The sequence below is a fragment of the Gordionus sp. m RMFG-2023 genome, chromosome 1 (assembly GCF_954871325.1).
Source record: "Gordionus sp. m RMFG-2023 chromosome 1, tfGorSpeb1-WG-v2, whole genome shotgun sequence".
NCBI lineage: Eukaryota > Metazoa > Nematomorpha > Gordioida > Chordodea > Parachordodidae > Gordionus > Gordionus sp. m RMFG-2023.
In genome coordinates this window covers 85,387,034-85,531,212 of record NC_088775.1, presented here as the reverse complement: position 1 = coordinate 85,531,212, position 144,179 = coordinate 85,387,034, and the positions used below count along the sequence as shown (strand labels likewise).

Genomic DNA, 144,179 nt, shown 5'->3' with positions numbered 1-144,179 from the left:
TGTCATCCTATTAAGTTATAATATTATCCTAATGTGTTAGCATGTTAGTTAAATTGATCTATAAAACAAAAATAGTTGAATTGATTTAAAATAAAAATAGTTAAATAATATAAAAACAATAATAAAATTTTAAAGTAACAAAATGTATCTTTTGAGCATAAAAAATTTTAAACGTAGTTTTCAGTTGTGTTATAAAATAAATGATAAAAATAAATTAAAGTTAGTTTAAGATTTGAAAAATTGAAACTGTTTAGGTTGATGAACAAAAAAAAATAAAAATTAGTTTTAAGGTATAAAATAAATAAAAAACGACCATATTAGCAACATAAATAAATCAATGATGAATAAATCAAATGAGTGAATAGCAGATAATTCATGTATAATAATTGAATGATTAATTTTTATTGCTTATTTGAAAATTTTAATTTATTAAATGCAAATTGTTCTGTCTGATTATAATGTATATTGTATACACATATGATATTTTATTTTCCTTTATTATTTTCAATATATATGAACATATAAATAATTTTTATGAATTAATGATTTGAAATAATTTGAAATTAATCTTTGAGTTACACACGCCTAAATAATTTTTCGACAATGAGCACTGCCTTCTTAATGATTCTTGGTCCTTCTAGTTTACATATACACACTGGATAAAGATGCCATCCATTGATTTTGTTAGATAAATAATTAGGTTCTGGTATCTCTTCTATAACATCATACATGTAAATCACTTTCTGCACTAATACCCTTCTAGAAAATAAGATAAAATTATTTATTCCAAGATTTGCATTCCATCTTTCATTGCAGATTGTGTGAAAATAATATTTTGTCTTTCCCTAAATTTTTGTAGTCACCTTGAATTTTAAAAATAGTAGATATTTATAAATATTTAAAACGATCTTCTTCAAATTATTTAGAACGCACAAGTGATTATTATGAACAAGAATTGAAGATCACCAATTAATTTATCAAAATAATATAGTTAATCAAAATCATTCTAAAATAACATAAATAAAACTAAAATATAAATATAAATATAAATCAAAATATAACGTAAAAATTATAAAACTTTTATTTTTCCTTAATTTTTACATTTTCGATCTCTCTCACTATTTATTCTACTAAAATTTACATACCATAAATAATTATTTCAAATAATTGTCATTTAATTTTCTTAAAATTTAAACCTTTCAATTACCTATACAATTTAAATATTTCAATTATTCTTACAAATTTTATATTCAAATTAATTGTTTATTTATAAATAACTTTTCTTTTTCAATTATTTGACAGTTTTATTGTAAATTCTTGCCTGTTATATGATATAATCAGTGTTGTTAAACGCTACTTTTAAAAGTAGCGCGCTATTAGCTACTTTTTACGCTATTTTGATTTTTTTTAAAAATATTTTTTACGCAGCTTAATTTCCACAAATATATTGGTAACAAAAACATGACTATAATTTGTTACATATATATATATATATATAATTTATTTATTATTGCCCTTTAATAATAATAACATTTCGGTACTGTCATCCCCAGTCTAGAGCGACGATCAGAAAGTATAAGCTTTGCCATACTAAATAATTGTTCAGCACTAGCGCAACGCAGTATTAAATTTAATAAATACACTTTTTATATGAAAAAATTATCAAAAATGAGTATTTTTAGATTTAAAAAAGCATCTAAAGGTTCAATAATATTATTATTTATTTAAAAAAATCGTCTATGGAAGGAAGCGGTTTCGATCTTGCTATAGTATTAGTATCGTGGTTAGGCATGGCATTTTTTAACGTTATCAGCCTATCAAGTTGCCCTTTAGATTCAGTTTTAGTTTTTTTGGATCAATCCAATGTGTGATCACTCCTAAATAAGCTCTAAAAATATGAATATCATATTATAAATCAGAAAATAAACATTTTTACCTTCTATTGTGCGCATAGCAATCTGATGTTGTACAGATGTAAGAGACATCTGATAGATTTAATATTAAAGATTCTTTCTTTCTATAAAGCTATCCAAAATTCTTACCATCAATGTCTGCCGGCAAAATATCTTGGTACGTGGAGAAAAAATGTTTATCATCTTTATAAAAGAACCATTATCCATCAAGGATAATGGTTGAACAGTATATATTATAAAGTTCATTGACTTTGTCAGCCAATTTTTGAGATACACCTGGTGTTGATGAATCCAAATTGCTTAATTTTATTTGAATTAAATTTGATTTGGAAGTGGATGTATCTCCTTCCATTACCCCAAAACTTTTAAGATATTTTTTAATCTCTTCATAATTTGAGGTGTGAACAGTCTAAAATTATAACAGTAATACTTAGAATAAAAAATATTTAGGAGATAATACATAAAAATGATTGAAATAACTATTTTTATTTAAATAATTTAGATAAAATTGAATATATAAAAAAATGATTGGTCTTTGATTTAAATTTATTTTAAAAATTAAGGATTAGCCTACACATTGATATTAAATTTGTTTAATATATTAGCTTTAAATGTTTTCTCAAATTAGGGCCTCTTGTATGATTTGAGGATAAAATTTTACACATCCTGCATCGAAACCGATATCCAGTAGTAATTTTTTCTTCAAGATTAAATTATTTTTTGAATTTTGGGAAAGGATAATCTATATTTTTCTCATTTTCCAAAGAAATTTCGCTATCTTCAACAATCTCACACATTTTTAATAATTAGATTTATAATGCTAACTAGATTTATAATTTTTATTTTTAAATATAAATTTAAATTTCAAAATTAAATTAAATAAAAGGATTATCATCTTTAGATTTAATAAAAAATATATTTTAATAATTTTTAAATGTATTTATTATGTAAAATTGAAAGTAGCGAAGTAGCGCTATTGCTATTTTCTAAAAAAAAGTAACCCGCTAAAGCTACCGCTACTGAAAAAAGTAGCGCGCTATTTTAACAACACTGGATATAATTAAATTTTTATTACTTGTTTAAAAATAAACAAGTCATTAAAATTAAATTATGGATATACTTAATTAATAATGAAGTAATATATATTAATGATTATATTTGATTTAATGATATTAAACAATTAGAATAAAATAAAGTAGAAAATTGATAATATTTATTTCGCAAACTAGCGTATATTTGATTTTTATTTAAAAAAAAACATTATTTATTAACTATAAAAAAAATCATTAAACGATGTTAATTTACTGAATTTCTTATAAGATTTCTTGATCTATGGTTATTTATAACCAATATCACCAATTTAGTATTAATATTTTTGTAATGTAAGAGCATATCTATCAATGATATTTTTTTCCCCATATAAACAATAATGGTGGTTATCTAACAATATTTTTCCCAAGTCTGCTAATTTTGCTAAAGCAAGGGTAACGATCTTGATTAGCAAATATTTCAATGCATTATTTTATTACATTATACCTAGAATAATTATAATTTTTCGAAATAATAGTGATATTCTCAATGATTTCTAGAAATACCATAGCAAAATTACCAAAAATGGTATCTAATATAATATTAAAGAATTAAAGTGGATATTAGCACCTGGCATAAAAATAATAATAAAATAAGCCATAAGAATTGTAGGCAAATGTAGCGCTTATCTATTTTTTTTTATTTTAAATATACAAAAAAAAATGTACGAGTAGCTGTAGATTCATATTTATAAATATACATATTTATTCCCACGTTTATCTATATTGTGATAATAGTTGTTTACGTTATCGTAAACGAGTTATGTTCATTACAGTTCAAATGGCCAGAAAAAAGGTATACTAGTGCTATGTCTCTAAAAAAGGTCTTATGGCAATAAATTGTTCTATGCTATGGGAATTCGTGTTCTCTAGACCCCCTTTCCCCCTATCTAAATGTTGAATCCCTGATCAAAATAATAAATGATTAATTGCATGCAAAATAGATACTTACTATGTTGTAAGTTGAGAGAGTAACCATCCTAAATTATCCTTTGAGACCTGCCCTGGGCATCATTGTGATGCTTCTATTTATCCAGTGTTAAGATACATTTTATTATACTGGATTAATTATTTACCTTTATCTATAATTTCTATTTACCTTGTAACTTGATTAAACGTTTTCGTAAAATTTTTTAATGAAATCATATCATTTACTTTTCCTAATTAAATATTTAAAAGGAAATTAAAAAAAATTATGATGATCTCTATTCACAACCACAAAATAGGAACATAGGAATATTTAATTTTATTTTAAAAAAAAAATAGTTTGCAGAGAATTTATATTGGTTATATTGACACAAATGCCTAATTTTTAAATTATAATGTGTGACAAATTATATTCTAATTACTATGGCATTCTTAAATTGATCTCGGATTAACTCCTATTCATGTGATATGTAGTAATTAAAATAATTTCATAATTAGATAACTAAATAAATATAAATAATATTCAAATATAAGAAAATTAATTAAATTTATAATTTGCAAAGCTAGGGTTAATTATGGAAGTGGTCAGGCCTCGTAGCTAGATATATTTATGGATACACTCAAAAAAGTTTTTTTTTCTTTTGAAACGGTAAAAAATGCTTTAAAACCTCTCACATTTTAAAAATTTCCTAAACAATAAATAAAATACTGGAAAAAATTATTATAAAATATATGGCATAATCAGCCAATAGTCAAAGGGTAGTATCTTAGAAATACATCTCCGAAAATAAAGGATTTTGATTAATAGCACAATCATTTGTTTTTAAGCGTTCTTTTACATTTTAATAATTCTGCCCCCCCTCCCCTCAAATAAAATTTTCTAATCCTATGTTTGAAGACAATTTGAACTAAAAACATTTAAACCATTTTTAATTTACATACTGGGAAATACGCAAATAGACCAAGATATAAGTCAGAATTTACAGAATTGGCTGATTACATGATTTGACTGTAATGTGTAAGTGTACTTTACTCATGCCGAAACACATTTCGGGTCAAGAATTGATTTTTCAAATATAAAAATCGCAGCTTAGTATATCTAAAACTGAGAGATCACAAAATATTTTTTAACCCTAAGTAGTAGTGATACTAGAGTGGTGGGTCCAGAGCGACTCAAGCCTCCTGAATAATTTGAAGAGCTTCCTGGATATATTGATAATTTTTTTTTAAATGGCTAAAAGATCATTTTCAGAAAATAGCAAAAAAAAATTCAGATATTTGAAAAAAGGATTTTACCCACTGAGATTGTAAAGGCTAGTGACGTCACTGACCAGTGCAAGTGCTTATATGCTATTTTGCTAATTTATTTTTATTGGTGTGCACATTTTGATTTATTATTGCTTCTGTGTGCACCGATCTTTTTTTTATTCATCCACAATATATTTTACATAGTATTTATCACAGTTTGTACAAGCAAATTATATCATCGCCATGATTCTCTCTTTATGCTTATGTTTAGAGTTTGCTCATTTTAATAGGATTCTTTTCCTTCATTTAAACATTTTTCGCAAATTTTTATCCTTACATTAATATATTTAGAAATTCAGTATTATATTTATTATTACGCCATTTTTTAAAAAAAACTGTTAGACATCAGACCATCCAGTTCCAGTAAAATTTTGACAAATATGGAATATTTAGAAAATTTTGTAATATTACCCCAAATTATAGTTTTTCCCCTTTTACGATCTTAATCATGTTATCTGAAAAAACTTTCTTAATAAAAAAAATATATACTCATTATCTTACAGGGTTTCCTATTCAAAAAAGAAAAAATGTCAATCAAAAAAGGAAAAGTGTCAATCAAAAAAGGAAAAGTGTCAATCAAAAAAGGAAAAGTGTCAATTAATAAATAAAATTCCCAAAAGGAAAGAAAAGAAAAATTCTCATTCAAAAAGGAAAATCGTTATTTTTTTAAAATATTTTATTTCTAACTTCCTTGCAATCTCTCTAAGTCATTTTTATTCTTTATTTTTCCTAATCTTTTCTCAATTTTTTTTCTCCTTAATCATTCTTTTTTGTCTTTATAAAAATAATTTATTGTAATTATAATTTTAAATCGTCATGATTTTTTCCCAAATTAGAAAGTTACTCAATATATTAAAACTAATAGTAGTTAATAGGAATTTGATTTGGAATAAAAATTTTAGTCAAATTATAACGTTTTCAGAATGATCATGAGCCTAAATTAGACTTTACGGTATCTTAAAAACTTGACCAAATAATGTAGCCTTTATATTAACGCTTCGAATAATACTTGAAATATTTTTTATTTATTTTAAAACAATATATCATGTAATAGATCCCCATAAATGTTATGATTTTAACTTAAATCCATAAATTTTAATTTAATTACAAACATTATAGAATCAAGAAATTGTTTGATCCGTATAAGAGTTGCTAATATTTAAATAAAACGAATATTCATTACATGGCCATTTTCAACATATAGCGGCAACAAGTGAGATTTGTTACCTAAATCAAAAGAGAGATTTTGTAATTCTAATTCTAGGGTATTAGTATTACAGTTGTAACCATCTTTAACTCCTATCACCGTATCTCCCAATTTGATCCTTAACGACTTAAGATAACACTGGTCTTCTCTTAGAATTCTGCTAGCATTTTTTATCATAGCTGTATTGCTTGTCAATAACGTTAGATCTTCCGTCACTAATATAAAATATAAAATAAATTCTTTAATACATAGATATTAGCAAAACAAATATGCCAAAGTTTTTCAGGGAGCATATTATGTAATTTTTAGATTTATTGTTATAATCTTAGTATGCCAAGGGTCCGATTATAGTAACCAAAGCTAACAGATGGCGATTAATTACACATCACTTAGACATTATCGAAGACTTGTGACTTGGCTCAAATTAAGGGCGGAAACTTATGTTATTACGCTTGGGTTAACAGGAGAAATCAAGTTAATCGCTTAGTTAAAGCAGTGACTCCTATAGCCTCTTAATCTTTGAAGCAAAATATCCAGCTCACTCTTGACTAGATCCGTTTTCAACCTCAGAATCGGTTATTATATTTTTGAAATGCGTTGCGAACCGGTTGTATAATTAGAAATGAACCGCTTCCCAAAGTTTAATAGAAAAAATATATTAAATCTGATATTAAAAAGTAATAAATATAAACAGCGGACAAGAACTGAGGCCTAGATAGGCCATTAATATATGATGACTAGTAAGATTAGCGGCCATTTTAATTACACTTTGCTTAATTTTAGAGAGAAGTTTTTACTTATTTCCACAAAATAAACTTCCATAAAGTTTATTAACATGGAATTAAAACAATTAACTTGCATTTATATTTTGTAAAAATCAAGATACAATTTCTCTATTGAATTATTATCTTAGTTATTAGGGTCATCATATTGATCGCTAATTGAAAATAACATGAAAGGAGGGGAAGAAAAATTGTAAATGTTTGCCAAATATATTAAAATTTGAAAATAACGCTAAATATATTCGAGATTATTTTGAATTTTTTTCTTCATAATCAATAGAAATCCCAGTCAACAGAACTACTCAAAGGGCCAAGAAAATTGAAAATACAATTTGTAGCAATGCAGAAGACGGGCGAGGCTACCAACTTCCGAGTGAAATTACAACCAGGGATAGACTATCTGGCGATCATATTTGGAACTTTCTGACAATTCTTAATTTCGTATCTGAGTGGGATGCCGTCCTCAAATTAAGGATGATTGATAATAGACTTGCGGAAATCGTAAATTTAATTGAAATTTAACTTCCTACAAATACGCGAATTTATGGAAACTTTTTATAATATAATTTATATTATTAAACAAATTGAAATCTTGGCAAATTCATTTTTTATTGGAAAATAACGGTAAAAATTTAATTTTATATTTAACGAGTTTAAAAAAAAAGAGTTTAGAAAAAAACAATTTGGGTGTTTGACAGTGCTTCCAAAGCGTTTCAAACGCAGATATTGCATTTCAAATGGTATCGTGTAAATTTACCTTGGGAACAATTATAAAAAAGAAAAATTAGTATGCTTTTTCAATATTTTCATTCATATTTCATGTTGGCCTACGACCAGTTCCTTTAAGTTCGCAAGAAAGCCGATAAAACTTTATTACCCAGATGAGAATAAAGGGTTGGACAATAAAATCCTTCTCTAATGGTTTGAGTTTATCTAAATTAAATTTAACAGGGGTTCGAACCGAACCCGAACCCGGAGAAGAAAACCCGGGGTTTGGTAAAAAATCTGACCCCGAACCGAACCTGAACCCCGTTTATAAAATTTTCAAAACCCCGAACCTAACCCGGGAATTTTATTTGAAACCGTGTTCAACCGAGTGTATTATTGTTTAAATTAATATATATTAATAATTTACTTGACATTTTATAATATTTTCAAATTTCCTATTAAGTGAAGTGTTAATAAATTTTAAACAACTTAATTCATTTACTCCATTTTTAAATTTTTTAAAATTTATTTTCAAAGATTTCTATAGGATTGTTAATAAAGTTTAAACAATTACAATCATTTACGCCATTTATTTTTAAAATTCAAAGATTATTAATTAGAGGAAAATGAAAGTGAACAAGTTAAAGTAAAATTTATTATATTGGATATTGTTAATTTAAAGAAATACGCTTAAATAAAATTTTTTAAATCTATACATGACTATGCTTTGTATTTTTAACTTTATTTTGCTTATAAATAAAATAAAATAATTATTTTTTATATCTAATTTATGTCTAGTTTTTTAATTATGATTTAAATATAGAATATTTATTTTATCAATTCAAAAATTATTAAACATAAGCTGAACCCGGAACCAAACCCGGGTTCTAAAATATTTTCCTGAACCGAACCCGAACCGAACTCACTTATTATTTTAACCTTAAACCGAACCCGAACCGAACTCACCTATTATTTTAACCTTAAACCGAACCCGAACCGAACCCAGGCAAAAATTTTGCCGGGTTCGCATCCTTGAAATTTATTATTATATAAAATGTAAAAAAAATAACTTAAAAATGGAATATTTAGAAATTAATAAAATAAAAAGGCTAATATAATTTACAAAAGCCAATTATTTTTTTTTATAACTTAGTTAAAACAACCTGCGATCAAATAAGGGATGCGTTGACCTTTCATTTTAAATCAAAAAGGCACGGAAAAACGCAAATGCTCAATTTCATAAGACGCAAGGCAATTGAATAATAACTCATATTAGCATAAATTTTAGCGAACCGGTTCATTAAAATTTTAACAGCCCAGCGCTGAAAATGTCCCCCTGGAAAATATAACCCGTCAAAATAGGAACAGCACTACTGATTTCCAAGATTATTTGGATTTTTTGCTTCTTGAACTGAATTAGTAGTAGAAAATAATGTTTTGCAACATTTAATTAAAATTGCTTTGGCGTTATTTTTGAATATGTAATTATAATAAAAAAAATCTCCAAATTAAAAGATGAATGATTTTTCCTTATCATGATAACTCCATTTATTATTCCTTATACTATGATAGAGGCATTGATTTATTAAATCACCTATATTTGCTTAGGCTCATGTTAGACGTTGTTTGAAATTCATTGATAAAATGTATAAAGTGAAAAACATATTGATACCCCCCCCCCCCTTAAATAATGAACGAATAAAGTTTAAAAAAAAGATATTTGAATATTTCCTTTTTAAATTTTGAAAAACGAAAATATTTTTTTATTTCATTTATATTTTGAATCATAATTTTTTTTTTAATAAATTTTCGTAACTTTATAAATTATGAAGCATGACTAAAATTTTCCATTTAAAATTTTCAATTATAATTTCTGAATTATTTATATATTTCCCATTTGTTTTAAATACTTCCCAATTTGATAAATATTTTTAATGCCAATTTCTTATTGGTTTGCAGGGTGCGGTCCCGTCCCTTCCGGTTACATTTTTTTCTAAAATAAGACTGGATCGCTAAAGGATAGGGATGAGACCAAACTGTTGGACCGTTCCAGTCCTGAAAGGTCCGTCCGGTCCTAAAAATATTATAAAAGTTTTGTTTGGTTTTAAATTTATTTAAAATGAAATGGGATAAATTATCAATATTTTGTATCATCAAATAATTTTAAATGCCAAATTTATTGAATATAATATAAATCAATTTGCATATTTAGTGAGTTTTTGATATATATAATATGTGATAGATATTTGGTTACAAAATAAAATTGATTTATATATAAATATTCTAATAATCTACAAATATCAAATGAATTCCATTTCTTTATCCATGATTCAAATTTCATTAGAGATTGAACCATCTTTGCATTCATTCTATTCCATTTCTTTGATATTTTATCTATCACTAGCCCCAGAAAAGATATGTTCTCATCTTACTGATGTAGACTGTTGTGGCAGATAGCCCATTGCTAATCTCACAAAATATTGGTTAAATAGCTTTGAATAATTTATATCATCTTTCTCAGATTCCTCTGATATCCCAGTCACCGTGAGCCTATCCCTGGCCCTTTTCTCCCTCACGGACATTTTATTGGATAAATATATTGATTAATAAAATAATTAAATATCATTATATAAATATATATTGATTCTTTATGCAAATGCAAAAGAATAGAAAAAGCAAACATTGAATGAGTATTATAAAGTGTTAGGTATTAAATAATCGTTTTAAGTGTTCATGTACATTATTTAAAAAGTAATTCAAACTTTTTTCTTTTTCAATTGGTCTTCGGTCAGACCGGACAACCGGACAGACCGAACCATCCCGTCGGACGTGACACCGGATTGGACCGGACCACTGCAAACACAACTTAATATAATTTGTAAAAAAAATTAACATGGTGGAATGGATTAATGGCAAACAAAAGAAATTCCGAGAGAGAGAGATGAATCTTAAAATTAAACACCTTCTCCTATGCCAAAAATTTTAAAAGATCAAGATGAATGTATTTCCTGATTGAGTTAAAATCTCTAGATAAATATGTTTATTTTTAAATATGGGAATAAATTATGAGGGCGTTTTAGTCTAAATTTGATCCCCCCTCCCTTTCCTCGTATTCCTGGTATGGAAACGTTCTTACCGCTAACTTTAAATGGGTGAAACAAGAGATAGCACCTAAAGTAAAAATAGGTGCTGATAGTTAAAGATTGAACTTAAATATTTAGTTTTCTATGAGGTAAAAAAAGAGAAGTATTACCTATGCGGTAAATTTTATTCAAAGAAATAAATACTAAATCAGAATGTTTAGTTGATGCAAAAAAAAATATTAAAAAAAACATATTTAAAAAAAACTATATTGAATGGGCCAAAGTAAATATTTTAAGTATTAATATTTTTTGAATGAACCACCAATAAGCATCGAATTTAAAATGTTCCCATTTATAAATTGGCAGGAACCAAAAATAAAATTTACCCAAGGTAATGATGAACCAGGCCTGGAATATTTTCTGCTTTTGCTTGACAACTATCAAACCATCGAATCCACCATTTGCCCGGACAGGGAGACTATTAATTAGACCTCCATTTTGAGTGAATATATTTGCGGTGGTGATCCATTTGCATTCTAAGCTTCTGCATTTTCGTTCTAAGAAAAGATTTGAACCCTGTTTGCTTGCTAGAATAACAGTATCTAAAACCATATATTTATACTTGTTAGTTTTTTTTATACATCGTCAAAATATCAACCTATTAATCTTGTGTCTACATGAATAGGAGTGGGAACGGCCGAGGGATTCATCTCCACATATCTTAAAGGGAGTTGAGATTAAAAATAACTATGGAGACGAGTAGATAGTAGTTTTGCTAAAAGGCCCTTTGGTCGATATTATAAAATGGTCCGATTAAGATTTTAGCCAAAATAATATTATGTAAGCCTCGAAATTTGTAAAATAGAGGTCCAAACCACTGCTACCTATTCAAAATCTATAGGTTTACATAATACTATTTTGGCTAAGATCATATCATGCCGTTTTTAAAAATCTACCTAAACAGGGTCGTTTAATTGCACTATTAGTTAGGATAAACCCCGGCCGGTTGCTTCCAAATTATTTTGTTTAACGCTGAATATCGATTTTATAAAGATTATCCTGGCACTAACATTAAAATGTGTACCGAGTTTATTCAAGATATATTATATTGCAAACGGGATAAAAAAAAAATTAATTTTAACTTACCTATAGGAGCTAGATGAACAGTCAAAATCCTGTGATAACCAATAAATTTGATTTCAATGGATATATATTCTCTAATAATTGATTTATTTAATTTCTAAAAATAAATATCCATTTTCATTTTTGATTTTGAAATCATTTTCATTTTCCATATTTTCGTTATTTACAGTTATCTGCGCTTTACTGGCATAAATCCCATTTGCTTTTATCAGAAAAATCTTTGGATCCATGATGTCGCGATCGTAATATCTATACAAAATTTCTAATTTTTTTAAACATAAACTCTTGTAAAATTTAGTTTTAACATTTAATTTTTAGAATTCAGAAACAAGCATAAATTAATCAATTTATTATAAATGGTCTTCTAAATCAGGTCCGGGGAAAAGTTACATTCTTTGATCAAAATGAACTCGATGGTTTTTTATTGGCTTTGTGATTTTTTTCTAATCATGCCCCATATTGAATTAGTTGTGACATATTTTAAATTTTATTATTTAAACTAATACCATTTTTTTATAACTTCAAGAAGTAAATAGGGCCGATACAATAGATATATATCTCATTGATTATATTAAGAGAGTAAATAATATTATTTTAATAAGTGAACAAATTATAAAAATTTCTTTGTGTTTCAACTAAGGCCATTTCCAAACACTATGTTTTTTCGAAAAAAAACTAATACCGCTTAATATAGTATTCTTCAAAACACGTTGTTTTTTTAATGAATGCGAACTTGCCTTGAAATTATGAGAACTGAATTATTAAATAACTATCTATGATCATTCATTATTATAGAAATGAATATTTATCAAATCAGTTATTACAGTTATCCAAGAATATCTTAGAACAATTCCAAACATTAGGTACTAATTAATGATATGTTGGTATTGAAATATTTTTTACAATTTACATAAATTTTTATAGAAATTTTATACAATTTAAACATATTCATTAAAGTATTATAAACAATTACATAATTACAAAAAAATCTTGCAACATATTTATTACACTTTAATGTGAAATGTCATTTAATATAATTTTAATTCTTCATATGTTATAATAGCATCAATAGATTTTATCTCTATTTCTTATTTTTTCCTTAAATTCATCTTTAAATTTATATTGTTGTTAGAAAACACATGATGGCTAGCTAAGATTAAGAAAACTATTATATTAAATTAAAATGAATAATTACATTGTTATTATATATAAAAAAATATCAAGTTAAATAATATTATTTTATATAAATTTGAATGATAAAATGAAATAAGTTAAAGTAGAAATCGCGATATATTTTATAAAATTTCATTCGATTATTATAAATTATTTTAATTAATATCATAATTTATTTAAATTAATTTTATATTATATTTTTATTATTATTATAATATTTTTAATTCATTTTAATTAATATTAAATAATTATTTTTAACATCTATAACAATTGTGAAACATGTATTATATCTAAGTCACTGCCTATATTTTTCTGTGTCATTACATTTATTTAATGCAAATTTTATTATAAAAATATATAAACTTATCTGGTGAGTAATATTTTAATGATAGTAATCTATTTAAGCACATTATGTCTTATCTCAAGTATATTTTGAAGTACCAATCAAAAATCATCTATATAAAGTAAACAGATTAAACAACCAATGAGAATCATGGTTCAAAAAGTGTCATCTCTTATTTTCTTAGATTAGTTCGAAATATATAAAACATAAAGTGATCAGAAATGTTTCATGTTATAATATTCTCCAATCAAATCCGTTTAACCCAATTTCATAACCCTAAATTTTTTTTAATATATAATTATTATTATTAATAATTATAACCCTAAATCATCCATTATTTTTTATTCTTTATATCAGTAAAAGATCTATGTCTAATGGGCAATCCAGGATAGGGGACTGAAAATAAATTTTAATATAACAGGCATTTAGTTTTAAACATGGAAGTTTATTCAGTATAACCAATGCTACAAATTTAAAAAAATGAACTAAAAAAATTAATGAGATTCCGATTTATATCTTCATATAATTATATACTCTTTTAAATATTATTTATGACATTTTTGAATATAAGGTTGCATATCCTATTTTAAAGTTTGTTTTAAATGATAATTGTGGGAAAATGTTTGTTAACATATACTATAAATATAATGCAAATATTTTTTTTGTAATTAAAGACTTACTGTGAACAGTAATTTCTAAATTGTGGTATTCAAAATTATAATAGATATATTTATCCAGGGTCTTCAAACTGTGCTGTTTCAACTTCTATTTTTTCCGTAACATCTTCGCCATTTCTAAATATAAAGGTATATTTGTATATTTTGCCATCTTCTACAATTAATTTCCTCGTTATTCCTATATCATATTTTTTTAATATATTTATTTAAATAGATCAGAATTTGAAATGCATTTTCATAATTAAAAAAATTTTCAAAGATTTATGATCTCCTTAGTATTTTCTAAATGAAAATTTTCTTTCGAGAATTGTCAAGCAGCCATTTTGATTCAATTTTACCTTAAAATTTCTATTCCTTTTTTTTAAAAAAAAATCTTTCAAAAAAATTCCCAAACTTTGTGATCTTTAAAATAAGAAATTGCCAAAATTTTGGGGCGTAAAAAATCTTAAAGGATTTTTTTTTAAACTCTGGATTTGAAGGAGATATTTTTAAAATTTCAATATTATTGAATTTAAAATAATATTTCGGATATCGAGAATTGGATAAAGCAAATCAGTTTGATTTTGATGTGGGTAATAGATGGAATTAAATAGTTTTTTTTTATAAAGTATAAAATAAATAATTAGATCGATATTTTATCTCTGGAATTTATCAAATATTCCTTAAGATTTATCTAGTGATGTTAAGTAACCTAACTTTGACCAACTCAAATCTGGCGTGGTCGGATTCAAGATTATCCTTTAAAAAATTGACTTATACGTCTATGTTTAGCCCCAAAATGATAGAGATTATTTTTTTAGAATAAAAACTTGGCTAAGCCGTTTAGAGCTTGTCAAAGTTAGATGGTTTAACACTAGATTTATCTCGAAGATCTAATTTTGTTAGGTGAGATGAATAGATGTTAATAATAAAGGAATAGAAAAAAAAGAAAATAGGGAAATTTGAATAGATTTGTATAATTATACCTGTCATGTGGTACAAATAAATGGTACGTTTATAATTTACAAGTGATGTTTGGTATATTCCTTTCATTTTAGAGGTAAAAGTGAAATCTATAATTATCATATTAGTTGTGTCTTCTCTAGGTTTTAATATATATCTTGGGTCCACTTTAAGATTTTTACCATCAATCTTGACTGGATATGTTAGATAAAATTCATGATATTGTCCTTCTTTCAAGTATGCATTTACTAAATTTAAATAAAAGTAAAAATATTTTGAGGTTTAAAATCAATAAAAAAAATTGTCATAATAAGGCTGTTACAGCAGAGAATTTTATAATTAAAGAAATCTTATGAAATAATATCTCAATATTCCTAATTTAGAATTTCAAACAAAAATAAGCTAGAAAAAGAATAGTTACAAAAAAATATATATATGAAACGATTCGTTTAGGATTTCAATAACAATAAATACTAATTGTAAATTATCTGATTCAAATAAATTGAACAATTTCTTGTTTAAACATCAATAAGAAGATGTATTAATTTTTATTATATAAAAATAGAAATGTTAAATTGAAGCCTAAAATAGGTGAATGACGTATAGCTTAAAACTTTATAGATATTTGATGTTTTTTTAAGGAAGTAAATTATATAATGTTGTTAAACGACTCGATAAAAACGGCTAGATAAATATTTTATCCATAAGAATATTATGCAAGTCTGAAGATTTTCATAGGTGCAACAAAGGTTTGAATATCGATTAGCAAAACTTATCTCGAGGCATTAGGATATTTTTCTGGATAAAATATTGTGTAACCCGTTTTTCAAAATCGGCTTGATGAACTAAAATTATCCTTATATATACAAAAATAAATTTGTTTTTGAATAGCGTCCGCGGCTAGATGTTGATTGAAAAAAGAATCAACCTATACGATCTTATTGTTTTGAATCCAGGAACGAGAGTTTTCTTTTTGAAACCTAGGTGGTTTTGTGAAACCGGGTAAGATTTATATTTAGAGTATTGGAAGCGAAGGTATGATTGCTTTAATATAGATTCCTTTAAATGGGCATACTGGTTTCTTCAGAGTGCAACTCTTTTCAAAAACATGGTCTCTTAGCGAGATTTGAGTAATATTGAAAATTGATACTATCTGCTAAAGGTCATTAAGTGTTCGAAAAAGATTTAATGAACTAAAAAAAGGGTATAATGTTATAATAAAAATGCGCATTCCTTATGGCATTTCATTAAAATGCAAGTAGCATTTGGCAAATTGCTATGTTATGAAGACTAATGGCATATATCACATTACACACGTAAATATTACTTTTTATGAAAAAAAAAACAGACTTATCTGAAATGAGCGAATAAGATCGTGATTAGTGAATAGGATTCGTTCTGGTGTGATCTTTTTATCTTATGAAGACGTGTCATGAAAGATAAACTTTATGACTTATTTCTTAACTAAAATTTTAACACAAGATAGGCGCCTCTGAACGCCAATGTTATGAGCGGAGGAGTGTAAAAGCATATTTTTAATATTTAAATAATAAACTAATATAATAAACCATAATAATTAAATATAAAATGCATATAAAATGCATATAAAATTTAATCTTTACTTCTCAATCAATTGTGAAGAATTTGATATTATAAAACTTTCCCTCATTAAATCATGGTTTTATTCTATGTGTTAGAATACATATTAAATAGTTGACTTATATAATTTACTTCGTAAAAAAGTTCCAACAAATATATAAATTTAAAATGGATTTCAATTTAAAAAAAATTTCTTCCCTGTGCCTGGATGAGATTTCACTGTGGTTTGATATCCCAGTAACAAGAGAGAATTTTTTGATATCATTGAGGTAGATTTACTAGCCTTTTAAACTATACCTGAGACTATAAGGAAAATATTTTGAATCTCCTTAAAACAATCAAAATTATGACGAAAATGGAAAGAGGCGAATATGATCATCTATGAATGGAATAGTAAAATATTAGTAGCTAGAGGGAACAATAATCCAGTGGTGATCGTTGTATAAACATAATTCAGAACCCTGACACCTCTTTATATGTTTTAAGATTCTCTCGTAAGATTCCTCAATTTTTTTTATTCAACCTTAGTCTGGAAAATTAGTATAATTTCCATAGAGTAGCCTTGATCTTTAGACATATACTCCTTAAAAAAGTATTAGCTATGTTAAACATTTTATTTAATAATAAATTTATATTCCACCTCTCATTTTTCAATATCCACAAACTATATGTGCTAATCGAAAGTTAAAATATCAAAACAGTATTTTACTAGATAGTTATGGCTAGCATACTCTATCCCAAACAATGGAGCTTATTGCAAGATATGTCTAGTTTGGCCCAAGATATGCGAAATTTAGTTAGCTTAACAGTCTTGATAAGATTTCATTCAGCAAGTACAAAGATGCTGGAGAAATTTTGACAATTATCAAAAACAAATCATCACACGCTGTGAATTATTATTTCTTCAAATTAATTCAAAGTGGAAATATGATTCCCATTTCATGACATATTGCCAAAATAGGATTAAAATAGCAAAAGAAAATAGATGTAAGATCAAACTAACTATTGAAGCCAGGGCCATTTGGATTCAGGAAGCTTGAATTTCAATAATAATGATGATGAAGGTAATTTTCGTGGTATTGCAAAATTTAAAGCATTAATGGAATACCCCAAGCGACAAAATATTTTAAACAGAATTATTTCTGAACCTTCTTGTCCAACAGGGAGAAAGAAAAAAAAAGCTTGTCCAACGATGGAGTCTTCGCTATCAATCAGTAACAGCTTTTATGGTGTTAGAAGAGTCGATTTAATGGCCTGAAACAGATATTTCTTCAGAAGCAAGCACATTATTGGATTCAATACACCAAATTTTTTTTTCTCATTAAAATGTATTAATAAATTAGTTAATTATACAACTATTTTATGTATTACTTTTCAAAAACATAACATTGACTTAATTGAGACGATGAGAATAGCGTTTATTAGAACTCAAGGAAATTAGGGGTTATGTTGATGAAGAATATCATATTTCATATGTTATTGTTGAGTCAAATATGCTAGTTTAATATTTGTCCCTCAACTTGCAGTAAGGCATATCGTGCAAACATTAATATAGGGCCAGTATAAGAGTATTAAAAAATAAATGTCTTTATCCCTTTCTTAGATTAATTTATAATCCAAATTAATTAACGGTTTTTAATTCATGAGGCAGCACTTAGCAATCTGCATATATTAGTTCCACCACTTCCCAACCTTTTTGAGATGGTGATGGAAAAAAAATAAAATATTTAGCAGATTTTTATCATGAAGATGTTAAAGTATTTCATGATGCTTTATTAGCTGAATGCCAACTATGGTATAAAAGATTAACTATGGTTGATATAGTACTAATGGATGCTTTGCAAAACATCTTTAATTTTCCCAATATATTAAAATTATTATATAGTATATATATTAGCAACTCTTCCCATTAGTTATATTCTTTAAGAAGAATAAAAACGTACCTAAGAACTACAACTTCTGAAAGTAGATTGAAAGATTTATTTCGAATATAAGCACGGATAAGATAATTGAAAAATTAGCTCAATCCCAACGAAGATTGGATTTTACATTTTAAATATATAATATTCTTCTTAATAATATTTTTTGTGCAATTTTATTTTTTAATTGTGTTGTATATTTTTTCGTATTAGAAATAGTTATTAATCCTAATAAATTTATGCTTGATATTTTTAAATAAATAATTTTATCTTAAAAAAATTTAATTACCCCCCCCCCCCCCACAGTAAATTCCTGTGTACCCGCCTGAATTCTTATAATAAGAGGTCATCATTAGATTTCATCGGGAGATAACAATGCCACTAATATATATTTTCTAATATATAAAAACAGGGCACTAGTACCATCTTTAGGCATTTCCTTAATAACTGAAACGTCTGGAAATGCTTGTGAGCATTATATACCAATGATTACTGATGGAAAAAGGAAATAGTATAAAGTTTCATTATCCAGGCAAGTTATATCACAGGTCTCAACCATGGTATTTGTTTAAATCACATAAAATATAAAAATGCCGAAATTGTATATTGGTAACTTTGGAAATTTTTGATATAATTTAAATTTTTCATATATATACAGTTTATCTTAAGTGTTGTTGGTTTCCGTTACAGATATGCTACGAATCTGATTTTCTATTTGGGGTGCTTTTTTGCGGGCCGATATTTTTAGGATTTTTTAGTTAAACTATAATAAAGTATATTTGAACTAATTAGGCACTTTCATAGACTGAAAAAATTCTGACCATTAATGGGTTAATTCATATTCTTATATTATATTTATATTTTGACAAATAATTTAGTTGACATTTTTCATATTAGGAAGAATCACCTCTTTTACATAAACAAAATAGTAATTAAATACAAAGAAAATTTGAAGATATGGGATCCTGAGATAGAGATAGGCAAAAATGATTTTCTAACTTTTAATCTAAGATATTTTTAAAGATTATCCGAGAAATAACATAGGAAATATGTTACTTATTATATTTTAAAGTATAGATATTTATTGATTAATTTATTACAATAATTAAAATTAAATATTCTTTTTTCAATTTATGTGATAATTTAATACAACTTTTAACAACAGATAGTTTGAGGGTTATATTTAGTCTTTTTAAAATTTTTTTATGAGTATACTTTTTACTTAGAAAATAAACGTAGATTTTAATTTTATTTTCAGAAATAAAGGCCACCATTTTTGAACATTGATGATTTGACTATTTTATATAGTAAGATATCTTTTAAAGTCCAATTTCTTATTTTCTTCTAGTTTTTTTTTTATCTGTTTTTCGATTTTCATATTCCTCAAAGGCAGTGATAAGTTCCTATCTTCAAAAATAAAGGAGACCAACATAATTGTCAAAGTTACAGGGGCATAAAGTCACACACTATCTAAAAATCTACGATAAAATATGAAAAAAAATTGAGACGGAATTGAATTAGGGGAGACTCCGTTTGGTTTCATGCCTGGAAGATCATCGACTGCGTAATTCATGCAATCAGACACATATGAGTGAAATAAACAGGGAAGGAAGCAAAATTAACAAAATTGTTATTTTCTATCTAGAGAAAGCTTACGATAGAATACCAAGAAAAATCTGGTGGTCACTACGTCACAAAAAGGACCTTAAAAATGTATGAGAATAATGCAAGACATTACTACACGACAATGATCCAAATTACAAAGGGCAGATCAACTGGATTCCAAATAAGTGTTAAAAATTATGGCATTAAGTGGAGATGAAACATATACAACATACATCGACATAAATGAATGACCAGTATCGGCTATTGAAAGCTGTAAATTTTTTAGTTCCACTTTACAAAGCAATGGGACAGTACAACCAACCATCCTATTTAAAATAATCGGGTTCGGGCCGGGCCTAATTTTTTTTTTAAAAATTGGGCCGGGTCGGGTCGTACTTTGGAATTTTTTTAAATATATCTAAATTTATCAATTTTATTTTGAATTTTATATGTAAAATAAAAATTTTTGATTTTATTTATTGAAACTAAACTCTAATAACATATATCTTTTATTTTGAGTAATTTAAAAATTAATTTCTATATTTAAATAAATTCGGGCCGGGCCGGTTAATTTTTTTAAAAAATTTTCGGGTTCAGGCCGGGCCGGCAAAACATTTTAAAAAAAATTTCTGCCGGGCCGGGCTTGAAAAATTAACCTCGATGCAGATCACTAGTACCCATTAAAACAGACATCTATGTGAACAGATATGGACATACGATGAGAAGGCCTAAATACTATATAGGAAATTAGGTTATGAGTTTTGAAATGATAGAAACGAAAAAGTGGAAGACCAAAACTTCAATAGACCCACAAAGTGAAAGCTAATATAACTATAAATTGAATAAATTAGATTGTATGAATAATATAAAATAGAAAGAGATATTGAAGGAGCTTACTACCCGAAAAGGTGAAAACTAAAATGAAAAAAAAATCATTTTTTAATTATACGAGATCAATATCAATAACAATAATTTTCTCCTTGTCTCTGTACCCATCAAAACTTTTTAAATATTGAGGAAATTACAAGAATATTAACTTGTAAATAACAGATGATAAAAAAAAGGATTTAATTTTTCATTTATAAACCGTAAAATTTACAATTATTGTTACATAAAAAAATTCGGCTTTTTTGGGAATTAGAACGGATGGGCTATTGGAACGCATTGCAAAGAACCGTTTTTAGGGCAAATTTTTTAAGGACGTACTGGGAGCTTACTGGATAGGTCCAACGTCCATGGACAGACTTTTCTCGTTCATGTGATAAGGACAAATTCTGAATAAACCGTTGGAAGATGATATTTATTTTTCAGATGATTTGTTGTATTAATAAAATATATTAAAGTAGTTACATAGAGATTCGCTTCTTTAACCTCGCGTTTCAGTGTTAATATTAAATAAAATAAATTGTCTAAATCAAGACAAATAAGAAGATGAAACTATATTATACAATTATCTAATAAATGTATCTAACATATTTCTGAATCTTTGTCCCAAATGTTCTTTTTGGACACATGTATCCTGTTTCAATTTTATTACATCCTTTATTTGTTTAAAAATTGTCAGTAAATTTCACTAATTTTTTATAATCCTTTTCAATTATGGCATTTTTATTAATAAAGTAGTTGCAATAATATATATATCATTTTCATATTTAGAAATAATCAATATTTTGCAGCTCAGATACGCCTCGTGAGAAAGTTTATCTTTCCCCTAGGTCTAGCTTATCCTTTCCCAAGCTTTGTTTTCCAAAAAAGTAATAATAGTAAAACATAAAGGTAACTATGAGATATTATTTATTTAATATTATCAAGTAGTTTTAATTTTAACGTTTGCCTTTTAGGGATTTCATGCTCCCCGAGCTCCCCTAGTAAATTCTGATATTATATACATAAATTTCATACTTATGTTAATAGAATGAATTCTGAAAATTGGTCCTAGTGTAAGAATATTGACCTCGTACACCCCGGCTTCCTGCTGTAAATTTTTAAGGCTTACTGTCAATTTGTTGCCATTTAAAACGATATTCGCTTCAACCTCTTGAAATAGCGAATAATCTTTCAAATAGTAAACTTTAACTGTATCAAGGGAAGTATTGATAATAAATTTGCCTACATCAAGCTTAATATCTTTTTCATCGTCAGGGGTCTCTATACTAACAATGTCACCTAAAATAATTATGTAAATTTAAATATTTAATTATATGACTAAAGATATCTTCTGTATGTATAGAAACTAACAATATTTGGATAAAGTTCTTACTATCCAAATTTTTATTTTATTTTTGGGCCAAGTCTGAGTAGGCCCTAAATTCTAATTGAAAAATATAACAGTACTAAATTTTAATAAAGTGAAATAATAATATAAATCTTCCAAATCCAGAGAAGAGAAACAAATCATTTTCTAGAAATTCGGAAGAATTTAATTAATATTATAAGAATTCCGCCTAAAGTAACCAAGGGGAGAAAAAATAAAGAAAATCATTTAAAATAAATTATTTTTTAACTTAAACCCTTCACTTCTAAGTTGATTTCGGCTATAAGGACTTCATCGATCATTACTCTATATAATCCGGTAGGAACACGTTTGTTTGTGCGGAAAATAAAATCATTACCATTGATTGTGAGATCTATTAATTTGTAATCAGAATCTGGGTATTTCACTTGAAGTATGGGGTCATAGTTATTAGGAGCTAAAAAATCGGATACGGCTGGCCATTTAAAAACTAGAGAATCGCCATAATTTATTTGTTTTTTGAATCTAATGACTATTAAATTAAACATAAAAACATATGTACAAGTGTTTGCATTAGGTTTATTCAGGTTAACAAATCATCAAAAATTAATAATAACTTTTCAAAATATAAATATGAATTTCATAAAATATGATCTAAAAATATTAAGTGCATATTAATAATAAAAAAAGAAAATTTAATTTCCGGCAGATGAATTTTAGACGTTTATTTGTAAAATTATAATATAATTTAAGTCAAATTTTTTGAATTTTCTTTACTGATTTTTTTTTTGTATTTATTTATTTGAATAATTTTATTTAAAAAACGGTTTCAATTTAAAAAATAAAATTATAATATAAACGATATCAAAAATATATATTGGAAGCAAATAAGAATATATAAAATTATATGAAAAAATAAATAATATATATACATAAATTTTAGATAAAGATTTTTAGTGGTACAGATCACCCTAGAGAGGAGTGAATGCTTAGAAAATTGGTCCGACAGGCAGATTTAAAGAAATCTTCTGAGAAGGTAGAATCATTCGTTGGGATTGCCTGTAATCTGTCGCCTCATTTTTTCTATACTTTTGATAAAATTAAGGTCCTAATTTCCAAACACGTTCAAGATTTTGATAATTAATGTTATGAATACTGTGTTTCTGATCCAACATATTTTTTTTTTGAAGTAATTCCGTCATTTCGATGGTTGAAAATTAGGGTTTGTCTTCGTTTTAAAATCCATACACGGGTAGTCCCAAGTCAATGGGGGATCTTTCGTCCAGAGGATAAGAGATATGCCATCATATCGTAAGATATTTTCATTTGAAGGCCCAATGATTCTAGAGTGGGTGCAGCTAGGAGAATGGTTAATGAATTTATGGCGGGGTTGCCATCGGCGAGAGAACTTGCAGTGCAAGGAATAGTAGGCATTCGATGGGCTGACCACAATCAAAGCAAATGGAGGGTGCAACCGCATTACAGCTAAGGCGAAGAGGTATGAACATGCATAAATGTTTCCCAGTCTTGAGGGTGTGAGATTGGAACTGGAGTATGCTTCCAACAATTCATAGCCAGAATTATTTAATATTTATTTGGGTTTTCCTCGATGCACCTGTTATGACATATAAAGAATCATAAAGTATTTTAATCCTTTTAAATTCTGGAGTCTGGACGGCGAGATGTGTGCAAGCTGTTGCTGTCATAAAAGGTAAGGGCCTGAAATAGTTCAGTATTTATAGAAGTGGATACATTATTGAGATAACTTGAGTGGGGTTGAAATAAAGGCTAAATGAGAAAGTTGTTGTAGAGATTGGATACAGATGTTGCTTGACTTTCTAGGGAATATGGCTTTAAGCCAGGGTGAGTATGAAAATTGTGTTCAATATATTTTCGAGGAGACTCTTGGTTTGGGTTTCACGAAAAACTAGCAAATCGCTGCATTTGTAGATCGGTGTAGATCTCAGGGCGTAAAGGATTTTGGGAATATTAAATATTTTAATTAAAAAAAGGATTGATGTGTAGGAAGATAATTAAATAATAGCTTAATTTAGACAAATTGCTGAGGGATAAAATGTTTCGAAAGCCCCCCCCCCCGCCACCCCATTCCAGTTGATACCACGGTAGATATTGTCTAATGGATTGGATGTAAGATTTAAGATAAATATCTCACACTTAAGGTGATTGAGTGAAAGACCTGTAATAAATGAGAATTTCCCAATTATGGGTGGGATTGACTTGTAAAAAGGTTGCCAGCAACGATAGCATCATTGAAGGAATTTAAGGTTAGCTGGTGTTAGATTTGATTTTCAGAATTATTTTTTGAATTTCAGTGCAAAAGAGGGCAGGTCCTAGGGAATCTTTGATGTATTCCCTCTTTAGATTTGATTATGTTATTTTTGTATTTTTAAAAAGTTAGATTTGAATAGCTCTGATAAATGTATGATGTTTATTCTACATTATAGAACAAAGAGACAAAATGTTGCCGTCTTATAGTATTGAAAGCATTATTGAAATAAAGTTTAAAAATTACATCATAAATGCTAATTTGCAATAGTCATAAGTTTTTAATTTATTTGGTCACTTTAAATATTTTTTAGGCTGTGTCTAAAACATCAAAAAATTAAATTCACAAACTTTCGAAACGTTAATTAAAATTGTTTATGTTTGTAATATTATACTTAAATGTTTATCTTTGTTAAATAATATCAGAATGTTATTTTTTTTAGTAAATTAAATTATTGATATATATATATATATGATTAGGCATCAATTTAATATGAGATGATATTATGTTCAATTATTTTAATAAGTATTGACAGTGTTATGTATACTAAAGAGATAATAAAATAGTTGAATCATCGTTTCGCAATCAATACTATATCAAAATCTTTCTCATATAAAATACACAATATACGATTTACCCCTTACTTATTGCAGCAAAAATAAATAAATAAGTTATTTTAGTTATTAAATAAAAACATGCCCAAAATATACTTCTAGAAAATTTTAAAAAATATATATACTTTTAGAAAATTTTATAAATTTCAAAAATTTTATAAATTTCAAAAATTTTATAAATTTCAAATATTTTATAGTATTCCCAATGAGGTATATTTTCTTTAAAAAAAGGAGTCTAATTCGGTTAGGTCTTAATCTGCCAAATATTATCAAGAAAAAGAGTATTGAGAAATTTTATGATTATTATTTTACATTTTGCCAATTGATATGATTTATCCTCTGGTTGCTTATTTATCAGCGAGTATATGCCAATAGATTGATTGCTGATATTTACATTTAGCATTGCCAAATCATTGACCCAATAGCCTTCAATTTCCTCATTTATTCCATTTTTTTTTGTGAATCCACACCGGAGATTTCATTTTGTTGCCATCTGCGACTAAAGTCGATATGTTTACTGTTTCACCCAGATGTCCTAATTTCAATTCTTATTTCGAATTTTTTTTTAAAAAAAAAGGTAATGGGTACGAACAAAATATAAATGATAAAAAAATGGCGAAAGATGGAACAAAACGAGTAAGAAAAAAAGTACACAATAAATAATTATTAAATCAAACCAAATTACAAAATAAACATGATAATAATGAACGCAAAATGAGGATATATCCGCAAATAATACATAAAAGTAGATGCACAGACACCATATTTTTAGCCAATTCCTCAACCTATACTAATACGCTATCGGCATATACCAACGATACCAAATGCCCATACTAAAAAATAATAATGTAGTATATATCTAAGAAATAAATCTTATTTGGAGTGAGTATAGCCGTCCCCCACCAACAGCATTGTTAAAGGTTTTTTATAGAATCAACCGTACTGATATCTAGGGTGAGTCATCCTTAGGGCAATGAAGACTCTTTTTCCAATTTTATTTGCAGAAACTTCAAAATATTTTACCTACATAGATGAATTCCTACTGTAACTCCCGGCATACCATGCCTTTTTCTGTTTAGCCTTATAACTAAAAAGATTCTTAAATCCCTACCATTGTAACGTATTTTTATATCATATCTTTGCAACTTCACGAGCATGAGGTAAATTTTTGATTCGATAAATATTATGGTTCAGACTACTCTATCTAAAAGGCAGATTGATTAGACACGCCCACCTACTCAACTAGCCCACAGTTCTTTCATATCTTTGCGTTTATTTTGTCACCCAATCATCAGCAAGTTTACTACCAACTCAACTACTACATCAGGTTATCGACCTTTAAATATCCTATATTACAAAGAGAATAGGAATTGCCATTGGTTGGTATCTCAGTCGCATGTCTTAAATCGAGAAGTCAACGGAACATTCACTGTTTCTCAACTTCTTCTGGAAACAGTTATGAATTACTTGAAGTCATCCCTTACAAACGATGAGTTTTTACGTTATGAGACTAAATCATAATTTATGGTCATACTATACTTATGTGCATTCTGTCAAATTCTTGATCTCAAAAGGTCTCCATTCACTGTATTTTAACTTGCATCGGGTTTAATTTTATTATTTAAAAATATTTCGGATTTATTTAATGTAAATAGAAAGGTTTAATTATTAAAAAATCGATTTATGCAAAAGAAAAGTCATTTTTGACAAAAAAGTCGGTATAAGAATAACCTAATTCTCAGGCGACGATATTAATAAAATTTATAAAAGAAAAGAAAATATTTTTTACCTTGAATAAAAATTCTTAAAAACAATAGAACTAACAAAAGATATTTCCAATCGTTTCATGTATTTTACTGAGCGTTTCAGTTTAATATTTGATCGACTATTAAAAAATTTTTATGGAAAATTTCCTTTTTTAATCTGGGGGAACTAAAAATATTCAGTATTTTTTTTATTCTTGCGCGTTTAAGGGTTTAGATTTCTTAGCTATAAGTTGTAATTTGGAGCGATTTAATAGGTATAACGTTATTTTTTTGAATTAAATAAGGCTTAATAACCACCTTGGAGTATCGGATACTGTGAGTACCAGTGCATCTCTGATTTTATTCAATGTGATTTACGAGTTACCGGTCAATATTTATAACCACTAGGAATGCATTTTTTAAAAAAAGCAACATAGATAAATAATAAAATAATAAATTTTATAAGATACGAATGATTATATAAATGCATGAATAAAAGAGGGAATCTATATATTTCAACCAATGGAACTAATCGCACCGTAGTATTTGAATAATCAAAATTGATTCCAAGCCGTATGCCTTTAGGGGAACGATAGCGTTTTTGAACCGAAACATAGATGAATGTGCCGTTCTCTCCGTTTTCCCATATTGTCTTTACAACTTCCCCAAAATGGTATATCCACAGGTTATTAGTATTTTGAGAAATTGTCAATTTTATTATCATATTACAATTTTCTAAGTGACTTACATGGCAATACCTCGATATTTTTCCTTGTATATAATTTTTTTAAAAATAATATTACAGGTGATTTTAAACTAACTGCTATACTTAGAAATATTGTAATAGAAAAACATGGGGAGAATTGGGATTCCTTTCACTATAATGTTTATTAGATATTTTAGACCACTCTTCTAAGAATTTTGGAATTATATTTTTATAAAAGTTGGAGATGGTAAATTTTTAGCTCAAAATTATATTTACAAACGTCCAAAATTGCGAAGGAATGGGATACCCCTTCCCCCTCATTGTTAGGCCAATGTTTATATTAAAGATTATTTTATTTTTCAATTAAATTTTGAGGTATATTTTTTAACATATAATACATGTATTTTTTTAATACTTTTGACAATGATTATGATTTTTTCCCACATGTAGCCATCACTTATTTCATATTCTCCTCCCATATCAATTTCGACGACGTTAAATGTTAATATTGCAGTTCCAAATTGAGATATATTAGCTGAAGAGCCCTTTATATTACTTTTTAGAGTAATTTCTCGATTTTCATAACTGTGTGGAATGTATCCTTGCCATACCACTTCTGCCTGCCTTTAATTCAACAATCGTTTTTTCGTTTAAAGATAATAAATCATATAAACTGGAGGGTTATTACGGTTGATTTATATTGATGAAAAAAAGACCAAATATGTAAAATAAAAGATATTTAATAAATGAGTCTACACATATCTTTAAAACGATGAAATGAAACACTTGTGGGCAATGGCGGACTGGCAATAATACCAATGGCTCGTTGAGAAAATTTATAGTTTCGAACAGAAGATAAAAGGGCCGATCAGGAATTAAAATAGAGTGTATATTTATTTTATTATATTAGTTATTCTTATGTTTCTCTTTATATTCGTTATTTTTAACTATATTTCTTTTTTTTAGCATTTAGAATATCAGTGCATTCCTTGAAGATTATCATTTAGATATTGCTATATTTTCATTTTTTTTTTAAAAAAAAAAATACATTTAAATGAAAGTCAAGTTTTGATATTTTTCATTATATTATTGTCCAAAGAGTTATAAATAATAAATGAAATAATTCGTCAGGTAGGAAATTAATGTCGATATAATTTGTATTAGTGCGGAGGTCTTTTAGTATTAATTAAATAACACAAGAAAATAATAAGAACTCTTTTAAAAACTGTAATAAGTTTTTAAAATATGTGTAAATGAGAATATTCGAAGCTATAACTATATACACAACTGCGTAAATAAATCACTTTTTTTTGCCTATATTTTAATATTATCACGAATTGTGAAAGATTAGTAAATTAAAAATGATAAAGAATAGTTTGAAGGAACGTATGGGACAATATAAATATAGGGGAATTTTTGTAGATGTTCGTGAAAGAGAATTGTTAATTTGAACTAAGAAAAAATTTATTTACGCCAAAGTTCAAAGTTTATGCGAGATTTATTAGCTTAAATAATATACTGAATATTTGTCTGATTCATTTATAGCTCCTTTAATCACATATAGTTTCAATCACATAGTCTCTTGTCCGAATCTAATTAATATTGAAAAATCATATTGTGAAATTCAAAATACCATAATGGTGAGTTATATATAGGTTAGGTGCCCCCCCCCCATAAATTTTTTTGGAGGTCTTTATTTCCACTTATTGTAGGCTTTTGGCTATGTTAGATTTTTATAAAGTTAATTGGTTTTCACTTTTTTTTCTAAAAATTTTGAGTCTTACGTATATTTAAAAGGATATTAACTTTTACTAATTTTTCTTCCAAATTCTTATTTATAATGATATATTGTATACATTTTTAGGGCATCAGAGGGTAAGGGGGGCAAGTTCAGTGAAAAATCTTTCAGTTTAAAATGATATTTAAGAGGGAAGACAAATTTTAGAAGGGCGAATTTCTCCTTGTCCCTTAACCCGGCCAAGCTCTTGTTCAAAGCAATAGCTATAATATAAAGCTTGATCTATCTTTTTGGAACATTTCTTTGATAAAGGTATATATACGGAATACTAAAAATAATAGGAATAAAACCTTTAAAAGGAACTTGGCTAAAGACCGGATAAATGAGGGTCGAGCTACAAAATAGTGGGTATGGAGGTGAAGCCCATCAACTAAAATTAGGTCGATAGAAAAGAATTATGAGCCCTAATTATTGCTAGTCCGACATTTATTTTAGATTCAATTTCTAACTTATCAGAAACATTGCTAAATATGTATTTTTAAAAGATAAAAATACCTGATATAAAAATTACTTGAACTTGATATATACTGATGTTTCCAATTTTGATCGCATATAATCCTGTGTTATCATAATTACAATCGTATATTCTAAATCCAATTTTATCGTCCGTATTAATTATCTTGACCTGCATACTTAGACTATCTCTAAAACTCTTCCATATTCCTTCTAATTGCTTTTGTACCAATGCTTTGCTCATCGATATCATTTTTTGATACTGAAAAATTGGTCCTGGCAGGCATTCCATAGCTATCATTTAATATTTAATATTAAAAAAAGATCATAAGTAACATTTGTATATAATAATTTTCGTACTAATTATATTCTCCTCTTGCTTCCATTTCCTCCTCTTCCTTCCTTCCTTCCTTCCTTCTTTTAAAATAATGATAACATTTTATATTTCGAAATATAAATTATTATATAATATAAATAGAGAATGGTCATTACTTTTAATATCGGTTATTTTCTTTGGATCTTTAGCTTGATTTTTGTAAATGATAATTAGTAATTATATGTAAAACTTTAATCAAAAATATATAATACAAGGTTTCCCATTTAAAAAGGTAAAGTTTCAATCATAAAAGGAAAAATCATAAAAGGAAAAGCTCGATAAAAAAGGAAAATTCCCAGTCAAAAAAGGAAAATCGTTATTTTTTAAAATATTTTTAATAAAAATTAGAAATTTTTCTTTTTCTTAAATTTTTATTTATTTTTATTATTCCTTCTTATTTTATCTCTATCTTCTTGCTATTTATTTACTTTATTTTTCTTACTATATCTTTTCTCAATTTATTTTTCTTCTCATTTTTGATAATTCACTTTTGTCTTTTTTAAAATAATTCATAGATTTTCCTTGTTATTTTTCTTCACTTCTCTAAACCATTTTTTTAAACATGTCTTCTCACGGTAAATTTAAAAAAGGGACATGCTAAGAAAAATATATTAACTCGGGTCTGTCAGACCAATTATTTACATTCTAACTGCCCATTGTTTTAAAAATATTTTTAACCCTAGATTTTTCATTCTTAAGATGTTTTTTCCGGAAGTTTTACTTTTGAGGTTAATACAGTAAACAATTTCAACTCACAATAAATAAGAAAATTAAAAAGGGGGGGGGGGGTAAACAAAAATAAATTATTGTGTATAGTTATAACTGTTGATAATATTTATTATTTTTTATTAAAAAAACATTTAATTTATATCTTTCATTCACTATACTCAAATTTTTAATTTCCTTTTTTGAAAAACGATTTGTGTAAACCAAAATTATTTCAAAAATTTTAAATTTAGAAATTAAAATAAATGATTGACTTTAAAATTTAAAATTGTAACCGGTATGGTGGACCTATGCAGGTTCTCTGATATTTATAGCACAGATTGTTAAAGTTTAAAAATAATATAAATAAAATTTACTACCTGAGCTAATAGTTTCTTATTAAAAAAAATAAAATAAGTGTACATCCGTTTCTATTCAATCATTCATTCATTTTTAATATTATAGTATAGTGACGTATCCATAATATATATACTTGATTGAACTATGACAGAAGACCAAACGCAAATTGATATAATTATTAATCTATATAGTTGACTCATATTCTTTGTGAATCGGGAACAATCTATAAATTTTTTTCAATTTTTTGTATTAATGTTTTAATCGGTAAACTATTAAAAATAAAATCTTTCAAAATATAAGAATGAGATTTTAATTTTCTGATTTTACGAAAAATAAAAGGCTAATAATAGTGTAAGTCGTTTAGACAACATTTTGGGACTTACTAAAATGGCGGTGAACCCTTTAATTTTACCCTCATCACGTGCAAGAGGATGAATCTTCTTCCAATGGGAATCGAATTTGGAGTATATTAAATAAAGAGAATTATAAATTTATAATTTTAGAAAGTTCGCATTCCATTGTAAGAGGGTGCGTGTAATTAATTCTTTTGAAATGCGTCTGACATTCATCGTGACTTTTCTAGAGAACGCTTTTGAGTTTTTGACAGTTTAAGCCAAAAAACATTTATATTAGTGTTGTTGAAAAAGCCCTATTTGGGTCAATTTTAAAAAAACGGCCCGGTTAAGATTTTAGCCAATAATATAATGTGAGCTATGAAATTTCGTTCATAGGTGGCAGAAAAGTTAGACCTCTATTTGCCAAAATCTGGAGGCTTACATAATAATAATAATAATTTGGCTAAAATCTTATTAGAGTCCTTTTCAAAAAACTAGTCACATCGGACTTTGAAACAGTACTAACTTATACTGCTCATCCTTGGTTGCTTTAGAATCATCTAGCATGATTCTCGTGCTAAATTTACCAAATCGGCAATGACAGAAATAAGAGTGATTAATTTGTTCATAAAATCTTTTACCAAAATTGAGATATTTTAAGATATATATTAAAGAAGAAATAAATAAAATAATTATTCCGATTTTTTAAAGTTTTTAAATACTTCGCAGTCTATATCAGAAGAAAAAAACAAACCTGTTTTTAATTTTTTTTAAGATATTGTTCAACTCAAATAATTTCCAACATTTTAAACCAGAACGGAGAAAAGATTGAAATGCACGAAAAAAGTGTTTGATAGAGGTTAGTATTTATGCTGAAAGTACATTTCCGGCAGGATCAGATATTTTTTTCAAATTTAAAAATAATTAAAGAAAAGAAAATTATACATTGCTGTTGAACAGTCAAACATGTTAATATATTATCTACATAAATTTTTACCTTTTTAAAGAATTTTTGGTCCTGTTCCAATTTTAAAAAAATCCTTTCTTTAGATTATAATTTTTAAATTTAAAAATTTTGTTTAAAATATAAGAAAATCCAAAAATTATGTTTTGTGATATAAAATTAAAGATTAGATATATACTTTTTTATGCCTTACTCCCTCTCCAGCCCATTATTGGGTACTTTAGCCTTTTATTTTTACGAAATTTTTATATTATTATTACAGGTATTTTGCTTGCATTGCTAATGTTTTCTGATAAAAATACAAAAAGTATAAAATATTTTTGGGAGATATGTTTTTTTATCTTAAACATATCTAGTATAAACTTCAAAATTTATGTTTTTTAGGAAATATCTTTTTAAATAAACATATTTAATATCACGTAATCTTTTTAATTTTGTTTTTTTTAAATGGCAGACTTGGCGCATTTATATTTCCAGGGTTTACTAAACCGGTTAACTTGGCAACATAAATACTATATTACGTGAATATAGGTGACTTATACGATTATTAGAAACCAAGTGAATAGCCACTTTACTTAGGTTGTTAACTATGTGCAGGTGATATCTATCACCGGTTACTTGTGTAGTTGTAATATTTTCAAATTTCAAAGTTTATGTATTATTAATTATTTTTTTTAAAACCTTTTGTTTTTCTTAAAATGACACTTATGACATCTGACATTTATATCTACAGGATTGAGTTTTCAGTTTTTCGAGAACCTGTTAATTTGACAAAATGAATACTGAATAATATATTCATATTGCCGCATTATTTATCTGATCAAGTCTAAGTATCGTTAAATCTTACTAAATAATTAAATTTACATAATCTTTAATCGAAAGAGAAACTGTGAAACTAATATTACGCGTAAATGGGTACGGTGAGCTGATAAATTAGATGATTATATTTAAATAATTAATGGTAAAATATTCAAGATAATTTATAATAAATTGTCACTTTATTGGTATAGTTATCTTTATTTTCATACGGTATATCAGTGTTGGTGAGCTACCGCACTTTTCGAACTGCCACTTTTAAATTTATTATTTCATTTACATCAGGCGGGTAACCAATGGGGGGGGGAAGAGGGAAATCCTCTCCCCCATCGCAAATTTGACTGTTTACATAAATATCATTTTAAGTTAATAAAAATTTTACCCTCCACCCCCCCCCCCTTAATCCAAATTTTACAAATATTTGAATATCAATTTTCCAACATAAAACTTATTTTTTTTTAAATAAATTTTATTAAAATTTCATTTCCTTGTGAGTACATTGACATTATTCAAAAATATAAATAAAATGGAAAAATTTTAAGTCAAAGAGATTGAAATCAAGTGGTAGTTTATTTTATTATTATATATAATTATTTTATTAAATTCAAAATTATTAGTAAGTTAGAATTAATAAGTATTTTTAATATTAATTATAAATAAATATCTATAATTTTTTAAATATTTTATTTTTACTTCGATTTTGTAGAACAAAATAAATAGAAATACAAAAGTTAAATAAGGCTGAGCATGAAAAAAAGTAATGTGTCGTAAGAAGCGATATCATCATTGGCGTATGCAGCGGGGGGGGGGGCAGGGGAAAAATTTCCCTCCCCAAAGCCAAAAAATACAGATGCCGGATATATTTTTCAAAAATATTATTGTTTATATTAATTTATATTTGTTAATATTTATTCGTATCTCATATTAAATATATATTTTATTATTATTATCACATTCATAAGTTATTTTATCAATTAATTTCGATTTCAAGTTTTCCGGTGTAATATTTACTTATTGTTTTCAAATTTTTAGTGGCGTAATATTTATCTACCATTTTCAAATTTCTAGTCAAATAATAATTATTTCTGAAACTTCTGGTCCAACAGGGAAAAAGAAATTGCAACCCTGTCCAACGAGATAGAGCCTCTTCCATCAAGCACTAACAACTATTAAGGAGTTAGAAGAGCCAATTATTTGCTATTACTGAAATATCACAATGGCCTGAAAGAAATTTTCGTCAGAAGCAAGAAAATTATTGGATTCAATGCTTATTCCAAATTTTATTTTTCATTAGAATGTATTATTTAATTATACAACTATTTTAAGTATTACTTTTCAAAAAAATGACATTGATTTGATTAAGAAGATGAGAATAGCGGAGAGCATTTTATCAGAACTCAAGAAAATTAGGGCTATTGTTGATGAAGAATTTCATATTTTATTGTTGAGTCAAAAGCAGAGCTATACGTGTTTAATATTTGTCACCCTCGACTAGTAGCAAGAAGCTCATCGTTAAAACATTAATATAGGATCAGTAAAAGAGTATATCTTTGATGCAGATTCATTTATAACCCAAATAAATAAATTTTTAATTCATCATGCAGCACTTACATCTGCAAATATTACTTCCACAAAAGCCTTCCCAACCTTTTTCAGATCGTGATAGAAAAAAAAATATTTGTTAGATTTTTATTATGAAGATGTTAAATTATCTAATGATGGCTTACTAGCTGAATACTATGTTTATAAGATTAACTATAGTTGATATAGTCCCAAAAAATGCTATGGATGCTCTGCATTATTTCAAACACATTTTAGATTAATTCCCAATGTATTAAAAGGGTTTATAAACTCTTCCCATTAGTAAACTAATGAGAGAACACTCTTTTTTAAGAAGAATAACAGAGGCCTGCTGAAGTACCATTTGCAGGGCACAGCTAGGATTTTTTTAAAAGTTTTTTACGGCCCGGCCTGGGTTTTTTTAAAAATTTTCAGGCCCTGCCCGGCTTTTTTTAAAAAAATTTTTAGGCTCGGCCCGGCTTTTTTTTAAATAAAATTTTCAGGCCCGCCCCGTATTTTTTTAAAATAAATTATATTTATTTTTGATTTTAATAGCTAATAATAACGATTTTAAATATAAGCTGATTTAAAAAATACAGCCCGGCCTTGGTTTTTTTTCAAAAAAATTCAGGACCAGCCCGGGTAAAAAAATTTCGTGCCAGGCCCGGGTATATTTAAAAAAATTAAAATACTGTCCGGCCCAGGGGCCGGGCCTGCAGGTCTCTGAAAAACATACCAAGAAGTATAATATGCGAAAATAGATTGAAAGGTTTGGATCTTTTGAATATTCATAGGCATTGACGACAAGCAAGGATGAGATAATTGAAAAATTAGCTCGATCCCAACGAAGACTGGATTTTACATTGTAAATATATAACATACAAAATACAATTATTCCTAAGAAACTTTTTGTGTAAGGCTCAAAAAATTCAAATTTCTATTTTGGGTCATTTAAGTGATTCTTTACATATAATTTTTTTATAATTCACATTAATTTAAAATTGTGTATTAGGAATAGTTATTAGTCCTAATAAATTTATGCTTGATATTTTAAAAAACAATAATATTTATTAAAAAATATTTATTATCCCCCCCCACCAGACCAAATTCCTGCGTACGCGCCTGGATATCATTATTGAATTCAATTGATCAATCAGAGTTTATCATTGCTGCTATTTGCATCAATAAATTATTTTCCTATAGCTCATTATTTTGTAGAAATTTACAAAAACCAAATTTAGATTTGGTTCAGGTTATTGATTTGGCGGAAAATATATATGAACAGGTAGATACAATAAGAATGAATGTAGATGATTATTTTCATAATATTTATATAGACGTTGAATCGAAGGCTAAGTTTTATGATATAACACTAATTAAACCTCGTCTAGCACCTGGGCAATTATTGAGATGTAAAATAAATATTGGCTCAACTGAAGAATATTATAAAATATCCACTTTCATCCCATTCTTAGATACTTTTTTATCGCAAATAAAAGTACAGTTTTTAGATAAAAAGCAAGTCTTTAGCAATCTTTAAGTTTTAATACCCAAAGATCCATCTTCGTTTTCTAATGCCACTATTGGTAAAATTAAATATTTAGCAAAATTTTATTCCTATGATATTGATACTGAAATAAATTTAATCAGTGAATTCGAATTGTGGTATAAATATTTACTACGTTTGGCTATTTTACCTGAGCATGCTATTGATGCGCTCAATCGGTGTAAAGAAACCTTGGCCTAATATTTTAAAGTTGTTTTATATTCTACTATGTTTTCCTATTATAAAATGTACGAATGAAAGGACTTTCCAACTTAAGAAAGTTGAAAACATATTTATGAAGTACTACTTCCGAATCTCGGCTAAATGGGTTAGTTCTGTTAAATATCCACAGAGATTTGGTTCCAACGACAAACAAAATTCTTGATGAATTGGCAACATTCCCACGATAATTAAAAACACATTATAATTTTAGTATTTAATAAAAAAATTATAATATTGTATTTGATAAGAAGTTTAAAAAAACTTGTTTTTTAAATTATTTTCTAGTCAATATTTTATAGTGTTGTTAAACACCTCGTTTTGAGCCGATTTTTAAAAACGGCTAACTCAGTTATTTATTCAGAAAAATATTATGCAAGCCTGAAAATTTTGCTCATAGAAGGAGAAAAGGTCTAGACATATAGTATCGAAATTTCGAGGCTTAGTTAATATTTCTGGCGAAAATATTGAGTTAGCCGTTTTTAAAAGTCGACTCAAAACGAGCCGTTTAACAACATTAATATTTTATACACACTACTATTAGTATTTTCAATTAGAAAATTATATTATACTTATATTGTATGAGAATTTAAGCTAAGGCTAGTTTTTAAAGCAAATTTTATAAAAAAAATGACATTAAACTTTATCAACTTTACATTTAAAAAACTTTATTAAATATAATATACCTAACTAAAAATAATAAAAAATAGGCTTGTAATATCCATTAGCACGAATTAGTAAATAATAGTTACAAATAGAAATATAATTATTATTAAATTATGAATAATTTAATAGAATAGCTAAAACATAAGACCGGGCCGAAGGCCGGGGAAAACTGGCCGAAGGCCAGAAAAAAATTCCCCCCCCCCCCCTATAAGAAAATCTTGGATACGCCACTTATTAGAATAAATTATATATATCTCATATAGCTTACTTCGCAACGCTTACATAGTAGACACAACAGCCAATCCTCTTTATTATGATATTTTAAATAATTTAAGAAACAAATCAAACAATTGAATTAAAATATAATAATACTATAAAAATAATTTAATTATTTTGTTTTCGTCCAACATGGTTTTCTCGAGTATATTTTCTGACCATAATTATTTGGTCGGCCTCAAACAATATGCCCTTATCCATTCATATTCATTAAAGCTTAAATTTATGGTATTTGTAAAAGATTATTTATAAAATGGAGAGATTTTAACCCTTTAGGTTCCCTCATAAAATTAATATGATGCAACACGATATTTACTAATTTTTTTATTGATTCTAATATAATATAATATAAAACACACAAAAAAAGTTTTTTAAATTCAAAATGGCGGCTCTCCCTGGTGGTTTTAAATTCATATCATTGACACCTTATGGAAACTTTCAAAACAATTTCTATTTTTATTTAGACAGAGTGGTACGTTGCATGATTTGCACGACCACCTTGTTCTTCTGGGATTTAACTTTGTACTACAGAAGGTACACCTTCGTGAGGTTCCTGCTTGAGGTTGATGAGCTGAATTATTTAGTCTAATTTCTGGAAGGATATAAGGTTTATTATTTTTTCTTTGCATTGATATATAATTATTATCATTATGAATATTATCATCCCTATTAACATTTTTACAGTATGCCAATTCGCTAGCAATTATTTGTCTTCGGAATTCTTTCGATGAGAGTTTATTATCTGTAAGAATATTGTATATTATGAATGAATTGATAATCGCCGCATCTATCAGCCAAAAGAATATTGGTAGCCACCATTTTCGCCACTTTCGCGAAATTTCATATAAAGACTTTAAATGGTCGAAATGGTCAACAGACCCCATATATTTATTATACATCTTTATCATTATTGGACATTTTACGTCAAAAACTTCCCCTTTTTTATTTTTTCTCTTCACAGTATCCACTGATCTCGGATCAATATAATTGGACATTATAAATACGTCACGATTATCTCGCCATTTAATTATACTTATATTATTTTTGTCACTTCTCCAGTCAAACTCACCTCTTTTTAATTTTGTTTCCATATTCTTTATGAGCAAGTATCTCCTATTTTTGTTTAGTGTTCCGCTAGTATATATACCTTTCTTTTTTAAATCGGCCATTAGAGTATAACTCGTAAAATAATTATCGAAAAATATTTTATGATTTTGAAGTCCTTCACAAAACTTTGTTACAACATTATAACCAAGATTACTTTCAACCTCTTTATTTTTCCCAACATAGATATTAAAATCATTCATATATCCTGAATTATCGCATCTCATCCAAACCTAAAAATATAGTTTAGCCGAAATAAATAATGACAAAATTTACACATTACCTAGAAACCGCGTTTCGTGGGTTTCTTAGGCATGTATTGCCTAAATCCTATATGGCCTTTGAACCTAATCATTCCTTCGTCAATTGCTTGATATTCCGAGGGAAGAAAATATTTCAAGCAAGAGGAACGGATATTATCAATGAATGGTCTTATTTTGTATAATTTATCATAATTTTCATCATTTCTCGATGGTTCTAAGATATTGTCATTTATATGGATGTGGGCCATAAGCCAAATAAAACATTTTACTTTCATTATGGATGAAACAAAATTGTCATGGAATTCTGGTTTAGAACTCCAATAATCTTTGTAATTTGCCATAGTTTTAATTCCAAAGAGTATATGAAGACATAAAAATTTTCTTATTTCTGTAGGATTAGTTGGTTGATATTTAATATTTTTTTGTTGGGCATATAAATTGGTATTGAATGTAATTGTATTTATTAGAGAATCATTAATAAATTTCTTATATATATCTGATGGATACAATGGGTCCGTTTTTAAAGATGATATTGGACCTGATATTTTATCAAATTCTAATGCTGGTTGTGAAGAATATTTCTTGGACCAGATAGGATTATTATGGTTTGTAGCAGATTGATCATACGCATCTTGTTCAGAATTGTCATCAATTTCAATTTGATAAGGTGTATCCGATTCATAATCATCACTATCAATTTGGTAACGTGTATCCGATTCATAATCATCTTCGGAATCAGTGGATGAGTTGTCTAACGAAGAACCTTCAGATGGAATGTCCAGATAATCATCCATATATATAACAAGCTAAAATTATTGCGAAATGAGTTGGCAAAATTTATCAATTATTTAAAAAAATAAATATTAAAAATATTGTTGTTAAGTGGCAGTAGTTAGTTTAATATACCACATTAAAAAGATCAAAATAATATATAAATATTATTTATTTGAGCAAAAATAAATATTAGAAAGATAGATAAAATAGTGAGGAATATATATATTTAAAAATATTTAATAAATATATTTACTTATAATTAAAATTGGAATTTTAAGAAAAATCACCGTAAAAAACGTATTTTGAAATAAAGGCGCGAAAAAAAAAATTAAAAAATAACTCCTCCACAAACATATGAAAAAGAATATCTTTTAATATATATTCGTGGTGGTTTCATTTTATATGATCAACTCCTTTAGAAGATATAAAGGTTAAAAGGTGGTTTTATATTTGCACTACCGCGACCGAAAGGGTTAAAATAGAAATGTTTTTACAATGTAAAACCACATAAATTTCATATTATTTAAAAAAAAATGCAACATTTTGAAAGTTACTTTTATGGGATGTATAGCATCACCTTTTGTAATTTTTATATAAATTCAAAAGTTAAAATCTTTTATTGTCCCACTGATATAAATCTTCAACCATATAAGATAAGTACTTAAAGTACGGAATGCCGACTCTTTACATGTTAATTGTTGTCAGACTCGATTTGAGCCGATTTGTAAAAATGACTAACAATATTAAATCCAGAAGAAAACACGCAAGTCTGAAAACTTAGCTGTAAGATGACATAAATGATCTATTAGCGAAACCTCGAAGCTTATGCAATATATTTATGGCTATCATTTAGAGATAGCCGATTTTTAAAAATCGACTAAAATTTAGCTGTTATAACAAAAGAAAAAAATACTTTTAAATAGGGATGCAAACCTGGCAAAAATTTGACAGATTTCGGTTCGGGTTAAGGTTATAAAAAAATCGGTGGGTTCGGGTTCGGATCTGAGAAATATTTTTGAACCCGGGTTTAGTTCCGGGTTCAGCTTGGGTTTAAGAATTTTTGAATTTATAAAAAAAAATTCTATATTTAAATTATAATTGAAAAACTAGATATAGATTTGGTATAAAAAAGAAATTTTTTATTTTATTTGTAGGCAAAGTATAGTTAAAAATACAAAGCATAGTCATGCATCTTTTAAAAATTTTATTTAGACGTATTTCTTTAAATTAACAATATTCAATATAATAATTTTTACTTTGACTTGTTCACATTCACTTTCATTTTCCTCTAATTAACAATTTGAGAATAAGTTAAAAATTAAAAATAAATGGCGTATATGAATTTTTGTTTAAAATTTATTAACACTCCAATAGGAATCTTTGAGAATAAATTTAAAAAAATTTAAAAATGGCGTAAATGAATTAAGTTGTTTAAAATTTATTAACACTTCACTTAATTAGAAATCTGAAAATATTATTGCCTAAATGTTTTCTAAATCTAAATATTAAATATATTTTAAAGGTTATTTTTTTTGAATGCCTTATTTTGTCATCTACCAAAAAATTTATATTTCTTTTCTTTGTCTCCTTTCTTTTTATAAATTCTTATTCTTCTAATAATAAGTTAAGGGACTTGAAAAATTTAGATTAAATCTGAAATTCGTTTAAGACGCTTGGGGAAAAGAATTGATTCATTCACTTAAAATCTAACTAATTTATCGAGTTAGGATGAGATTTGAAATAAAGAAGTAAACAAATGCCATTTCTAAAAATTATTAGGTACATTTAAAAATTGTAAAAATATTAATCTTGTTAAAAATCTTAAAAATTGCCGCAGATTTGAAATGCAGGAGTTTTGCGGTAGAGAGAGGTCTATGCGTGTTAAGGAAAAATTGTATGAGACTTGTTAAATATGGATTTATATATATCATTATTTTATTAATACTAAGGTGTTATATAGCATAAATTGTTTTTATTCATTCGTTGTATTTTATAAACTATCATACTGATCAGTAATCTTTATGACTTACACAGAATTTGAACTTAAAATCAGCCACCACCCACCCTTAAAGTAATTAAATTATACTGAAGTTCTCGGGTATAGGCTCTTTTTCTGCTCCACTCCTTTTTTTAATAAGCCTATAGAGGTTTAAGTAACATTTTTCGAAATATTGCGCCTACAAGTACGTGCGGCTTGCCCACAAACGTATTGAGGGCTCCTCATATTTTTACTTTTATACCCAAATTAAATTAGTTCCAATTAGATAGAAATGAGGAAAATCTAGCGTAGCTCTGCTGAACCTTCAACGCTAGAGGGCAAAAGCGCTATATATTACATATTAATATATTAAATAATTAACTCTTAATTTAAAAAAATATATATATAGATATTTTATTAGACCATAAAGAAAGATTGTAATTTTGTAATATTTTTAATAAAATTAAATTTCCATTTATACACAATTCCCAGCTTACCTCAACTCCTTTTAAAATTTTCTTTTAATTTTTTTCTTTAATAAATATAAATTAGATTATGGACACTGGAATTGTTATGCCAAATGGAAATGAATATGATCAAACTAGATGAATCAATTGTGGGAAATGGAATTGTTATAAATGGAAACGATTGATTCTAAAAGATTATATATGTAGTATTGGGATATGGATCACGTTTTATTCGGAAAAAATTATTTAAAAAATATTCCGAATTCCTCTTAAAAAAAAATTTTGAATCCTCATGAAAAAAAATAAATAATATAATTATTTTTTCTTTTTTTTGCGGTTGGCACCATATAATTAAAAGGCCAAAATAAGGGATCTAAAGGGAATTTTAAAAAAGAAAACAGTATAAAATTAAGGTATATAATGAATGAATAGGGATGAGGTTAAGACATTTTTGTATTAAAAAATATTAAAATATATATATAAAAAATCCGAATTGAAAAAAAAATTATTTATTGCAATAATTATTCAATGCAATATAACATTTCGTTGAACATTTAAGGTTGTTCTTGAAACACTCGCAACTTTTATTCATGCGACCCATTTTGCGATTGCATAACGATGTTTTACCATAGTTTGTGACATTCCGGGAAGCTCCAAAATATTTTTAGCATTTTAAATGAAAAATTAATATATTTTATGTACATAAATTAATTTTAGGAGTATAAGTGGTTACTATAAAAATTGCTTAAATTACCTATGATTGATATATTTTTGTTAGGAACTATAAATTAGACTAGAGGCAATAAATGGTGATGAATTCTTCCAGCACACGTTCTTACCTATATTTTATTTTGTTCAATTTTTAATACTTTTCTTTCTAAATTTTTAGGACAAATATTAGTTCTATCTGTCCTATGGATAGGTAAAAATATGTGATCATACAAGATAAAGTTATTTGGTTTTTTACTTATTTGTTTAAAAAAATTTAAAAAAGTTCAAAAATTTGCCTAAGTTTTTAGTTGTTTTTTTAGGTCATTTATATGGAATTCTTGAGCTGTTCTTTATTTTTAATGTGCAATGATGAAAATTAAATTAAAAAATTAATCAAAAATTCTAGAAGAGTCTAGTTCTAAATAATTTTAGCATTCTAAATAAAATATTTTGCAAAATTTAACTTATTAGTAAAAATTATAGTAATTAGAATTTATAGATTGATAAAAATATTAGCTTATGAAGAGTCTAGTATAAAAAAGAATTAGGATATAATCTATTCATCTAAGCTTTGAATTGTTTTTTAGATCGTCATATGGAAATCTTGTGCAGTTGCTCTCTTTATTTTTAGTGTTACTAAATTATAAATATATGATGAAAATATAAATTTCTGAAGGGTCATTTATTAAAGCAGGGTCTAATACCATATTTATCCTAAAACTGGGAAATTTAATAAGTAAAACAAAATATTTATCAAAGAGATATATATTTATTTAAGATTGATTTCCACCATTGGTATAAAAAAAAGAGTATTAATTTATAATTTATGAAAAAAAATTTTATTTATATAAATAAAAAATAATTTTTTAAAAATAAATAAATATTGTAATGGTGAAATAAAAAACAACATGCGTTCTTTAAAAAATGAAAATGTTACTTTTTTAAAACTTTTTTAAATGCAACCATAGTGGCAAGTAACAATAACCTTTACAAAACATATTTTTACTTATTTGCTTTAAAAAAATTTAAAAAAGTTCAAAAATAACGATTATGACAATGTCACTTTTCTATGGTAAATCTTCACTGAAATTTTAATTTAACATATTTACAAAACATATTTTTACTTATTTATTTTAAAAAAACTCAAAAAGTTCAAAAATAACGATTATGACAATTGTCACTTTTATAGTTTACAGTAATATTAATACATTTAAATTATGTCAAAAAATGTTTGTAATCATTTTTCTCAATTTTTAATTAACATATATGAAATAAGTATTATGACAATTGTCACCTTTATATGTTTTACAATCACTGAAACCATCTTGAAACATTCTCAACTAGCTTTTTTAATTAAAATTATTTTTAAAGGTTCTGAGATGAGTATATCACTTTTATAGTTTACATTAATTATAAAACATTTATTATGATAAAACACCAAATATTAAAAAATATGTAATCCTTAAATTCTCACATTTAAAACTTATTCAAAATAATATTTTTCCAAGATCAAAAAATAAAATATAAGAATATATCTCAAAAATTTTATTTATAAAGAAATCACAAAATATTTGTACAAAAAATTTTAGGATCAAAAATGTTTTATAATAAAAATTTTATCTATAATCTATAAAATATATAAAAGCCTTGTCACAAAAATACCGTTACGCTGACACTGTCACACTTTCAATCTATATATATTTAAAAAATCGTTAATTTTGAAAAGTGCTTGTGGCCCAATCGGCAAGAACGTCGCTTGGATTATTGGACTTAGGTTCGAATCCCGGCAAAGGTTTATTTTTCTTAATCTGGCAAAATGATTTTTTTTTCTTAATCTGACAAAATTAATCAAATAGAAGATACGATTCAAAGTTTATAGCTACTTTAAAATTCAAACTATTAAATAGGTATTCTGATATTTTTAAATTTTTTACATTCTTTTTAAAAATCACCACAGAATCCTATTAAACATTCATTCATCTTCCATTACCAACTAACTGATAAATCAAACAACTGAACTGATATAATAGATATTCTTGGTAAATTTTTTGATTTAATTACTATTTTATTATATATTTAGATTCCTGCACAAGATACCATTTAACAAAAAGATACTGAAAATCAACAATCAAATTGAATTACTGAAAATCAAGAGCAATGTATTATTGTTTCAAGATCCTTAACAGTAAATTTTTGTTTCAAATTTAATAACTGATACATTATATTATATTTGTAGATTCCTGCCATTCAACAAAAAGATACTGAAAATTAATATTAATTAGTATTATTAAAAATCAAGAGCAATGTATTATTGTTTCAAAATAACTGATACATTATATTATATTTGTAGATTCCTGCCATTCAACAAAAAGATACTGAAAATTAATATTAATTAGTATTATTAAAAATCAAGAGCAATGTATTATTGTTTCAAAATAACTGATACATTATATTATATTTGTAGATTCCTGCCATTCAACAAAAAGATACTGAAAATCAACAATCAAATTGAATTACTGAAAATCAAGAGCAATGTATTATTGTTTCAAATTTAGACATAACTGATACATTATATTATATTTGTAGATTCCTGCCATTCAACAAAAAGATACTGAAAATCAACAAATTGTAGTACTGAAAATCAAGAGCAATATATTATTGTTTCAAGATCCTTAACAGTATATTTTTGTTTCAAATTTAGACACAACCAGGGTTGCCAGGTCAAAATTTTCAAATTGCGGGAGAATTTTGGTATTTTATGGGAGAAATATGGAAATTGCGGTAGAAATATAAAAATTGCTAAAAAAAATTTTTGCGGGCCTTCGATCGGATATTGAATTGACTTAGTTATCCGCCTATTAATTTTGTTAATTACTTTATGTAAATACAAAGTCGGTAACTATTTTTCAAAATAGGTAACTATAGTACGAGACAATTTTTTTTTAAATACTATCTTTATCATTAAAATATATTAATTTTATAAAACAAACGATTTTAATTTTACAATGTAAAATATTAAAAAGATTTTATAAAATATAAAAAAAATATGGATAATTAAATATTATGATATTAATTATATTTTATTTGAGATTTAAATAATGGAACACGTTTACCGTCGTTTTTAAGATATTTATAAAATTGCTGGCATGGCATTTATAATTTTGTTTAACCATTAGCTCAGCCTCTAATGTCGTTAGAGCAATCCGATTTCTTTCCTTTCTCCTAGGCAGTCGAGGTAAGGAGAAAACATACTTGCATCTTTTTTCCAAGCATGGGGATTTATCGTTATTACGAAAAAATTCTACCCATTCCTCCTCTGTTTTTAAACCATCTAACTTTAAATACCCTGGCGCATCATAAAATATAGAGAGAATTACAATCTCCTAAAACAAGACATCAATATCTATCGGTATTTTTAATATATTTATTAAATTATAAAACCATCAATTGATGGTTTCTGTTCCAAGGTCATATTTATACATTTGTAAATAGAATTATTAAAATCAAATTTTGATCGCAAATATTCTAAATTGTCTTAATAAAAATTGTTTCTTTTAAAAATACATTAATTAGAGTACATTTTAATATAATATTTTTAGTGATAGTGACATAAAATTTATTATCAATTTTTAACTGTAAAGATGAACACAACTGAGCATAATTTTGTGAATCTTCATTAATAAAGATTCTTCTGATTGCAATTGAATATTAATAGCATTTAGTAGATTTCCTACATGTGAAAATTCCTAAATATGCTTCTGTCATTTCATCCTCGATAAAAATTTTTAAAATTTCAGGGAATCTTTATTTAAGAAGTAATTTTTAAAGGTTGGTAAAATTTTAAAATTATATCGATGATAAACACCTGATAGGGACATGTCGCAACAACTCACACCATTCCAAGTCAGACCACTCCACGAACTCCTCTTTTAGTTGATGAACTAAATTCGTTAAAACATTTCATCACAATTATTTCGATATGCACAGATAAAACATTCATTGCCTTCTAGCAAGAATTATGTAGTATATAGCATATGCAGCCAATTGGTATTAAGTCATTATTGTGCTGCTTCAATTCGGTAAATACACTTTGGTTTTTGACAAAATTCACAGAGGCATTATCAGCGCAGAAAGCTGACAAGCAACTCATTGATAACCCTGAGTCAGCTCTATTTACCATTATGTGGTTAGCTATATCGTTGGATTTTTTATTATCCGAGGAAAAATATTTTAACAGTTTTATTGAAATACCCTTATTCTTGTTGAAATAGTGAAGAATCAAGGGAAATGTTTTAGTATTTCCCTTATTAGATGCATCTGTTAAAATTGTATATGGATGTCTACCTTTCAAATCGTCTAGAATTGACCTCTTGGATTCAGGTCATAAAACATTTGTGATAGCCTTGTTCATTTTTGTTCTACCACAAGTAAAGTTTAAATTTATATTGGAGTCGTTAAATATTGTAGGGAAAATATTCGACCCATATTGTAATGATAGAATAGGTTTATATGATTTCCGCAACTGTAGTTGCATCTGTATTATTAATAATGTGATTGAATATAATAAATAAAATAATTATCAGTATCATTGAAATCAGTATAATATTATTTTATTATATATTTAATTTAACCTGAACGTGATAATTAAGCGCCAAGCCCTATATTGTTATATACAAACACACTGAAAATGATAAAATATGAATGAAATGAATAATGTTGATTTATTATTGGATAAAAATGACATGTTTTTCGAATAAATATTTAACATTTATTTTAAAAATATAAAAATAATCAATTACTGTCTCTCAAAATTATTATTTATATAATTAAAAACGTTAAAATGCTAAAAAGAAATTGTGCGGGAGATATTAAAAAATTGTAGTAGATTTTTGCGGGAGATTCCCAATTGCGGTAATTTTGCAGGAGTGAGTTGTCTGCGTGTAAACTAAAAAAATGCGGGAGTCTCCCGCTGAGGGGGGGGGCATGACAACCCTGGCTGGGAGGCGAGATAGTGTATCGCGCATAAGGGATATCTCTCGTAGAATATCGGCAAAGAACTTGATAAAGGACTCGTATTTACCTATTGGAGATCCGAGATGTGTTAAAGCGTTCAATGGTGTATGATTAAACATAGTATCGTGGTTAAGTCAATGATCCCAAGAGGACGATATTCGCATTTGTCTGATCGAAGTCCCAAATTTTTCTCTCTGGATTTTATTATTTGGATTGCCTTCAGAACTTCAGTCGGTGGGCCGGCTAGTATACCATCGTCGATATACCAGTTATGAAGATTTAACTTGCATTGGTCATTAATGTCTCGTATTAAAATATTAATGCCCAGACAGAACAAACAGGAACCTAGAGGGTGACCTTGTTGTATCCCATCGCTAGAAGGAATCAATCTATCTCCGAATTGAAGATGCGAGGGATTAGCATAACAATCGAAGATAAATTGTGAGAATTCTGGGTAGAGGGTGAGGATAGGATTTAGAAAGGCCCCACGTCTTAGAGAGTTAAAGGAGTTCGAGAAGTCTTTTGACTAGAATATCGTTGGTGGGGTCCGTTGGATACCTCACATCCACCTTATACGTTGACCCCTAATTGATTCGGGCGAAGGTGATTGGATATTGTGAACAATAATCTCCTAACTACTAGTTTGGCAGTTCGACGCCCAGTGGTTCCAATAGCGATTGGGTGAATATCTTATTGATTTATGGAGAGCGATGAGTTTAGCTCCGTATAGCAGTGGAATAATGGCTTGTGGTATGCCTCCAGTAAGCATACGGTTGATTAATTGGGTATTTATTTCTAGAACGTCACATTGTTGTGTTATGTGTAAAGTGCGGTTAGGTCTTGTAAAAATATTGGGCGAAACCCATCGAACCCAGGTGAGGAATCGCGTTTGAAGGAGAGAATAGCCTTTCTAACGTGACTTGCGGTATAAGTGGCCGCAATTAGAGGAGTTTCAGGGTAAGTCGGTATTTCATTTTTAATCGTGTGAGAGGTGTTTTAAGAGAAGGGCCTGATAAGTTACTAAATCGTAGGGAGCCAGCTTATTGTCGGAGGTTGACAGATGTAGGGCGGATTTAACATCCAGCTTATCCAATTTTTTAAATATTAGCCTGGTCTTATTTAATTTGGTTAAAATTTAAACCTTTCAATTACCTTTACAATTTAAACATTTTAATTATCCTTACAAATTTTATATTCAAATTAACTGTTTATTTATAAATAACTTTTCTTTTTCAATTATTTGACAGTTTTACTGGAAATTCTTGCCTGTTTTATGATATAATGAAATTTTTATTACTTGTCTTAAATATAAACAAGTCATTAAGATTAAATTATGGATATACTTAATTAATAATAACGCAATATTTGCTAAAGCAAGATTAACGATCTTGATTAGCAAATATTTCAATGCATTATTTTATTACATTATTCCTAGAATAATTATAATTTTTCGAAATAATAGTGATATTCTCAATGATTTCTAGAAATGCCATTACAAAATTACCAAAAATGGTATCTAATATAATATTTTCAAAGAATTAAAGTGGATATTAGCATCTGGCATAAAAATAATAATAAAATAAGCCATAAGAATTGTAGGCAAATGTAGCGCTTATCTATTTTTTTATTTTAAATATGCAAAAAAAAATGTACGTGTAGCTGTAGATTCATATTTATAAATATACATATTTATTCCCATGTTTATCTATATTGTGATAATAGTTGTGTTTGCGTTATCGTAAACGAGTTATGTTCATTACAGTTCAAATGGCCAGAAAAAAGGTATACTAGTGCTACGTCTCTAAAAAGGCCTTATGGCGATAAATTGTTCTATGCTATGGGAATTCGAGTTCTCTAGACCCCCTTTGCCCCGATCAAAATAATAAATGATTAAATTGCATGCAAAATAGATACTTACTATGTTGTAAGTTGAGAGAGTAACCATCCTAAATTATCCTTTGAAATTCGTATGAGACCTGCCCTGGGCATCATTGTGATGCTTCTATTTATCCAGTGTTAAGATACAATTTATTATGTTGGATTTATTATTTACCTTTATCTATAATTTCTATTTACCTTGTAGCTTGATTAAACGTTTTCGTAAAATTTTTTAATGAAATCATTTCATTTACTTTTCCTAATTAAAAATTTAAAAGGAAATTAAAAAAATAATTATGATGATCTCTATTCACAACCACAAAATAGGAACATAGGAATATTTAATTTTATTTAAAAAAAACAGTTTGCAGAGAATTTATATTGGTTATATTGACACAAACGCCTAATTTTCAAATTATAATGTGTGACAAATTATATTCTAATTACTATGGCATTCTTAAAATGATCTCGGATTAACTCCTATTCATGTGATATGTTGTAATTAAAATAATTTCATAATTAGATAATTAAATAAATATAAATAATATTCAAATATAAGAAAATTAATTAAATTTATAATTTGCAAAGATAGGGTTAATTAAACTTCACATATTTTAAAAATTTCCGAAGCATAATAAAATACTGGAAAAAATTATTATAAAATATATGGCATAATCAGCCAATAGTCAAATCGCTTAAGTATCTTAGAAATACATCTCCGAAAATAAAGGATTTTGATTAATAGCACAATCATTTGTCTTTAAGCGTTCTTTTACTTTAATAATTCTGATTCGCCCTTTATCTATTTTAAATTTTATCCAATATGATTTTTATCACAAATTTAAATTTTATTCTAAATATAAAATTAAATTTAAGATAACAATAAAAATAAATGGAATATAAAATTTAATTTAAGACATTCTTATTAAATTACAATAGAAATAAATGGCAAAATTTTATGAAAGTTGCATGGGACTTGGTTTTTTGATGCCTGGCTATGTCTGCAAAAAAAAATTTCAGGTCAATGTCCACCCCATATTTAAAATTAAAAATTTCGCAAGCATCTCTATTTTAAATTTTATTCAATATGATTTCGATCACAAATTTAAATTTTATTCTAAATATAAAATTAAATTTAAGACATTATTAATTGCGAAAGTTGCAGGGGACGTGGTTTTTTGATCAGGCCTGCTGTGTCTGCAAAACAAAATTTTGAGACCAATGTCTAGCCCATATGTAAAATTCAAAAATTTAGAAGCATCTCTATTTTTAATTTTACCCAATATGATTTCTATCACAAATTTAAATTTTGATATTTCTAATACCCTTAATGCTCACTGGTTACATTGCAACAATTTTATCTCTTTTTCTCCTAAATTTTACTATAAAGCATATTTAGTACCATATATACAAACTAACTAATTACCCATCAACCCTTTTATTCTTAACGGGTTATTAGCTAGTTATATTATAAAATTCCAAAAAATTTTCTCAATCACAGAATTTATAAAAATGTTTATAAAACCTCATTATAAAAGGAATGCTGGCAAATTACAACAGTTAATAGTCTCATTAACGATATAATAATAAAGAGTTAGAAATATATAAAAGTAAACACGAAAAGCGTTGGATTATTGTAGTAGGTTTGCACTATCTTCGAATTTGGTTCTGAAAATTCATGCAAAATTTTTAAATAATTGCTAGGATAGGTAATAAAAAAAAGAAGAAAAGTAAGGGAAAGAATAACTGAATTAAAGCCGTTAACAGTATTTTACTATTTCTTTTTTTTTGCATATATTATTAGAAACACTTGAATAATCAATCCAAATCTTTTATATAGAGACTATTTATTTGATACAATCCATTCTTCTCAATTTCATCTAAGTTAAAATTTCAATATTGTTTTTTTTCTCACCTCTTTTAATTTTGATTATTTAAAAATTGAACATTACTTGAGTTGTCTGGTTCCCTTATATAAGCTCATACCTTGTGTTGTTACGCGGCTCGATTTGAGCCGATTTTTGAAAACGACTAATTCAATATTTTATCCAGAATAATATTTCGCAAGCCTGAAGATTTTGCTCATAGATGGCACAAAGGTCTAGACAACAATTAGCGAAATTTCGAGGCTTAAGCAATATTTTTCTAGCTAAAATATTGAGCTAGCCGTTTTTAAGTTTAACAACACTACTCATAACTAACTATAAAATTTTGAATTATGTTTATCTATTCTATCTAAAAAAACAGTTAGAATTTCCAGATGCCCACGGTTCCTGGGCACCGACTATAGACGTTAAATTTTGTTTGCCTCTAAAAATTTTCAGGGTATCATAATTAAACCAGATCCTTCCTTGGCTGATAACGTCAAACGCAGAGATTATTGCACTATATATGGGGATTTCGCCGATTTTTGCGATGGTTTATATTATTTATTTATTAATTCCAAATATAAAGATGGAAGGATTATAATGAAGTCCCAATCTTTGATTTTAATCAAAGCCTAAAGACCTGGTTAAACCCTCTCCAATGTTTTTAAATAACAAAGTTCCACTAATTTAGTTCTGGTTTTATCAAGTTATTATATAATAACTCATACAATTACAATTAGTACAGTTTATAAATACGGATATTGTCATAGGAGATTAATAAAGACATCTTAATATAAATAATTATAATTATTAGGTCTGCTGGGCACGGGTATCTTACCTTTCATTTTTGTAAAGTAGGATTTAAATAAATTTAATATAATTTTTTTTTAGATGAACATATATACGAATACATAGCTCCTGCTCCATTAATAAAGCCTGGACACGCGTTTCACCCTATTTATAATACGCCAATTTTGGTCGTCGCAGGTTATCTCATTATTTTAGTGTGTTTTTTTTAAAACTTTTACTTAATAATTAACATTTATTTATTTAGAAAACGAATATCTTAAACAATTAACTCAACATAACATATTAATAATAAAAAATATATTACATTGAGATAACCGACAATCATTTTCGTTGTTAGGAGGTTATCAGTTTTTTTAATGATTCATTTGTTAATTGTTCTACAAAATGTCTCATTCAAAAGAAATTTAAGTAACTAGATGGCACAATGTTTTTATTTATTTGTCGCGCCAACAAAATTAACAATTAGAAATGTTAAGGGGGAGGAGGGTGGCTAAAGAAATATCTTTTTTTTTACAAATAGGGATATCTCATATCTCTCTAAGGATGACGTTAGAAACTTTGATTATGCAACCTGGAATCAAGCCTTCAATGATCATGGTATGCCACTTTTTAATTTATTCGTAACTACAATCTGAATTTAAATAGTGCTTACTAAACAAATACAAACTAAAATAGGGAAGGGTAAAAAAAAATATTATTTATATTAATAATGTAATTTTAATATTACATTTTTTAAATGTTGTTAGATAATATTATAAATTAGTTTTGTAATGATAATATTTAGGATGTTTTATAGACCATTATTTAGTTTACCCTTGATTATAAACTATCTATGCTAAAATTATGCACTTCTATAATAGGTGGCTTATGATGAATTGGTGCCAGTATTCAAAGATATAACCGAATTATTTGGAGCAAAGCCTCATCACATATCTTCCTCTTTTAATTATAATGGTAATTCTTTTTTATTTCCCCTATAATTGAAGTTTCCCTCTATAAATTCTGTTGTATTTCTGCAGAGTTTGAAAAAAGTAATTTAAAACAAAATTGAAGATATTTTCTTAAGAAAATTAAAATCATTTTTTAAAAATTTTTTACAAAAATAAATCCGAATTTTAAAATTTGATTAAAAAACTTGTCTGAGCATTCTCATAAACATCTAAATATTTTTCAAAGATCACAGATTTTTTAGTTTGAAAGAGCATTTCAAACTGCAATTTTGCGACATTTTTTAATAAAGGACATTCTTGTTCTAACAATTTATCTTTTTTTTACCGTCCGTAAGTTTCATAATTCCTATAAATTTTATTTCTCTATGCGTATATATTATTCAGAACTATTCCACAAGGCGTTACAGCAAGCTTGGGCTCATTATTCCAAAGTTAATATTAAAAAAAAAATTCTTAATGATTTTACTTTTGATAATGAGATTTTATTGAATTTTACTTAAAAATGGATAAAAACTATAACTAGTTGGATTTACTAGGTAAAACATGTTGAATATAGTAATTTTTGAATTAAAGTATATAATTAAAGTGGAGTGTGTAATAATATATGGATTTCGCAGAGTTCCAGCATGTGTAATTTTAGAAAATACAAATTAAAGACGCAAACATACATCTTCACACATCACATCTAATCCGACTTTTCCCATTCATAAGGAACTCAAAAAATTAAATAACTTGAACATTAAATTTGCTCTACATTTACCTGATTCTGAAGACTATCGCAAGCAGTGGCGTAGCTAGGAATTCTTCATAAGGGGTCGGGGGGAGGGGAGGTGTCCATTTTGTCTGGCCTTCGGCCGGGGTTATTTAAAAAAATCATATTTCTTTTTCTTAATGTAAAATCAATATAAATAGTGTTGTTAAATCACTCGATTTGAGTCGAATTTTAATAACGGCTAATTGGTGTGGGATTAAAGCCTATATATATTTAGATGAGCCAATCCATTCGTTTTGGTCTGACCATGGGCCCTCAAATAACTTTAAAGTCTAGTTAATATCGAAAATGATCGATCATTGGTTCAAGTAATGTTTGGGAGTGTAACTAATATTATTAAAAGTGTTTTGACATTAGTTCTTAAGCTTAAAGTTTGATAAAATAATCGCAATACGTCTACAGTGTTAATGGGCCCTCTGATATAATAATGGTGCTTAGATCATAATACCAAACTTCTTATTTGATTTTAGCTGTTCGAATTCTCCAATAATGTCAAGCATTATATTATTGGTGATGGCTAATTTTTGCAAGAATGTTGGTAATAGAAAATTAAAATATTTTAATATTTTGTATGCCCAGCTAATTTTAATTTAAATTGAGTTATGATTGTTTTTAATAATGTAAAAGATAGCGTTTTTATAAATCAAGTATTGATTCCATGATTTGGCAAGGTTTATCAATATTCTTAAAAAAATATTAAATATTAGTAGAAAAATGTTGGCGGCATTCATCTCAATATTCTTAAATAATTTAAGAAGCCTATTAACTTCATTATTGGCTAAACAATGTTATTCACATTTATAGTTTTAGTAAAAATATAATTCATACAAACAATTTATATAATAAAAAAAGTTTAAAAATATAATTCATACAAACAATTTATATAATAAAAGGAGTTTGGTAAATATTCACAAAAATATTTTTCAGTATTAGATGCATCTTTATCATTCCATATACTTTCTCATTTTCAACGTTTCAACTATGCCTTCCTATTCTACAAGAAAGCCAGTAATTGAATCTTGCCTTTGAAGAAATTTTGTGGGCGAATATTTTTTTAATTTTCGAACTTTTGATCCATCTATATGTTTTAAAACATCATAGAACACCTTTGACCTCTTCCTAAAACTTAAAAATTCGATTATTTTGATACGATATCTATGAAATAAAGATTATATAAATTATGTGAATAATTATTTACTTAAACTATTACTAATCTCATTAATTCCACAGGCTTTGGATATAACTAAATTAAGCGAATGACAGTGCACATAGATAGCTTTAGGGCACTTTTTTATATGGGCTTTGAGCCCATATATTTTTTTAACATTGCTGCAGCACTATCATATCATTGGCCACGGATTTTGGTTATATCTATATTATTTATTTTTTCTAAAAAACATGATTTGTTTTGCAATGCCTAAATAAGCGAAAATTTGTGAATTCTTCATCTAAAAAGTAGCATTGGCTTTGCTTTGGTGGCCACTACTTTGCTAGTATTGTATAGTTTAATATCTAAAATATTATAAAGGAAAATAAAAAAAATTAATATGCACGGTATGCAGCGTCTACATGAGCGGGAGAGGTAGGAATAATTCGCATCCTATTTTTTTGAGGTGGGTAGGGGGTAGGCTGCTTTAATGGGGGTAAGATAAATTTTTTGGTGGTTATCTATTAATTTTTGAGAGAAAATACAAAATTTATTGCTGTAAAAATTAATACTTTTATCATAGAATTATTATAATACAATTCATCGACCAAATCTATATATTGCAAACAATCATTCACATTGTTTTCCAAATAAAACTTTCTACTATTTTTTTAAATGTAATTTAAAAGTTTAGATATTATTTCAGCAAGCTCATAATGCCATAATAATTATGGAGGTTTTAATTGAATTTATTATCTAAAAAATAAATTCTTTATATTCACAAAATATCATAGTTGGTAGTAGAGATAGATTAATTTAAGTTATCCTTTATAAAGTCTCTGAAAAGAGTATCAATAAATTAGAAAGGTAAAAATAATAATAGGAAGACACCGCCGCCGAAGACGGCGAGATTTTTTTAGGGGGTAGGCAAAGGCTTTTGAAGGGGGTTTGCATCCAGTGAAAATCCTGTCATGTAGACGCTGACGGTATGAATTATCTATAAGATTATTATTTTTAATTTTTAATTATATCACTGGTATTCATCATTGGTGTGATATTTAATGTTGTTTCTATTGATAATTAGTAAAAATATTATATATTATAAAATACAGTGGCGTCGCTAGGGAGGGGGCGCGCAGGGGCTCAAGCCCCCTGAAAAATTTGATTAGCCCCCTGAAGCAAATTTTTTTTTTATGACTCTTTAATATCCCCTTGAACTAAAAACAAATTTTTTTAATTGCTCCATAAAATTTTCTTTTATAATTCCATTGAGTAATATATAGATTTAATTTTATTATTTAAAAATTAATAAGACTATCTAAATTTTTATTAAATGAATACTATTTTAATTATTAGATTATATTAATACATATAAATCAGTGGCGTCGCTAGGGGGGAGCGCGGGGGCTCGAGCCCCCTGTAAAATTTGTAGCCCCTTGAAGCAAAAAAATTCCTTTAATGGCTTCTTAATATCCCCTTGAACTAATAATAAATTTTTTTAATTGCCCACTGCACTGAATGATTTCTTTTATAATTTTATTGAGTAATATATAGATTTTTTTATAATTTAAAAATTAATAAGTCAATCTAAATTATTCTTAAATAAAAAATTTTTTAATTATCAGATTAGATTAATACTTATAAATTATATTTTCACTATGTCAGCTTGCAATCAAATTCTGTGTTTAAAATAGAATATTAATATCACTCACTAAATATTAATTTAGCATTAACAGTTGAAGCTTTATTGTTTTTTTTTATGTGGATTATTATATAACGCTAATTAAATAAATATTACTAATCAACTATATTATTGATATTTAAATTTAATTACCATGCCTCTTCTTCTTAAAATTATTTTCAAAATCCAAATCCAAATAAGTATAAGAAATTTATTTATAAAAAGTAAGTAAAAATATAGTTAATAATCCTATTAGATATAATTGATTATAAAATATTAGGTTAAATACCACTTTTACAGACGTATTTGACAGTTATATATTATATTACAGTTAATATTTTAATAAATTTTACTAATAAATGTTTTTGATAATAAATATTATAGGAAATTGTTCTCAAATATTTAACTCCATCTATTTATTTAGAAATATTTTTAAAAATTTAACATCTTATTATTTATCCTAGAATGGGTGTAATAAATTAGATAACTCTTCTTCTCTTTTTATATGTTTTTAGGAAAGCTATTTTTTTCTTATTTGAAAAACAGTTATGAGTTAAATTTTTAATACTAGTATATTTTTGATATTAATACAAACTACTACTATTTTAAGATAAAATATACCAACTAGAGGTAGTGTGACAATAATATATAAAATCTTAATAAATTTCTTTTATCATATCATATCACTCTGTTTCTTATTTTATAGTTACAAAATGTTTCATTTCTAATATGGCATCCCTGCCTTGTAAATGACTTAAGGCTTCAATACATTTGCATAATTTCTTCTAAAGATTTTTAGTGTTAATGTTTTATCAATTTATCTAGCATAATAAATTCTGATATAAGATTATATAGTGAGTGTCATGGCTATGACTGCAAATTAACAAGCATCTATTATTTGTGTGGCTATCGCTATGTAATTAAGAATATTATTACAACTGCTGAGAGTAAAGCAATAGTGATCAACTGTGTAGTTGTTTATATATCAATAAAAATGTAAGATAATCTTTTAGAAATTTAATATCTCACAATTTTTTTCTCAATTACTTATCTAGCTTTCATCATGTCATTTAAGAGGAAGCTCTAACCACCATATAGTTTTATGATTTAGATTGGTCGTTTATATTCTCTTTTTCAAGAAATGTTGATTTGGTTAGGCCTATAAATTTTTACTTATTAGTACATTCTATAAAACATTGTCTAAAAATGGTAACCGAGTGTTTAGTTTCTTGACCTTTTGTCAATGTAAGTTGCTAATTTCATAATATGTAGTTTTTAAAAACCATTATCAATTGAGGCATATGTATGAATTAATTAACCTTTTTTATCACTTGTAATTCCTTAGACGCAAATTTTTTATATCAGCAATCGAAAATATTTTATACTGTATTAAATAGATTTTGTAAGAAATGTCATATTATTTTTTTTAGTTGAGCCCCCTGAGATTGTAAAGGCTAGCGACGTCCCTGATATAATAATGTATTTATTAGCTATTTTGATTTGTTTTAATTTTTGAGCTACCTTAATTGAAACAATTTATCATTGAATTTTGTTTTATTTGATTATTTGAATGTATGAATAATCTATAAGGCTTGGAAACTGAAGGACGAAGAGGACGCAGGTTCGATCCTGGTAAGGAGCATAAAGTTTTCAGGTTTTTCTTCGATGACTGATGTGTAAAGACATATGGTAAGATGAATTTCGGAGCTTCGAGATGACACCCCGGTCACCGACAGGCCTGGACAGCCGGGTGCTTAGGATACTTGTCCAATATACAAAATGAAGGAAACAAATGAAAATATGAATATGAAAGCTAGGGCGTTCCCTCCAAGCGACGCGCAGGGTGTAGACCTTCATCCTGTGAAAAGTAGAATAAGGTCAAAGCAAAGAAGACAAGGTTAGTAAGTTTGAATATTGGTACACTTAAAGGTAAGACGAGAGAATTGGCATCAATGTTGAACAAGAGAAAAGTTGATATAGCGTGCATACAAGAAACGAAATGGAAAGGTCAGAAGACTTTAATGAGGAGATGGGTATAAATTGTACTATAATAGTATTTGTTAGCAATAGGAACGGTGTCGATCTAACCTCCTCAGTAGTAGAAGTTAACGGGATCTCTGATAGACTAATGAAGATAAAACTCTGGGTTGATCAATCAATACTACACATCCTTTCAGTATATGCTCCTCAAACAGGTTGCAAGGAAGAAGAGAAAGATGACTTTAGAGTTATCCTTGATGAAGCTGTAATGAAAATCCCTAAGGATGACTTAGTCATAATAGGTGTTGACTTAAATGCGCATGTGGGAAAAGCAAGAGATAGCTACAAAAGGCGTCATGGTGGTTTTGGATACGGAGAAAGAAATGATGAAGGATAGCATGTACTGAAATTGCGCAAATTCTACCTTGCCTTAATAAACATCTACTTTAGGAAAAAAGACAGTCATTTAATAACATATGAAAGTAGTACAATGAAAACACAGATAGATTACATGCTAATCTCTTGCAGAAAATTAAAAGATGTAATAGACTGCAAAGTCATCCCAGAAGATAATATCGCCACACGCAAAACAAGCTAGTCATGTATTTACACATCTCAAATAAATCTACTCAAAATAAGATAAAACTGGAACCATGCATCAAATGGGGTAAATTAAAAACAATGACAGATGCCTTTGCAATCAATGCAAACATTAAAACAATAGATTCCTGAAAAAATGTGTATAGACCTTTCATCCAGATTAATAGACACTGCCAAATCGACACGAGGCTTGACAAAGGGAGGTAACAAATCAAACAAAGAACTATGGTGGTGGAATAAAGAGGTACAAACCAAAGCCCTTAAAATATTGTACAAATCCAAAAACCCAGATGACAAGACAAGATACAAAAAATCAAGAGAATAGCTACAAAGGCGGTGGCTAGGGCCAAATCTATGGCATACCATGACATATATGAAGAACTACATACAAAAGAAGGGCAAAATAAAATATACAGATTAGCCAAACAGCGAGAAAAGAATTCTAGGGATATAAACGGAGCTCCGGAAGTAATCAAAAATAAAGATGGGAAATTGATAATAAAGGAAAAAGAAATAAAGTCTAGATGGAAAGAATATTTTCAGGAGCTTCTCAACTTTAATCCCTACATACTACATCTAGACGAACACTCCCCATGTCAAAACCTTATACAACCTATACCAGAACAAGAAATAATCACGTGTCTCAAGCATATGAAAAACAACAAAGCTAGGAGTCCAGGTGATATTCCAATAGAAAGCCTTAAAGCACTAGGAGATGATGGAATACATCTCACAAAACTGTACAATTAAATACTGGGAAATGAAGAGATCCCTCAAATGGAGGCAGAGCTATCTACTTCCTATCTTCAAAAATAAATGGATCCACACAATTGTCAAAATTACAGGGGCATAAAACTAATGTCACACTGTCTAAAACTATACGAAAAAATAATATAAAAAAGATTAAGAGACATAATCGAAATAGGAGAGACTCAGTTTGGCTTTATGCCTGGAAGATCAACAACTGATGCTACCCACGCAATTATGAAAATACAGGGAAAAGAACAAAAAGCTATACATGGTCTTTCTCGATCTAGAAAAGTCCTTTGATAGAATCCCAAGAAAATTTATCTGGTGGGCGCTACGCCACAAAAAGGTTCCCGAAAAATATATAAGATTAATACAGGATATGTATATGGGCCTTACAACAATGGTCCGTAGCACAACAGATACTTCAGCAGGCTTCACAATAGCCGAAGGAGTTCGTCAAGGGTCGGCTCTCAGCCCACTTCTCTTCATTACAGTAATAGATGTATTAGCACAGTCTATACCTCAAACAGTCCCGTGGAATATGATATTTGCAGATGATATTGTGATACTTGCCGAATTCAAGGATGAAATGAAAGAAAGATTGGTGAGTTGGATAAATATCCTAGAAAGCACGGACTAAAGGTAAATAGAGAAGACGGAGTATATAGTGATAGGAGGATATGATACAGAGAGTATTGATATAAATGAATGGCATATATCGGCAATTTAACGCTGCTATTTGGGCCCCACTATACAAACAAACGGCACAATAGAAAAAGAGACAGAGTAAAATTAATCAAGGGTGGTTAAAGTGGAGATTTTTATCTTGAGTGCTGTTTGACAAAAGAATCCCATACAAATTAAAGGGAAAAATTTACAGTTCCATAGTACAACGAACTATTCTATATAGTTCGGAAACATGGCTAACCAAGGAATCAGACGAGAGAAGTCTACAAACTATGGAGATGAGAATGCTGAGGATGATTGTTGGGGTAACAAGAAAGGATAAAGTGCCAGTACAAGAATACTAAGTAGTTTAAAGGTTGTGCCCATTAAGACTAAGTTAATGGTAAACAGACTTAGGTGGTATGGGCACTCAATCAGAAGGCCTATGAACTACATAGGAAATAAGGTTGAGAGTTTGGAAGTGATGGGCAAACGTAAAAGAGGAAGGCCAAAACTTCAATGAGGTCATAAAGTTAGAGCCAATGTAAAGAAGTATAAATTAGATGAAAGAGATTGTATGAATAAATAAAGTGGAGAGAGAGATATTGAAGGAGCTTACCACCAGAAAAGGTGAAAGCTAAAAAGAAAAAAAAATCCTTTGCGTATTTATTCCATGGCAGGAAAACTATAATTATATTATGCAGTAGATGCTATGAATGTTAAATAGTGTTAACTTTCACCCAACATTATATTAATCATAACTATATATAATCATTATAACCATATCTAATTGACGAATATAATTCATGATGTGTAAATTTAAAAAAAATTTTTAATCTTAGGCCCGTCCCGGGTATTTAAAAAAAGCCTGCAGGTCTCTATAATCAAGTTCATAATTAATATCTCCTTTTTTCATTATAGAAACTATGGGACTAGCCTAGCTTTAAGATTTTAAAGGCTTGTAATCCAAACGTTATAAGTGGGTGATGACTTCATATTATACCAAAAATTATAACTTAATTTATAATATAATTGTCTCGTCAATTTCTTATTATTTTTGTATTCTATTATTAATGTAAATGATATGATTTTATATCAGATAAACTCCATAATGGACATTTTAAGAGTCTTACTCTTAAACGAGTATATAGATCTGAAATTCCGGGGAATATTTCTACTCAGGTCTTTGATATACGCTTCTGATAAATTTGCTGAAAATTTTGTTTCCGATGATTTATATTACGCTCTGATCGTTATAGCACGACCTGATATAAGTTTTTAAAATTTTATAAAATATCGATCAGACTATATAACTTATATTGTTTTCTTGATAAAATTTCTATCAAGATAAAGACGATAGCAAAGTAGTTAACCCTCTGGTAAAAGAAGCGCGAGAAATTGCAGAGGAAACGTTAGAAAAATGTAAAGAGTATGGTTATGTCAAAGATAACCAAAAATGAATGAAACAAAACTTTCAACCTATAAACAAACAAATATATTATAAAACATTTTATTATATACACCGTGATTTCAAAAAAAGTGGGCAATTAATATTTAGTATATTTTTTACTTATTTATTTTTTTCCTTGCCAATGAGTTGTATTTACTTATAAAATTAGATTTTTTTTCCGTGCGCTATATTAAAATATCCCAATTTTTAAATTATATATTAATATTATTTTTTTTTAATAGAGAATTTTAAAGCCTAAAATATTTCTTAATTTTTTAATATAATATTTGAAATTAATATTCATCATTATATATTTGCATTTTAACATCCAAAGTTATATAAATATAATTGTTATGACAGCTTTTAATTTATATTTTTTTGATTCAATTACCTCAAACTAAGACCATTCCAGAGCGTTCTAGCATTTGAGAAATTGAGCGTTTGGTAACTATAAAAAAAATTAAAATCATAAATACACATATATATATTTAAAATTAATTATATAGGATAGTTAAATATATTTAATATATACACCTATTACTTTAAAATAAGGAAATTATTCGAAATAAATATTAGTAAACAGACAAAAATTTTAATTCCAAAACGCTTAAAATATTCAAATTTTTGAAGAGCTAATTCTCATGGCTCTATTTTGGGGTTGCTATCTTTTAATACAACGCTCTGGTATGGCTTTAGCCATAAAATATTACACGTAATATCTTCTTTAAACGAGGATCCTAGCCGAACTATAAAACCAAACCGTGAGAATAGTTTCGCCTATCATTTTTTTTAAAATGTAACCACTGCTCTCCAGTCCATTCAGCAAAAAATTTATCAAACCTTATCTCCCTCGCCTAATCTTTAGAAATTATTTGATTGGTAGGTTTGGCTATTTTAACTCACATAATATGCAATATTATCATATAAAACGCCTTCTTATTCTTTTAAGAAATATATTTACTAAAGAACCTGTCTATTGCAGACCTCTGCATTATGATATTATTAGTCAGTATTAAATAATATGCATACTCAGGCCCCCTTAAGTAGTTTCGAGAGCCCCCTCTCCTAATTTTTTGATATATGCTATTACTTTTTCCCTAATTTTGGTTTGGATTTCCTTTTTTTTCTAATTTAGGTTGGATTAAATTTCTTGCAGCTTTATTTCTAATTTTTTTGAAAAATATAAAAGTTGACGCCAATATTAGAATCTATAACGGCGCTAAGAAGATTGCTTATAAAATTGATTTGTAAGAATGTATTTTACTCTTAAGTCTTATTGATACGCAAATTACTTGATAGAATAATTTGGAGACCGCAAGTTGAGTTTTAATCTTTATGCCCACAAAAATATTTTTGCCTTCCAGCCCCCTGTAATTTATAGGTAGCCCCCTCTTGGATTTGATAGGTGGTTTTTACAATTTTGTTAAACTACTAGTCTACCCTAACCTTCTATACGACCACATTTTCCTAAGCCATCTTTGAAATTTATCAAGCCTACCCCGCACCCTACTACCAACTCTCTAATCCTCATGTTCTAATAGGTTGGATTCGTATTATAAAGGGCTTCTACAAAAAATCAAAACTATCAAATTTAATATTCATATTATAAGTATTATTTAATTTAACTTTTTGAACATAAGGGATTCTGGGGGTAGGAAAATTTATTCTTCTTATTATCGTCTGTAACTTCCGTACCCTATTGGGAATTCTTAAATATCAATAGATATCTTTTAGTAAGATATTTATGATCATTTTGTAAAAGAATTGATTGTGATTAGTCAAATTATCTTATGGGCATTCAAAAGCATAGATCTCTTGCCTTATAATGGAAATTTCCAAAATTGCCTATTTTTTTAAGTTTGATATTTATAGAATAATTTTAATATTTTATTGTTTAAATTATAACTATGAAATACAATAAAAATTAGCTTAAAAAAATTTATATATACAAATTAAAACATAATTTTAATAATTTTATAAACATTTAAGGATATATAAAATATTTGGAATATCTCGTGAAATTTAATATAGGTAATCCACAAAATAATCAAAAATAAAATATAAATTTAAAAGAAATAATGATACATTAGTGGTTCATATTAGGCTAGATTCCCACTAGCACCAGCTTTACTAATCACGATTAAAATAATATATAGACACCATAAATCTTCGCAATACTTTAACTACATTGTTACTAAATTTCCGTTCTAAATTTATTTTTATCAATTCGATAGCTTTTATTTTTCCACTAAACCAACTCATCTTTTTGGGATTAGAATTTCCAAGGGTGCTACAAGTCTATTTAAAATATAAAAGTAACTAAGCTATCTCAAAGATACATCTGTAAGTTTGCATATATATTGCCTATTAATTACTCAGAAAAATATGCAAAAGGAAAGAAAAAATTGAGAATTCCGATGATGACCAACAATATTTAAACACCATTTTAACTATAGAGTGCTCATAAAAATGATATTTTCATGAAATATCTCTGGGTATACAACTGCAAAATCTTCAATCAAAACTTCTAAAGTGAATCAGGCCGAAGGCCTTGCTAAAAAGAGTTTGAAAGGCGAAGCTTTTAAATGTATAATCACCCCCTTCCCCCAAATCCTGCTTACTCTAGTGGTCTAGAGACAAGTGGAATAAAAAATTTTCCCTGAAATTGAAATCCGCTTAAATAAAATATCATTATCAAATGATTATACAAAATAAAGAAAAACATTTTAATTTAAAATATTTATACCTTTTTTTTATTTTGATAATTTTTTTTAAGATTAATATATACTATAATTTTTAAGAATTTGATAAATCTTTTTTAAATTATGATTTTACAATAAAAATCTAGATTTGTCGATATTTTTTTTTTTTAAATTTATATATTTTTTTTGGATATATACCTTCAAGGTGTTATTGGGGAAGAATTTTTTTTTTTACATTCATTATTAATTTATTATCTTATACAATAATTTTATTTTTTTTAAAAAAATGCTGTTTGTAACTTGTATGATAAATAATTCGTAAAAAAAAATATAAAGAATTCAGATTTTGGGTTGGCAATAATAATTTGATATTTTCGTGAGAAACCATTTGAAATGTCAAGGTCAATTTTAAAATTTTACTTATTATTATTGGCTCAATTAGAATTCAAGGATATGTATTGGATCTCGTAATGACTGCTTGAGTTAGGGATTGTCTATAGTATATTTTTGAATCAGTTGATGAGAAAAATTTAAAACATGTAAAAAAAATAATAATTAAAAAAAAGTTGTTTAACCCCTCCCATTAAAATAATTAACCAGATGCATAAAAATAAAATAGCCAATTTATCCTGACTGCATTCAGAAAATAGAATCGAATAATGAGATATTCGTATTTGATTTAAACTTTAGTATATAGTTAGTTAAAGTTATAACTTATAAGTATTATTTAAACGCGCATCTAGCTATGTAGAGGAGGGTATGGGGAAATCCCCTTCCAAGGCTAAAGAGTTTTAGCTATTAAGCAGTCACTGATTTTATAGTTATAAAAGAGTATTATAAGCACTCTTAACAAAATAGCGGAATTGTCTGAAAAGAACATCTAAAAAATCCCAATTTTTTTGCATTAAAATGTATCAACAAATTATTTAATTGTAATTTTTTATAAGATCTTTTTTCAGCTTAAAGAAATTAGGGCAAATGTTGATGAGGAATTTCATAAATTAAGTAATTGTTGAACTTTATGAATTTGATATTCGCACACAAATCGTGCCAAGACTGTCATCAACCTTTTGAATAATTTTAAGTTTAATAAATGAAAGGTGTTTTGATCCAGCATTTACAATTATTTTGGGGGTATATGAGATTGCTGAGGGATCTGTTGCAACAAAATTGTAGTCAAAGTACCATGAATTGAGAGTTTAGACCTTTTTGTTTCCATGATTAAGCTTTAGATCCATACACAGGAAAGAACCAGTCTTAATGGGTACTGCTTGATAATTCCACTTGAGATAAAATGACACGACTATTATATTTTAAAAAAGAAATATTGTAGCTCTCGTAAATATAATTATCAAATTATGGGATGGGAATATTCACAAAAAGCAGGCACAAAATGATTCGTCTTTACAATACTAAATGCTTCGACAAAATCTCATTTAAAAAAAAAAAATTATCTGCCGAGTGATTGATTAAACATAGGCAGTGTGATATGAGGTTTTAGCGCTCCCAAGATTGCCAAATCATGAGTGCCAACTCCGGGTTATCGGGCTGAACAAATAGACTATCTCTGATTCTTGAGAAAATAATTTTTGAGATGATTATCCTGAGAGCCAATAACAATGGGTTTAATTCGGCCTTCTTTTTTCTTGAGGGCACTGCGGGTACTAGATAAATGTAATCAATATTCGATTTATTTTATTATAATTTTTCAAAGTTTTCAGAAAATATCCCTCTCTATAAAAACCTCCCTAAGCGCCTGGAAGGCTCGTGACATGAATTTAACATACAAAAATAAACAAATAATAAAATTATAAAGAGTTAATCCATGTCCTGGTTTTTCCTTTTTTCTAAAACCTATTTTGTTTAGACTATCTATTCAGAACATAAACTAGGGGATCCTATTTGTTTATTAAATGTGTACTTGCTGGTCTTATAAAAGAGAATCATCATTCATCGAACCTTTGAGTAGTTACTAATATTAAGAAAATATGTACGTCTACTTCATCTTATAATTGAGGGGTTAAAGTTAACTGATATATGATTTTTTTTTATAAATATCACATTTTTTGACACTTAGAAGATTGAATCTAAACCGGGATTTAAGCTTATTAATACATTAAAAATAAAAAGAGCCCTAAGTAATGTTAGAAAAATTTTGGATAATAATTTATCTTGACTCGATATTCAAAGTGCAGTGAATACTTTTACTTACAATATTATTATTGCTGAATATACTATTTTCTTAGTGTTACACACAACGGTATTTTTTTGGAAATTCGGAGCACATTATTTTTTTCATTCTTTATTTCTTTATTCTTTCTTTCTACATTTTATATGTAATTTTCGAATTTTGGAATAAAAATTATAGCAAAATACTCCTCAAAAACATTTTTTAAAGTAATTTTTTTTTATATATTATATTAACATTAAAATTAATTAACATTTTTGTATATTTAATTTATTTATCTCTTTTTTAAAAGAAAAAGTTTTTTTTTCGTTTTTTTGTCATCAATAATATTATCTTCAATTTTCGTAAATAAGAAAAAAAATATATATAAAATAAAAGATGACATTAAAAAAAAATAAAATAAATAAAATAATTAAAAAAGAAAAGTGTTTTTTTTTTGAATTTCTTATTTTTATATAATATAATATAAAATAAACCAATACTTAATTTTTTTTTAAATTAAAAAAAAAGTGTAAAAAGGACAATCATACGAAAAGGCGGGAATATCAAGGAAATTCATCTCAGGGTGAAGGAGGAATCATAATTCATTATCCCCCCTTCCTTATAACAATATATTTTTTAGAGGATTTATTTTAATCAACATTATTTGTATAATTTATAATTTTATATAAAAAAAATTCACTTATATATAATTAAAAACTTTTTATTTTATAAATTTATTAATTAATAAAAAGTTTGGATTAAATTTACGGAAATCCATATATTTTTTTTAAAAATGGGTTTTTTGATCTGAAAAGTGTTACTTTTTCTTGAAATTTCCCCCAAAATAATTTAAATCAAAATTGAACAAACGAATGACTTCCGAAAATATTGATAAATTTCCTGATCATTCCTCATGGCAGGTAAAAAAATATTTTTATATATATAAAGGTTTATCATTATATTCCAATTAACTAATTGTAATTTTCAATATATATCATTAAAATTGGATGTAATATATAAGTTTTAATCAAATTTGAGAGCGATAAGATGTATGTATTATTCGTTAATTTGAAGATTTTTTAATTGTGGATTATCAATTTGAAACATAATTTTGTTTTAAATATTTATATAAATAATTAATTATCAACCTTACTCATTATACGCCATGAAATTATGTATATAAATTAAAATAATCATTTTAATATTTGGTTACGAAATGAGATTATGAAAGAATTTTTTATTTTTTCCATGAAATCCCGGTTAGAAATATAAATAAAATTAAGCATAAAAAAATCAAAATCAAGAAGTAAAAGGAAAATATAATATAATGAGAAGAAATACTTATTATTAATATATATATATATATCTAAACAATTGGCCTATTGGCATAAAATAGATAAATACATATATTTTTTAAGCCCTGAAAATGTAATAGTAGTGAAGAATGACTTTATAAGAGCCTTTTAAATGACTTATATACTTTAATAAAATTGCTTATAATAAGCCCTGGATAGATATTTTGTGTAAATTTAAAAAAAAAACGATTTATTTTTATCATTTTGTATTTTGTAATAAACATTCATTATAATAAATAGTACACCTTATCATACCAGGTTAATTAATTAATTATAATCTTCCCTCTGGTTTTGTTTTCCTAATCATATATATTAAGTATTGTACTATTATTTTATATAGAATCCTTTTTTTTTTATTTATTATTTTCTTACTCTTAAATTAGAGTAAAATTTAAAATCCAATTTTTTTTTTTTGATTAACAAATTGAAACAAAAAAAATATTAAAAATGTTTGATTGAAATGTAGACTTTCACTTCTTAAGTTAAATGCAGGGGCTTCGAGAGATTAAAAGTCGCCTCGGCGTGCGTGCAATATTTTCTACTTGAGCTAGTGTTGTTAAACGGCTCGTTTAGAGCCGATTTTTAAAAACGGCTAACTCAATATCTCATCCAGAATACTATTACGCAAGACCTGAAGATTTTGTTTGTAGTAGGAACAAATGTTTGGGCATCTATTAAAGAAATCTCAAGTTACCAACACTAACTTGAGCAAAGCATATCTTTTTGAATTAAATCTACTTTTTGATAAACTTTTTAGCACGATTTGACATTTTGTAAACAAAATTTATATATTATAATTGAAAATTGGGTAAAGTAAAGATATTAGCAAAATTTTAACTTTAAATTATATAGCACTGGTTTTTTTTTACTTTTGAAAGAGATAATTTTAGTGTGGTAAAGTCTTAGGCTATATTCGAATTAATTTATATAGGTCTATGGGAAAATTAATTATAATTAATTCATCATGACACAATAATCTTGAATTCATTTCAAGAAAAGTTAGAAAAAGTATAATTTCATATTATTAGTGAAATTTTAGATTTACATTTTCTTTAAAATCTATGAATTCTAACATTATGGTTCTCACAAATTTTCATATTGGCATATTTTTCTAATTCCAACTGAAAATTGTTTTTTTAAAGAATTATTCAAGCACTAAAATTTAATTTAGATCTTCTTAGGTCTAGCCCAATCTAAGATAAATGACGAGCATTTGCAAAATGATAACTCGCAATAGCTGTAAATTTAGTGTAATTTTTAGGATTCACAATTATGTTTTATATTTGTGTTGACTGGGGCAATTAGTTTAATTTCGCTTTGTTTGAACAAGGCCTTAGGTCACAAATAGAAATCCATCTATATTTTAAATAGATAATGAAATCGAATCTCATAATTATTTGGCTCTTAATATTGATCATTCAATGGTGACATGTCTTATTATCAATTATTTTCACCAATTTGCGGATATTAAATTAGCATAAATTTTATCAATATTTTTTATATAGCATAAAAATGAGATTGGTTGATTGTTATTTAGTCTGAATAACTTTTTATAAAATAATATATTTAGAAAGAATATAATTTTTGAGTGTTAGAATTTAAATCTCCAAGTTAGAAATTTTCATGAGCACTTTTTTTTATATAACATTTTTATAATCATTTACGCACTTATTAAAATACATTTTAAAAGTTATATTAATTTTGGAATTATCAGATAAGAAAGTTACTGCTTCGGAATAACACTTTTCCCGATCTTCCCTTTTTTTTGTCGAGCCTTAAAAAACAAACTTTGTACTTTAAAATAATTTTTGTTTTTTTGAAAGAAATTCTAATACGTTATGTAACTTTTTTTTTATAATTCAATTTAAGTTTATATTCAAAATTTTGATAAAAAAATGACAATTTTTTTTTTGCAAAATGTTAATATTATAAACATGAATTTCTCGAGGGATCATAAGTTAAACAGATATTCAATTTCAGTTTTCAATTTTCATTTATATACAAAATGTTATTTCTAACTAAGCAAAAGTAGAAAAAAAGCTATAATTTTTCCACCCTTACTCTTGACATTACACTAGGGTCGGGTCATAGATAATATAATTTAAAAAAAAAAATGTTTCACCTTTAAATAGATTCCTCTTAATTTCAATATTATTTCGCTTTCATAAATTATAGTATATTTATAATAGTGTAATTTCTTCTTGTAATATGCCTTTTTTATAATAATAAATGAAATGCTCATCTCATTAGCATATTATGCAAATCTTTTATTTTCTATCTTTTAAAAAAGAAAATTTTTTTTGTAATTTCTTACAAAATTTTTTAATTTAATTTTTTTTTTTTAAAAAAATGTAATAATTGTAATAAGAGGTAGAGATATAATGAGAAAATAATAGAAATCTAGTTGAGTATTAAGAAGATGTTAATAAAAAATAATGGCCATTTATATACCTAATGCATAGATTATGTTTTTATTTTAATAATGATGAAGATAATTCTTTTTACCTACGTTGTAGAAAAAAACTTAATATATACATAATGATTTTATTATAATAAGTTAATGTTTTTTAAAATTATACTATAGCCAATATAATAGAAATGAGATATCTTAATGTGAGACTTTGTAATAAAAAAGAAGAGATTTTCAACACAGTTCTCATGCCGCTTGCTCTTATCATTTTACGTCACTAATATAATCTTTAAAGAAACATTATTTTAATACCCAATTATTATTTTTTGGTTACATCAAAAATATTTCAAGTCTGATGGACACTCCTTTAATCCAAATCTTCTCCGCGATGCTATAGACTATATAATACCATTAATTGCTAAATATATAAATTATTTAAAACTATTTTGTAGTTTTATATTTAATTTTTTTATATCCTATAAAATACCTATATATATATAATCTCCGTAATCAAAAAGTGTTCGCTTTCCTATTTATCTTATCGTTAATTTTGTTTTTTTCGTCAACTTTCCTATCAGCTTAATGTTATAAAGTCGAGGGAGACAATATAACCCTAATTTTAAATTTTCTCTCTATCCGCCCGTCCGACCAATTCGAGTTCGAAATTGGATCAGGTTAGATTCAACTACGAATTTAGGATGAAATCTGATTCTAGAAAAGAAAAAATCCTATAAAATATAAATATATAAACTATATATATGAATGACTTTCTCACCGCAATTCATGCGCGGTTATACTAAAGAGGCAGGGGGGGGGGGTAACTTTATATAGAATTTTATTTAAAAGAAACTTTCTTGAAAATCCCTTTTATAAATAAGTTCAATTTTTAACTATTATTGAAAGAAGGGGTTATCATACTGGGGAAGCGATATTTTAAAAATTATCGGCATTGCCATTGTCAAATTAAGGATAAAATACACAAAAATTAAAATATTATTATTTGACATGTTCACAAACAATCTTGATATTACGAGGATAATCACATTATGAATTGGAATCATCTAAAAATTATATATCACTGTCGTAATAAATTCGATTTAAAATACAAATGGCAAACGATTTGGCGAAAATTTATAAATTATCATTCCCACTTATTATATAATATTACCTTGTTTCAATAACAATAAAAAATTGAACTTATTTATATTAAGGGATTTTTCAATAAGTTTCTTTTAAATTAAATATAAAATAAAAAAAATTCAATGTATATGCTTTGCATAAATTTATATAATCAGAAATAAGTGGCGATTTTTTTTTGATCCTCGGTTTTTATTATTGTAAATTGTTTAAGGGGAATTGAAAATATGAGATGTAAAAGAATATTACCATCCATCATATAATTTTCGAACTAGCTGAATTTATTTTAAACATATTCAAAACTTGAAAAAAAAACTTTATCAAATTAATTGATTGTAAAAAAAAATAGCCAAAAATGCTTATAATTTTGATATTTGAATGGAAAATATATTTTTTATTTCTCTCATTTATAATATAAATGGCTAAATAATATTTAATATATTTAATGATATAATTATCATAAATGTTATTCATATTTATTTATAATTTATATTATCATATTTAAATCAAGTTCTTCTTATTAACATTTAAAAATTACGATTTGATTTAGTTGTTACTGTTTCATTGTTGAACTAAAATAAGATTTAAGAAAGTCCTGAAAATAATCTATAGGAATTGTTAGTAGCATTTTAATAAATTTTATATAATAGTATAGTGATTTATTTCTTATTTGTTCTTAATGGTTATGATGTTCTCTAAAGAGTTTTGTTGCATTTCAAGACCATCTCCATAGAATGCTGAAAAATGACTAAGTTTCCGAATCGCAAATCGTTCCATATTAATTAAAATATCCATTAATGGTTTGTTGAAACTTTTTTATACTTGCAATTATATGGTCTAAAACTTTCATAATAAGTTTGCGTATAATATTTAGTAACTGATCCGAAATGGAGGTATAATAAATTTGAGCCTTAATCTTAAAGCGTTTTTTTTTCTGTCGTTTAAAAATGCCTTTAAAAATTCTTTGCTTTTAAATTAACTACTCTAAAATTTTGATCAGGATTTCTATTTTATATTTAACATTCAAAATGTAATGAGAAACTTTGGATTTCAGCAAAAACTTCTACTCTCTCTATATTGATATCGCTATCAGAAATAAAAAAGATTTCAAAAAGCTTTATATGTTGTAATAAATTTTTTGTTCTTGTAACAACCTCACTGCGAAATGTATTAATGTTTCATAAATGTTTTATGCTTATGTTTCATAATTCCTTTCTGATGATTTTCGCTATCAGCTACACAATGGCCTTAAAGAAGTTGAACTTTAATTTATCTTGGATGGAACGATATATTTCCGTGTGTTTGGGAGAATTTTGAACAAAAGATAATAAATCTTTCATTAATTCTATAAAAACGCAAATTTTTGCAATATCATTAAATGAATCTTGCAACACAAGATTTAATGTATGACGCACAATGTACATAAATTGCTCTTGATTTTTCACTACGAATACGCGTTCATAAACCAGATATCTTAAGTTAGAGGCTCCATCATAAAATTGACCTACATTTTATGATATCTAGAGAATATCTAAGTAATATATCTTAGATTAATTTATTTATTATTTATGGAGGTACAGCCTAAAAATTGCTCTCCCCATGAAGTCAGAACTTACGACAGATCATATCAAATCATATACTTTTATAAACATATATCATTTTTGATGAGAATGGCTATTGATGGATTATTAAGATCGGATCTCCGTCAAGCAAGAATACTTAACACTACTAAAATAAAAATTTGCACCCCTTAAATTTTTAATATTTCGAAGCATAAGTTTGCTTAAAATATTTAGATAATTTAAATTTGCTAAAACATTTTAAAGCACTTATTAAACAAAACAAAAATTGACAATTTCACCATTTTCGTAACATTTTTATAACCGCCTTAATTTAGCTTTTATAAATTCCTAAAATAAATATTTTTAAAAAAGCCAGTGATTCATCTGCTTGACATCAAGACACATCTAATGTATGTTATTTTTACATCTTCTTGTCTTTTTTGTGTATTTTTTTAAAATATGATGTTCAATCAGAGAATGGGAAATATAAATCAATAATCATTTTAGATTACGAGCCTAGCCTATTTCATAGATGAAATTACAGCCCATTCGAGCCTGGTTGCCGGCTCTGACTTTTCTATAGGAAAATAACTGTAGGGCTTAGGATTATTAAGCTCTTACGTTATTTGGCATTCCTAAAACATATATTAACGAATTACGAGTATTGTGAATGGTTAAATTATCATGGAAGTCCGGGTCATTTGCTTAAGTTATTTATAATAGTAGAAGTTATGTGTGGAGTATGGGTGGTGGATGATTCTTATAGTCATAGGCGCAACCAAAGGGTGGGAAGTAAAAAATTCTCCCCATTGGTAAATTTGTTTGTTCTCGTAAATCATAAGATAATAAAAAAAAATTCCCTATACCCCCATCCCCCTCTCCCCAAATAATGTACACAATATATCACTATAAACAAATTTGAAAGAAAAAAAATTAGATATTTGCCATCTTACCCCACAGAGTTTGCTATCTTACGTTACAAGGGTCGTTTGTAAATAGTAATAATCACTACTTTTAATTAACTCTAAATACCTCCCACAGTATAAAAGGTAGAATGCTCCGATTTTTTTTATTTTGTAGTCAAATGATGTGGCTATCCAATGATACAATTAGTTTAACCAAAGATCTGCAATAAGTGGGCCTAAAGACCTCCAAAAATTTACGGAGGAAAACTCGGCTTAATAGTGCTTTCCCCACTATAGTAAAATCGAGGTTAATGATGCTTGGTACCTTTTGAATTTTGTTCATTTTTCATTTGGATAGGCACTACCAAATATATTTATAATATATATTTGAAAAATCGTGATTTTTAGAAAGCCTCTATGGCCTAGTAGGCAAGAGCTTGGTTTACTTATCCCATGGTCCCGGGTTCGAATCCCGAGAATGATCATGTTTTTTTTCTTATTCTAACTTGGTGGTTCCATCCTTGGGGGGATAATATATAGGAGGCCGGACTCGACCACGTGATTCCGTATTAATATATTAAATTAATGATCTTATTCCATTTTAATAAATTTTGGTCGGTATTTAGCAAATTAGGTTGGTATTTAGAATATTTCCATACATTCACTTGGTAGTAAGCATCATTAACCTAAAATCGAGATATACCTATTGCTAATATATACTATGTATTATATAAGTAAACTTTACCTATGAATATAGGAATTAGACAATTTTTTTAATTGAATCATTTACTTTTTAATTTATTGGCGAATATTTTTTTATCCAATAGAATTCTGGGAAGAATATTTATAAAAATTATAATCATACTCAAATATTTAGAAAAATTGGCGTTTCAACTGTAGATAATGAAGAATTTTGAATTGGGAGAAATGAGGCAGAAAAGGAGGTCAAAAAATTTCAAAATTATATTTAATGGCCAAATTTTGTCATTTTTTTAAGTTACATATACTACTTATAATTACCTAAATTATACAAAACTGATTTTAAAAACATGGTGGGAGGAGATGATTTAAACAGATCGAACCCGGGAATGACCCTATCGTATTATTACATTTATACATTTAGAATATTCACTTTAATAAAAATGAATTTCACTTCATATTCAATTTATTTCATTCTCAAACTCAAAACAATATCATCTATAAAAAAAAATTTTAAGCTATTTTTTGTGATCAAATTATTTTTACACCTTTAGGGTCATTGTGAGATTACATTTTACAAAAAAAAAATGAAGAAAATATTGCTTTGAATATTTATAATATTATGTGAGCCTAAAAAGTGAAAAAATTATTATGAAAGATGAAAAAATATCAAATTGATACTCCCACGTATACAGGTATTATACTTATATTTTAATATAATCATAAATTTTTTTTCACATTATATTATTTTTATTCGTTAAAAGTAAATTGTGTGAAAGATGATTTTTATTATTTATATCGACACATTTTTAGAAAACCCAATTCGCTCTTGGTAGAACATGATTAATATTATTATTTTTTTAGTAATTGATAGGCGATCGTTATTTCTATCCTTCCAGTGTACGCAATAATACAAAAATATATACCTTTTTCAACAATTTGTTAATTCTTCGATGGAGTTTACTTTAAAAAAAAAACTCTCGTCTAATATATCGTTAAGGCATCACCTTTCAATATTCACTTTTTTATAACAATTAATTTTCTTGGTAAAATTTTTTACTATACTATTCAAAAAAGAGAATCGTAGGGCTTGTTATGCCTATTTGATTCGTTTAAGAATTATAACTTCCCATTCGTATTCAATTCTAATTAAATTTTTTTATATTTAAATTATGGTAATATTCGTATCAACATGTAGTGACAGAATTTTTAATAAATTTATATTGCATTATATTGTTATGTTTTAAAATTCTTATCAATAAAAAGAGCTGTTAGCTCTAAAAAAGGAACCTGAGTTGAGTTATTCCAAATTTCACGTGAAAAATTTATGTAATTATTATTTTGGAAAATATTTTCTTCACCACTGTAAATATATTATGCATATGCAATTTAAGAGTGTTTATATTTTATTAACTTTACTGATGAATCAAGATCATTTATATTCTTTGTGAATTAACACTTAAATTATATTAACATTAAGGGTTTTAACAAGGTACTTAAAAATTAGTTTTATAAATTAAAAAAGTTGATTATTTTGGTCAAAAAACCCAATTTTAGTACAATTCTATTGTACTTATCAAGGTATAAATGGAATCTATTATAAAGATCGTTGAGAGTTGATGTTCCTTTATAGTTTTATAATGCTATTGAAATAATTGCTTGTAACTTTTTCCCTATATGCTACTGTATTCTTATTGTTCCCAGATGCCCCCTCTTTTTGGCAGGTCTTTTACTAACTTGATCATCAAGGCCAACTAATTCAACATTGTTTGAAAATTTGAAAATAATTAAGTGATCTGTTGCATCACAACCTAATTTCCGATTTTCATAAAACAAAAAGATTGGGATCCAGTTGTGAAAGCTGATTACTTTATTTCGCGTTTTTTTACTTGGCAAGTTCTACATTTATCAAAGATTGGGGTTATTAATTTGAAGAAGTTATTCAAACCTCAAACTCAAATTAAATAACTAATAGCCCAGCTATAATAGGTAAATATTCTACTCTCATTACCATTATGTAGCAAATGTCATACTGAGGATTACAATATGGCGCTGCATCCCTTACACTGTAATGGCAATCCAAGTCGGCCCGAAATGCAAAATGCAATCAAGTCATATCTCTCACACTGTCCCACCTCGTTAGAACCTTATAAACTCTTTCCCTATAGTAGACATCCCGCAGGAATCACACGAATTCCATGGCTACAAGGGGATTTTTTATCAAAGAATTTCTCATGTCTAGATACCAGCTCCCTATAGGGCGAAATATTTAAAAATTATCAAAATATACTGTTAATTCATCAAATTGTATTTTCGTATCAATAATCACAACAAATGGAGATTCGGCTAATACTTTTTTAAATACGTCGGCAGTCATATCATAAAACTGGAATGTCTCGTGAAGGTTTTTATCTAAGATAAAGGATATCGCATTATAATAAACAAATTCCCTTTTTTTCATCTCCAACCCCCCTTTTTTTTAAGGAAATTTCCTCTTATATCATAATAAATTTTAATTTTTTTAGTTAAGCTAATAAAAAATAATTAATTGGTTCATTTTTTGGTTTTATGGTTATTCCATAACCAGGTTTGTAAATTGGAGGTATAATTCTCAAAGATCAGAATAACATAACAGAAATATATAAAGTATATCGTTATAATGACGAATGTTATTATTTATTATGTCAGCTATTAACCCTGTCCCCTATAAAAACAATAATAATATGTTATATAAACAATAACATACAGATATATATAACCGGTATCGTTATAATGTCTATTGTTATTATTTATTATGTACGTTATTTCCCCCACTATAAAAACAATAATAATAGTATGTTATAAAAACTAATAAGAGTTCACTTATGTAACAGATCCATTATAGGAGCTTAAACGATTGGATAATATGATCAGATATATTTTTGATAGAAATGAGATTTATATCTGAGAAATGTTATGAAAAACCTCAAAATATCTCTATTTTTAGAGAACAAATCTTAACCAGAGCCTCCAGTTTTTCCTACATGTTGGTTTATATTTAAATATATATTTAACTTTAAAAATCTCAATTTTTATGTCCATCTCAATAGTTTTTTCATTTTTATCCCTTATAATCATAGTAGAAAATTAATTTTGCCCTTTTCTTTTATTATAAATGCATTAAAATTAATCTTTTATGAGTCGATAGAATAATATTTAATAATTGTCACTTAACTTTTATAATTTGCTATTTTTTATCATAACTATTAGAGTTAATTTTTTTAAAATAAAAAATAATTAATTTTAAATTTATGCACAATTTAATATTATATTCATGATAAGAGTTTGTGTTTAAGTATTTCTTCTTTTTTTTTAAAATTTAAAATCCACTTTACTATATAACGAGTCTTTAAATATTATTTAAAAGATTTAGAAAATTTTTAAGATTATGAGAAGATTCTTTATTCTGTGCACAGCATGTTTCCACAACGGGCGTTTGCAAATTTTAAACATTGAACAAGCTAGTGGGTAAAACATTTTAAACAAAGGGGCGAGTCGGTAGATTTGATATTTAGGGGCAGAATGAGTAGGAAGGGCAATTTACATTAAACATTAATTTTTTATATTTCATAATATTGCATATTTATTTAAATAAATTATTTTTAATCATTGGGCGGGTGGGTTAAAAAAATATTACACCAATTGGCGGGGCGAACTATTACTGCAAGACATAAATCCAAGTCAAAAAAAAGAATTATTTGATTCAAGAATAATTTATTCAAGAAAATTTTATTCGAATGATATTTTATTGAATTATATTTTACGAATACGAATATACAATTGTTCAAGTTATTAGATAAATTACAGCCTCTCCTTTATTAGAAGAATTTTGTTTATTCGAATAGATTTTCGTAAATTTTTTAATAAATTCTTAGGTATATTAAATATGTTCCTAAACTCTATTTTAAGTTTGGTGTATAGCGCCGAACATTAATTTTCTGTTAACTTTAATATACCAAGTTGCCTCTGTAGGTTAGAATAACTCTGTACGAATTTAGGAGTGACCTGTTTTTTCTAACGAATACTTTCGTTGCTATGTAATATATCTAGCAGATCAGAAGCCAGCCCATGAATTGGGGTAAGTCTAAGTAATATAAAAATGGCCCTCTTATTGCGTTTTAATGAAATTTCGTCGTTGTTTAATAAATTGCTATGTGATGACTTAATTTTTACATATTATATTATTTTCTACAATATTTAAAATTCGAATATTTTATTAGCACTTTTTATAAACCACTTTTTTTTTGAATTATAATAGATATATATGGAACCGGGTTTAGTGAGTTAACTTTACGACCGTCATAACTTTCAAAATAATTATTTATTTTAAATAAATCATATCCTATTTTAGTTGTCTATGACCATCGGTGGTTTAAATTTTAGGAAAACATATTTTATAAAGAGAGAGGCCTGAGCTAATTTAGACATATCTTAAGGTAAATGGTCCAATTATTAGGGCTTCTTATTTGAGCCCCCCCCCCCCAGTCAATGAATGAAATCCTCCTGATGACTAATATATTAAATGATTCAATTATAAAATTGAAATTAACTAAAAATTAGTATATATTTATTTTTATATACTTATGTTGATAAAGACTAGTTTTGTTAAATTACCTAACTTTAGTCAACTATTAAATAGTAGCCATGTTTTTACCCAAAAATATTACAATACAATTGATCTTCAAGTTGAGACTCAACTTAGACGCTTAATTCAATTTTTTAGGCTAAAAGTCTGACTAAGCCTTAATTGAGATGGTCAAAGTTGTATTTAACAACACTAATTAAGACTCCTGGTGAATCTTTCCTAAGAAATGACGCACCATTGCATCATAATCCCGTGTTAGAGGGGCCTTTCCAATCTAACTACATTCGATTTAACTTAAATTTATATGCTAAGATATTAATGAACAAAACTGCGTTTGAAATGGGTACTTTGTATTTAAAAGAAAACAAAACATATGTATTTTTGTTAAAAATTTTATAAATTATTTAATATAATTAATAAAAAATTATACTTATACAGTAAAAAAATAACATGTTTTGCCTATAAAAAGTTTTCAATTATTTTTTTATGCAACAAATGATTTATCCACCACCGTAATTAAGCATCTCGGGAATATTAGGAATATAAGGTGTGACCAACTCCGGTCTCATACTAGGCCCGATCTATCTAGGACATTTGGGATGTAATAGTTAAGCTATACTAACAAACATGAGTTATAATTATAAGTAACATTTTGATCAAAGTTTCATCATCTCCATCCTTTAAAACATTTTTTTAAACTTTCATTTATAAATTATCTTCAATTGCAAATATGGAATATATAGAGATTAATAATCTTAATAATATTTAGCGACAAACATAAAAATATCACAAAATAAAAACTATCTAATAATAATAAGAATTTTGAATATGTAAAAATATATATAATATGATTTGTCATAGTTATTAGAATTTTGTAGGGGCGGTAAAAGTAAAGCTTTATGTCAAAGAGATATGACTCTGTATGGGAGTTATCATATTATATACTTTAAGTGTGGTGATTTATCACAATTATTTTTTTGTTAAATTTGGGAGTTATTATAAACGATAAATTATGATTTTTTTTAAAGCAAATTTAAATATCGATGCCTAAAGACATACAGGCCCGTCCCAGAGCCCGTTTTAAGACAGACCCTAAAATGGTACTTTTGTTTTAAAATGGGCCAGGTCGGACTTAAAACATTTTTTTTTTTAAATTACAAAACCTTGCTGTTCCGAATTTTGAGAAATAAATTTAAATTACTTCGATTAATCAGTTTGGAAAATCGTATGATGGAACATTTTGCTTCTCATTCATTCAATTTTCCCTCGATACCATTTACGAATAGAATTAAGATGGCCAAATTTTCAAAGGCTCAGTCTGACCCTTTGACCCCAGACCGGTTCAGACTTAAAATTATTTTAATTTTAATAATTTGGGCCGGGCCCGGATATAAAATTTTTAATTTTTTAAAAAAACCAGCTGGGCTAAAAAAAATAATTTTTTGGCCAGGATTGAAAATGGGAGTATTTTTTTTAAACATTAAACTCAAGCCGAACCTATTAACCTCTGCAGATTTCTTGAAATAATTAAATTAAATTTGAATTCATATATTTTATATATATTACAACCCAAAAGAGGCATTCTATCAATTTTAAGTTTATCGACCAATTAACTCTTCTAATAAATTAAACAAAGTGTTAGTTCTTTAATCTTAGCAAGGCGGGAACGAAAATTGTGTCGCAAATAGTAAGGCGTTTAAAGCAAAATCATGCTTGAGCTCTCAGATTGATCGAATTTTAAACTAATTTATTTATAAAATATTTTTTTTATTTGGAATTGATATGTAAATATATTCTCAGTTTTTATCACCTTACATACTCATGATATTTTAATGATTTTTTTTTGTTTAAGTTTTTATCATCATTCCTATTATAGTAATATTTATTAAACGACTCCAATAAAAGTTTCGATCAATCATTTCTTGAATATTACACACGTTATTTTTTCACTTTTTTTTAAAAAAATTAAACTTTCTTTAATTAACCCTGGAGGGAGCTTTTTATCAAATAAAATGAATTTTCAGAATATATTTAAATTTAAAATTTCAAAAATTACCTATATAAAAAATCATTAATTAAAAAATCATAACTGTTCAGAGTATTTATTTTTTTAAATTAAAATTGGTAAAAGTAATTTTTAATAATATACAAGTAATTCGGAACAAAGTATCTGTTATGTAAAACAAAATAATTTAATTTGAGCATGTCTATCTGAGTTGTTTTTAATAGGTTAGATAGAAAGTAATATTTTTATGAATAAAGTAGTTATTTCTGGTAGACACTGTACATTAGTGTTGTTAAACCACCCGTTTTGAGCCGATTTTAAAAACGGCTAACTCAATATTTCATCTAGAATAATATTGCACAAGCCTGAAGATTTTGTCTGTAGAAAGAACAAAGATTTGGACATCTATTAGCGAAATCTCGAGATTTAGGCGATATTTTTCTGGCTAAAATATTAAGCTTAGCCGTTTTTAAAAATCAGCTCAAAACGAGCCGTTTAACAACACTAGTGCACATGATTAACCTAATATTCAACAATTAGTAATTTGACAAAGTAATGACAAACTATTCATCATTTATCCTATTATGTCTCGTCTTTCAGTGCATCGTTTGTCGTAAACAATTGAACATCTCTTTTTAAGTGAGATTAAAATTTTTTTTTGATAGTATTGAATATATATGTCATATTGGGATATGGAACCCATGGGGATTCGGGATCTCTCGATTTTAAATTTACTGTGGGCAATTTTTGAATGAAAATCCGATTTGATCGGAATTTTGGAATGTATAGAGTACCTCCCATTGGGATTTGGAAACAATTTAGCGCTGAACTTAGAAATACTCTTAATTTATATTATTTTTTGTGTAAATGAAAAAAATACGCAAAAGTTAAAGGCCTAAATTGCCACAAGTATTCGAACAGCATCAACTTTTAAGCTTATAAAGTTTTCCTTTAAATCTCTTTTGATGTTTTGCCTCATAGGTTGGGCTACTTGATTAATATTTTAGTATACATTTTCCCTGTTTATAACTCAATTGCGTCTGGATAAATGTGAATTTATAATTTTTTGAAATCCAGGGTATTCAATAATTGATATGACCCTTCAAGTAATAAGTAAATTTATCAAATCACTAAGTGTCTATTTTTTTATGCTCACGGAGAAGGGGGGGGGGGCGGGGTTTAGTGTCTTATTTTTAATACCCACCCTTTCTTAATATTTTATTTTATATGATTAATTTTGAATAAAGTGTGTTCATCAATTGACTAACTTTTATAAAAAATGGCCGAAGATTTAAAAATATTACATAATTCTGAAATCTAACTCAAAATCGAATATTAATATTTTCAATTTTCTGAATAATGCTTTTTAGTAATGTAAAATACTTCTAATGAGGTTCCTCAAAACCTAGGTTCACTACTTCGGATTCTGTTCATAACCTTGCTCGTTACTATAACTAGATTCAAGATACCGTTTTTAAGGTATCTATTAGTATTTCACAAACGTATCCAATTTTCGTAAGGGGGGGGGGAGATTTTTGGGTGGATATTTTTTTACCATGAATTAATCTTGAATAGTTTTAGACCCCCTCTCAAAATATTTAAACAATTTCTTAAATAAATATGTAGTTTATAATGACATATTGTTTTCTATTTTAGAATGAAGCGGGCGGGAGATGGGGTTAGAATTTTTTTTTTATTAATTTAAAATGATATTTGTTAAACTGACCATTTGATAAGGGTGAGGAGATTTCTCGTCATTTCCCCTTCCCTTTGTGATATGCATTTGTGTTGTTTAACAAAATTTTAAGTTTCTTTATCATTTTGAGTTATAGATAAAGTCTATAATAGATGAGAATGATAACATTTATTTAGCCTGGTGGCTAGTAACCAACTCTATCACTGATAAATTTATTTGTCACTATTTTATTAATCAAGTTAGTCGTCAGTTGAATATTGTTCACAATATTAGAAAACCTTTGCTCCAGTCTATTGGAAGTAAAGATGACTATGAAGCTTCTTTTCACATGACCGAATGTATTTAAACCAACCCTATTGACAACATATTTGAAAACTCATTTCATGTAAGCCTATAAAAATCAAGGCCCTCATTCTTAGTTCCTTTATAAATATTATGCTAACCCTTTGCGTTTCGAATTTAAACAAACTTTTATTACTCGGGATAGGAAAAAAGTTGAAATTTTTAGATAAACTATATCTTTTTATCCAGTCACAACTCTTGGTGGGTAAAAAATTTTATTTTTTTACTCTTGTAGAGATGAAATTTGACACATCACTCAGGTCCGTAACTAGGAATTTCTAATTGGAGGATACAGCTGTTTTTTTTCGGAGGACCAATATTTTTTAAAGTAAAACAATTAATAAATTTTTTCCTATTTACATTGAATTTTTTGCTATTAAAACTAAATTTTGTTTTTGTCTATCTTACATTGCCTTTCTAAACAATTGGAAGTATATAATGTAAAAAATGAAAACATTGAATAAATTGCGTTGCACAAATAATATATGTGGAAGCAAATTATTATAATGTGTCTTCCTTAGTACCTCTCGGTGACTGAAGGTGGTTCATTTACACTCCATAGAAAAATTGGCATTTTAAAAGAATAAATTTTTTATATATTATTTTATATTTGATATGTATTGTTATATAATTTACGTTTAGGTATGATCGCGGGATTGACAGAAAGTGATTTGCCATTTTTAATATCTTAAACTTCATTAGGAGGATATTTATATGAAGTGTTCTTTCTCCTCATGTAAGAATTTCGTCCTCTTTCAATTTTTCTAAATATTATGTTAATAGCTGACTTAATTGATCTAATTAATGTTAGATATCATCGCGTCATAAGTAGAACGTAGTTTGCAATATCTATACTTTATTTCGTTTAATTAATTAAATCTCGTTTACATTGACTGGCTTACCATGTTCAAAAAGAGGTTGAGAATAATCATCATGGGAACAGATGAATTTTCCAAACTAGTATCTTTTTGCCTAAAAATAAAAAAGCGGATTTTGTTTGTTGTTTTTCCATATGATTAATGAGTGAATAGATATTTTATAACTAATATCTTTATTAAGTATTTTTTTTTATTTAATTAATTTGGCCTAATAAAATTTTAATAACTAAAAATTATTCGAAGCAATTTGTTTTTCAAAAAGATTTAGTGTTAATGGCGAATAAAATTAAAAAAAGGGGCCGGAAAAATTTGGCACCCATTTGTGGGCGCCAAAAATTTTAACAAGAGGCCAGGTCCTAGGAGGCGGGAATTTTTCAAGGGGGGGGGGGTACGGGTCCAATTTAAATCTTTTTAAGCGGTTTAAAATCATGGCTGAGCAAGTTTTCAAAAAAAATGTATCCATATATAAATACAAATCCACTTCAAAAATAATATTTGAATATAAATACAAGTACATTTTAGAAAAATTAAATAAATACATATCTATCAAAAAATTTCGAAAATAGTATTTAAATACAAATACTTTGACGGATGCATTTTGAAATCGATTTTTTAAATTATTATTAACCATTTTTGAAAATTCTAATAAATATGTTGAATGATATCATTCGTATCTAAAATTTTCCAGTTATTATATTTTATCTGTATAGTGATGCAAAAATTATATGCAAACTTTTTTATTATTATTTTGCAGTCTTTAAATTATTTTCACATTTTTATAATTATACTCACGGTTTAATAATTATGTTCAATTTTAAAATTATTTTCACAGGTTTTTAAATTATTTTTACAGTTTTTTAAATAAAAACTCAGTTTTATAATTTTTTACCAGTTGATTAATTCACAGTTTTGCTAATTTTATTACACAACAAACTGACTACATTCGTTAAAATCTAAGAGTTATACTTCAATAAATTTCTGTTGGTTTTTACCGAACTACGCAGTTCAGGCTAAGGCTTGATAAAAAACTGGCGAACCGCATTAGCCTTTGGCTTAGGGCTATGCAATAAAATAAAAAAATACAAATAAATCACATTTAAAAATATTTAAAAAAAGGATAACGTTTAGTATAATAAAGTAAAATATAATTTAATCTATGCCCATTTGATCTATTTTTTAAATTTGCACACCTAAATAATCTTTTTACCAGAACAGAATAGAAAAAGAAATATATATTTTAGCATATATATCATGTAATTTGCATTCATCTTTTAAATAATATAATATACTATACATTGTTAGAAGCATTATTAACATTTTTTAGATATTTTCATAACTAATATAATGTCGTTAATATAAAAGGATGTAACATTTGCCTAATTCATTATCTCATCTTTTTGAGAGAAGGTGCTTTATCTAGAAGCTTGTGTGATGTAAATGTTTTTTTCATCGCTATATGCTACTCATCTATCTTTAAAAAAAGGATGTGAAAGAGTTGCCAAAAAGGCCCCTTATTTTCCATCTAAAATTGTTAAATAACATGTAGAGGATGTGAACGTTGTTAGTGTTACAGATTTTCTGCTTATATCTTATAAATATAATAGCTTAATAGGTAAAAAAACTCAAAGGAACCGATCTTTCTCCAGTTCTATATCATTATCTTAAGAAATTTTAAATCTTTAGTTTCTATCTCATAAATACTCATTTTAAAAATAAAATAGGATTAAAGGGATCAGATATTAATTTCTTCGCTAACTCGTGTCACAATGTTATATTTAAATAAATAAATTGTGAATTATGCATTTAAAATTTAAAAAAGTAATCGTTTTCGTCTTTAGTAATAAATACAAAATATTTTGCATTTTTTAAATAAATACCCATATACAATTAGTATTGTATTTAGTATTTTAAATATACAAGAATTAGACTTCTCCCCCCCCCCCTCCTGTCTAAATACAAGGTATTTAAAAAAATATTTTCCCAAGAAGATTGGTACTCAAAACTTTATACCTGATCCAAAACTAAGTTGTTTTAAATTTCACTTTTTTTTCTTGTAGAATAAAAAAAGATTAGCATATCGATTTTTATTTCCTCCAAAAGATTTGTAACAATTAAGGATGTTAAAATAATTAATTACATTTTTGCAAAAAAATGTATAACTAGAAACTGAAACTAGTTACATTTTTTGGAATGTAACTTTTTGGCTACAATTGAAGTTACTTTTAAAATATATTCAATATATCTCATCATTTATATGATTATTCTACAAATTAAATTACTGTTTATTAATTTTGATGTCTCACTTACACCCAGCACTACTCTAGACGTTTGTTTATACCCTATTTTTGGACACTATGTCTTTTAGAAACTAATTTTGATAATATTTTATTGTCAAAGCCAAATATAAATTTTAAAATTTAGTTAAATAAAAATATGGCGCTACATATATATTTTTCGGTTCAAATAAATATTATATTGTCGTATATTTTTTTTGGTTATTATTTATTTATTTAATCCTATCATTATTTAAATTCTTTTAGATAATTTGCATCCAAATTTTTTTTTAATTAAAAATGATTAGTTATGTATAATTTATAAAGTAACTTGCAAATAAATTTAGTTACTTGAAATATAACAACTAGTTATTAATTATTTTTAAACTAAATTTAACTAAAAATCATTTTTTTAAAAATGCTTTATATTTTAAAGGCTCTTTAACGCCAACTTGCGTTAAAAATTTTATTATAAAAAAATTCCATTATGTATTTTTTTATTTACTAAAGCAAAACATGTTATTCAACTTTATACAATTGATTTTTACAAATACTATAAAATATTATTAATCATTTTTGTTTTATTTTTAGATTACTAATTCATAAATTATATTTTTTCTATAAAACCTACAACAATATTTAATGTTAAAATCGCGAGAACTAAATAAAACAAGCGCTTTTATTAACAATTTTGTCTCCATAGTAGAAAATTTGTTTGTTCTGGTTAATATAATTTTAAGTAAATAAACTCCTCCTCTTCCCCCTTCCCCCCATGTTATAAACAATATACTACTATAAACAAGAATTTTGAAAAATAAAATCCGATTTAACCGGAAATGTATTCTAGCATGAGTGGAGTATTTACCCTATAAATTTCAGCCATTTCAGCCATAGACATTTTAGTATTTTTTTTAATTTATATGAAAAATACATATAAAAATTATTATAAATTAGAAATAGTTCTAAAGTTCATGGAAAAATTGGCTGAAATTTATAGGGTAAATACTCTACACGTGCTAGAATATATTTCCGGTTAAATCGGATTTTAAATTTTTTAAAATCGCCCTCGGTAAAGGATTTTAAATCAATAGATTCCGAATCCCCACGGATTCCGAATCCCCATACGACATATCCATTATTTATTTTTAAAATTTTTTATTAAATTTATAAATTAAATATATTATCTCTTCAAATTATATAAAATCCATATTTTAAAAAAAAACTATTATGATCAAAAATTATTCTTGTCTAATTGCTTTTTAGGGTTTAAGTTCTAACTAATAAACCGTACAGGTGTCTGAAACCGCATGAATGTTTAATAGAATGGTTGGTATCTATATTTATAGGTTTTTAAATTTCTCTTCTCATAATGGAATTAGTAGATAAGAATCTGGCAAAACGACCTAAATTAGGTTAATCAAGCAAAGGATATACTTTAGTTCCAATGAGGGTCATGCCATTGTGTCTGGCTTAGTGGTCGAGTTGAGGTCAAAGGATTCCAATGAGGAAGTAATATCTGTGGCTCTCAACGTTCTATTATGATTGAATTAATAGCACGGTGCCTGTATGATATACATTTTAAAAAACGACAATGTAGAGGGAAGACCTAAGTTGTCGATATGGGTGTTACAGAGAGCACATGTCGTTGGTTTATCCTTTCGCACTTTAATCGAAGACAAATTTGCGATTCTAAGTTCTTCATTGGTAATTAAGAAACGTTGATTAAAACTAGATATTGTTTCAACCATTCATAACGCGGTGGCTTATGGTTGAGGGCTGAATTAAAGGTAAAGGGGTCCTATTGTTACCAATTTAGACGGGGGAAGAGAGATCGGAATTTTTTCGGTGTAAGTATTTGACAGAATGACGGAATGTTGTGTCGTTGCTTGGGCCTTTACTGTTCCATAGGTCAAAAACTGCGATATGAGATGAATTAATAGTGTTGGAGTATCTATAAGAAGTATAACAAAATTCGGCGAGTGAGAATATGAAAACTAAAATGCTGAGGAATATGAGAGAATGAAGACCTAGACGGTCAGGTTTTGGAACGGAAATCTACATCAAAGAGTGGGATTTAAAATGGATTGTATTTTTTAGAAATCTGAGGTTTAACAATATTTCAGGGAACATAAAAATTTGACAAAATATTTGATTGAATGAAAAAAAAAATAAGATGATTTAAGCCAAATAATGGTGAATGAATTCTATCAATTGTATTGAATTTTACTAGATACTCATCTCTGAAATTCAATATTGCACTTTCACCCCAAAGGGTAAAATAAATTTCTAAGGCAAGTTTTATCAACGTTTATTAAAAGTTTTCATAGATTGTCCGGGAATATCTACGTATTAATATTTGAGTTCTTGTTATAATTTTCTTTTTGGAATGTATATATTTGACAATATCTTAGAACATTTAAAACATATTCAATATCGAACCCTAATCCCAGTATACATATAATACTTTTAAACTAAATAAATATATCCAGTGGATGTCTACAAAATAAGCCATAGAGCTTTATCTTAATGATGCTATGTGTTTCAAAGCTAGGATCAACTTTTTGAATATAAGGCCCGACCGAATCCCCAAAATTTTTTTTAGAATTAATAAACTCGCTTATAACATGTCTCAAAAGACCCGGAATTTGAAGCGTTAAAGGGGAAGAGGTTAAGAACAAGAAAATTATACATATATAAAAGGTCACGAGAGGTAAAATATAATAGAAATATATACATATTATTTAAAACTGGGTCCAAAACATATAAAATTTTACACTTAAAAACTTTATAGGAAATAATAAAATAGCCTGGACGCAGTCTTAGATCTTTATAAATTATTTAATATTTTTTTAACATTTTATTTTACTATAATCTTTCCGAAATAAACCACTTCTGGCTATTGGCAAATTTATATTTTAGTTTTAAACAAAAATGGTATGCTATATATTATTATTTTTTTTACAATAAGTTATTAACTTATTTTTGATATTAAAAAGAAAATAAAATTAAAGCTGAAAGGGATATTTTTATATTTACAATATAAAAAAAAATCCATTTTAAATTTTATTTATATTTTTTTTTGAGAAAAACAAAGCTATTCATATTTCATATAAAATCTTATAAAATTCAATTCAAATCACTGAAAAACGCAGTATTAAAATGAAATATAAATTTTTCTTATGTTATTGTATATAATCTTTTTATCAAGAATGGAAATTCCCTTAATTTTTATGGTTACTTCGACGAAGTCTCACTTCATGATAATCGATATAAATCGTTATAAATCAATAATTTTCCTGCAGAAGAATTCTGCCATTTCTTAGGAAAAATATAGTAAATTATAAATAAATAATATATATATTTATATTATATTCAATTACGAATTGGATCTGCCAAAAAATTATGCTTATCTTTTTCATTGTAACATCAAAGATTTTCTTATTTAAATTGAATCGGCTAATCCCTGATGTAGGCTAGAGTCGTCTAGAAAACGATTTTTTGGTCAATTTGAATTAAACATTTTTTTAATTTTAAAAAATTGGCTTATTTATTAAAATTGGATCTTAAATTTAGAATAATAATATATAAGTCGTAAAAATTTCCAATTGATTTTTCATAAAAAATATATTATTTGAAGTTTTTGAGCGAGAGGGGAGTAAGTTTGGTAAGAAAAATACCTATAACTTAAAAATAATCTTAATCTCTCGTCCTAAAACATGACATAGTGGGCTATATTTTTTTTTATATTGCTAACAAAATCGTCACCATAAAATTTTGATGGCCCTACGAAGTTTTGTAATATTATGAGAATCCCATTCTATTCAATTTTATAACCACCCTTATTTTAATTTTTTTGCATGTGTCTAAAATTTCATATCCCAAAGTAAGAGAATTTTTTTAATAAAATTTTGATTCTTATATTATAAAAGGATTTAAAAGGTTAGAAATAAATTTATTATGAAAATATTATAAGTATAAAATATATACAACTCATATGCAATTAATAAAAAAATAATATCAATTAAATAATCAAACACTTTATTAACTTTATTAAATAGACCTATTATATATTATTTTTTCCTATTTTAATAATAATTAAATTCATCATTATTTTATTTTCATTTCACCTTGAATTTATTTATGAGTTATTATTTTTCAATAACATCATTTTTTACATTTTAATGAATATTTATATAATTAAGTTTATTTTTATTTCTAAAAGATAATTAAATCAAATTGGAGCACCGAAAGCTTGACTTCAAAATTTAGATAGTTTTTGACATAATCTTATTATTCAAACTGGTTTTGTCGGGAGTCATTATGTCCTTAAGAATATTAAAGATAGCAGAATACGAACCCGGGTTTCTTAATTCTCAATCATTCTATAAAGATTTACCATTTAGCTAAATCACGCAAATTAAAATGGGAATAAAATAGAAAATATAAATAAAAAATTGGATATTTAATAAAAAAATTTGGTTCAGTGGAGTGCTAGAAGGGGCAGCTGGCCTAACACCTCTAATGTATTTTATGTAAATAGAAAAAAATCCAACACGAAATAGAATAAGATTGATTTCAGCGGAATTAAATGAAGAATACTGAGAAGAAATAGTTTTGCAAAAACCAGAACGATGTTACTACTTATTTTCATTTCACCTGTAAATTTTTAATACGTTTGCTTCGAAATTCTATATATTATATGAGTAGGTACTCGATAGGGGAAATGTGCCGTGAATGATCATGTTTTTGTTTTTTTTCAAAAAAAGTCATTTAGATTTGGGTTTAACCAAACAAATTTTATATCATTGTAACCCAATTCTTAATCATTAAAATAAAATTTAAAGTAAAGCTCTATCTATAATAATTTATGAGCTTGATGAGGTTATGTGAAAGTTGTTTTTCTGACTAGTCAAAACATGGTATGTATTGGCTGGCAATCTTTAAAATTTTATTATAAATATTACAATATGAAATACTTGTAAAAGACCTATATGTTAATATCCTACTTTTTTTAGTTATATAAAAATTTAATTATACACTAATTTAATTAGTATGCATCTAAATTTATTATCATCTATTTAATGATAATGTTTTATAAATTAATATCTTAATTATCTTTTGTTATGCATTCTTATTTATAAAAATAATCAATAACTATTTAATGATTTTATAAATTATTATCTTAATCATCTACATGTTAAAATGGTTATTTCAATAATTTAATCATGAAACTTATGGTTACACAACAACAATTTATATCATTATCAATTTATAAATGACAAAATTTTGATATTTTTATTTACATAAATAACAAACAAATACATCTTATATACATTAAGCATACGCCTATTCTTCTTAATGAATGCATTTAATCCACTCTTCCTCTTTCTTGAGAAGGAATATTTCTTCTTGCATATAATGCACAGCTAATCATAATAATTTTTCTTTAGGTTTTCTATACTCAAAAAATCATGAGCAAATGTTATTATCAAAAAAAAATGATTATTAACATAAAAATTTATATAATTAAATTTATAACTAATTAATTATCAGGTAATTATAATGTATAATTAATACCATTAAAAAAATATGGTTTAATCAAGCGCGTACGCAGGAATTTGGTCGGGGCGGGGGGGGGGGGGATAATAAAATTTTTTAAGAAATATCATTGAGCATAAATTTCTAATAACTTTTCTAATACACTATTTTAAATTAATGTGAATATAAAAAAATTATATATATAAACTGGCATATAAAAAAACTATGAAATGGCGGCATTGAAAAATAAAATAAATGTGAATTATAAAATATAAAGTGAATATAACCACCATAAAGGAAGATTTCATGGCAGCGTATGATGATTTACGTTAGGAAATCATAATCTCTCCTTAAAATCCTTATTTTTACATGTCCAAAATGTTTAATAAATTAACCAAAATTAAGTTTCAATTTTTGTATATAATTAGCTTCAATGTAAATGTATTATGATATTTTAAATAATAAAATAATTCTATACGTATCATTATTACTAAATAAAAATGCATTTCAATTCGATATAGCTCAAAAAAAAAACTAATGGATTAGGAAGCTCCTTGCAGTGTTTGCCTAACCCTGTTATTAGGGCTTGTTGGGCAAAATTTTAACTTTTACAAAAAAATAAAATTACAAAAATATGAGCGTATTTTTGAAAATAAGGCCATTTATAGAGTATATTTATAGGCATCAATTCATATAGATATATTGTTCTTTATAATATCTTATAACCGTTTTTACAAAAATCGGCTCTACTAGCCCCACTCTCCCTTATATTATTTATATTTTAAATTGATAAATATTCATTGAAATTATGCATTTATTTTATTTTAATCAAAATAAATATGCAATGATTAATAGAACCAACCTTTTAATGACCAACCATGATCTAGCCCATTAACTTTACAAATATCGTTCAGAATTATATTTAATTCATGTTTTATGATTCTAAGAAATTGTCTAAAAATATTAGAGGTTATAAATTTCCTAAATTTATTTATTAATATTTTAAAAACGTCATAAATCCAAACCATAAAGGTTTGCATTATTTTTTTGTTATTTTTAGTATGCTAAAAACGCCCTCTGTAAAATTAAATAGTAAATATTTTTCAAAACATTTTAACCAATCATGTATGTATTAAGTCTACAGAGATATTTAAATTATAACTAGAGCGAACCAACGTTCCCTTGTACTTAAAGTGTCCCTCTCCCCATACTATCTTTAAAAATTAAATGAGGAGGAGGGGAGGGGGGGTGTAGAGGGAAATTTTTGTTAGCGTAAAATGTTAATTATGAAAACAGGCAAATTTCCGATGGGGAGAGGGGGGGTTTGGAAAATTGTTTTTTAATTTTATATATTTTGGATGGCCATTGAGGCCCTCATATTTTTCAAAATATGGCTTGTGCTCTCACGATCGGGGATATCTGTTTCGCCTCTGGTAAAGATTTATATTTAAATGATAAAAAATAAATATTAAGAACCGGCCTGAATCAGATCTGTAAAGAGTTTTATTTTTTGGCTTGGGCCTATATTTCGTAAAAATTGGTCTTGGCGTTCGTGTTTATTCACCCAGGCCCCTGCTTTAAAGCTAATTAATTATTGGCCGAGGTTTTAATTTTTTTTATTTCGGAAATTTAATTTTCGTAAGATTATCAGGATTGCTAACTTATAGAGAAACTATAGTATTATTTGATCAATATTAATAAAAAATAACCAAATAATTATATACACACATTTTATAAATGATGTGTATAAAACTATAAATAATTTTTCTTTTTGTCTAATTACAAAAAAAACTTTCATTTTTCTTTATATTTATATGTATCTAATAAAAAAATAAAGGTAACATTCTTACCTGAAAACCTACTCAACCATTGAATATTAAAAAATTTATTATATAATATTACATTTTTTAATGCGTATATATTTACTTTTATCTTGTTTTAGGTAATAGTATTATTTAATAAGTAAACATAAACAGCATTAAATGGCTTTTGAGGTTCAATTGTTTAATATGAATTATACAGAGTATATCAAATAAGTTTAAGAACGAACTGATCATTAGATTGCTAAACTAAATTAATGATGTTATTAGGCAAAAATATAATATTATCATATTCCTGTTTATGAACGAATTATATGATAGTTCAGGACATATTCGATTCCTATATTAATTACCTTAGACTCCTCCCCGCATATAAATTTATTAAACAAATTTTTAAATCTACCCTATTCCATTATCTAGCCATCCTTTATAAAATTGTCCAAAAGGTTGTTTTATTATTCCAGATTTGTGATCTACGAGGCACTACTTGGATTTGAAAGTAAAAAACGATAATAAAAATTTACTAGGATTTATATCATTATTTTCTCATTTTTATCCTAGCAAAATGTTTTGTTTTATTTCTGCCCGATTATCACATTATACAATTGGCTATAAAACACCAATGTGCTCATCGCTATGGCCCTTCACTCCCCAAGTCAATTTTGGAGAGCTCCTCCAAATTATGAAATAATTCAATTATAAAATGGATATTATGTATATTGATTATTCTTGAAATATAGGTAATTGCATCGTAATCGTGTTTCTATATTCTATATACCATTTAATCATTTTTTTAAAATAAATTCTTTTCTTATATCATATTATTGTTATATAAAAAATAAATAATATTGTTCAATCCCTTTTACTATGTCTTTTATATTTATTATTATTTAACAATTGTCTAATGTTAAGTAAGTAAAAAAAAAGTTCTTTTTATTTGACATAAAAGATAAATGCGTACATTTATAGGTTTTTATATTAATTTTTTCTTAAATTGTATTTTGTATTAAGTTTATAATAAATTTTTATCGATAAAAGAAAATACAAAAAATTTATTTAAAAGAGAAAAAATATAAAGAATTATCAGTGGCAAAATAATATTAAATGTATACTTAAATATTCTGGTCATTTTATTATTGCAATTTTTTAGGAGGTTCAGGCTGTCGAATAATATATTCTGGTAAAAAATATACCATTCAAGAGATGATTCGATTATAAATGAATGTTGCGAAAGACGTTAAAACTTGCTTCCCTAATAATTCTCATTTGTTTCTAACTTCCGATGAATTAAATGGCCACGCGCTTCTCAGTGCTAATTCAAATAATGATTATAAGGATCAGGATTGTATTCTACAAAAAAAGGCACTAGTTGAGGAGGACATAGTAAGAATCAACCTTAATAATATTAAAAGGCTATCTAGTCATACCTTCGGTGATCTAAAACCTATCAATGGTAAAGAGATATCAATAATGAATAAAATGGAAGATATGAACATAGAAATGGACAACGATAATGCCAGGGTGACTAAGGAAAAAAATATTTTTACGCAGGCGAATTACGATGCAACTGTTCGAAAGGATCTTTTACGGGGCCTCAACGGTTATTGTTCCCCGGAAAAGATTGCTAATTCAGACCTTGAATTCATTGAAAAAGAGGAGAAAAAAACATCCATCTTAAGTGAGAGTAATGAGATGAATGAGGTATACATTAACAATATCGAAGATAAAAAATTAACAAACAAAATATCTAATCATGAAATTGTTCTAATTTCTAATACCGGTGATTCTATCAATAATTTATCTATCCCTTCCTGTCCCGATGCAAACTCAACATTCACGGAATCGAATGATATACATTTTAATAATATGAGCGGTCATAAATCTGATGCTATTACCAGTATTATTAATAACAACTGTAAAAATGATGACATTAATTTCGAGAAACAAATAATTTTTGTAAACGCGGACAATTCAGTTACCTTAATTAAAAACGAACTGTTTTTAGTAATAGATTTTTATTATAATAAATTTGTATAATTACCTAAATTCCTTTTTCACAATTTGTCTAAAAAAAAGTTGTAGCAAAATCATAGGCCATTTACGGGGAAGGTTAAATAAGCATAGGGATGTTGTAAAACTTAGAACAATTTTTGCAAATAAAAATTATATGTATTTATCATAAACATAACAAATGTGTTATTAAAAAATCTTATTTATGATTTCTGTTCTGGGTCTTTTAGATTTTTAAAATTAGTATCTAAATTGCTGATCCTCATATCCTTAAAATTCTATTTTAGTATAACCTTAAGATATTACCACTTATATTATATATAATAGAATATAAGTGGTTAAAGCCTTTATTATATTATATATATACAATTTTTATTTTTAAAAACTTGCAAAAATTTAAGTTTATTATTTTAGAAAAAGTCAGATTCCTATATCCCGAGGTTTATTATATTATAACCAAACTCTCATCTACGTGATGTTTAATCTTTTATCTATTTGATTTGTTTGGGCAGATACAAAAGCGTATAATCAAACTTCTTTTTAACATGACGTAAAGGATTTTTCAACAGTCGTATTTTAAATGTTTATTTGAAATGATATTTTTATGTTAGATATTACATTGGAATAGAAACAAAATATTATAATTTTGCCAAAAAAATTTAAAATTTATTATATATAACTTTCACATACTTTATAAAAAAAATGTCAACAAAATTAATAATATAATAAACTTTATTTTGTACATTTATATAGGACAAAAATGATTATTTTACCTCCGACAACCTAGACGAAAACATGGTTACGACATTCAATCATTACAACGATTTAGCTCAACAGTCCTTATTCCGTAAGTTATTGTTTATTCCCACATCTATAGATGGTTCATCACAGCAAGATAGGAGTCATTCTACAGGTAATTTAGGCAAACATCATTATCCGTTCCATGATCATGACGGGAGGCAAATAAACAATCATAATTCGGAACATCTATATCCAGATGACTTGATTCAACTTCAGCAACAACAATCCTTAGGTCAACAGCATCATCTAATGGTCGGTGATGTCCCATACTTCCCTCCCCCGCTTCATCCCCATCCCATATACAATCACCATCACCTGAATCACCAACATGACAGTTTTTCTATGACGGTTCCAGCTCCAAATCATTTGCTTAGATCAGGAGCTTTAGAAGATCACCATATTTTACTCAACCAAGGTCATCTTAATCATAGTCAACAGCATAACAATAATATTACCCAACATAATCAAAATCAATTTCACCATCCCGGTTTTACGGGAGCTATACAAGGTCAGAACTCCCCTTTCCATCACTTGATACCTCTTTGTAATACCAATTCACACAATAATCTTAACAATAATCACCCAAAATTTGATATGACAACTGAGCAACGCTTCGATGAGAGATCCGAAGAACCCAATAAAACTTACTTCGATTCCTTCAACAGTTTAGAAAATTTATAACCGAAAGAAGTATCCTTCACCGCTAAAAAAAAGAATCTCCACCGGCAAAAACAATAGATCAGATATAAATTCGAATTCAGGATCTACTAATTCCATCTCCACTATATCACAGTACCGAAACAAGGCTCTAGCAAGCGCCATGCCTTAATTAATAAACGAACAAGATAAAGGTTGCTTACAGGAAAACGAACAAAGCCTTAACGAGAGAAGAGAAAAATGATGGACGGATATGCTACTATGATAAGTTACACGGAGCGGCATACCCTTAATCTGTAACAGCAAATCGCTATCCTGGAAGCTGTTAACTCTGAACGGATTATTAAAAATAATAACAATGATATCGATAACGCTAACCAAACTTTCCAAGAGGAGGCTGAGGATCAGATAAGGAAATTCTTCGAAATGAGAGAAAGAGAGAGGCAAATATTGGAGATGGAGTTTAATCAATTTTAGGAGTCAGCTCATAATTTGCATGGAGCCGAAGGCGGAAGGTACTTGAATATGTTTAGGTTACCTAAATTGTCGCAAGAAAATTTTTTGAACACGGAGAAAGAAGGAGGGGACTAGATGAGATGTTCATCAAAGATTGGAATGTTAGAGGAATGGAGAATTTTCAACAGAGAATGGCTGCAGATAAAGAAGTGGTTACTTTAGAATCTAGTAATAAAATAATTATGTCGTCTTTCGATAAGCAACATCAAGTAAAATGGATTTTCAGGTGCCATTTGATCAGGAAATATTTAGGGAGGAATTTAGGAGAAAAGCTTCAGAAATGGAATTCAACCCGGTCATTAAGACTGTTAATAGAATGAAGAAAAAGGATTATAATAGTACATTGATTTTCTCTAAACACTCGCTAAAGGTGGCGTAGCTGAGAATACTTTTCTTTTGTTTGATTAATCCATCATTTTATGGGTGGGACTATATAGATTAGGTGTCATGCTTCTATGCTTGCTCTCTTTTTCAGCAGCATCTATCATGTGCTTCATTTTTATATTGAAAATTTTGATGTTGCTTATCGAGAGACGACATAATTATTTTATTACTAGATTCTAAAGTAACCAGTTCTTCTGTTAAAAATTCTCCATTCCCTCTAACATTCCAATCTTTGATGAACATCTCATCTCGTCCCCTCTTTCTTTCTCCATGTTATAAAAATTTTCTTGCGACAATTTAGGTAACCTAAACATATTCAAGTACCTTCCGCCTTCGGCTCCTTGCAAATTATGAGCTGACTCCTGAAATTGATTAAACTCCATCTCCAATATTTGCCTTTCTCTTTCTCTCATTTCGAACAATTTCCTCATCTGATCCTCAGCCTCCTCTTGGAAAGTTTGGTTAGCGTTATCGATATCATTGTTATTATTTTAATAATCCGTTCAGAGTTAAAAGCTTCTAGGGCAGTGATTTGCTGTTGCATCTTATGGTTATGCCGATCCGTGTAACTTATCATAGTAGCATATCCGTCTATCATTTTTTCTCTTCTCTCGTTAAGGCTTTGTTCTTTTTCCTCTAGGCAACCTCTATCTTGATCGTTTATTATTTCAGGCATGGCGCTTGCTAGAGCCTCGGTTCGGTACTGTGACATAATGGAGATCGAATTGGGAGATCAACTCGTATTTATATCTGATCTCATGTTTTTGCCGGTAGAGATTCTAAGTTTATCGGTGTAGGATACTTTTGTAAATTTTTTAAACTGTTGAATGAATCGACGTATGTTTTATTGGGTTCTTCGGATCTCTCATCGAAGCATTGCTCAGTTGTCATATCAATTGGGTTATTATTGTTAAGATTATTGGGTGAATTGGTATTAGATTTTTTTATTCCTATTTCAATTCCAAATTTTTAAATGTATAAATTTATATCTTTATATTTTTAGCTCAAAAATGTATTGATTCAATTATTAGAAACAATATAAACGATTACCATACCAAAACACATATGAGTAATAACAATATAGTGAACCAAAGTAGCGAACGACAGGAAATGATGGAAAATTCTGATATTTCCGATATAAATAATATCACAAAAAGCTTTGTGTCTTTGGACCAGGGAAGACCACCGACTCCCATTCATCTACATCATCAACATCAGAGATTTAAATTCCTGGAAAATACTTCTCCATCCCAAAATGATATGGTATAATAATATCTAATACTTTTCGCTTTTTCATGATATTTTTAGTCTAGGAAATTCTAAAACTAAATATATTGTATTGGTTTTGGATTAATTAATGTCGAAATTTTAATTATGCTCTCCTTTTATTTTTACGATATTATCATTCTGATGTATACACTATAGGTCTGCAATGGGCGGGGTTTTAGCAAATAGTCCGCCCACTCGTTGATTTTGAAATTTATCTAACCCGCCTACCAGCTCACTTATAATTTTTTCAAAAAATTTGCCCTTCAGCCCATTTATCCATAAATTTTAATTAATCTGCCCACCCGTCTAATACTTAAAAATTATTTTAATGGCTGGTTTGGCTCTTTATTTATTTATTTAATATTTTTTATTAAACATAGTTATTAAATAAACCTGATTATTTTTAATAAATTGAAATCTGTTCCGCTCATTAAGCCTGAAAAATATCAAAAGTTTACCGCCCACGCCCGCCCATTAGTTAAAATATTTTATCAACCCACACGCCACCTGCCCAATGTTACAAATGTTTAAAAACCCGAACATGCGATTCAAAGTATAGGCGGGTGGGCGGAAAACCCGCCCAATGCAGACCCCTAATGTATAATATAGGGAAGAACAACGAAAGTTGAACTTTCTTTTACAATTTTAACAGCACATTTGTTAATTATGCTGGGATCTTTTTCCACTGATGGTTTAATCTATTTATTTTTTGTATTCTAAACATTTCATTTTCATCTTTGAATTTAAAAAATTATGATATAGCTTTCCAGTTTCCACAGTATAATTCAGTTCTAGACACATTATATTCATTTACTAAGGAATAATATTAAATTAAATAAAATTTTTTTACTCTACTATGAAATTAAATATCATGGAATAGTGGAACAGGGCAGGAAAGGCTTACCAAACCTAACAAATTTTATATATAGCTTCCTTATGCATTTAAATAAAATTATGAAAAATTTTGTTATGTAATTGATTAAGTATCGTATTAAATATTATATAAATTTTATATTCTGGATTGATATAAAATGTTTTTTTAAAATTTTATTGGCAAATAAAATATTTACAAATATATTATTCTCGAAATTGAGTTATAAAAATGATAATATATAACAAATTATATATATGAATGATTGGTGTCAATCACATTTAAAAAATAAATGATATTATTTTATTGTAAAATATATTATGGTTAATGATGTGACGTCAATAGAGATGAATTATCGGGGGCTCGAGCCAGGTCAAAATTTTGAAGAGCTCCTTCAAGAAGGTTTTTTAAAACCAAATCTTAAGAAGTTGAAAAAGTATTGGTTTATGGCTAGACTTTGTAAGTCCTGCCAAACGGAAAAGCCTATTGACACTCTTGGATTTGTGGCAAAGGTGTGCATATACTTTTCTCAGAGAGAGTATGTATATAAGCGGGGAGGATATGACAAATTCCTTATACCAGCTAATAATTTAGATACTGGCTTAAAAAAATATCACTGTTTTATTATTATAAATTTGCATTTATTTATCATATTCACCTTAAAAATAAAAACGCTAATATCCATTTCAAATTTTTCTTGGAGTTATATTTATCTACCATTTTATCAAAATAATTTGAAACTTTTTCACTGCAAATAAAATATATAATTTTATAAGGGAGGGGGGGGGGGGTTAATTTTTTAAATTTTAGAAAAGTTTTTGGAAAAACTAATCATATATAAATTTATTAAAACGAATCATATAATTTATTACAATCATTCATATTTAAAAAATGATAATTTCGAACACAAATAGAAATAGGGGAGATTGTGGCATAAATGGTTAGATGAATGACCACCACCTTTAACTTTTAATTTTTGACCAATTTCTCTCAAAATTAGTCGAAATGTGTATATTTATGATATATACCTTATCTAAGTTTATTTATTGATTAGAGCAATCCAATTAAAAAATATCTTAAATAAACTGTATATAATACCTCTTACTAATCATGTTATACATTTTTTTGTTTGGTGAAAAAATTACTAATTTATGATATTGATATTTTATATAAATATTATGCTTAGGATAGTTCACACAAAAAATTAGAGCTTATAAGTTTTATTTTATATACATATAATGGCATTTAATGATAATAGGTGAATTCATACTTTCACATTGAATTGTGTAAACCAATATTTGGTGAAAAAATGGAACAAATTCCCCATATAGAATGCAATTCAAATAGATATCAAACCTTAATAGGAAATTTTATAAGATTATTTAATACAAGACAAGCTAGAAAATCATTAATGGGTTTAGCATAAAATAGTTGAAACTTATAAATATGTTAGCATTTTTTGATGATAATAATAAAATGTTAGAACATTTTTTAATGGTATTAATTATATAGTAGTATTTATTACCTGTTAAATAATTAGTTATCTTAGACATAATTATATAAATTTTTATGTTAAAAATTATTTATTTTTTGATAAGAATAGTTACACATGATTTTATGAGGTAAAGTTTAATAAACCTAAAGAAGATTATGATGAGTGGCTGTGCTATATGCAAAAAGAAATATTCCTAGAGCAAGAAAGAGGGGATTAAATGCATTCATTGTGAAGAATAGGCTCATGCTTATGTAATAATAACAATGATGTATATAATAAAATTTTTATATATTTATAAAATGAAGAAATATTATCATAGGTCTTTTACAAGTATTTCATATTGTAATATTTCATATTTATAATAAAATTCTTAAATTATATATTATGGAGTTAACACATAGTTTATGCCAGTAAATATATATTTGTTTTGACCAAGGACCCGAAGCGTTATTTATAACGGTTCAGTTTGGTTACGGTTCAGTATATAAAAAATTATAATAAGTACTTTTTGGTTACAGTTCTTAAGAAGAAATTTATAGAGGTTCGGTTCGGTTCAGCTAATTACAAGGGTTTATAAAGGTTCATTACGGTTAGAACTTTCTTTATTGAAGCAACACCATCTTCTAATTTATTTTTATTATAAGCATCTATGAATTATATATAAAAAAATATATATAAGATTCAAAATAACTCATTTTTAAATATATTATTGAACGTATAAGTATAATATATTTTCTAATATAAATGGATTCCTTTTTGTTCGTTGTGACGATAACACACATTTTAGCCCCGAAAAAGCCCTTTCTACAGAAACATGTGTAGCGGGAACCACCAGTACTATAAGAGCAAGTTTATATTCTGGATATTTTCTAAAATATAAAAACTGAACCGGTTTGAACCTTTTTAAACCGGTTTAATCTTTTTTTATAAAGGTTCTTTTTACTCCTATAACAAATAATTATATCGGTTCGGTTATGGTTCAGATATTTATAACGGTTTATAATGGGTTAACGGTTCTTTACGGTTCCTCCGGGTCCCCGGTTTTGACTGGCCAGAAAAACAACTTTCACATAATATCGCTCATAAACTATTATAGATAGAGCTTTGATTCAAATTTTATTTCAAAGATTAAGAATTGGGCTACACATTGATATAAAATTTGTTTGGTTAAACTCAAATCATGATTTCTTTTTTGAAAAAAGCAAAAATATGGCCACTCATGCTACCTTTCCCCTAATAAAATATGTAAAATAAACAATATTTAAGAGCTAATATAATATTGTAATAATGAATCACAAATATTTGATTAATTTGAAAAAATGGGTAAGGCTATAGTTTATTAGGTGGGGGAAATGTATGGCCATGTTTTTGCTTTTTTGAAAAAAAGGTATTCAAATTTGGTTCAACCAAACAAATTTTATATCAATGTGTCCTAATTATTAATCTTTGAAATAAAATTTGAATCAAAGCGATATCTATAATAATTTATGAGCTAGATGAGATTATGTGAAAGTTGTTTTTCTGGCCAGTACTAAGTGTTAACTGGCCATAATATATTATTTAAGATTTTTATTATAAATATTACTTGTAAAAGACCTAGGTTAATATTTCTACTTTTTTTTATTTATATAAAAAATTAATTAAACACTAATTTAATTAGTATTATCTCAATTTATCACCATCTATTTAATGATAATATTATAAATTAATATCTTAATTATCTTTTTAAACATTCTTAAGCTTGTTCATCATTTGAAATTTCACCAAATATTGTTTTGCAAGGGCTTTTCATTTCAATATGAATATATGAATGTGCGAATTGTGGTCGCCAATCAATACATGCCCAGACAATACTCACCTCTCTATTATTATTAAGCAATATGTTTATTAAATAAAGCTTTTAAGTCTAATTTTTTGTGTGAATAATGCTAAATGTGGATAATATTAATATAAAATTTCAGTAATCTGAAATAGTAAATTTTTCACCAAACAGAAAAATGTATTTACGCCATTTTTCCAGAAAGAGGTATATTTAAAATATTTTTTTATTGGATTGCTTCAATAAATGAACTTAGGTAAGGTACATATCATAGATATTACACATTTTGACCAATTTTGAGAGAAATCGTTCCAATAGATAAAAAGTTAAAGGGCCCTGGCCAGTCTTCAAACATGGCCATTTATAGCACATTTCCCCTATTATTTTTTTTGTATTTTTTTAATTTTAAATCATTAATTGAGCACGTTTTAAATTTAAAAATCTGATTTTGCCGGAAATGCATTTCAATAGGTGTGCAATAACCCACCCTGTAAATTTCAGACAATTTTATAATGAAATTTTAAAGAAATTCCAATTTACATTAAGAATATGAAAAAGTTATGAGAAAATTACTATAAATTATGATTTCTTCAAATGTTGGTCATAAAATTGTCTGAAATATATTGGGTGGGCATTCTGCACATATTGGAACGCTTTTCCGGCAAAATCAGATCTTTAAATTTAATAAAACGAGCTCAATTAATGATTTTAAATTCAAAACCTAAGGCACATGTCGGAAAAACCTATTAAACTATAGTCTCACCAAAAAATGTAACCAAAAGTGAAATAATACGGTTATTTTATGGTAAATCTCAATTGAGTCCAGTTTAATACTGGAAATATTTGCTTGTCTAGGTGCAATTCGAGGCTTACGAATCTCAAAATCATATAATTTTGCCTCACCTCAACAATAACATAAATCTTGTAAATTCTTAATCTACTTTATCTCTTAATTTTTTAAGTTGTATAATATAATAAAAGTCGTGATTCTCATAACCTCAAATCCATTTGAAAAAAGTTGCATAAAATTGAAATAAGTCATTTATTAACACATTTCAATGCAAAATAAATCGGCTAGTTGAATCTAATAATGTATCAGCTTCAGATGCAATATCTGGTTTATGTCATTCTGATATTTCTTAAAAGGCAATCAAAATAAGTTCTACTTAGATCCAAAAATGCTGTAATGCTTAATGTCCAAGGCTTCATTTAGTTGTGCCTTCTTCTTGCAGTTTCTTTTTTTTGTAGCACAAGAAGTCTCAGAAATAATTATATTCAGCAAATTCAGTTATTTAGGATATCTGAACATTTCATACACTCTGGAAATTTTGCCTTATCATAGTTATTAGTAGAGAAAAATTAAATAGAATCTTTATCTATTAAGAATTTTAAAAAAATGTAAAAAAATCTTCTTTAAATTCGTCGGTTAAAATATTACCTTTGAACCTTTTTCTAAATTTGAGATAGAATATAATATTACCTATTTGAAATAGAATACTTTGCACTACACAATTCATGAAAGCCTTATATATTTTTTCATTTGCTACAACCGCTGGCTACGCGCCTGGAAGTTATAACTATTACATAAATTGTATATTCTCTTCCCCTTTTAAAAAATTTTTGTATGGATCAACTCAAACTTATATATGAGGAATTTATTGAAAGTTGTACGAAATATAAATCTATAAAAACAGGAGAAAAGAATGGGGGTTCTTCCCCTAGGGTTTTTTTTTCAAAGGTTTCCATACTAATTACCATTAATTATATAGTTACATATTTTTGGTAAGAAAATAACCCTTAGAGGTTAATAGTGTTGTTAAAAAGCGCTGTTCGGGTCGATTTCTAAAAATGGCCCGATTAAGATCTCAACCAAATATAAGCTTCAAAATTTGGGTAGTTACAAGCCCAAACCTTTCTGCCATCTAAGAGCTACCTAATATTATTTTGGTCATAATCTTAATGGGGACGTTTTAAACATCAAATAGGGCTTTTTAACAACACTAGAGGTTAGTATATTCGCAAATATAGTGTTTATTATAACCCCTAAATTAATACACCTACTTTATAATTATATCACTTAAAAAAATAAATTTTAGGAGAGAAGTTTCCACAATAATCCGGTTAACTCCCTGAATTTCACACCCGGCAATGAGCCCAGTTCAGTCAACAAGAAAAGTATATATAATATTTTTTAAACATTATTTATGCATAATGTGCTTATGATGATCTACTAAATAGAAAATATGAAAAAAAAATCTTAAAAAACAAAAGAGCAAAAATAGAAATATTTATCTGTGAAACACAGGGAAGGAAAGATAAAAAGGGAAGGAAAGGAGGAAAAAAAAATAAAGAAAGAAAGAAAGAAATTTCCAGATTCAGCCATCAGTAAATAATGACAGAAAAATAATAATTATAAAAGATAAAAAGAAAATTATAATAACAGCACAAAATTCTCCTATAAAAATTAATAAAATTTAGTAATAAAATAATTATGTCGTCTCTCGATAAGCAACATCGATTAAAATACATTTTCTGGTGCCATTTGATCAGGAAATATTTAGGGAGGAATTTAGAAGAAAAGCTTCAGAAATGGAATTCAACCCGGCCATTAAGACTGTTAATAGAATGAAGAAAAAGGATTATAATAGTACATCGATTTTGAAAAAGTTTCCAAACACTCGTTAAAGGTGGAGTAGCTGAGAATACTTTTCTTTTGTTTGATTGACCTATCATTTTATGGGTGGGACAATAAAGATTACTTGTCATGCTTCAATATTTGCTATCCTTTTTAGCAACATCTATCATGTGCTTCATTTTTTTATTATGAAAATTTTGATGTTGCTTATCGAGAGACGACATAATTATTTTATTATTAGATTCTAAAGTAACCAGTTCTTCTGTTGAAAATTCTCCATTCCCTTTAACATTCCAATCTTTGATAAACATCTCATCTTGTCCCCTCTTTCTTTCTCCATGTTTAAAAAATTTTCTTGCGACAATTTAGGTAACCTAAACATATACAAGTACCTTCCGCCTTCGGCTCCGTGCAAATTATGAGCTGACTCCTGAAATTGTTTAAACTCCATCTCAAATATTTGCCTTTCTCTTTCTCTCATTTCGAACAATTTCCTCATCTGATCCTCAGCCTCCTCTTAGAAAGTTTGGTTAGCGTTATCGATATCATTGTTAATATTTTATATAATCCGTACAGTGTTAACAGCTTCCAGGACAGCGATTTGCTGTTGCAGATTAAGGTTATGCCGATCCTTGTAACTTATCATAATAGCATATCCGTCCAACATTTTTTCTCTTCTCTCGTTAAGGCTTTGTTCGTTTTCCTGTAGGCAACCTTTATCTTGATCGTTTATTAATTCAAGCATGACGCTTGCTAGTGGAGATCGAATTGGGAGATCCTGAATTCGAATTTATATCTGATCTCTTGTTTTTGCCGGTGGAGATTATTTGTTTAGCGATGTGGGATACTGCTTTCGGTTGTAAATTTTCTAAACTGTTGAAGGAATCGACATATGTTTTATTGGGTACTTCGGATCTCTCATCGAAGCGTTGCTCAGTTGTCATATCAGGGGTTGGGTGTGTTAAGATAATGGTGTCAATTGATATTAGATTTTTTTATTCCATTTCAATTCCATATTTTTAAATGTATAAATTTATATCTTTTTTTAGCTCAAAAATGTATTGATTCAATTATTAGAAACAATATAAACGATTACCATACCAAAACACTTATGAGTAATAACAATATAGTGAACCAAAGTAGCGAACGACAGGAAATGATGGAAAATTCTGATATTTCCGATATAAATAATATAACAAAAAGCTGTGTGTCTTTGGACCAGGGAAGCCCATCGACTCCCATGCATCTACATCATCAACATCAGAGATTTATTCAATTCATGGAAAATACTTCTCCATCCCAAAATGATATGGTATAATAATATCTAATGCTTTTAGCTTTTTCATGACCTTTTTAGTCTAGGCAATTCGAAAACTAAATATTGTATTGGTTTTGGATTAATTAATGTCGAAATTTTAATTATGCTCTCCTTTTATTTTTACGATATTATCATTCTGATGTATATAGTATAGGTCTGCAATGGGCGGGTTTTTTGCAAAAAGTCCGCCCACTCCCACCACCTCACTTATAATTTTTTCAATAAATTTGCCCGTCCGCCCATTTATCTATAAATTTTGGTTAACCTGACAACCCGTCTAATGCTTAAAAATATTTTAATGGATGGTTTGGCTCTTAATTTATTTATCTAAATGTATTCTTAATTAAACATATATAATATGTTATTAAATAAAACTATTATTTTTAATAAATTGAAGTCTGTTCTGCTCATTTCGCCTGAAAAATATCAAAAGTTTACCACCCACGCCCGCCCATTAGTTAAAAAATTTTCTCAACCCACCCTACCTGCCCAATGTTGCAAATATTTAAAAACCCGACCATGCCCATTCAAAGTATGGGCTGGCATGGGCGGGTGGGCGAAAAACCCGCCCAATGCAGACCTCTAATATATAATATAGGGAAGAACAACGAAAGTTGACGTTTCTTTTACAATTTTAACAGCACATTTGTTAATTATGCTAGGATCTTTTCCCACTGATAGTTTAATCAATTTATTTTTTGTATTCTAAACTTTTCATTTTCATCTGTGAATTTAAAAAATAATGATATAATGATAGCTTTCCACAGTATAATTCAGTTCTAGACACATTATATTCATTTACTAAGGAATAATATTAAATAATATTTTTTTTTTACTCTACTATGAAATTAAATATCATGGAATAGTGGAAAAGGGCAGGAGAGGCTTACCAAACCTAACAAATTTTATACATAGCTTCCTTATGCATTTAAATAAAATAATGAAAAATTTTGTTATGTAATTGAATAATTCGTATTAAATATTATATAAATTTTATATTCTTGATTGGTATAAAATGTTTTTTTAAAATTTTATTGGCAAATAAAATATTTACAAATATATTATTCTCGAAATTGAGTTATAAAAAAATCCATCAGAATAGGACTTTTTAACAACACTAGAGGTTAGTGTTGTAGTTCACAATATTTTTCCCTTTTGTTTATATAAAATTAATATAAATGTCAATCATTTTTAATAATAAAACTTTGTATTTTGATATCATTTTTTATCATATAGTTTTTTGTAAAATGATTTGATTTTGATCATTAATTTTTTTATGCTTAAATTTATAAAATAATTTCTTTTTATGCTTAAAATTATAAGATTAATTTTTTTGTGTGCTTAAAATAAAAAAAAACGATTAATATCATTTGTGCTTAAATTTTCAAAAGCGAAGAATTAATTTTTCTAAGATTTTGTTTTAATCAAGTTTGATTTATAAGAGTTATCGAAGTATTATTGAGATATCTGTGTAAGCCATTGGTTTTAAGTTCTAATATTTTACGTAGGCTCTTTGATTTTTTGTAAATTCCTTCATTTTTGGGTTCTTTTGATTTATTGATTTACTGTAAGTTCTTTTTTTTATATTTTGGATTTTGGTAAGTTTTTTTCTTCTCTATTTTGTTAGTTGTTGACCGTGACCATAGGATATTAGATACCAGAATTATTTGTTATTATAAGGTAAAAGCCACATTTTTATTTTACATTTTGTATTTCTCCTTAGGACACAACGCAATCATATCATTTTTGTTGTATAAATTTTTTAGAATTTTAATTAATAAAATAGTTTGAAAAGTATTTTTTAGATTAGTTCGATTAACACCCAAGCTTTATTATATAATATGATTTTCTGTAATAAATTAATTTTAGAGTAAAGTAAATTCGTAATATGCGATGGTTGTATATTTCGATAAGTATCCTAAGCCTAGTTTTATTAATAAAGTTGCCATCCTTAAGGATATGGGTTATAAAATTTTGTATCAGAACATTAATGAATTGGATATAGGCCATCATTTAATTACATTAGGATTAATAGTAATTAAATCTTTAATTTATATTATTTTGAAATTTTTATTTGGAAAATGTACCTTGGTTGCGACCAAAGTATATGGTAATTGGAAAAGAGACACTCAGTGTCGACTGATTGTTGGAAAAAAATATCGGTCTTGGAAAGTAATTTAAATGAGGTTTTAAATGAAATCTAAAACGGCAGACCAGAAATGTTGAAATGTAATAACGATGATCATTTGGAAATGGTGGAGAGATCTGTGGTTATCCTCAGAGAACTGAAAGAAATGAAAGAGATGATTAAGATCATCTATCAAGATATACATAAATTAATTAATTTGAATAGTAATGGAGGTAAAGGCCAAATATGTGTTCCGACGGGATCAGATGGGAAAAATATTTTCTCCTGGAATAAAAAAATCTTTGAAGATTTGAAATGTACCCGCTGTGGGTATAAGGCCCACAAGGTAGAGACCTGTGTGGTCAAAGAACAAAATTTTTGTGAGGGTTTTCCGTTAAGGAAATTGATACTAGAAAATTCTAATGTTAGAAAAATTTCTGGTACCAACACGAATAAATTGGAGGTTCCACAATCGAATTATGGTAAATCCCGTTTACGTTTTAAGTGTAACAAACCGGGACATGTACCCATAAACTGTACCAAAAATTGACTATATGATTACAGGTGTAATCATATATTGGGTAGGATATCGGGAGATCGAAATAGTAATAAATTATATAACCATGCTGAAATGAGATATGATTCTCATAAAAGCCGTGGTTTTAACAGAAATTTTTTTTATCCTGATGATAAAAATAAAAATAATGAAGATTCTAATAATTTTAGATGGGGGAAATATCCTAAGGGTATTGTTAAATATTCCGATAAGAGGGATGTTAATACTTTCGAATGGGAAAGGTATCCCCGTGATATTGTTAAAAAGAATATGAATATTATTAAAGAACCGCTAAATTCCGAGTTGAATTTATGTTCAAATGTGAATTCTCGTGAAACTGATGTTTCAAATGAAATAAATATTGATCAGTCAATTAAAAAACATATGAGTTTTTAATGACTGAGCGATTAGTCGAACCTTGTCCTTGTCCGAGAGTTACTGTAAGAGTTGACTGGGACATCGACATGTTATTCGACACAGGGGCTAGCATTTCAATAATGTCTAGGAAAAATTATTATAAGTATTGGTCTGGGAGCATACTTGAAAAAGAATCTATGTGCGTCAGGCAGTTTGACAGGTCGGAAATTGTAATTTTGGGGAAAACTAAGTTGGGAGTAATTCTCCATGATACCACATTTTCCCTAGATTTATGGGTAGTGAAGAAAGATGTGGAGACTACTATATTCGCAAATATAGTGTTTATTATACCCCCCTACTTAATACACCTAATTTATAATTCTATCACTTAAAAAATAAATTTTAGGAGAGAAGTTTCCACAATAATCCGGTTAACTCCCTGAATTTCACACCAGGCAATGAGCCCAGTTCAGTCATCAAGAAAAGTATTTAATATTTTTTACACATTATTTATGCATAATGTGCTTATGATGATCGACTAAAAAGAAAATACGAAAAAACAAAAGAGCAATAATAGAAATATTTATCTGTGAAACATATAGGGAAGGAAAGATAAAAAGGGAAGGAAAGGAGGAAGAAAAAAAGAAAGAAATTTCCAGATTCAGCCATCAGTAAATAATGACAGAAAAATATTAATAATTATAAAAGATAAAAAGAAAATTATAATAACAGCACAAAATTCTCCTATAAAAATTAATAAAATTATGCAGTGGCATAGCCAGGATTGATCAATGGGGGGGGGGGGGGGGGGGTTAAAATCTTCATCGTAAATGCATCAATATTTAAGCGATTGGAGTATCTAAAAACTACTCTAGGTTTAAAATTTTTAATCCCAAACATATTAGCGATCTCCTTTACTTTCTCATTATATTTCCGAAATAAAATGATTATTGTTTTATAAAAAATTATAAATAAATTATTAAAATTTTTAAAACTATCTAATTAGTTTAAAAATATAAATTTTATTATTAAATCTATAAATATCTAATTTAACTATGTGAGAAAAAATTTACAATATATTTTTATTGTTATTTAATATACATTACATATAATTTTTAATATATGTTATTATTATTGATAATCCGTTCAGAGTTAACAGTTTCCAGGGCAGCGATTTGCTGTTGCAGATTAAGGTTATGCAGATCCGTGTAACTTATCATAGTAGCATATCCACCATCATTTTTTCTCTTCTCTCCTCTCGTTAAGGCTTTGTTCGTTTTCCTCTAGGCAACCTTTATCTTGATCGTTTATTAATTCAGCCATGGTGCTTGCTAGAGCCTCGGTTCGGTACTGTGATATAGTGGTCGAATTGGGAGATCCTGAATTCGAATTTATATCTGATTTCTTCTTTTTGCCGGTGGAGATTCTTTGTTTAGCGGTGAAGGATACTCTTTCGGTTGTAAATTTTCTAAACTGTTGAAGGAATCGATGTATGTTTTATTGGGTTCTTCGGATCTCTCATCGAAGCGTTGCTCAGTTGTCATATCAGGGGTTGGGTGATTATTGTTAAGATTATTGTGTGAATTGGTATTAGATTTTTTTTTATTCCATTTCAATTCCAAATTTTTAAATGTATAAATTTATATCTTTTTTTTAGCTCAAAAATGTATTGATTCAATTATTAGAAACAATATAAACGATTACCATACCAAAACACTTATGAGTAATAACAATATAGTGAACCAAAGTAGCGAACGACAGGAAATGTTGGAAAATTCTGATATTTCCGATATAAATAATATCACAAAAAGCTGTGTGTCTTTGGACCAGGGAAGCCCATCGACTCCCATGCATCTACAACATCAACATCAGAGATTTATTCAATTCCTGGAAAATACTTCTCCATCCCAAAATGATATGGTATAATTATATCTAATACTTTTAGCTTTTTCATGACCTTTTTAGTCTAAGCAATTCGTAAACTAAATATTGTATTGGTTTTGGATTAATTAATGTCGATTTAATTATGCTCTCCTTTTATTTTTACGATATTATCATTCTCTTGTTGTATATAGTATAGGTAGAGATCTGCAAAGTTAGGCCCGGCCCAAGTCGGGTCTAATTTTATTTAAAATAAATGGGTCCGGGCCGGGTTGGGTCGGACCTTGGAAATTTTTTAAATATATCTAAATTATCAATTTTATAATTTGATTTTTGTAACTATACGACATATAACATATGTCTTTTATTTTGGGTAATTATAAAAATTAATTTCTATATTTAAATAAATTCGGGCCGGGCCGGGATTATGATTATTTTTAAAAAAAATTTCGGGTTAGGGCCGGGCCTGCAAACATTTATAAAAAAATTTCGTGCTTGGCCGGTCCGGGCGAAAAATTAGGCCCGATGCAGATCACTAAGTATACGTCTGCAATGGGAGGGTTTTTAGCAAAGTCCGCCCACTCGTTGTTTAGAAATTTATCTAACCCGCCCACCAGCTCACTTATAATTTTTTCACAAATTTTGCCCGCCAGCCCATTTTTCTATAAATTTTGGTTAACCTGCCCACCCGTCTAATGCTTAAAAATTATTTTAATGGCTGGTTTGGCTCTTTATTTATTTATTTAAATGTATTTTTAATTAAACATATACAATATGTTATGAAATAAAACTTTAATAAATTGAAGTCTGTTCTGCTCATTTCGCCTGAAAAATATCAAAAGTTTACCGCCCACGCTCGCCCATTAGTTAAAAAATTTTCTCAACCCACCCGCCACCTGCCCAATGATACAAATATTTAAAAAACCCGACCATGCCCATACAAAGTATGGGCGGGTGGGCGAAAAACCTGCCCAATGCAGACCTCTAATATAATATAGGGAAGAATAATGAAAGTTGACTTTCTTTTACAATTTTAACAGCACATTTGTTAATTATGCTGGGATCTTTTTCCACTGATGGTTTAATCAATTTGTTTGTATTCTAAACATTTCATTTTCATCTGTGAATTTAAAAAATAATGATATAATGATAGCTTTTCACCGTATAATTCAGTTCTAGACACATTATATTCATTTACTAAGGAATAATATTAAATTATATTTTTTTTTACTCTACTATGAAATTAAATATCATGGAATAGTTGAAAAGGGAAGGAGAGGCTTACCAACCTAACAAGCTTCCTTATGCATTTAAATAAAATTATGAAAAATTTTGTTATGTAATTGAATAAGTAATTCGATTATATAAATTTTATATTCTGGTTTGATATAAAATGTTTTTTAAAATTTTATTGGCAAATAAAGTATTTACATATATATTATTCTCGAAATTGAGTTATAAAAAAATCCATCAGAATAGGGCTTTTTAACAACACTAGAGGTTAGTATATTCGCAAATATAGTGTTTATTATAACCCCCTACTTAATAAACCTAATTTATAATTCTATCACTTAAAAAATAAATTTTTAGGAGAGAAGTTTCCACAATAATCCGGTTAACTCCCTGAATTTCACACCCGGCAATGAGCCCAGTTCAGTCATCAAGAAAAGTATTTAATATTTTTTACACATTATTTATGCATAATGTGCTTATGATGATCGACTAAAAAGAAAATATGAAAAAAAAAATCTTCAAAAACAAAAGAGCAATAATAGAAATATTTATCTGTGAAACACAGGGAAGGAAAGATAAAAAAGATAAAAAGGGAAGGAAAGAAAGAAAGAAAGGAAGAAAGAAATTTCCAGATTCAGCCATCAGTAAATAATGACAGAAAAATATTAATAATTATAAAAGATAAAAAGAAATTTATAATAACAGCACAAAATTCTCCTATAAAAATTAATAAAATTAGGTTATGTTTTTTTTATATAAGTATAAAATAAAAAGGAATTATATTTTCCTCATAAAATATAAAACAATAAAAAAAGACAATTTTATTTGAAAAAACGAGATTTTTTTTTATCATTCTTTATCATTCATTCACGCAAAACACTTTAATAAAAAAATATGATATTAATCACAAAATTTATAGAAACACAAGTCTTGCAAATTCATAATTTTTATTGTTAATATTGTAATGTTTTCCAAATATGGGACAAATAAGATATTTATTTCTCTTTGTAGAAAGAAAATAAAGCTATTTGTATATCTTATATACATTTTAAGATAATTAAAAGGAAAAAGTACAATATAATAGTTTAAGTATATAATGTAATGTAATGTAATCAACGTAAAATAATTCATGGTTTGTTTTCTGCTCTTACATATTTTTTAATGCTGTAAATTTCTGGTCGCGCGGGAAACGTTTTATAAGTGATTTCTATAAGTAGAGGAGGCCAGCCTACCAAATCAAAATTAGCAACCCAAATATAAATTATAAAAATAAAAGGAAATCTAAATTAGCTCGAGGGATCATACGATCTATAACATTATTTACTATAGTCGATTAGAAAGAGCAGGAAAATCGGATAGAACTAATTTGTCAGGGGCTGGATGATTCCAGCTTGTTAAATAGGGTAAACTCCTACCGATTTTCCTATGAATTTCTTCTAAATTTAAAAAAGGATTATATATGAATGGTTTACATTAATTTAAATATTAATTATTCAAATCAAATAATTTTTTCTAAACATTTTGTAATATTAAATGTTATTAATAAAATTAATTTATTAGTCTCATCGGCTAGTATAAGACCGAAGATAGAAAACAAAGATCTAATCATATCTCCAAACATTGTATCACCAAGCGATATATTCTGTTCAGTGCCGGGAAGATTATCTTTATTAAGCTCAACGTCAAAGTACAAGGTTACGGTGGGAGAGGTACAAAGAAGGTTGTCACCTCCTGAATGTTTGAATGCTTCTTTGCTAGGAGGAGTGCTTCGAAGGTAAATAAAATTAGAAGTTCTAATTAATTTTAATAACATTTACTTTTTATTAACAAATTAATTATTTATTTGAAAAATGAATGCAGCACTTGGTTGGTAAGATCATATTTATTATTAATATTGTGGAGCATCTCATATTTTTGTTGAAAAAAAAAATATTTTATTTTGTTATAGGGCTAAATCTAAAAACGGTGGTAAAACTTTGAGAGACAAGTTGGAAAAAATAGGACTTAATTTACCAGCTGGAAGGAGGAAAGCTGCAAATGTTACACTTCTAACATCGTTAGTCGAAGGTAAAATACTGAAATCAGATTTAAATTTGCCGTTGATTTTTTTTTTCGAAACATTCTAAAGTTCGTTCATAAAAATCCATCAACTCACTCTTATTATACTATAGAAGCCGGCATTAAAAATTTCAATTATTGTAAAATTAACTATCCCAAATTTTAATAATTAAACTTCGAAATCGTAGTTTCCTACCCATTTGTTATATAAATATATCAGAATTACAAAGATTTTAATTTTGAGATTAGCCTATCATTACCCCTTTGAAAAAAAAGTAACATCTCGTTAAAATAAAACAAAAAAAAACACAAAAATTATTATAAAATTATGCTCAAAAGCTGCTCGAGCCTCCTAATATTTAAAGAGCCCACTGAAAATTTAACATTACCTTTAAAAAAGGTCATTAAATCTTTTTTAGTGGCGCCACTGCTCTACCCAACCCCCTTCTGGCGAGTGGAAACATATTTGGCCGACTTCTAATATTAATGTCATGTGTCCATAAATCAAAATATAAAATACTCAAAAAATTTAAATAGCAATTTGTTGGAGCTAGTTAATTGTCTATCAAAATATTTACTACTTGTACTAAAAATAGCTTATAAATAAATGCCTAAATAAAACGCTAATAGGCGCCACGCCTAACTCTACCTCAGCTTTTATAATTTAATTGAAAGTTATCAATATTTTTGTATAAGATAACATTGAATTGTTTTTCTTTTACAAAAAAAATTTTAAAGTTACTTTAGAGGTGTTTAAATTTAAATTTGCAAAAAAAATTATCTTATTAAATTCATTTTTGGTTTAAATTTCAAATCTCAAAAAGTATATTTGTTTTAAAATTATTTGATAAAAATCCGGAAATAACCCTATTCCTGGCCAGTATATAAATGTTGAAATATTGTCTCATATATTTAAACATGCCAAACGCTCTGGCTCTTGTATAGGAAATTCCGTGATATTAAATGTAGGAAGGTTTTAAAGCTGAATATGCTTTAATATTAATTTATCGAATTCCCCATGGTGCCATTATAGCAGAATTACCTTCATTTAATACAACAGAAAACTCTGTTATAAGGAGCCAGCGCAAGTATTTTCCGTGTTAAATATACACGAATATTTTAATTTTTAATCAAAACAAATATAAAATTTATTTTATATTATTCTACAACAAATATAAAATATTAATTTAATCTTTTCGAAATTATTAAAATAGAAATGCAAGAAACTGAATAATTATAATATTTTTAATCGTCTTTTGTATAGTCAAAAAAAAAGTCGGAATTAAAACATAAATTATATTTTGGCACAAAGTTACAAAAAAGTTTAAAATTTTAAGATTTATTTAATTCATGATATAGTTTTGTCAAACGTAATTTCTTTTAAACCTATATCCCGAACTATAATTATAGTCTGGGATTCAGGATGATCTTGGGATTAGAAGATTATATAATATACGATGAGATTGATATATTAAAAAAAAAGAATAAGAGAAAACTTAAAGAATGACAAAAAGATCAATTTTATTTTTGTTTTTTTAAATTGTCAATTCGAATTTAACTATTTTTAGGCGAAGCCGTTCATTTAGCCAGAGATTTTGGGTATGCTTGTGAAACGGAGTTTCCTTCTAAACAAGTGGCTGAATATATATGCCGTCAACATGACCCATCAGAATACTCGACATATAAGAATATGGTTCTAGCAACTAAGTAAAAAAAATGATATATTAAACAAGTCATATTTAATACAAATGAAAATTTACATGAAAATAATGGTAAAAATTTTTTAATAAAGTCTGAGAAATTACAACTACAATTTAATGATATTTAAAATTATATCAATTAAGACAAGTTACTAAAGAACTTCTTGATCTCCTCAATAAAGACAGATCCCCCCTAGGTAACTCAAGGCCTCAACAAATCCTAGAACCCAACATCCAAAAAAATCTCACACATTTCAGCCTAATCACCCATGGTTTTGGTTCACCGGCTCTTTCGGCTTCCATTCAATCTATACACAATGTGTTGAATGAAATGCTAAAAGCCATGGAAAAGGCCTCCATGTCCTCTCAAAATTCTGGGTACGGATTAGTCACAGCCCAAAACGGTTCTCAAAACAATGTGTGGAATCCTCCTGACAATTCTCAATATTCAAATAACAATCACATGCTAGATAATAGCGAAAATCCCTTAGGGGGAAGTCAAGGACTAACTCATTACGCTTTAAATCAACATCACGGAATTGTTACCCATAAACGCGGCCCTCATGGCAACTCAAAAAATGCGGGGACTGGTATAAATCCCAACAAATCTCTTAGAAATTCCGTTATAAACAATCACAACGCCAAAAAAGTGAAAAGTAGCCATAGCAACCATACGTCTGATATGTCGATGTCCGACAAAAAAGATTTATATGAACAAAAGCTAAGTCAAGAAAAGATGATGATGGATATAAGAAATTTCACCGAGAATATTCCTTTGGAGCAACAGCATCAAGCCAGAGAAATGATCTTGAACGCTAATTATGGCATATTGATGAACAATCAGGACGATTACGGTACCAAGGATACAGAAATAAATGTTCCTATCGATAATGAAAACCAGCAAAGGTTGTTGGGTATCAACAATTTAATGGATGAGACCAAGAGGCGTCACCAGGCCTATTTTTTTGACGACAATTCCCAGCACAACTCTGTCTACAATCAGTCATTAACGACTAGCCAAGATCACCCCAAGAAAGCTTACCTGCAGCAAACATATACGCCGGATGCTTCATATAGCGAAAATGGGGACCCCACTCCCGACCAATTTGACGAACGGCGGTATATGATAATCACATCAGAATCGATCAACAGAGTTGAAATCAGCGAGGAAGACAACGATTCTTCCAAAAAACCTTCAAATGTTAATCATAATTTAAGGCAAGATAACGATGTTGAAGATTATGGCATGTTAGATGTACGTTATAACGAAAATCAATTGTTGGATAGCAAGACTGATTCATTCAACCTTCGTGGATCTATGGGTTCATCTCCAGAATCAGAACCCATAAAGGAAGTAGGTCTTGTTGATGAGGAATTAACCTTCTCTTCGTCGAAACATCCATTGGGATTCAAGAAATCCAAATACATGGATGATTTAAACGATAAATCATCTGACATTTCTAATGTGGAAGGAATGGAATCCACCATAAACTGTATGATAATCAAGAAGGGGATCAAAGAATTATCTTATAGTCGCCAGTCTTCTCCAGACAATGTAACCGATAATGTAAATGTAGTTCAGGAAGAATGAATCTTCCTTTTTCTTCCACCATATATAAATTTAAGAGAAACAAACCTTTTACTCAAAATTCCTCTAAATAAAATTATGCAATTTTAGATAAAATAACGATATTTTTTCAATGTCATAACGTTTTTGCAATAATGATATTTTACTTTAGCCTGATTAACCGACATTTATCTTTAGTTTTGAAATCATATAACGATTCTTTATTATTGATATATATGTTCCTATTTATTTCATACATTATATATTTCTTTTAGGAAAATTTATACAATATTATATTATATACGTAATTATATGTTTAAAATTTATTAATAAGGAAAATTAATAATTTTTTATTTTCTCCATGGAGGGCTATCAATCTCATTTTTATAAAAAAAGATCTTATTTCTTTATATATTATATTTAATATTAAAAAAAACTTTGAAATTTATTTAGAAATTTTAACCGCGAGATACATTCACTATTTTATTTTAAGATAATGTTGAACATTCTACATCCTCGTAATCATTCCCGTTTCTTTAAAATCTTAAAAGATTTATTAATAAATCATGTATAAACTATAAAATTAATATTTTTTGGTGCTGTTTATTTTACAGAATCTTCATTATAATTCCTACTTATTATATTGTATCATTTATTTTTTTACAATACAAATATAATATACTTATTTCAAATTTCGATTAAATAAATGAAATCATATATTTAGTCCATTACTATATTTCAATAAAAAAAATTGTATATAAATGATCATTTTTATTTAGTAAATAATTTTAATTAATAAGGTGATAATTTTTTTTTTTTGAAAAATTAGATCATAATTTTCTATGTTAATATGAAGAGGAAAAAATTTTATAAATTTTTATTTTTGCCGATTATAACTCGATCATCTTTGTAAAACTTGAACTTAGAATAAATAAGTAACTGGAAGCTTATCCCGAGAAAATCAAATTTAATTGGTGATTCTAATAAGAGTTGAAATTCTATTCCCACTAAGATGGAATTAAAAATCTGATATGTCTATGGATAAACAAGGTCGTAAGGGGGGAGAGTAGCTAATCCCCTTGTTCTAGTCCCCAGTAATTTTCGCAATTTTTTAAAAATTTAGGGAGAAAGAAGAGTTTGACCGAAAGGCCTTCAGAGAATTATCGGAAAATTACTCAAGATTTTAACGTATTTTAAAAGTCTCTGACCTTCTAGAGGCTATGGGCTGTTATTAGCACCTGCACCCATAATTTCAGAGTTTATAACAAGCTCATTATAATTGAAACTATTATGAACATATTATCTTGGAAGTAAAAATACCTCATATGCACTATATAAATTAATTATTCTGATTCCATCTATATCAAAACCCTTATATACCAACATGCCAAATATCTCAATCCAATGTTTTTGCCTTAGACAAACTTCTCAGGTATTAAACCACCTTCTCGTCATTAGCATGAAAGGAATCTGCCCAACCTGTCACAAACTTATTAATATTAAAAAAAGATGACCATCTATACAAACATGGCCCTCCAGCTCTCCCTTGCTCAGGTTCTAATACACTTTGCACAAAACTAATTGAACCCCCAATCAATACCAAACACAAACAAGTATATAACAAATCACTAGAAGAATTTATCAACACATCTCATCTAGTGTTAATTACCAAATCAATGACCATCTTACTATATTATTTGATAATATTAATATAGATTTGTCAAATTTAAATCATTGGAATAATCTCTTCACATTCCCTTTCAAATGCCTCTCAATCACAAAAGATAACAAATCTACCTCAATACCTAACCTAATATAAGACAGACTCAAAATATTGGAAAATTTAACACTATTAGAATACGTTAAAAATCTCAATAATTCTAATGAAAGTTTCAATAATACCTGCAACAAAATTTCCAAAAAAATAAATGAAGGTGACATATGTGGTGAATCTCTTCACAAACAAAACTCGCTCCATCTAACGACTAGACCCTTAACAACCTAAAATCCCTTCATCCTCGTGCCTCTTATATTGGCTTACCAAACCCACCACTCAATATTCCCCCATTCATTATTACAAACCAAGATATTCGCGATACAATAAGTGAATTTAATAAATTTTCAGCAGCAGGCCCGGATGGCTATAGACCTTCTTACTTCCAAACATTTTTAAAATCTCATAATTCCAATAATTTTTTTAACTCACTTACCACCTTCCTTAATAATATAACAAATAAAGATACGACATTAGCTCATCAAAATATATTGCTAACTTGATAGCTTTTGAAAAACCTATTGGCGTCATCCGCCCAATGGTAATCGGTTAATTTTTCAGACGCCTGATAGCTAAAATTATAACAAAAAAAATAAAATTTGATACTCATTCCCTGTTTGGCAAATACCAATTAGGATGCGGAACAAAAGGAGGCGTAGATATAGACTCTCACGGCCTACGAATCTACCTCCAACATCCACCAACAAACTCCGTTTTATGTAAAATCGATTTTAATAATGCTTTCAATACAATATAACGTTCCTCGGCACTCAAATCCTTTTTCGATAATTTCCCTTAATACTCGCGCTTCATAGACATCTGGGTCACCATCTTGCAAACTTTATTATGAATCCTAAAAGACTTGTGGACGTCAATAATTTAATTTGCAAATACAACGTATGTCTGGCATTCAATTATCCTTTTGAGGGCTAATCCTACAGATCTTCTTTTTAAAGTCCTAGGGCCTAGCTAGCCAATGGCCTGTGATTCCCGAATACGCTCTAAAAATATTTAATCAGATCAATTTATAAATATAAATAAGTGTTTACCTTCTGTTATGTGTCCAACTATCAGCCGTGGTACATATCTGAAATATCTCTGATAATTCTACTATTAAAGCATCTTTCATCACTTTAAACTTATCTGCTATTTTATTCACAAGTGTCTGGCGACATAAAATAGTTGTACCAGGTGATAAAGTTTTAATCATCATAGTAAATGATGGATTATCACAAAGACATTGGCTGAACTGTATCAATTATAAAATCAACAATAACTTTATCAGTTAATTTCTGAGAAATATTGGCATTTGAATTAATTTGGTCTGAATTGAATTAGTCTTTTTGGATGTAGATTCACCTATACCAAGGTTATTTATATGTTTTTCCATTTCCTTAAAACTATTAGCATGAACAGTCTTATAAAATAAATATTATCATTTTATGTAAAAATGATAATTTACCTTTAGGTGTTTCTTGAGGTTATAGCTACTGGATTGATTTGAGGAAATATTTTTTTTACATTTTAAACATAAATTCGAAGTCACTTTTTGTTTTACTTGGAAAATTTTTGAAATCTAGGGAATGGGAAAGTATTGCTATGAATATCATTTTCTTCCCTGGTATCTTCCATTTCATTAATATCAATGTCTGACTCTGAATCACTTTCAACGATTTGGATATCCATATGCGATGTCATTTTAAATTATTAACAGGTGATTTAAGTTTATAAAACAAATTGAAAATATATTTCAATTTCAAAATTAAATAATAAATCATAAAAATTATAATTAATTATGGTACTATATTTAAATTTTCGTGCTTATGCTTACATTCATTATCTACTTTTAAAAAAGTAGCGCGTTAAATAATTACAAAAAAAGTAGCCGCTATTAGCTATAGCTACCAAAAAAGATAGAGCGCTACGTAGCGCGCTACTTTAACAACTCTGAACTTGTGTTATATAATTATGTTAGTTTAAAAAAAAATTAATAACAATATGGTATGTTAATATTTATAATAAAAAATTTATCTTATTGTAATCTTTTTTAACATTGAATTTGAAAATAAAATTTTATATAATTTTTTTAAATAAAAAATAATTTGAATTTTATTATTCTATTTTTACAAATACTTGAATTGAGATCAGATCTATATAATAATGTTTAAAAAATACCATTTTCTATGGAAGATCTTTGGTCCACCGAATGGACTGGCCTTACCTTAAATACATTTTTTAACCAATTGTTAACTAGCCATATCTTCGGTGCATATTTATTTTAAACTCCAATATTACATCCATTCTATTCAATTATAAGGGAATTCAAATCATATGGTCAACTCATAAGCATATTTTTTAATCTAAAATAAATTATTAATTAGATTATTTACTAAATCTAAAATAAATATGCAACAGCTTAATTACAGTGATTTGGATGTAACTAGAGATTTTATAATTAACACCAAGAATTTTATATAAAATTATGGTCCTTTTTAGATGTCTAAAAATATGTCAGATATCTATTTTTATTTTAATTTGTCCTCTAAAAATAATTTTTTTTTTCATATTATTACGGGAAAAGCATTTTTACAATTATCATAATAAGTTCTGTTTGTCTATATTTTTTCTCATCATGTTATTATCTGTTACATATTCGTAATGATTTATTATTTATTGTGTTAATATACTTTTCCATTTTAGATAATGAAGATTTAAGGCTATCGTGTGACCTATTAAACATTTATATTATGTAAATTGAATATATAAAACGTTATTTTATATGATATATATTTACATTTACATAATTGATTTACTTTTGATACAAAAAAAGACCTTATATATTATAAAAATCAATCAGTTTTACATTATTAAATTTGTTATTTTCAATAGTTAACAATAAAATACTTTATTCACATTTCTAAAATATTATTATCATACTACCGACGACAAAACAGACTACTAGCGAGTCCATTCTCAGGACTAGAGTTTCCCCGCTTTTGTCAATATTATTCATTAAAAATTTTTTTATTTATTCTCCTTATATACTATTCTGAATTTATAATTTTTCTATCACTCAAAAATACGATGGATTGTTTATTTCCTTGTTTCCTAGAAATGTATGAAGTATTAAAATCGTACATTTTTTTCAATTAACAATCCATCACTTATCAGAAATTTTTTTTAAAAATGATTTAAATAAAGCATATCTGTGATTTGCTCATTCCTTGAGGTATGCATTTAATAAAATTAAATCAGTTGAGAAAGAAAATAATTAAATTATTGAAATGTTTAAACCATTTAAAATCATTGAAATATTTGTTAACAGAAAGAAAAATGAAAATTTTTTCGATTAAAAGCGAGTTATATTTGAAACAAATAAGATAATTAATTAAATGTATATTGAGGTAGCATTTAATATTTTGATCTTTAATATGAACCTCTAGAAGAATTGGAGTATTTATAATGGGTGGAAATTAAAAATGTTCCCGATTGGTCTGATTTTAAAAAAAGTCTATAGATTTTTTGAAAAATAAAAATGTTTCTTTAATTGTTCAACCAATTTTGCAACCTTAAATCGTTTATTACAAAAATGAGATTTGTTTGCAAAACTTCCTCTTCACCAAGTATGGGTCAAATATTTCTCTGATATTCCAATCCTTAACAACATAATGAACTGTTAATTATAGCAAGCTTCATTTTTGCTATATCAGCTCATAATGTTAAAGTTGAAGGAATATTTTCTTTATTCAATAGTCAATGGACAAATGAGAATAGATTAATGTGAAGCTATAAAACCAATTATATGTATGTAATACAATTTTCGTTTTGGAAATATTTCTATAATTTAGAAAATCTTCTAAATATTAAAAATATGGAATAAAAACAAATATAATTTGCATATGAATTTAATTCAATTTTATGTTACTTAAAATGCAATAAATATAAATAACTTTATAAAAATTAATTAAACTTACTTTAATGCCTTATAAATACATATAAAAAATATGTCCTCTTTTCCACTAAGTATGAACTGGTCTAATCTTATCATTCGATTAAACTTTAATGTATTTATGTTATTTTTAAATGAATGCTAAAACACCATATGCGAATTCTCATTGTATACTTCGCTGATACGCCCACGTGTTTATGCTTACCACCCCCCTTCCCATTGTTATGACTCAAAGCATATACCAAATCTATTGTGTCCTAATTGTTGACAAAAAACCGAAAATAACGAGGAAACAAGAGGTTCAAATATTAATTATATCAGAAAAATTACTAAGACTAAATTCTACTATAAAGCTAAACTCAGAATGCAAACTATCAAATTAAATGCTAGGCAAACTAATCTTCGGATCTATATCTTTATTAAATAAAACTATATCAAATTACAAAGGTAAAAAATTAAAGGCGCAAAATATTATCATAATTTAAAAAGGTTTTATTACCATAAAAAAAAGGTTATCAAAAATTTAAAAGTCACAAAAATATAAAAATCGAAAAGTCATAAAAAAAAAAGTGTTTCTTTGTTCAATTTTTAAAAAATATAAACAAAAATCTTTGTCAGAAATGACTGACATTTGGTTAATTAAAAACTAATATATTTATATATTTATAAAATTGATTGATATTTCTACTAAAATGGGTATCATTTATGACATGCCACCCCTTTATGGGCTGTGGCACGCCAAATAACAAAAAAAAATATAATATAAAAGGTGTCTGGGTGCAGCGGACCTTTTGTGGAGCCTTCAGGAGAGTAACTGATTCTCCCACAAGTCCATGTCATCTATACGTGTAGCTTCCGCAGAAAAAGCTGACGTCGTCGGCGTAGGTCCTTGAATGTTATCGACCGTTCGCGGGAGAATGTTGTCAATGGGGGGGTTTGACGTGCTGCTGGAACTTCCGCTGGAGGTACCATTCAGGGCACCCCTGTTGGCTGACGGCGCTTGTCGTATGGGAGCGCATGGAGCTGTCTCCCGCGTAGAGTCCTCCCCTCTCCTTCGATATTGCCTGGTTGATTGCCCAATAGTGTTGTCATTGATAGGGGCTAGAGGCGATCGCCCGTCTCTTCCTAAGCTTGGGCACTGGCTTCGAATATGATCATTGCTTCGACAATGGAAACATTTCTTGATACGGGGACCTCCAGACATCATCGAATTATCTAGTACCATCGTGGCTGGTATTGTCATACCGGTATTCTTGGGGATCAGGGTAATTTGAATGTAGCAGGACCCTAGATCCACTAATCGACTGGTAGTTTCCATTTATCTTATCGTCCGGAATATGTGGATATCAGCTGCAACGGGAGATTTATTTTAAATTTTTAATATAAAGTTAATTTACTTTAACCTCTTTTTTTTTTAAAAAAAAATTTTAAATTTTTAATATAAAATTAATTTACAAAATTTTAAATTTTTAATATAAAACTAATTTACTTTAACTTATTTTTTTAAAAAAAATTTTATGTTTAATAAAAAAAAAACTATTTTTATACTCACGATTTACGGCGCAAGCATATTGTATCAAAACAAAAAAAAATATTCCTCTCAATAATATTATTATAATATCCCTTGGTGGGAGCGTCAATTGAAACAAATAACATACTTTCTAACTTATTCACGCGAATCCCCCAATTAAAATAAGTGAGGAAAAAATTTTGCCATCCTAAAACTAACAGAAAAAAAAACTAAACTTTCTATTATTCTAATAAAAAATAAACATCTTTTCATTACATTTTAAAAAAAAAAACTTTCTATTAATCTAATGAAAGATAAAAACATTATTTCATTACTTTGAAAACCAAACTTTATTTAATACCAGATAACATTAACACAATTTTTCCTTACACAAAAAAAACTTGCTATTCATTTAATAACGGACAATATACACACATGTTTTCATTACTTTGAAAATCAAACTTTATTTAATACAAGACAACATTAACACAATTTTTCCTTACACAAAAGAAAAAAAACTTTCTATTCATTTAATAACGGACAATATACAAACATGTTTTCATTACTTTGAAAATCAAACTTTATTTAATACAAGACAACATTAACACAAATCTTCATTTGACAAAACAGACAAAGACATTCCTTAACGAACCAAACCGAAAAAAACTTTCCATATCATTACCATGTTGATAAATTTATTAAACCCGTCTATATTGACCTATTTTTAATATGACCAAATATGTATATCTTTACCATGTTGACAAATTTATTAAACTTGTCTATATGGACCTATTTTTAATATGACCAAATATATTAAGAACCCGATTTTATTAAACTCATCTAAATTGAAATATGCTTTTAACTGAAAATGACCAACAACCTGTCTATATTGAACTATTTTCAATATGACTAAATATATTCGGAAACCGAACCCATATGTACCCCAAACAAATAAGACGCTTCTTATTTATCCCAATCTCATATGATCGTGATGCCGAACCACGGTCACCCCTGTTATTAACAAAATTTCACTTAATTTCGAACCCCGGTTCAATATGACCCGACCCTTTTCCCATTTGGTTGCTCGATTGTCGAACAATCGGGCCCAAACCTTTTGTCCCACGGCAAACCTTACCCCTAATTTTACTTCCATTGAGGTAATAGTCTTCTTCTTTGGTTTTAAGAAATCCAAAGGACCCCGTGTTCGCCTACCTAAAAATAACTCGACAGGCGTAACTCCCTCTCGATTACGAGAATTGAGGTAATATAATTGAGACATGTAAGCCTCCTCTTTATGGGCTCCAGCCTTTTTGATCCAATTTTTAACAATGGCTACCATCCTCTCAGCCTGTCCATTCGAGCTGGGATGATATGGTGGAGCTAGAATGTGTTTTGTCTGTGACTCAACACAAAACTGTTTAAAATCTTCGCTGACAAAGGCGGGACCCCCGTCAGACACTATTTTGTCCGGAAAACCGAACCGAGCATATAATTCTCTTAATTTTTTCACAACAATTTTTGTGGTGTATCCATGTACTAATGCATATTCTATCCATTTAGAATATGAGTCTACCACTAAAAAATATGTCTTTTTATCAAGATCAAAGAAATCGATGTGGATACGTTCCCAAGGTTTCTTTGATTTAGGCCAAACCTGCCCTACCTCTTTACGGGGCATAGGAGCACATGCATTACAAGGAACGCATTTCCTGGTAATCCGTTCAATATCTTTGCCCATACCAGGCCACCATACATATTCTCGAGCCCAAGACTTCATCTTGTCTCGACCTTGATGACCGGCGTGCAATAATTTCATAATTTTACTCCGTAATTTATAAGGAATTACGGCCCTGTTTCCCCTCATAATACAATCATCAACAATTGATAATTCTTTCTGTATTTTTTTATATGCATCATATTTGTTTTTCCAAGGTTTATCTCCTGTTAGACTTAATTTTATCTGACCTAGCACTTTGTCATTCACAGTATTGGCTTTCAAATCCTCCCAATTGGTAGGACCCCCTTTTAAAATATAAGACAGAGAACGCACTAAGGCCTTCTCTCTATCACTTATACTACTATTTATTTCCGGGTCTGCACAGTCAGAACCCAACCTGGACAAAATATCCGGCAAATGATTCTCTTTGCCCCGACGATATCTAACTTCCACGTTAAAACTTCCCACTAATAACAACCAACGTTGTAACCGGGGAGATAGCATTAACTCCCTATTATCCTTTCGGAATAGGTGGATTAATGGCTTATGGTCAGTAAAAATTTCAAATTTTTTACCAATCAAATATTCACGGCATTTCGTCAAACCGAAAATCACGGCCAAGGCCTCCTGTTCAATCACCGAATATCTCGTTTCGACATCCCTAAAAACTCGGGAAAAAAAAAGGATGGGTCTTTCCACAGCATCAATTACATGTAATAAGGCTCCTCCAACACCTTTGTTGGAGGCATCAACCGCTAAAATAATTTCTAAATCATTGTTGAAACAGACTAAAATTGGCTCTTCCCCAATTTTTCCCTTTAAAATTTCAAATGCTTCTTGTTGCTCTACTTTCCAATCGAAATGAACGCCTTTTTTTAATAACTCATATAACGGGGCAGCTACCTTCGCAAAATCCTCTATAAAACGATGATAGTAATTTACCATACCCAAAAAGGACTGCACTTCAGCCTTATTATTGGGCTGCTTTAAATTTAATATATTTTTCAAATTTTTTTGCAATGGCTTCACCTCAATCCCATTTATTTGATGGCCTAAATATTCGACCTCCATTACACCCAAAAGGCTTTTCTCTTTGCTGGCTCTCAAGCCTTTACCCTGAATTCTTTTAAAAACTTCCTCCAGACGATGGTTATGCTGCTCAGGCGTTATCCCTGTAATTAGCACATCATCCATGTAATAAAATACACCCTCTAGTCCCTGGAAAACGGACGCCATGGTTCGCTGAAAAATAGGCGCTGACACACTTAACCCAAATGGTAATCTACAAAAAGCGAACAGCCCTTTGGGAGTCGTGATCGTCAATAATTTACGAATCTCCTCCCTCAAAGGTAATTGTAAATAGGCGGACGAAAAATCAACCTTTGAAAAATATTTCGCTCCCTTCAACTGGGCCAAAATTTCCTCAATTCGGGGTAAAGGATATTTAACCTCTACTACCCATCGATTAACGGTTACTCTGAAATCAGCACAGAGTCTCAATTTACCATTTGATTTCTTAACCGGTACCAACGGGGTTGCCCATACACTATATTCCACTGGAACAATGATACCATCTTTAACCCATTGATCCAATTCTTCGTCAATTTCCTTTTTCCATTCAAAAGGGACTCGACGACACGCTAGGAAAATAGGTGCAAATCCTTCCCTTAATTTTATATCTACTTGATAATCATTAAGACAACCTAATTTGTCTTCGAAAATTATTTCATACTTCTTCATTAAACGAGATATATTTTCACTCATTTTATGTAATTCAGGAATACCAATAGCCACCACTGGGGTTTTATCAATGCTAATGTTGTTTTCAACCATTAATTCCGTGGACTTTACATACCAATCAGAATTATGGGTTGAATCATTTTGTTTTATGGTTAAATCCTTCCCTTCTATTTCACAGATATTTTTTAGAGCGTTATAAGCAATATTTTGGTCCTTCGGGTTAATTATGACCGAACCATTATGTAGGGCAAAAATATTCCAATAATTACTGAAAGGACCTAACTGAACAATCCAATCCCACCCCATGATGGTTTCCACATCTTTCTTTACTACCCATAAATCTAGGAAAAATGTGGTATCATGAAGAATTACGCCCAATTTAGTTTTTCCCAAAACTATTATCTCAGACCCATCAAATTGTCTGACGCACATAGATTCTTTCTCAAGCTTACCTTTAGGCCAATACTTAAAATAATTTCTTCGAGACATTATAGAAATGCTAGCCCCTGTGTCGAACAACATGTCAATATCCCTAGAGTCAACTCTTACGATAACTCTTGGACAAGGACGAGGTTCGACTAATCTTTCAGTCATTAAAATATCATATGTTTTAATTGACGGATCAATATTAATCTCATCTGAAACATCAGGTTCATGAGAATTCTCATTTGAACATAAATTCAACTCGGAATTTAGTGGTTCCTTAACAATATTCATATTGTTTTTTTTTATATAACTGGGATATTTTTCCCATCTGAAAATATTCATATTCCTTTCATCGGAATATTTAACAATACCCAAAGGATATTTCTCCCATTTAAATTCATTAGAATCTTTATTATTTTTATCATCATAATTTAAAAAATTTCGGTTATTATCATGGTTATTTACTTTATTATTTTTTTTCCATCCCGATCTCCTACCTACTATATGATTACATTTGCAATCATATAGTCAATTTTTGATACAGTTTATGGCTACATGTCCCGGTTTGTTACATTTAAAACACAAACGGGATTTGCCATAATTCGGTCGTAAAACATCAAATTTATTCGTGTTAGTACCAGAAATTTTTCTAACATTAAAATTTTCTGATGCCAATCTCTTTAACGGAAAACCTTCACGAAAATTTTGTTCTTTGACTACGCAGGTCTCTACCTTGTGACCCACATACCCACAACGGGTACATTTCAAATCTTCAAAAATTTTCTTATGACCTGAAAAGCCATTTTTTTCAATGGAAATATTTTTTCCATCTGTCCATGTCGGACCACGCACTTGGCCTTTATTACTATTACTATTAGCCATAACCAACGTATTCATATCCTGATATATAATCTTAATCATGTCTTTTAATTCTTTCAATTCCTGGAGGATAACTATAGATCTCTCCACACTATCCAAACGATCATCGTTATTATCTTTCATCATTTCCACCTTTTCAGGTCTGCCGTTCTTGATTTCATTTAAAATTCCATTTAAACTACTTTCCAAGACCGAAATCTTTTTCCAACAATCAGCCGACACCGGAGTGTCTATTTTCCAATTACCATATACTCTAGTCGCGCCCAGAGTACATTTTCCAAACAAAAATTTTATTGTAATATATAACACGTACAGTAGAACCAACAATAAAATTGTCACTACGGCATTATTTACATCAAATTTATCAACCATTTGATACAAACTTTGATAAGTAATACTCGGATACTCCGAAATTTTATCAAATACGCTAGGCTCAATATCAAAATTAAATATAAAGCCCATCTCATTATATGAAAAATTTATATTACCTTAAAACGGCCTTGTTCAATTTTTAAAAAATTTAAACAAAAATGTGATTGCGTTGTGTTCTGAGGTGAGATACAAAATATAAAATAAAATATTTTTTCTTTACCTTGAAATACCGAATAACCCTGGAATCTAAACGATCCTGGTGGTCTCGGTCACCAATGACAAAAAACCGAAAATAACGAGGAAACAAGAGGTTCAAATATTAATTATATCAGAAAAATTACTAAGACTAAATTCTACTATAAAGCTAAACTCAGAATGCAAACTATCAAATTAAATGCTAGGCAAACTAATCTTCGGATCTATATCTTTATTAAATAAAACTATATCAAATTACAAAGGTAAAAAATTAAAGGCGCAAAATATTATCATAATTTAAAAAGGTTTTATTACCATAAAAAAAAGGTTATCAAAAATTTAAAAGTCACAAAAATATAAAAATCGAAAAGTCATAAAAAAAAAAGTGTTTCTTTGTTCAATTTTTAAAAAATATAAACAAAAATCTTTGTCAGAAATGACTGACATTTGGTTAATTAAAAACTAATATATTTATATATTTATAAAATTGATTGATATTTCTACTAAAATGGGTATCATTTATGACAATTGTGATACTATATTTCAACTCTATCGCGCTCTAAAAACAAAATACTATTTTGAAAGAAAATGTAAAAATTGTTGAGGGAGAATGAAGGAGCTTTAACAAGATCGTAAAACAAAATAGAAAACTTTTACACCATCGGTAAAGATTAAAAGCTTAAATATAGTTTATAGTTCCAAGTAGAATTGGGCGCGGGCCGTGAAATTATGCGTTACCCATCGTGTCATGGCGGCTCACGGCATGAGTGAATAATTTTTAAATTATTAGGCGTGATTGGACGGCCTTCTAAAATTTTTCCCGGGCGTGATGGGGCTTGAACAAAAATTTACCGTGAATCACGGAAATTTTAGTTTTTAAAATAGTTATTTTATAAATAGTATATATTTTCTGTTTTAATTTAGTTCTTTTTTTTAAAAAAAGAATAATTTTTGAAAACAAGAAATTTTCCGCATTTTATAAACAACATCCGGTATCGTACCGTTAGTTCTATTTTCTTTTTATGTTTAGGTGTTTTATCGCGAGACTTTTTGTTAAATTTTGCTTAAACATTTTACAAATAGGTTATATTTAATTTGTAAAGATCTTCTATCTTTAAATGCAACAAAAAGTGAAAGATTTTACAAGCTAGGCCAAGAGTTAATAAATGTTGGTGTTACATATGGACAACAAACTTTCTTTCTTCCTTTCTTTCTTTCTTTCTTTCTTTCTTTCTTATAATAGATATTGTGAGCCGGAAAACTCTTAAGAAAATTATAGCTCCAAAAATATACGATGAAATTAAGATTAAAAGCATGATCCATAATAATTACTTGTCCATAACACTGATTTTTGGAAGGATGACTATAAAAATCGAAGTTTTTTAACCATTATAGGACATATTATCATTAAGGATTTTGAATTAAAAACTTTTGTTTTGGCCACAAGGGAAATCAAAACAGGCATCAATATTAAAAGTGTAGTCAACTCAATTTTAGAAGAATACAAAGAAGTGGAAAATTATTTAAATTAATGTAGTTGTATGACTGATAACCGAACTAATATAAGTGCATTCAAAGATAACAAAACGTTGCATGTATATGTCATATACAAAATAATATTATGCATTATATTTTTGACAATTGTTTAACTGAAATAGCCTTAAATATAAATGATGTAAAGAAAAATAGTACAATATTTCAAACAGCTAACACACCCTTGAACAAGTTGTAATAACGAATGGAACTCTGAATATAGCATAATACAGAGTTTCTTAAAATCATATTCTGAAATACAGGTGTACTTGTATACCAAGCAAGAATTAAATAGATTAGCCACAATTGATATCAACATCATACTCGAGTTAGATAAATTTTTATCAATATTTAAAGAATGCTCGGATAATCTGAGCGCAGATTCTCGTCTAACAATAAATGAAGTTTATCTATGGAAACAAAAATTAGTAAAATTTTGTGAACCTTCTAAACGTGATACAATAATATAATAATCAAAACCTTAAAAAACAGAAAAAAATTTCTTTTAAAATAAAGATTTATTATGCAGCCACTATATAAGGTAGGCTTGATTCTAGATCCGAATTTGAAAAATCTTAAGTTTTTAATTGAAGAAGAAAAGGATTTTTTTCTCTTTAGCTTTCACCTTTTCTAGTGGTAAGCTCTTCAACATCTTTCTCCACTTTATGTTGTTCATACAATATCTAATTTATACTTCTTTATATTGGCTCTAGCTTTATAGACCCATTGAAGTTTTGGCCTTCCTCTTTTACGTTTGCCCATCACTTCCAAACTCTCAACCTTATTTCCTATGTAGTTAATAGGCCTTCTCATTGTGTGCCCATACCACCTAAGTCTGTTTACCATTAAGCCTTTAAACTACTTAGTATTCTTGTATTTCGCACTTTATCATTTCTTGTTATCCCAGCAACCAACCTCAGCTTTCGAACTACCACTTCTAAATTTACTATTTAAATTACTTAAATTGTATACCTCTCATATAGCTTACTTCGCAACGCTATTTTGGACACAACAGCCAATCCTCTTTATTATGAAATTTATAATAATTTTTAAAACAAATCAAACGATTGAATTAATTCTGATATAATAATTGCAAATCACGTTCGATTTTATTATTTTGATCGCCTTTATAACTTCATCTGGTGGGTCGCCTAGCATACCATCGTCGATACACCATTTATGAAGATTTAATTTGCATTGGTCATTTGTGCATTAGGCTATTAATGCCCAGACAGAACAAAAAGAACCTAGATACTTTGTTGTATTCCATCGCTAGAAAGAATCAATCTATTTCTAAATTGAAGATGTGAGGGACTGTCATAACAATCGAAAATAAATTGTGAGTATTCAGGGTAGAGGGTAATAGAATTTAGAAACGCTTTGCGCCTTAGAGAGTTAAAGGCATTTAAAAAGTCTATTTTAACTAGGATATCGTTGCTAGGGTCTGTTTGTAAATACATCCTGGTGATGTAAAGAGATCCCTCACCATCCACCTTTTACGTTGACTCTTAATTGATTCGGGCACAGGTGATTGGATATTGTAAACAATATTCTGCTTACTACTAGCTTGGCAGTTAATCGGCACCAAATGGTTCCAATAGCGATAGGGCGAATATCTTTATTAGGCTTCTGGAGAGCTATGAGGTTAGTTCCGCATAGAAGTGTAATAATGGCGGATGGTATGCCTTCAGTAAGCATACAGCTGATGAGTTGGGTAATTTTTTCCAAACTTCGCATTGTTGTGTAATGTAAGGTGGATTTAGATCCTGAAGGTATATTGGGCGAAACCCATCAAACCCAGGTGAGGAATCACATTTATAGGAGAGAATAGCCTTTCTAACTTTGCTTGTGATATAAGTAGCCTAAAATTAGAGAAGCTTCAGGGTAAAACGGTATTTTAGCTAGTGTGATTGGTGTTTTAAGGTTACCAGAAGTATAGCGGATTTAACATTCAGGTTTTCCAATTCTTAAATATTAGCCTGGCCTTGGTGAGCAGATCATTTTGTGATTTTTATTTTAATCTATCATCACCCTTAAAGATGAAATGATTGATGGGTAGGGGGTAAATAGTTGCATCCTTAATTTGCGGTGTCAGATATTTTTTGCTGGCAGGATAAGGCAGTAAAGGGTGTCTAACCAGTGTTTTACAGATAAATAATTATTTATCAAGGAAGTCAAGTTTTTTGACAGGTGTCTCGCAACTTGAAGCCTTGCACCCTTAGGTATTTGTGAAATTTCAAATGGTTTTGGTGTCTATAAAAATAATTCTACATCTGGTGTCTGCCGGATCAAACGTGGAAGGTTTTGCGACAGTGGTGGTAGGGATTATTGGGCTAGTAAGTACATCAGTCAATGATGTAGGAATGCCGACTATGGGTTGTTTAGTGAGGGCAAGGGCAAAAAAGGCATTAAGGGTTTGATGAATATAGCTGGTGATAAGAGGGGTAGCCCAGATTAAGAACACTTTATTTTCTGGTTTATATAAGATAGCAATAGCCCCAATTTGGTTACTTTAATAAGTTTATTATACAATGGGCATTATATTTGGTAGGTGTTGTGCTGAGGTCTGGTAGGCTCATGAATTAGAAATTTTTACCAAATTGAGGGTATAGGTGAATATCATTATTGTTAAAATTCACAATTGTGCTTATGGCTAAATGTATGTTTTGTTCTAATTAAATTTCATAGCACAAATAAAATGCAAATTTTGTATAAACGACTCATGGTAAATCACCATTCCAAGAAACGATATTAATTCTTTAACATTTGACTGTAAATTACAATTTTTTATGGCATTAATCTTATCTTAATTTGAATTCCCATATCGTCAATAACAATCTAAAAAAGTAACTTTTCTCCAAATTTATCGGTCGTTGTTGTCAGTATAGCAATATCAAATCATCTTAATACTTCTTTTTATTTAACTATATGATAAAAATTATTCTCGCCTGCAATAATTATGTCGTCTAAAAATACATTTATTGTAATATATTAAATAGATAAACTATGGATATATTTTCTTATATTACATATCGTCGGTCTAGAATTGGAGTGCTCCACTCAACATTTTCAAAATTTTTGAGTTAGAAGTGGATAATTACTAATTTATTCCCAATATATATATAAATAAAAACTAGATTAAAAAATCTTAATTTTTGCCAAAGTTATAGCTCTGTCAATTTTGGGCTATTTGCATATAACGATCTATTTTTTGCTTCATATGCATGACCTATCCTATTATGTTATTTAATCACGTGTTGTTTTCTTTCCTATTTTAATTTTTTTTTTCTATATTGAATCGTAAAATATTTTCATTCCATCTATTCCAAATTAAATGTCAAGGTAAATTTTTTATTATATACAATAATGAAATTTAAATTTAAGTAAATTATTATGCATTATTTGCTCATATAAAAATTGAAAATTAAATTATAATGAAATTTAACAATTTTTTAATAATTAACAATTAACTACAATATTATTGTGTTCTTTTATTATATTTATAATATAAACCATGTATTATAGTCTATTTTATTTATATTTAAACATATTTTTAAAAATATTTACTGATTAAAGCTTAGTTTATTATTTTAATTATACAAATAATATTTAACTGTTACTATTTCCTAAATATATTATTTTATTATTTTAAATTAATATCTAATTATATAAAATAATATTTATATTTATGCGCCATCTAAATCCACATTATTTTTTAATAACTATTTAATTTTATATTTATATTTTTAAATAAATCATAAATAATATGGTAAATTAATTAAGATTATATGTGTTATTCATCAAACAAAATTAATATATATATATAAAATATTTTTTATACAATTTTTTTATTTGGTATGTATATGTAAATTAAGTATTCTATCACACGACAAATATTATGTATGATTGATTTGTATATAACATTTATAACATTTATAATATATAATATATCTCATTTATAACATATCCCCACACATATGATCTTACAACTCCTCAATCAGCCGATTTGTAGGTTTCCTAGCTTTTTGTGATTTCTGCGTTTCTAGTTTTCCGTTATCTTCCACATTTTCTAAAATCTCAACTATATCCGACTCTCTATTTTTATATTTTCTTCCTCTCTCTCTGACTCCATATTTTCTTTATTTTCTTCCACTGGCCCAGACTTCTCCATTTCTTTAGCTACCTCCCTTTTTCGAAGTTGATCCACATGCTTTCGTACCATTCTATCCTTGCTTTCTACCAAATTAGAAAATCTACAAGTTCTGGATTTTATAACTCCTTCTCTCCAGCCTGAATTTATTCCATTATGCACCCATACAGGTTGTGCAATCTCAAATTCCCTCATTTGACTATGTCATCATGCGCTGCTTTTTGTCGTATATTCGATCGTTCCATTTCATTACTAACATTTGGATGTAACCAATTTAATCCCGTTTTTAAATTTCGCCCCAATAATAACTTTGCCGGTGAACGTCCAGTTGATTGATGTTCACCCATTCTATATGCTAAAAACTTCTCCCATGGCTTCCTCAGGCTCCCTAATGTCTTTCCTAGTTGCAAAATATCGACTCTTGAGGGTTCGTATCGTTCTTTCCGCTAAACCGTTCGTTTTTGGATGATACGGTGTTATATGTATCAATTTAATATTTTTCTTGAAACAAAATTTTCGAAATTCATCAGAAATAAATTGAGGTCCATTATCTGATACAATTTGTCTAGGTGTTTCAAACCGTGCGAACCATTTCCTTAAAGCCCTGATCATTGTCGTGGACGTGGTCTCTCTCATTAACTCAACCTCAACCCATTTAGTATGTGCATCAACTCCAACTAACCATGAATACGAATAAATAGGCTCCGCGAAATCCAAATGAATTAGTTCCCATGGCATATTAGATATGTTCCACGAATATAAAGGAACTTCCATAATATTCGACATGTTACTTTGACATGGCATACATTGACGAACATATTGTTCAATGTCTTTATCGCAATTAGGCCACCAACAATACATTCTAAAAATTGATTTCATAGCATTTATTCCTGGATGTCCTCTGTGTATAATCGTTAATATTGATTTCCTCAAAACGATTGGAATTACCAACTTCCCATTCCATTCAATAACATCATGATCGATTGACAATTCCTCTCTACGATTATAAAAACAAACTAACTTTTTTAAACAAGCTATCATTGCGTGTTTCCTTTTGGAGTTCAACTTGACTAATATTTATATCGTGCAAATTTATAGCTCTGATTTTTAACGCATTTTTTTGATCGTTATTTGATTCTATGCCTTCTACTGGCAGTCTAGATAAAGTATCAGCTACTTTATTTTCTTTTCCTGGAACATATTCAATATTAAAATCATATGCGGACATTTTCCAAGCCCAGCGCGTTAATCGACTATTGGATATTTTTGGTAGTTCCCGTTTATCACCAAATAATTTTTCCAAAGGTTTGCGATCTGTTCGCAATATAAATTTTCGACCAAAAATGAAAGTATGAAATTTTTTCATTCCAAACAAAAGTGCTCGTGCCTCTTTTTCTATTGGTGTATAATTTTTCTCTGACTCCAATAATGTTCGCAAGGCAAATGCGATAGGTCTTTTAATACCTTTTTTTACTAAATGACACAACACAGCTCCAAATCCAGTGTTGGAGGCGTCACATTCCAATATAATTGGCAAGTTTGGCGAATATGGAATTAGCGTTTTATTTGTAGACAAAAGCTGTTTTATTTTATCAAATACCTTTTGTTCCCTGTCCGGCCAACCCCAGCAACATTTAATGCTTGTTAATTTATGCAGTGGAGCGGCAATTCCATGCAGATGTGGCAAAAATCTCTCGTGATAATTCACAAGTCCTAAAAAAGATCGTAATAGGTGTATATTATTAGGAGTTGGTATCCTTCGAATAGCATCTATTTTTTTTTCGCTGGGTGTATTCCATTTTTGTCTATTACAAAACCTATAAAAGAAACTGATTCATTTAAAAAGCATATTTTGGCCGATTTTGCCTTCATACCCACCTGTTTTAATTTCATAAATACTTTTTTTTACGTTATTCAAATGTCCTACATCATTTTTCCCCTTATGATAATATCGTCAAGATATACTCCGGTCATTTGGCAGTCTTGTAATAAATTATCCATATATCTTTGGAAAATGGTCGGCGCACTAGAAAGACCGAAAGAAATACATTGATATTGGATATAACCAATATGAGTTAATATGAAGTATTCTTTTGAACTATCATATATTGGTAATTGTAAATATGCATCTTTCAAATCTATTACCGTAAATTTCAAACCATCTTTTAATTTTGTTAAAAGATCATCCACCGTTGGTATAATATGATAATCGTATAAAATATATAGGTTTAATGTTACCTTAAAATCCGCACAAATCCTGATTTCTCCATTTGTTTTGCGTACGTTTACTGTTGGAGTAGCCCATGTCAAACGTTTTTTTGTTGGGTCAATCTCCTTCAATATTCCCGATTTAACCAATCTATCAAGTTCCATTTCAATTGGTTTTCGTAATGGAAAAGGTACTCTACGAGCTGGCCATGATTTCGGCCTTGCTGCCTCGCTCAGATGTATGCTTACTTCTATATCATTCACCCGTCCTGGCTTGTCATCAAAAACACTGAAAAATTCTGTCGTCATGCCAGCAATTTGTTTAACGGTTGTCATAACCTCTTTACTTGTGATACTACGTATAGTAACTTGTCGTGGGATAAACATATTAAATGCCAGTATCCATGGTAGTCCAAATAATGGTATGTCATTTGAACGGGTCACCACAATCGGTAGTGATCTGCTTATCTTTTCAAGACGAACCCTTACCATAGTCTCACCAAGTACATCCAGCGGTTGGTTACCATATACTGACAAAGGTTTGGTTGGTCCAAGCTTGGGTCGGCCAATTTCATCCCAATATTGTTTCCCAATCACCGATACCTGTGCCCCCGTATCATAGTCAAATTCTATAGGTACTCCATTTATCCTAACAGATATCTTCGCACTATTTCTACCAATTTGGGAAATATTATTAATTGAATCTGATGAGTCATTGTCATCTTGATGTAACTTTAAATAATAAAATTATTTATAGGATTATCATCTCATGAAAGAACTTATTTTTTTTTAGCTTCGATTAAGTTATTTCGAATACAAAAGTCAAGACCAAATATGCTATTTTTTATTTTTTTTATTATAAACCTCATATATTTACTAATGAAAAACAATGATTATAAGGTTATTTAGTTGTAATATATAGTTTTTCTATATTTGAAGATAAATATAAATAAATTTTTTAGTCCTCTCCACTAAATTCTCAAAGATTTGTACACCCACGTCTGATTTAACAAGCATAGTAGCCAGTATAAAGGAAAATACTATTAGCAACAAGATTTAGCCAACCTTAAGATTATAAAGTGATTGAAAGTATTTATTCAGTAAATTTTATCAATGTTTAATAATTGTATATTAATTTAATCCGTTTAGTATTAGTAGATAGTTTAAATAAAAAAAGAAATTTGTCAAAATAGATATCGTGCTAAAATGAAAAATATAAAAGAACTATATATCTGGCGTGCGCTAATATTTAATGGCTAACTAGTATTTTCAATTTCTCACTCAAATATGAGAACCATAAAATCTGAGCTATAAACAAAATGAAAGTTTGCACGCTCTAATCGAGAATTGACCCAATTTTTTCACTAATTCTGTAATATATACTAAACCATTAAGTAGGGCTTTATTAGTATATTTTCTTTCTTTATTCTCTTTGATATTTGGGCCAAATAGGAAAAGAAATATTGGTAAAAAAAAATATTAAAAAAATTTAAAATTAGCATAATGCCGGAACTTAGAATATACAAGTTGTAACTATCTTTTGCGATAATATATAGAGTTATTTATTCTTTAATCATTTCGTTCGCCATTAAAATATTAACCGAATTATGAACCAAAAATTAACTTTGATATCGCGTTTGAAGCGTAGAGTTGGCTAAACTTCGGGAAGAATTATCTCGGAAATTTATGCCAATAATTAGTGCGTATTTCATACTACTACTGCTTCAACCACTTTCGTAGGGCAAAAATAAAAGAAATCGCCAAAATTGACGTTGTGCTAAAAGGAAGATTATAGAAGTAATGAATAATATTTATAGTAAGATTAGTACATATTAGTTCATCGATCAGTTTTTCTAGCCAATAAATAAAAACCAGTTATAATTAAAATAAAATTAAATAAAAATTACGGCAAGTTTTAGACTGAATCTTAAATATCGAATTTTAAATTACAAAAATCAATTAGGTCTGAATACATTCAGGTTTCTTTTTCCCTGATTCAAGATATTATTGAATCGTATGATTCCATGGTCTTCATAGATGTTAATTTTCCTTTTCAGTTTGTTAAATAAATATATGAGTAATTTTAAACTCATTTAAATATAAGTAACAATAATGTTTCCTGCACATTATTAACAAGTTTTTTAAAAAATATGTATTCATTTAAATATAAATTAGTCTTTTGTCTATCCCCTGTTCTTAAGGATGCTTTTTTTAAGCTTCTCCATGCCTTTCAATGGTTTGAGAATGTATTGAGGGATCAGATCTTGACACTAAATTTTCAGACTGATTGTCCATATAATCAAAATTACATGTGTTCAATAAAGTATAGCTATATAATATAAAACATAGTGTAATTAAAGTGTTATTACCTTTTCCAGCTAAGTGTCATGATTGTATAATCTTCATGGACATGTTTTTTTAATTATCCCTAATAATATATATCTATCCCAAGAGACAACTGCCTCAAAGAAGCAATATTTTGTTCTTATTCAGATTCCTCTAACTATCCAGATAGCTCTAGTGAATAGGAATCTACTTCTATCCTATTTCCTCCTAAATAGATGCATCTCATCTATTTCTATAATTTCCTCTGGTCCACCAACCTCATATACCATGTTGCCATCAAAAGCTTTTCCAAAAATATAAAACCTATATTTAATTTAAAGATTATTAAATGAGCTTTAATATACAATTTGTTATAGTAACTTATTCTACTCTTGTTTTTCTAGTGAATATTGTATCATTAGTCTAATTAATTGATGGATTTTTGTTTTAAATTTTCAAATATTCTTCCAAAATATATTGTAATTCATAAATAAAAATAAAGCAAATCATGATAAAAAGAGATAGATCTCTTACACATATTGCAACTCAGCTCGTTCTTGAAACATTCTTCTACCATAACATAATAAATCATGATTATCAGCAATTTAGTTTAAACTCCGTGCTATTTTTTTAAAAATTTTGTTTTGAAGCGTGCAAAAATAAACTATAATATTGTTAGAATTCAATCTATTGCGCGTGTCGGGAAAACCTATTTAACTATCGCCATCCCCAATTTTATTTTAAAATATTGCATAAGTTGCGTAACTAAGTAATTTCCTTAATACAAGCGCGTAAGCCAAGAATTTTCTACAGAAGGGGTTGTGGGGGGGGGGGGGGGTATAAAATTTATTAGAACCAATCATATTAGAAAATATGATAATTTCGAACACAAATAAAATATAAAATATTTATTAAGAGCGAATATAATACGGTTAAAATATTATAAGATATATAAACCGGTATGTAAAGTAAATCACAATAATATATTAAATTAAACATTTAAAATATAATGATTTAAAAAATTAGTCAAAATATGGTACATAAATGAAAATTTAATCTTTGCTATTGCCCCAATTTTTTAATAATTTGTTT

The 144,179-nt window shown here is 27.6% G+C and overlaps 2 protein-coding genes across 4 annotated transcripts; both read left to right on the top strand.

The window, feature by feature from the left end:
* The first annotated feature begins 53,478 nt into the window (after positions 1-53,478).
* LOC135922664 (uncharacterized) lies at positions 53,479-68,464 on the top strand. The gene is made up of 4 exons (XM_065457095.1): positions 53,479-53,539; positions 53,803-53,896; positions 54,277-54,323; positions 68,339-68,464. Exons 1-4 carry the CDS (start codon positions 53,486-53,488, stop codon positions 68,462-68,464), a joined length of 321 nt encoding a protein of 106 aa, XP_065313167.1. The 5' UTR covers positions 53,479-53,485.
* A 105-nt stretch (positions 68,465-68,569) lies between these two features.
* On the top strand, positions 68,570-120,938 carry LOC135922663 (uncharacterized). Of its 3 annotated transcripts, none has more exons than XM_065457093.1 (12): positions 68,570-68,730; positions 97,818-98,373; positions 100,426-100,685; positions 106,973-107,051; positions 108,561-108,823; positions 112,277-112,355; positions 113,528-113,790; positions 115,342-115,420; positions 116,545-116,758; positions 116,933-117,051; positions 118,611-118,749; positions 118,887-120,934. In XM_065457093.1, the coding sequence occupies exons 1-12, from the start codon at positions 68,683-68,685 to the stop codon at positions 120,331-120,333; spliced, it is 3,546 nt and encodes a 1,181-aa protein (XP_065313165.1). In that variant the 5' UTR covers positions 68,570-68,682; the 3' UTR covers positions 120,334-120,934. The 3 variants fall into 3 exon arrangements, with proteins under 3 accessions (XP_065313165.1, XP_065313166.1, XP_065313164.1); XM_065457094.1 differs by lacking the exon at positions 68,570-68,730 and adding an exon at positions 90,883-91,029; XM_065457092.1 differs by lacking the exon at positions 68,570-68,730 and adding an exon at positions 96,246-97,058 and having other exon boundaries at positions 118,887-120,938.
* The last annotated feature ends 23,241 nt before the right edge of the window (positions 120,939-144,179 follow it).

Excerpts from the sequence above, each read along its gene's own strand:
- LOC135922664 (XM_065457095.1), top strand. The coding sequence starts at position 53,486 with ATGACGTTAGAAACTTTGATTATGCAACCTGGAATCAAGCCTTCAATG. Across the intron at positions 53,897-54,276 it reads TTCCTCTTTTAATTATAATG|AACTATTCCACAAGGCGTTA; the intron begins GTAATTCTTTTT and ends TATATTATTCAG. Across the intron at positions 54,324-68,338 it reads CTTGGGCTCATTATTCCAAA|TGTAAAAAGGACAATCATAC; the intron begins GTTAATATTAAA and ends TTAAAAAAAAAG.
- LOC135922663 (XM_065457092.1), top strand. The coding sequence starts at position 96,273 with ATGAATGTTGCGAAAGACGTTAAAACTTGCTTCCCTAATAATTCTCAT. Across the intron at positions 97,059-97,817 it reads TTAAAAACGAACTGTTTTTA|GACAAAAATGATTATTTTAC; the intron begins GTAATAGATTTT and ends ACATTTATATAG. Across the intron at positions 118,750-118,886 it reads AATATGGTTCTAGCAACTAA|ACAAGTTACTAAAGAACTTC; the intron begins GTAAAAAAAATG and ends ATATCAATTAAG.